General features: G+C 42.2%; 1 protein-coding gene and 1 long non-coding RNA gene across 10 annotated transcripts; one reads left to right on the forward strand and one right to left on the reverse strand.

Annotated features, from left to right (window-relative positions):
• Positions 1-5047: 5047 nt before the first annotated feature.
• Zcchc13 (zinc finger CCHC-type containing 13) lies at positions 5048-6145 on the reverse strand. The gene has a single exon (XM_060374308.1). The coding sequence runs from the start codon at positions 6029-6031 to the stop codon at positions 5519-5521; it is 513 nt and encodes a 170-aa protein (XP_060230291.1). The 5' UTR covers positions 6032-6145; the 3' UTR covers positions 5048-5518.
• A 6605-nt stretch (positions 6146-12750) lies between these two features.
• LOC110544626 (uncharacterized) lies at positions 12751-65628 on the forward strand. 9 transcript variants are annotated; one of them, XR_009588479.1, is made up of 11 exons: positions 12769-12890; positions 18136-18358; positions 25256-25407; positions 25646-25749; positions 27026-27080; positions 27443-27538; positions 29701-29767; positions 36221-36336; positions 36773-36837; positions 47727-47942; positions 54890-65628. It is a non-coding gene; the product is annotated as an uncharacterized LOC110544626 (long non-coding RNA). The 9 variants fall into 9 exon arrangements; XR_009588477.1 differs by having other exon boundaries at positions 36235-36336; XR_009588480.1 differs by lacking the exon at positions 47727-47942 and having other exon boundaries at positions 36235-36336.
• The last annotated feature ends 63330 nt before the right edge of the window (positions 65629-128958 follow it).

A 128958-nucleotide genomic window follows, 5' to 3' on the forward strand; every position in this document is an offset into this window, starting at 1 on the left:
CCTGCTTGTCCTCACACCACCACTTTCTTTACCCAGATCTTTCTGGTGGGCAGGCTTATATTGCCACAGAAGGAAGTCTAGATGGGATAGGAGACCCATGCCTTCCCCACTCACACACACACACATACACACACACACACACACACACACACACACACACACACACACAGCAGCAGCAGCAGCAGCAGCAGTATAAATAAAGGGCCCCTTAGGAGAGTGTCTCATCTGTAACCCCAGAATTCACATCAGATCCAACACCTGTGCATATAGGTAGGTGTGTGTGTGTGTGTGTTTTGTGTCTCCAATGGCTGCTTTCCTGAATCTCCAAAGGAGCATAAATTCAATTTAGAATGGACACAGGAATTTGGGATTAAGGGAGCAACTGCTCAATAAATCTTGGGAAGGAGATGGGCCCTTGTCCACAGGGAGTTGCCTGGGCTCTATAGCAAGGAGTTCATGGATAAAGGATGAGGGAGGGATGCCTGGGCAAGTGCTTTCATTACTTAAGAAACAACTCCCAGACTTCAAAGTGAGCTCTCCAGCCTCCTTAGTGAGCAACCCATCACCTGGAGTGTTAAGGCTCTGCTCCCTGCTGGGGTCCATACCTGCTAAACTGCCTAAGCTCAGCTCACAACCTGCATATCCTGTTTCGTCCTTGCATAGATAATTCACTGCTTTGTTTTGCTGTTTGCTTCTTGTTTGAGCAGGAGTTGGGGGATGGATTAAAGTAGCCCAGGATGACAAACTGTCCTCAAGTCCTACTTATTGCAGGAGTTGATGTGTCTGTCCCCCAGACAGCTAATTAACTTTTATTTTAGATTTCTTGTTTTATTTTTTTTTCATCTTCATTTCTAGAGATTCCACCCCATCTCCATTCCATCCCCAGTTTTGGATGGATCCTAGAAGTGCAGTGGACAAAACAGTTATTTTCTAAATTGTTTTCATTGTATTTGACCCTTCAATTCTACAGTCGTTTAGCACAATGATTTAAAATGTGAAAAGAGAGGGTCTTTAAAACGTAGCATAAAAGGCAGGGTGCTTCCTAGCTTGAGGTCCATGTTTCTCCAGAGGAGTGTGTGCTTATAGCTTCCTAATCTTTACCTTCTTTCCAGATAGACTAAAGATAAGTATTTTATGAGAAATGTTCTACTTTTTGTTTGTTTGTGTATGACAGGGTCACAGGTAACCCGGACTGACCTGCAACTCATTATGTAGCCCAGGTTGGTATTAATTTCCTACTCTTCCTGCTTTTACGTTTAAAGCACGAAGATTACAGTCCTGCACCATCCTGCCCCCTTCCTCCAGTACTGGGATTAAACCCAGGTCCTCAAGAATGCTAAGAGAGCCCTCTATCCACCAGAGAGCGTCATCCTCCATTTTGTAAATGTTGGTGACTTAGTCACAAACACTGTGAAACAATATGAAAGTGAAACAACATGTTTGTCAACCTGCTTTTCTGGTGTCCGGCACAGGAATACTGATTAGTCAAAATAAGGATGTTCTTCCTCTGAGTAGAAAGAATTACCTAAGTGAAAAAAAAAATGAAAAAGGATTCCAATACTGAATATGCCTTACTAAAGGTCAGATCCAACTCTGACACTCCTGAGCACAGGAGAAATGAACTTCCGGATTGGTTTTGAGGGATCCAAAAGCAGACTCCAGGGCTGGGTACATAGATCAGTGACAATGTCCTGTATGAGGGCTAGGCCCTGGAGTCGATTTCCAGTACTTTGTGATAGAGATGAGAGGAGCAGAATACTGTTTTGCTCTCTTCCTAGATACAGTCATACCAAGTGAGGCAACAGGAGTGTGTGTTATTGGTGCAATGTGAAAGTTTTACGTGTTTCAGCAGATTGGACCGAGACTGGAAACAGAACTATGTCACTGTGCCTCAATTTATCTTATTGAGACATCTCAAAGCGACAAATATCAATTCTAGAAGCCAAGAGAGTCACAGAAGTGGACTGGTACTCAGTTGAATTGGAAGGGTCTTTCAGACGAGAATGATCACATGCATGTCAGGGGCCTTCTGGCACCTTGCTGCCCCCTAAATTTTGGCATCTGGCTTGACCGGACTACTTCCCGGATACAATAGTGCATTCCTGGCTGACCTGGGGCTTTCGATAAGATCATCTTCCTGAAATACCTTAAATCCTCCTCTCCCTCAGGGCTTCCTAAGTAACTCTTCTGAGGAACTTTCCAAATTACCATTATTAGCACAACTTGGTGGGCCATCCTGTGATTTCTAGTCACTTAGTAACCCTGTCAAGGCAATTACATTCCTTCCGCTTCTGACTATATAGTTGTATGGAAAACTCAAATAAACGGAGACTTTGATCAGAGATACTGGCTTGGTCTTCATTTCTTGCGCCCTTGTCCCCTTTTTCATTCCCACTCCCCCATTCAGGATCTCCGGTGACAGACCTGCGGGACGGGTCACATGCATGTCTTCATGAGGTTCACAAAAGTAAAAAAAAAAAAAAAATATATGGTTTCCAGTATAAAAATGAGTTGTATTTCTTGAGCACTTGGGTTTACAGAACAAAAGGAAAAATATGAAATCTCACTAATCTTTTAATTATAAACTTGGTCGTAGCCAAGATTTGACATAAAATATTGCCTTTATTGTTTTCTGCCCAGTTCCCATTGCAACTTCCACTTCTTGTCACAATTAACTGTCCATTCTGAGTTTTTGTTGTTATTATTGTTGTTGTTTGTTTTGTAGTTCTTGACATGGAATCCAGTACCTCGCACATACTAAGCAAGAGAACACTCACAGCTCTAAACCCCACATTTCTATGTCTGTGAAAGTATGTTTTTCAGAAACTCCTGATTGTAAATATTATTTGGGTTTCTGAAGTGTATTTTTTGGAAGCACAGGGACATTTTTATTTGCGGGGAGCTTTGTTGTTGTTACAACAAAGCACCTCAGGACAGGCAAGCTGTCAAACCTCAGCAAGTGCCTGGAGAATGGATGAGAGGGGCCTGCTGGCAGTGGGGGAAGAGCGAGTATGCTGCTAAAGCTGTCTCTGTGGACAAACAGCCACAAGGCAGGGGATGGGGGCTCGAACACATGAAGAGACACTCTTAAGAAAAGCTCCCCTTAAAAAGAGAGAAAGTAAAAGAGAAGTTACCCTTCACGTGAGGAGACCCGTGTGTGACTCTGAGTGGCTGTGGTCCATTAGGTTCTGCCTTTGGAAGACTATTTTTGACATTATAGAAACTTCAAACTATACTTAATCTTAATAATTATATTTTCTTCTATATGTAAATATATACAAACCCAAAGTATATTATTAATATCTGTAAGTCCATAATAGGATGTTAAAGGTTCTGGTTAAGGGTCTGAGCTGTAAAGATAATAACTTGCTCCTCTTGCAGAAGGAGTTCTAAACACCCATGTTGAGCTCTTCACAATCACCTGTAACGGCAGTTCCAGGGCTCTGAAGGCACCTGCAGTCACGTGCACCACACCCATAGGCATAATTCAAATTTTACGAAATATTAAAAAAAAAATGGAGCTGGAAAGATGGCTCAGTGCTTAGGAATACTGACTGCTCCTCCTGAGGACCCAGGTTAAATTCAAGGCACCCACACACATGGCAGCTCACAATTATATGTAACTCCAGCCCTAGGGGATCTGATGTCCTCTCTGGCTTCCATGGACACTTCTTGCAAGTGGTGCCCAGACTTACACCCAAGCATGCCTTTAATCCCAGCACTTGGGAGGCTGAGGCAGAGGGATCTCTGTGAGTTCAAGGACAGCCTGGTCTATAAAGCAATTCCAGGACAGCCAGGGCTACATAAAGAAACCCTGTCTCTAAAAACAGAAACAAAAAGAAAACAAAACAAAAGACATACATCCAAGTAAAACAACCATACATATAAAATAAATAATTTAAATTATATGAAATAAAAGATTTTTGATGCTATCTTTCCAAAGCCGTGCATACACATTATATGTATTTTCTGGTTCATAATTGTATATATTGTATGAAAATTAAGGGGCTTGAGAGATGGCTCAGAGGTTAAGAACACTGTTCTTCCAAAGGTCCTGAGTTCAAGTCCCAGTAACCACATGGTCGCTCATTACCATATTTGGTGCTCTCTTCTGGCATGCAGGCAGAACATTGTATACATAATAAATAAATCTGAAAGAAAGAAAGAAAGAAAGGAAAGAAAGAAAGAAAGAAAGAAAGAAAGAAAGAAAGAAAGAAAGAAAGAAAGAAAGAAAGAAAGAAAGAAAGAAAGAAAGAAAGAAAGGAAAGAAAGAAAGGAAAGAAAGAAAGAAAGAAAGAAAGAAAGAAAGAAAGAAAGAAAGAAAGAAAAAGAAAGAAAAAAGAAAGAAAAGAAAGAAAGAAAGAAAAGAAAGGAAAGAAGGAAGGAAGGAAGGAAGAAAGAAAGAAAGAAAGAAAGAAAGAAAGAAAGAAAGAAAGAAAGAAAGAAAGAAAGAAAGAAAGAAAGAAAGAAGCTAAGAGGTGTCTTTTTACAATTTCTAGTTCCTTCTGGACACAATGACACATACCTCTAATCCTAGCACTTAGGAGGCAGAGGCAGGGGATCTCTTGAGTTTGAGGCCAGCCTAGTCTATACAACAAGTTCCAGGACAGCCAGGACTATAGAGAAAGACCTTGTCTCAGAAAAACAAAAGGAAAAAATAATTTTTTTATTTCCTTTAGTAGCTTGTACCATTAGGTAGCAAACTACTTTACCCACTGAGCCACTTCTCTGGCTTAAGATGTCTTTTCAAGTTGTTTAAAAGTTAACAAGATCAGAGCTGGATGTGGTGGCTCCCACCTGTAATCTCACCAGTTGGGAAGCTAAGGTAGAAGGAGAACTATATGTTTGAGGATCAAACCTGGGTTCCAGTGTGAGGTCTTGGCAAAAAATACCAAAAGAAACCAAAAAAACAAATACAAACAAACAAACAAAAACCCTTAAAACAAAATCAACCAACCAAAATGCTGACAAAGATCAAGTCCTTCGAAGCTATCAATATAATAAAATGAAATATAAAACTTATCAAAGTCATAGTTTCAGAAAGCTTTATTTGTTCTAGAGGTCTCTGAGGAAATGTTACTTCCTCAAGATGTTCTTGCCCCCTCAATCCCCAGTAAGTACAGTTTTCCTTCTTATCCTTTCAGTTGGTGTTCTTTTGCTTCAGGGCAGTTTACCTTCGTCTGACACACCCGTACGTATTATTTGTTAGTAAGTTCATGGCGATGTTCCAAACTTGTTCTGATTTTTTTCACTAGCAGTTTCTACTGAAGTGTGTCAAAGAGTCCACCAGTTGTCTTCCGTTCAAAATAACCGTGTCCTACCTGAATTTCCTCACGACAACCAAACCGCAAGCTGATGTATAACTTTGCTGATGGGTTTCCCCCGAAGTCTTTTCTTGTTTTAAGATGGTAATTATGGTGGTTTACTAGTAGCTTCCATCTATCACCCTTTGGGTTAGCAAGGACATTTTAGAAACGGCATAACTAAGTAGTAGAGGAGAGGGGATTAAGGGAGGGTTCTAAGCAGTAGCCTCAATGGGGCATTCCCGGGCTAGATGTCCAGACTCACCACAGCGGTAGCAGCTAACTTCACTTGCCTTGCTACAGTTCCCTGCCATATGGCCGTTCTCGCCACATCTGTAGCACTTGATCTGGATGCAGTCTTTCTGGATGTGGCCAAATTCGCCGCAAGTGTAGCACTTCTGTTCTTCCTGACGGTCGCAGTCGCGAGCCAGATGACCAGGACGGCTGCAGATGTAACAGCACAGCTCCCTCTCTCGTTTAGCCTGGGTACAGTCTTTAGCGATGTGGCCTCTTCTCCCGCAGTTGTAGCAGGTGTCCTGGAGAAGATCGCAGTCCTTGGCGTAATGACCGCTTTCACCACAGCGATAACAGATGTCGGACTGGGTGGCGGAGCTGCACTGGGGAGCTCTGGTACGACTTCTTGGTGTTCGCCCCCGAGTGACTCCCTTAGGACAATCCCGGGCCCAGTGACCAGAGCGTCCACACTTGAAGCAGCTTTTTCCGCTCATGGCTACGGTGAGATCTTTCAGTGAGCAGGCCCACACACCGCTGCCACGGAGCCCCGAGGCTACCCCCCCTAGTTTGGCTTCAGATGGAAATGGCAGCTGCCTTGCCGGCTTCTATGACGTTGACTTTGCATGAGCTTTGCACACGGCCTCAGCGTCCTCTCGTCACCTGCTTTTTGACGTGTGTGTGTGTGTGTGTGTGTGTGTGTGTGTGTGTGTGTGTGTGTATGTGTGTGTGTGTGTGTGTGTGTGTGTGTGTGTATGTGTGTGTGTGTGTGTTAACTTTTATTTTATTTCAGTTTGGTTGGGTTTTAATTTTCCCAGACATCCCAACATCATCTCACCACCTACTCCGGTTTGGTCTTGAACTCAAGATCCTTTCGCCTGGTTCTCGTGAGTGCTGGAACTAGAGATATGTACTACAGTACACAGGCCTAACTTTTTTGTTGGTTTTCAACACTTGAGTCGTGTTAAATTTGACTTTGAACCTCTTTCCGTTCAGGAATTCCAGGAGGCCTGCAAAACATTGTGAGTTCTACATCAAGCTTGAGTACATAACAAGAAAACCTGATTACTTATTGAATCACACAGAAAGCCCTTTCTGTACTTGTTATGTTATTTTAATTAACTAATTTGAGGCGCTGTCTTACCGTGTAACCCTGGATTACCTGGAATTCATTGTGTACCATAGGCTAGCCTCAAATTTGCAAGAATCCTCCTGCCTCTAGCCACTTGAGTGTGGGTTTACAGGTATGTGCCATATCCAGCTTTGATAGCTCAATAAAACATGGTCATAAAAATAAGAGATTCACAAGGGCTGGAAAGTAGCTTCAGAGGTGCTTTACTCACTTTAGCGTGTACACATCTTTTGTTCATCTTTTGTCCAGAGCAACAAACAACACATTAAATATATTTTTTTCTGAAACGCTACCGTGAGATTTGCTCACAGTTTAGCACATTTGATCATCATTGCTGCAAACTTAACTTCCCATTTTTGTGGGAATGTGTGTTTTTCAAGTGGGTCAGCTGGCCTTCAAGCAACTGAGGATGAACTTATGATCCTCCTACCTCTACCCCCAGAGTACAAGGACAACACAAGTGGGCTGCCATGCCTGACTTACAGTTTTAACTTTCAACATCAAAGCAGTATTTAGGTTATTAATGAATAAAATTGAAGCACTCAATATAAAAAACACAATTTCTTGGAAAAGATAAGCTAGAACCCCTGCACAGATGTAGCCCATGGCAGTTCAGTGTCCAAGTGGGTTCCATTGTGATAGGAACAGGGACTGTCTCTGACTGAACCGATTGGCCTGCTCTTTAATTACCTCTCCCTAAGGGGAGAGCAGCCTTACCAGGCCACAGAGGAAGACAATGCAACCACTCCTGATGAGACCTAACAGACTAGGATTAGAGGAAAGGGAGGAGGACCGCCCTTATCAGTGGACTGGAGGAGGGATATTGGAGAAGAGGGAGGGTGGGACTAGAAGGGGGTGAGGGAGGGGGGCTACAGCTGGGATACAAAGTGAATAAACTATAAATAATAAAATAAAATTAAAATTAAAAAAAAGAGTTGGGGATACAGCTCACCTGTCTAGTATTTGCTTATGCCATGGGTTCAGTCCCAACCAAAACAAAACATAAATACATTCAAATATTGGATTTCTTTTCTCATCGGTGTTTTACAAATTGTTTATACCTTGGATATGGACATGATTTACATTTAAACAAATACAGAAGTATTAAGGAATTAGCCATTTTCTGTTGTTGTTGTTGTTGTTGTTTGAATCAGGATCTCAGGTAGCCCCATATGTCCTTCAACTTTATCCTCCCACCCCTGCCTCTTAGTATTGTGGTTCTAGGCACGTGATACCACATTTCCCTTTACTTTTAATGTGTGTGTGTGTGTGTGTGTGTGTGTGTGTGTGTGTGTGATGCTGGAGGTCTAACTAGGGCTCTTACACAGATTAGGAAAGCATTCTACTACTGGACTAGCGCCTCAGCCCTAATGGCCTTTCTTCCTTTCTTTCTTTTAATGGAGTTCTACTAGATTGTGTAGCTAGGGCTAGGTTCAAATGATCTTTCTGCCCCAGGCTCTCCAACAGCTAGACTGCAAGCACGTGGCACTCCGCTCTCTTGACTTTTTATATTTTATGTTTGTACACATGTATGTCTACATGCATGTATGAGTAAGAAATAATGTCTGATGGTTCCTTTTCAAAATAACACATCAAGTCAGTCAGCATAAGCAGAACTAGAAAGGAACAGGAGATACTGGACCCCTAGGAATTGGAGCCTGCCTAAGTTAGGTATTCTCTCAATGTCTAGGAGAGAACCCCCCCCTTCCTAAGTAAAAGTTTAAACAGAAAATTACTAGCCGCTAAGCTTGCCTGATACATTTTAAAACAGCCAGGATGTAAAATAGAGATGAGCCTATTTATATTTTTTTTGTTGAGAAAAAGACAAATGTAAACAGCACAGGAAAAGATGCAATCTAAATGACATGTAAGATTGTACCCTCTCTTTTTTTAATTTATTTATTTTTGTTATGTGTATTGGTGTTTTGCCTGCACATATGTCTGTGTGAGGGAGTCAGATCTTGGAGTTACAGAAAGTTGTGATCTGCCATGTGGGTGCTGGGAATTGAACCCAGGTCCTCTGAAAGAACAGTCATTGCTCTTAACTGCTGAGCCATCTCTCCAGCCCCATGAGTGGATATAATCTAGAACCTCTGCTTGGATGTGACCCGTGATAGCTCAGTAACCAATTGGTTTCCTATAGTCAGAGGAACAAGGACTATTTCTAACAGGAACTCAATGGCAGGCTCTTTGACCTCCCCACCCCACAAGGGAGGAGCAGTCCTGTTAGGCCACAGAGGAGGACTTTGCAGCCAGCCTGAAGATACCTGATAAAACAGGATCAGATGAATGGGAAGGAGGTCCCCCCTATCAGTGGACTTGGAAAGGGGCACGGTGGAGATGAGGGAGGGAGGGTGGGATTGGGGAGGGAATGAGGGAGCGGGATACAGCTGGGATACAGAGTTAACAAAATGTAACTAATAAGAAAAAAAAAGATTGTACCCTCTTAAAGATTTAGACTGAGAAGAAAGAGAGGAATGGGCTTGCTGCATTAGAGTTATAAAAATTGTTCTTTGCACTCTATCAACATTCCAGGTGGACACAGATTTTCTGATAATTAATTAGCATTCATTCTTTTGATTTGGTTATTGTCTCCTATTCAGATAAATTCATTATGGCACTTGGAATCATTAATTTACCAATAATCTACTTGCTATAAAGAAAGAAAGGAAGGAAGGAAGGAAGGAAGGAAGGAAGGAAGCCAAGCCAAAAAGGCACAGAAGAGAATGACTGTAACCGAAGTGTTAGCAGAGGGTTGGGCCTACGACAAGGAAATTTCTGGGTATTCTCTAGATAGCCAACTTAGCCAAATTAATGAACTTTAGGTTCAATGAGTGAGCCTGTCTGAGAAAAATAAGGTATAAAGCTGTTGAGGAAGACATCTAAAGTCAAAGTCTGACCTCTACGCACCACACACACACACCACAGAAACGCACATACACACATACCACATAAACACACACACAATATACATATACCACATATACAGCATGCACCACACATACGCACAGACACACACCACCCACATACACACACACACACACATACATACCACACACTCACCACACATAGACACACTGAGGCACACAAACTTGTGTATGTATGCATGCATATACTTCCCCCACCTGTATGCACATATATACACACAAATTATAATTTAAGTCTATTTGCTGAGGCTGGGTATGTAGCTCAGTGGTAGAACACTTGTTTATCTTATACAGGGCCACAAGTTTGATCCCCTGCACTAGGAAAAAAAAAAAAAAAAAAAGGAGGGGGGTAATCTGTTGAAAGTATTTGCTGAAAAGCTTAAAAAGTTGAAAACAAAATTCAAAATTTTTATGCCTTTTTCATCCAAGATTGTTATAATTTTAATGAATGTGCTGTTGTTTTGTGCGTAGTGGTCACAGTGTATCTGAAGTACAGGTATTACTATAGTATTAATTGGTCGAGAATGTTGATAATCTACAAATGTCAAATGTATAAACATTAACCTTTTTTTTTTTTTTTGAGACAGTCTCATGGTGTAGCCCTGGCTGTCCTGGAACTCACTCTGTAGGCCAGGCTGGTTTCAAACTCAGAGATTCACCTGCCTCTGCCCCCTGAGGGCTGGGATAACAGGCGTGTGCCACCATGCATGCCTTCTTTTTTCTTTTTGAAACAAGGGGTTTTATTCTATAGTTCAGCCTGCCATGAACTTTGCTATGTAGCCTAAGATGGCTTCAAAGAATCGATCTTTTTGGCCTCATTTTTCAAGTGCCTGGATTACAGGGTCTCAGACATGCTTTGCTGCTGAGCTGCAGAGCCATATCCCCAGCTCCCAAACTGTCTTTGGAGCATTTGTCTAGTTTTTCTTTTTCTGGTAAGAGGGTTACATATTCCAGGCTGGCCTTGAACTTTCTATGTAGCTGAAGATGACCTTAAAACTCTGATCATTCTGCCTCTACTTCCTAAATGCTAGCATTATAGATGTGTGCCTCCATACAGGGTTAAATAGTACTGGGGATCTGAAGCCAGAGCTTTGTCCAGGCTAGGCAAATACTACCAGCTGAGTTACATCATCAAGACCTAAAATACAATTACTGATATCCCTTATAATTGAAAATCTCAGAGAAATTAAAGTCTAGGAAAGACATATCTTGAACTTTACAGATGATTTCTAACATGTCTATTTATGTTTGCAATTTGTCAGATGAAAAATATGTTGTTTCTTGTAATGGTAATCTAAAAGAATGCCCTTCAGTATAATCTTCAGAGTGAACTAAGCTAGTTTTACAGAAAAAAAAATTAGTTTGAGCTTTGTAACTACAGTCTGTCTTAATTCTGTATGAGTACAACTTTTGTTCTGTGAAGCTAGCTACCACTTTCATAGTGGTCTCCAGGTAAACTTAGCTTAATGGTCTCTTCTGCTGCTCAGATTTGGCTGAAAAGAGATTTTCCGTCACACTTCTCTCGCCCTCAGAGAAAATTCTCTTTCAGAATGAGGGAGGGAATTGTCAAATTTGGAATGTCTTAATGAAAAGTGGTGACTAGAGCTGAAAACAAGAGTTCTTATGCATGTTATTTATATGTCCACTAGGTGGCGAAATACATCTTAGGACCTTGCCTTCTACTTCTAGTTGGATCACATTTGTCTCAGGTACCAGCAAGCAACTGATTTTCTTTTTCTTTTCTCTCTCTCTGTCTCTGTCTCTCTCTGCCCTTTCTCCCTCCCTCCCTCCCTACCGGGAGCCAATGCCAGCTAGTGGAAAGTTACAGACAGCTGCAACAAAGTCGTAGGTGAGAGATTTATGTTTCCAGAACTTATGAGACATCTGTGTGTCAGGCTAGACATTTTGAGATACCTTAGCTGACATTCTTGTAGTATCTCTTTTAGTAAACATTCTTGCGGTGTTCTGCATCATCATTAATCACGCTGTTATATTTTGTAAACTATATTGCTGATACATTTTCCCTTCCTGCCTTCTCCCTATAAAGTTGTGTGAAATTTTTCAAATAAACGAGAGCGAGATCAGACTATAGACTTGCTCTCATTCTCTGTGTCTCCTTGTCTCCGCTTCATTCTTTTCACCCTCCTTAAGAACTCCTATATAATACTATAGTAATACCTGAACTCCTGCTGGACGGGACACCTCCCTCCCTTCTTTTCTCCTTCTCTTTCTCCCCTCTCTCTATTTCTCTTTATGTCTGCCTCTGTCTCCCTCTTTCTCACTTGTATGCTTCTGGCGTTCTACATGAAAATCTACATTCTAATGTAATGATAATAGACAGGCAACAGTCTGATGACACAGTTTTCTCAAGATTCAGGAGTGATTAAGAAAATGGGGGGAATCTTTAAAGAGACTCTTAAAAACCAGGATTCCCTACAGGAAACACGCTGGGAGTGAAAAGAGCCTATCCCAAGAACTCTGGTTCCAGGTATCAGGAAAAGACTCTCAGTCTCAGAGTGTCTGTAATTTCCCAGTCTATGTAATTTGGGCCCACAATTAAATCTACATACATATATTTCCTTTCCTGGAGGAGCGAGGGCCTTCTCCCTCCCCCCCGCCCCCCCCCCGCCAGGATTTGCCATATAGGTGAAGTTGAACTCACGATCTCCCTGTCTGTCTATTAAATGCTAAAAATACAGACACTCATCCACCATGGTCAGTCTTTTTTATTTTTATTTTTTCTTCAAAACAGTCGGAATATTAGGTACAACAGGAAACACTAAGGGGTTGGCAGAGTTCCAGAGAGGCAGAGAAGGCCAAGAATTGTAGGGTAGGCCAGAAAGGAAATAATCACAGTAGTGAGACCTGATGGTAAATTAGGAAGGATGGGGAATAACGTACTGACGACAGACAGAAAAATGGGCTGAAGAAGGGCTTTATGGTGGACGCCGGTGTGAGCAGAGAGGTAGGAAAGGCTGAGTGAGCTAGGGACCTGGGTACTGGGCAGATGGTGAATGCTGCTGTGGACGGCAGAGGGGCTCTCTGAGGCGGGAGGGGGAGGGGTCAAAGAGCAGCGCTGGGCGTGCTCCGCAGCACACTGCAGCGCTCCAGGGCTTTGGCCCGTCAGTGCAGCAGCTTGCAAGTACAGCCGGTCTCGTACTTGGTGTTGATGGCCGTTCGTTCAGGGCTAAAGGGCTGCTGCCACCCAGGCACGTTTCTCTGTCCCGCCGAGCCTCCACACTCTCAGCACCGCCAGCAGTTAAGAATTTTTTGCAACGACACCTGATCCAGCTGGAGGTAAAGGAATGACAAAAGGCGAAAGTATGACATGGAGGGCTATGGAGGGAACTTGGGTCAGGGAGATCCTTAATTTGTTGGAGGGAAAACTGGAGGCCAAAAGAGCCCCAGCCCCCCCAAAAGGAGGTTGAGCACTTACTTAATATTACGAAAGAGATTTTTAGACTCTCCTCTGAACAGGCTTAAGGCACCTGGGTAGAAGTTTCGCCTTCTTTATTTGTTTTGGGTATATCTTAAGGATTCGACTTTAGGAGTAGGCTTCATCCATTCTTGTTTTCCTGGGGTGTTTGTGGATGTATTTTGAGAGTGAGTTCAGCAGGCTTCGAACTCACGGCCATCCTTTCGCTAAAGCTGGCAATGCAGGCCTAATTACACATCCTGCCCTGACTCAGGGGTCAAAGGTTGAAGGGTTTTTTAACCATATTGAGGGAATCCGTGGATCCTGTAGCTTCTCCCCTAGGTTGCTGGTGGATGCCATATGGGTTTGTGATATCACCCAGCAAGGACGCCTTTTTTCCACCCCTATGCAATTTAAGTAGTTTAGCATTTAATCTTGTTAGAGAGGATGTCGCTAATGTTGCCGTGTAGACACTGGGGCAAAACTTTGGCGAGAAACACGTAAAGATACACCCGGCACGAATATTCACACACACACACACACACACACACACGAGCGCGCACACACAGGGAAGGGGAATGACCGGTGCGCTTTGAGTGGACTTTAAGGTCGCAAATGAAGAAACATATCACCAAGTGGTGGCACTCAAGTACTTGTGAGAAAGCCTGACCTTAGGGGAAGGGCTCTACTAGCAGGAGAGATCGTGGCTCTACTAGCCGGAGAGATCGTGGCCCCTTGGGTGAGGGTGGGGTTGAGAGGCGAAGTGAAAACGCATGCTCACTGCAAGCAAAGGCTTCTGCTCGGGTATCAAAATGCCCAGGCGTCGTTGGGAGCACGCCTGATCGTTTGGATTCAACCCTAGGGATCGGGAAGTGCGCGTGCCTGTTGCCAATGGCTTGGCTGGGAGGGCGGGAGGTGCGCCAGGTTCTGGTAATTACGATTTCGAAACAGCGAGGGCTTCGGTAAGTTTTCCTTCTCCCAAATCGCCACTTGGGGCGAGGGGGACCCGTAGAGACGCAAGTCTACCGTGCTAGTTGTTGAAGGGATAGGTGTGAGTGGAGGCTGGGGCCATCGCACTGAAAATCGTTCCAGAATCCGTCTTCCCTCCCCTGTTAGTTTGGTGATGGGAATCTTTACCTGCAGAGGCCAACAGCCGAGGCTATACACGGGTGCTGTCGCAGCATCTTCCGCCTATGGCCCAACCACGTTCTGGCGGAGCCTAGGCGAAAGACTCCTGAGTGATGCTGGCCGTTCTCAGCTCTCCACGGACTCTCATGCCAACAGACTAGCAGAACGTAGGGAAGTACCCTACCACTGTACTGTCTGCCGAAAACGCTTGGGATTTGGCTGTGTTGCTAAATGCTCATTACATTGATTGAAACCAAGATCTGAGCAAACGGCCCTCTGAAACTCTTACTAACACGCAGGGACACTAAAAAGTAAAGGCAGGGGTGAGAGCAAAGTGACCGGGACTTGCGTGTCTCTGGCTTCTGTAGATCTTTCTGCATGGTTTGATCTGTGGTAAAGCTGGGAGGTTGGAGGTCGCTTGTTTGGTTTTTGGTTCCTGAACTGTTGTGCCTCTGAGGATTGCTAGCGAAAAGAAATCTATAGTTAATTGCTTAAAGCTAGTAATTTAGCATTCAGATAGAGGAAAAGGTACAGCATTTTGAAAGGAGATAACTTTTCTATTAATCCTGCCAATGATTTTTGTTGTTGTTGATGTTGTTCCTGTTTCATTCTCTGGGCTTGCTTGTTTAATAGTTTTATGTACAGGTCTATAGTACTTACAAGCACAAAATACTAGTCTAAGGGTTCTGCATAATTCTTTAGCTTTTTTCGTAATCTCCACAAACCTATGGAGTAGCTAAAGTATTACTTATTTTATTATAGATGAACACTCTGAAGAACACAGATTCGTTTGTCTAAGGTTTTATAGCCCAATTGAATGGCCGAGACTGGTTATTTCTCCAGGTTTTATTGCTTCATATTCCTCTGTTCTTAAACATGCCTTATCCCTTCTATGTAAGGAACACAGTTAAGGGAGTTCTTTCAATTTTTGTCTGAAACTTTCTAGTTTCTACCTTTCTAAGGTTTCTACCTTCACCAAAGCAGTAGTAAGAAAGGAGACTTAACTGTTTTTACCCCAGTGCATAGTAAGTATTTGGTTGCCCAAAAGGGAGACAGAAAGGAAATTGTTGATGTGGAAACTCTTGGGATGGCTCCTCGTTTACAGTTGTCTTCTGTATTTTTTGTTCTGTAGAGGGCATAAAATGGTCAACTGCAGCATGCTGGACACACCCTTGTCTTTGCTTGATTTGTCATCTGGCACAGGCTTTAAGGCAACCAGACTTGCTGCAGACAGATTTGAAAAAAAAAAAAAAAAAAAGATTGATAATTTCTTGTTGATTGAGCTAATAGTAAAGATTGTTTTTTGTTAGTTGTACATGAAAGAAAAATACAAATTAAAATTTTTAGTCAGAATACATCCAGTTACTTGGAATTATGTCAAATCAACATTGAATCACTTGATAATTACTTGCCAAATTCTTCCCCAAAAAGTTGTCCCCATTTTTATTCAGAAATACTGCATGTTTTTAGATAAACTGTAAAAGCCAGCATCTCTTTTCTTTTTAATTGATGAGGTTAAATTCTTTGTTTCTTTATTTGTTTTATTTTTATTCATGTGGTATTTCATATCTTAACATCTGTTGAAATTTTAACACTACTATTTATTGCCCGTTAGTGTTCTAGTACTCAGATTTCTGTAACATGTATAATGAATAACTGCTTCTTGTTATTATTTGACTTCTCATTGTCTTTTGAAATGTTTGGTTCGTATATGAATAGTTCTCCAAACAAATTAAATACTGCAGCTTTCTCTGTGGACAGAGAGAAAAAAAGCTAATATCATCCAGAAACAGTGTTCAGTAGTTTTTCTTTGCATCCATCTATACAGTTGATCTGCTTTATATTATCTGTTTATCGTCATGTGTATATTTACACATCTGTCAATGGTTTCATATGTGTACGTATTTGATACACTTTAAATAAATTATTTAGTGAAAGTCTTTAGTTTTTATTCATTTTTTAAAAATTATTATTACTGGGGTAGGAGGCATATGTGCCACGGGATGAATGTGGAGGTCAAATGTCGATTTGGCTACTTAATTTTCCCCCATTTTTCTCACTTAATATATAAAAGGATGATTCAGGAAAAGTATTTTGAAAAATGCGGGGTTTTTTTAGATAGGATCTTAACATATACCAGGCTGGCATCAAAACTGGTAATGTTGGGGAGGATGATATAAAAGTATCATATATAAAAGTATGATATAAAAGTATGCCTTCCTCCTTCGTAACGAATGTATGCCACCATTCCTAGCTCATGTTTTAAAATAATGAAATCATAGAGATAGATAGTGGGTCCCCAAACCTGGGTCTCGGTGTAAATACCAATGATATGTTGTACATATTTGTTAGAGCAAGCCTAGGACTTTAGCTCAGGAGCTAAAGGTGCTAATAAGTAAGTAGCTAAAGCTGGGCCACTTATTCAAGCACAGATTCATTTGGTGGGATGAGAGAGCCAACTCCTGAACTTCTGATCTCTACGTGCACCCACATGCACAGGCTCACACACACAACAAATTCAAATAAATGCACTAACGATAATAAAAACCCTAGGCCCTCTTATTTTGAAATAGTGTGGAAGGGTCGGAATGAAACTCAACTGGTACTTCCTTAGCATGAACAAAGCCATGGGTTCGGTCATAAGATGTGGTATGGTCAACATGTTTGTAACCCTATCATTCAGGAAGTAAACAGAAGGAAGAGGATTCAAGACTCTCCTCAGTTCCATTCTTAAATTGAGTCCTACCTGGACCACGTCTACCCCTTCCTTAAAAGAAAAATAATGTAGAGACCAAGAATGGTGGGACATGCCTGCAATCCCAGCACTCGGGGAAGTGAGGCAGGATTGCTGTGAGTTGGCTACAGAGCAAAATCTTGTCTCATAAAACAACAACAACCCCCCCAAAAACAAAACAAAACAAAAAAAAACCCCTATATGGGACACAGAAAAATTCCACCTTGTCTTTGTAAAGCGATCTGAATGAACTTAATGAACTTGTTTGTTTTTCAAAATAACAAAAAATTTTACAATATAAAATTTGCTGTTTCAGACTAGTTGTACAAAATCATCAACAGATTTTTGTTGTTTTTAAAGGAAGGCGGTGGGGGTGTTTAATGTTCCGGCTTGAGTTTAGCCAAACTTGCTTATCTGCAATACTAAATACTTAGACATGGCTAGAAGGGAATATTGTAAAGAACTGGTGATGTGTTTTTATTTATTTTTTTTGGGGGGAGGGGGTGCCGAGATAGGGTTTGGCTGTGTAGCCTTGGCTGCCCTGGAATCTTGCCATGCTGGTCTCTGCCTCTGTGATTGCTGGGATTACAGGCGCGCGCCACCCCGCCTGGCTGTAATATGTTTTGAAAACTAACAAATAGAGCACTATAAAGAGGTCATAGCATTAAAAGTACCTTTATCTCAACAACAAAAACCCAAAGCAGAAAGCCCACCATCCATGAAGTTAAGCCTGACAACTACCTTTACTGATAATGTAAACCATGATAATAAAATTAATAAAAGCAGAGAGCCACTACTTTAAAAGTTGTGCAAAAGTTTAGATGATACTACATCTTTTGCTGCTGGGTCCTCTGGGTTAGGAACATTTTTTTTTTTTAAACAGCCTTGCAAAACTGTGGGTGTACATTACCCCCAACCTGCCTACATTAAAATATACCATTTGGTAAATGAAATAGGTCATGAAATACACTTCAGATGTTACTACCTGTTATTTGGATTATTTTAAATTTAAAACCCCTTCCCCAAAGGTGGAATCCCTGAGGGTCAGCAAGTAGTGCTTTGATCTCTGGCATCGTTCCTCCCCCAATCCCCTTTTTAGGGTTTTGCGGCTAGGGCTGCGGAAGACTCGGGCTGACTTCCAACTTGCTGGATAGGCAAGAAGAACATGAGCACGTGCTCTTCCTGCCTCCTTAAAGGCTCTTCTCGGTTGATTCTGGTTTAAAACCGGGAAGTTGCTCTGCCAGCAAACCCCGTTTGCTCTAAAGATTCCTAGGACTCGACCGTCTCGTGGCCCCCAGCTCGCTCCACTCACGCCAGTGGACCGGCCAGGATCCATTTCCGGGTGACCTCACCACTACGTCGCCGCCGCCACGGTCTCTCGGGAAATGTAGTCTCCCTAGCCACTCCTCAACCCCCTCCGGAGGAAGCTGCTTTTCCCGCGTGTAGCGCTTTGAGCGCGAGTGGAAGAAACGGAAGTGATGTCCCGCGGTAAGACAAGGACCTGGGGCTCCCCCCTCACCCCATCCCCGAGCTGAGCCGCTCCTTGCAGCCCGTGCTGCTGTGCCAGATGGTGGCGCGTAGACATTTTCACAGTGTAATCTCTTCCTTAAAGAGCCTCTTAGCTGTCGCTCAGATTTGAAGAAGGGAGTGAAAAAAATGTTAACATTTTTTCATTCTGGTTTTTAATGCACCGGTGAATCAGGTGTTCTCAGACTTTGTGGGAAGGAGGCCAACTAGTCAAGCAGTGGTATAACTTATTTCCGTTCCGTGTTTATGGCTCATTTGTTTTGCATTTAATAGACTTCTGTTCCGGGTGTGTGTGGTGGGGGCGGGGGGGGGCGGGATAGTCTCGTAGTTTAGGATAACCATTGAACGTCTGATCCTCCTGCCTCCACTTCCCCAAATGCTGGGATTGCGGCTGGCGTTACTGCTTCTGGTCTTTATTTCTTAATTGGTGTATTTCTTTATTTTTGAAACGATTGCTCGCGTGGCTGAGGCTGGTCTGGTTGTTCCCTATGTAATGCAGACTGGCCGACGGTTTGTGGGGATCGTCCTGCCCCAGATTCCAAAGTACCAAGATTATAGACCTAGCAAACGAAACTCATTTTTCATGTTTTCATTCCTAACAGAGCAGGTTGTAGATTTTTGGGCTTAAAGGTGCCAGGTGAGCTTAATATAAAGCTCCGGGGATCCCCATTTTTGGAAATATTTTTCTGTTATAACACAGCCATACTCACTTAACATGTTTGTATCCAGCTGCTTTGGTAAAGCCTTTACATTCCCCTACTTCATTTACCAGGGATCCCTTTTATCATCTTAGAAACTCAGTAAGCAGCAAATGATAATCACAGCCCTTGACATTTGAGGCAGGAGGATCACAGTGTGTTTGAAGCTAGCCCGAGATACAGAGCAGGCTCCCCGCCCCCACACACAAAGGGAAATAGAGAGAAGCTTGTTTATTGCTTTTCACAAGTTGGTTATTTTATTTTATTTTATCTTATTTTTTGCTTTATGGCAAGTCTGGATTGAACATTGGCTGTGATCCTGCACTGGCCCCATGTGCTGCTAGTTAAAGAGAGGCCTGTTGACTGGGAATGGGCCTAAGGGCTGGTTTTAAAACCAGGACTGCCTCTTTTGTTACGGAAATGGACCTAATGGCTGGTCAATCCTGGTGAACAAACATTTACACCCTGGTCTCAGAGATACTTCCCTCTAACAGTCCTGGTTATGTAACTGCTCATCTTGGAGGAGTTTTAGGAGCAGGCCTCCTTTAGCTAACTCTGCTTTGCAGGATCGAATGTGTCCTCAGCAAATCTGTTAGTCAATCCCTTCTAACATTAATTTTATCACTTTGAGCCCACACTGGCCTCACACACCTAAAGATCTGCCTGCCCCTGCAGGAATATTCTTAGTTTTAATGGCTCTGTTACGGCACACAAATACAACAAATTCCATTTAATAAACTTCGTACTCATGAACGGATTTTTCCATTATTTACTGCTATCAAAGTTGTAAACGTGTCCATCCTTACACCCTTTTATATATCCTTAAGTACATACTTGGGGATATATACCTAACAATGAATATAATAAACCCAAGAGAAATAAAAAGGTGAAAAAAGGTGACTATGACATGGTTTCTGCCCTTCCATTTAAATTAAGGTGACAAACACAGAGGGTAACCAGAATTCAAGGTAAAAACAAACAGCATTCTTGCTGTTTTGTCCCTCAGTTTTGTTTTTGTTTTTCAACACAGGGTTTCTCTGCATAGGCCCAGCCATTCTTGGTCTGTATACCTGACTGACCCTAAATTTAGAGACCCACATGCCTCTGTCTACCTGGGAGTAAAGGAGCTACCATCCAGACTTCGAAATTCTTTAATAGCGTTTCAAAGGTATGCCAATGTTTCAGTGCTTACTTTTGTTGTAGACTTGTTATCCAGCAGAAAGTAAGTAGAAACCATTTGCCCTGGAGGCAGAGAAGACCTAAAGGCTGGATTCACACCTTTCTTTCCTACTATTTCAACAAACAAGGAGCGGAAGCCATTCTTTCAAAAGTAAAATGGCTGATTATCAAGGTACTCTAATCCTTCCTGGGTTAATTTGCACTTATGGTTTCTGTTAGGTTGTGCATCTCAGTGTGGAAAATACAAGCAAGCATCAAAAGAAGGTATTTTTCTGCACCCTGACAAATCAGATTAAAACAGAAATATTTTCAGCCTGCCGTGGAGAGAGTAGACCCTAAAAGGCCACTGGCCCCTTCCTCCCTCCATTCTAAAGCTTACTGTTGCTCTCCTGGTCTAAAAGGAGATAAACAAGTTTCGTTTAAATTGGTATGAATTATGCTTAGTGTTACTGGATATTAGACATTTGAGTAGGACAAATATAGGTGTAGAAGCCAGGTTTCCCTAAGAGGAGAGAATATGAGGAAGCCTTTCCTAGGAATGAGAAAGGGGAAGTGGAAATGGACCTTGCAGCTAGTGGTTCGTCAACCAAATAGCATGGCATAGCTAAGCCCCAAAACCTTGATGCCTGGTAGCGAGGTTATCAGCAGTAAGGCCGAGATCTCATAGCGGGGATCTCATCTTCGTGAAAGATAGGGGCAGACAGGCAGCTTTAGAATGGAGGGAGAAAGGGGCCAGTGGCCGTATAGGGTCTACTCTCTCCACGGCAGGCTGAAAATATTTGTTTTAATCTGATTTGTCAGGGTGGAGAAAAATACCTTCTTTTGATGCTTGCTTGTATTTTCCACACTGAGATGCACAACCTAACAGAAACCATAAGTGCAAATTAACCCAGGAAGGATTAGAGTAGCTTGATAAGCAGCCATTTTGCTTTTGAAAGAATGGCTTCCGCTCCTTGTTTGTTGAAATAGTAGGAAAGAAAGGTGTGAATCCAGCCTTTATGCCTTCTCTGCCTCCAGGGCAAACGGTTTCTACTTACTTTCTGCTGAATAACAAGTCTACAACAAAAGTAAACACTGAAAAACATTGGCATACCTTTGAAACGCTATTAAAGAATTTCGAAGTCTGGATGGTAGCTCCTTTACTCCCAGGTAGACAGAGGCATGTGGGTCTCTAAATTTAGGGTCAGTCAGGAATACAGACCAAGAATGGCTGGGCCTATGCAGAGAAACCCTGTGTTGAAAAACAAAAACAAAACTGAGGGACAAAACAGCAAGAATGCTGTTTGTTTTTACCTTGAATTCTGGTTACCCTCTGTGTTTGTCACCTTAATTTAAATGGAAGGGCAGAAACCATGTCATAGTCACCTTTTTTCACCTTTTTATTTCTCTTGGGTTTATTATATTCATTGTTAGGTATATATCCCCAAGTATGTACTTAAGGATATATAAAAGGGTGTAAGGATGGACACGTTTACAACTTTGATAGCAGTAAATAATGGAAAAATCCGTTCATGAGTACGAAGTTTATTAAATGGAATTTGTTGTATTTGTGTGCCGTAACAGAGCCATTAAAACTAAGAATATTCCTGCAGGGGCAGGCAGATCTTTAGGTGTGTGAGGCCAGTGTGGGCTCAAAGTGATAAAATTAATGTTAGAAGGGATTGACTAACAGATTTGCTGAGGACACATTCGATCCTGCAAAGCAGAGTTAGCTAAAGGAGGCCTGCTCCTAAAACTCCTCCAAGATGAGCAGTTACATAACCAGGACTGTTAGAGGGAAGTATCTCTGAGACCAGGGTGTAAATGTTTGTTCACCAGGATTGACCAGCCATTAGGTCCATTTCCGTAACAAAAGAGGCAGTCCTGGTTTTAAAACCAGCCCTTAGGCCCATTCCCAGTCAACAGGCCTCTCTCTAACTAGCAGCACATGGGGCCAGTGCAGGATCACAGCCAATGTTCAGTTCAGACATGCCATAAAGCAACACCCTTTCCCACTTGGGGCGAAAAGCAGAATTCTGCCAGATGGGAAGATCCCCCCCAACAACAACTGTTTGAAAAGAACAGTAGTGGTATACTAAAGAATTCTGGCTTTTCGGGCAATAGTGGTGCATGCCTTTAGGCCCAGAACTCAGGAGGCAGAGGCAGACAGATTTCTGAGTTACAGGACAGCTTGAACCAAACCAAAATAATAACAATATTAATAATTCTAGTACTTTCTTTGCTGTGTAAATCTCCCATCTGCTGAAGTGGCCAGACTGAATTTCCAGTAGAGACTCTTAATATTTATATTATTCAAAGTGTAACCTGGTATCCAGGACTTAAAACAGGTTTAAGGATTATAGCATATGTTGAATGCATAAGCCTAAGGTATATATAAATTAGTAAAATCTGTTGCTTGAGGCCGGCTCCTGACTGAGCATTAGCCAGCGCTGGAAAAGCAGTAGTAGAGAGCATTTCCTTTATTAATCTCAAAGTTTGTGGAGTCATTTCTTACTGCAGAAAGAGATTATTTCTATAACAAAATAAATAAAAAGAGGTTAATTGGCGTGGTTGCCCGTGCCTGTAATCCTGGCATCTGGGACGTGAAGGCAGCCTAATCAGGAGTGTGGAGTCATCTTCGCTGCATGGAGTTTCAGGCTAGGCTGGGTTATCCCTAAAACCCTGTCTCAAAACAAAGAAAACGTCTCAGATGAATAAAGGACTATATAATGGTAAATATAGCTGGTGTAATTTTTACAGAATCAGAGCTCCTATTTGTACTTATACATGAAAGTGGGTAGGAAAAAAAATATGTCCCTTGTGTATATTTTTGGAATCCTGGATGGCTTTGGTTTTGTCCTTAATAGAGCTGTGGGTCTTAGTTTACAAGGGGTTGACAAGACATTGTACAGTTACAGCATGGTACTCTAACACTGACCCGTATCTTCAGTATCTACTCCCACTGAGATGAAGTTTTGCTACTTTTGTTAGCGTGATAATAGGTAGCTTAACTCAGGACTCTTGGACTCCAGTGGACTCAGGTTCACAAATCTGTACCCTTGAAGCAGCATTTGTTTTATTTTAATTTTTTCAGTTCTTGTATATGACTTAAAGTTCTTTTCTTCTTCAGTGAGGTGACCTTGACGGAAGTGGAGTAAATAGAAGTGATCGCAGGACTTGGAAGCTGATGAAATTTGTTTGGAAAAAAGCTGGCCTGGAGCATGGCAGAAGGGAGTGATGGAAATATAAGCTTATTGTTTTCAGAGAAAGGCATTCCCAACTAGGCAATTGCAGGCATTTTACCGATTACAGTTTATACTTAACATTTATTTCCCTCTTAGGTCATGTCCACATTCCTTCACCTACGCTTGGCTCTCCGATTAAACATGTTATAGTAATTCAGAGTGAGTGGCAGTGGCTGCTTGTGGCTACACAGATCTTGCTCTTGTAATTAGCAACTTTAGAAGATTCAAACTTTTCAAGGTGTCTGCTATCTCCCCAGCCCCCCAGCTAGGCACCAGACTTTGCCCACCTGTGGTCCTAGCCATTAGTAGATTAGAAAGCTGATGCATAGTCTACAGCCATACCATGCTGAACACACCCAGTCTTGTCCGATCTCTGAATGTATGTGGTGGGTGGTGGATGATTCAGCTTAAGCCCTGGGAATCTGCTTCTTGGCCTTTCTGAGATTTAGGTTGAGGGATTGGTCCTGGAGAAATAGGAAACCTAGCAGTTTTAGCTGGTGCCAGCGTCATCTGAAAACAAGTTAATAGCCTGGGCTTGGGGGTCGTTGCTGAGTTACTAGATTTTGCGGTTACTTTTCAGGCTAAGCAGCTGGAAACTAAACATGCAAGCAATAGGATGCCTCCTTTAAAAAGGATACTTGGGGTTCTTTGGCTTTTTCTGTGACATTCCTTCTCCCAGTTATCCCACCAATGTGTCTTGGAGGTAGGAGACTAGTCCCTTTTAATAACAGCAGCTGCTGTGTCTCACTACAAAACTGGCAAGGTGATTGAATTACAAATGGCAGTGCTTAGTCCAGAACCTAGCTTTGTGAATCACATACTATCTAATGACAATTAGATGAAGGTTTGTTACCTTTCAGGGCCTCTCTTTTGGTTCCTATGAGATGAGGTTGCTAAGGATGGCCTTGAAATTTCAGCTCTTTTGCCTCAGCCTTTTGTATGCTCATGACAGCATACATATACCGTAATATGTTGTATTGGATTGTTTTGGTCAGGAATAGGGATTTATAGACTGCCAGATACAGAAAGCTTGCCAAGGAGTCAAGCTTCTCTCTCATTCATAGATAGGGCTAACGAAGCCTCAAAGGAAAGACTTACATGAAATTAAGTTCTTAGGTGAGCGTTCATATACGTTTGACATTTTGATTATTTACTTGATACTTCTCTACCCAAATGATTTTCTTATTATTTTACAATGCTGGGAGTCAAATTCAGTCTTAAAAGTGTTTGGTAAGCAGTCTGACCCTCGTCTCAGTCTTCTAGCCTATAGGAGGTTTTTGTTTATTGTTTTGTTTTGTTTTGTTTTGTTTTTGAGACAGGATTATTGTGTAGGTCATCCTGCCTTAAACAATCCTCCTACCTCAGTCTCCAGCACGCTGGGATTGCAGACCTGTGCTATCTTGCCCATTCAAAATTAACTTTACACATTAAAAACAAACAAACATGAAAATGCTAGGTCTGGGAATCACGGAAGGAAGACCTCAGATTCAGGTAGTATGCAAAAACAAAGAGTGTTTATTCTACAGAAATTGCCAGCATGCAGGAGCCCCCATTCCATAGAATGGTGACCAGGAACTGAGCATGCAGGCTCAATTTAAAAACAGTTAGGGAATGTCCCAGTGTGATTAGGTAATCTTTACGTTGATTCGTTGGTGCTCATCTAGGGGATTTGGGAGAACTCATGATTGGTTCTGTCCTTGGGGCACTTCATGAAGTGCCCAGGTGACAAAGTATTATTGAATATGTATATTTTCTAGGACAAGCGATGGTGGTGTATGCCTTTAATGCCAGCACTCTGGAGGCAGAGGCAGGAGAGTGAGTTCAAGGCCAGCCTGGTCTACAGAGTGAGTTCCAGGACAGCGAAGGCTACACAGAGAAACCCTGTCTCGAAAAGGCAGAAATGGTTATGGTAAGAGTAAAAAATGCTATTTCTAGTTATAAACATTAAAATACATTTATTCATTTACTTGTGCCAGGGAGCAAATCAAGGTTTGAGACTACCTTTGAGACGGGAAATGAGGCAGGAGAAGGCAGGGGGAGTCTGTGTTTTGGCTACATAGATGCCAAAGGAGGAAAAAGTTGAAAGTAAAGCTGTATTTCAGATACCGACTGTTACTTTTTAATTTGTTTCTTTTCCCTATCTCCAGATGATGCTATCAGAAATTATGCTGCTTGTGAAGAGAGAAATTAAGCTCTTTTGGTCCAGTGAGGTTATTAAAGAATGTAATTTTCAAATCCCAGTAAAACTTTGGTAAGTGACTCAGTGGCTCTACTGAGCAGTTAATGAGAAGGGACAAGGAAGGTGGTCTTACTAAGCATCAAACGGTTCTTCACATTTACCCATTATCTAAAGATTCCAGCTATATTAAAATATTCCAGCTATATTAAAGAATAAAGAACCCTACCTCCTTTTCTTTTACATTTTTATAGACATAGGAGACTGCCCAAGATGATGGTTAGTTATGATAGTAGATAGATTTGGTGAGCTTTTCTTGTTTTCTTTTTCTCAAGACAGGGTTTTTCTGTGTAGTCCTGGCTGTCTTGTACTTGCCATATAGACCAGGCTGGCCTTGAACTCAGAGATAGCCACCTGCCTCTGCCTCCTAAGTGCTGAGATTAAAGGCGTGCGCCACCAGTAGATAGATTTGAATTCAATCTAGAAGTGATTTATTGCCTACTAAAAGATTTTTAAAAATCATTTTAAAGATCAATACTTGTATATGTGAGAGAGAGAGAGATAGGATCTCAATATGTAGATTAAGCTGGTCTAAGACATAGCATTCCTGCCTCAGCTTCCTTATCCTTGGTAAAGTCATAAGCCACCAAACCTGGGCTATAACAGTTTTGAGATCATATTTTCCTGAATGACACTACTTACCATGATATAAAATATTAGTACATATCATCACCTAGGATGCTTGTTGAACATCCAGATTGTTGAGCAATCAGAATTTTATAATTGGTCTGTTCTCCTCCTGCCTGGTGGCTGCCTCGAAGCAGCCCACAAAGTCAGGAGTGGCTAGAGACAAGAAGCATGCCTGGAATGGCCAGCAAGACCCCTACAGGTATCGCACAAACCTGGCTAGTTCAACTTTACTTGCAGAGAACAAAGAATATCTACCCCTAGGGGAGTGGTTAGGAGGCTCCAAGAAGAGGTGAGCATAACTGGCTGAAACTAGGCACTTCAAGGATGCTTGATCTGCATTATACAGCATGCTCCAATCATAAGAGTGGAATGTCAGTGCTTGATTAACAGATGGGTGCAGGGAGGGGAGAGCTAGCAGGAAGCTGTGTCAGAGGTCCTATATCAAGTGTGGTTAGGGGAGTCTGAAATCTAAAAGCACTTCCCAGATGAAGTCAGGCGGAGAGCAGGGACCCTGCCTAGGGCAGGGAGTTCTGCCTTTACCTCCAAGCTTGTAATGGCTATCAGGTACAGGCAGGAACTACAACCTCAACCAACAGGGTACTTGCAACATTGGTCTAGATTGATTTAAGATTTGTCCTGTTTACTGAGGTTTCCTCCTCAGACACACCAGGACACCAGGATGAATCACTGTTGGCTTGGATGCCTTTGGGAGGCAGGTAAGTTGTCACTACTTTTATTTGGTAACAAAAGGAGAGTGTCACATGTGGCATTTCCAGCCTTCAATGGTAGTATGTGCTTGGCTAACTTCATTTAACGTAATTTTTTATATCATAAAGGGAAAACTCCAGTATAACACGTATGATACATTATACATTTAGTATTTACTCCTTTGTCCGGTAAGGGCAGGGCTTTGTTAATGCCTGAAGTAATCTCAGGTCCTTAGTAAGCACGCACTACCTATTGAAGAACAAAGGATGACTGGATTAAGCCAAGCAGTGTCTTCTGTTTTCCTCCTTCTTGCCACTGTTTTTTCTGTTTAACATTTCCTTTCGTTTTTCTTTTCTTTTCTTCTTTTTAGAACCTCCTGAGTGCTGAGATTACAGGTGTCAGCATGTCCATCTCTGCCACCATCAACACCCGCCATTGCCTCTTCATGAAATGATGTCTGACCCAGGTGATTGTGGGAGGATCATAAATGGTGCAATCTTTTTGTTGACCCTCTTTGACTAGATTATAAATGGCTATGGGTGGGGAGGGGTGGGGGCGGGTGCTACTAGGACTCAAACCTAGGTTTTGGACATACTAAACAATTCTATCACTGAACTGTATCTGGCTCTGAGGAAGATATGTTTGAAAAATGGTTTAGAATTTACCAGATCCTATGAGTGAGTGACCTCAAAAAAGATAGTCTCACAGTGATAACGGTAACAGAGTAAGTAAGGTAAATAGAGACATAGAGGCTGACGTTGACCTCGCTTCCTGTCAGGAAGACTCTTAGAGATGCCGTTTCTAAGCATAGGCCATTTGGCACAGCTATACATCATTCTCAAATGGTTTAGGTAGACCAGATGCATCCCATTCTGATCCCCACTGCTGAGGGCCAGAAGAGCCAAAATGGCTCCCAAGGAAGGTAAGCCCCTGTTTCACATTTGTTTTGTGTTGGGGCTATGCCTAATTCTGTGCCCTGCCTCTGAGTTAGACTTCCAGCCCCCCAAGCTTCTGCTTGGTAGAAAGCTTTGTTGAAACGTGGTCGTGGTCACGTAGTATTGTCTGTGGCCTTTATGGCTATGACAGAGTTGAGCAGGTGTGTGGGCTGTGTGCTCTGCAGATCCTCAAATATCACCATTTGGACTTTTCAGGAAGTTTGGTTGTTGCCAGTGGAGATTAAATCCTCTTCCCACTTTCTTTATAGGGTATTGCCTTTACAGCTGATCCTACAAATTGAAGCCAGTTTGCTTCTGAATTTCTTCCCTGGCAAATGGAGATCACAAACATACACTGACACAGCAGGGCACAGTAGTTCCCTCCTGTAGTCTCAGCATAACCGGGTATCGCTTTAGGAAGATCAGGATAACAAGGCCAGCATGAGTAACTTGAGACCCATCTCAAAAAAAACAAACAAAAGCATTTTCAGACTAGATATTTATACGGAAAGAACATTTTTTTTTTTTTTTTGGATTTTCGAGACGGGTTTCTCTGTAGCCCTGGCTGTCATGGACTCACTTTTTAGACCAGGTTGTCCTGGAACTCACAGAGATCCGACTGCCTCTGCCTCCCAAATGCCAGCATTGAGGACGTTCTTAGCCATGCCCGGAAAGAACTCTTGGTTATGCCTCACTGTAGCCAACTAGTTTATTCTATATGGTTCTTCCTTCTTTTCATGGATGCCTTTTAAAATCCAGTTATTCACAAGTCTCCAGAAAGTTATAACTTAGGGTTTTCTTGTTTTACTGTCTTGTTTTTTTGTTTTTGAGACACTGTCACACTACGAAGCCCTGGCTGACTTGGTACTTGCTATGTAGACTGCCTGGTCTCATCTTAAAGATTCATCTGCCTCTTGCCTCCTGAGTGCTGGGATTAAAGCTCTATACTACCGCACACCCAGCTTTACCTGGCTTTTAAAAAACATTTAGAATTTATTATAACATGTACGTACATGCACACGGACTATGTGATAATTGAATGTTTATTCCATGATGCCATTTATTGAGCATGTACTTTTGAGACTTAGACATGTTCCCTTTTGAATTTTTACCAAGAACCGGAAGGGTTGTGCATTACTTAGTTGCCGCCTCCATCCCAAAGACGAGTTTTCCAAGTATACGTAATTTTACCTAGACCACTGCTATAAGGTTTGGATTTTGGTTTTTTGTTTTGTTTTGTTTGTTTGTTTGTTTGCTTGCTTGTTTTTCTCTCTCTTTTTTATCCTCCAATGGTACTGTGGTGTGTTGCCCAGACTGGTCTTAATTTCTTAAGTTCAAATGATTATATTACCTTAGCTTTACTAGTTGTAGGACTACATACACTGTACAATACTGGGTCTTAACAGGATCGGAATAGTTCTGGCTGTCTTAGAACTCTCGTGTAGAACTAACCACAGGCTGTCCTTGAGTTCACAGACCTGCCTACCTCTGCCCCTTGAGTGCTAGAATTAAAAGGTTATGCCACCACGCCCAGGTTAGGATGGAATTTTTAAGTGTCCCGTGATGCAGGGATCCTTTGGAGATGAGTTTTATTGCTAGGGAAGTGGAGGATGTACCCTTGAAGGAGCCGTTGTGGCTATGACCCCTTCTCTCTCTTTTCATCAGCAGCATTCTACTTTCTTCTCTCTGCCAGGATGGTTTTCCTTGCCGCAGGCTGAAAGGAACAGGGCCAGATTGGCCGTGGATTGAAACTTGGAACTGTGAGTCAAAATAAACCTTCCCTCCTTTTAAGTTGTTTGTTTCTTATAGCTTGTGATAGAAACAGTAAGGTTACTAACCACAGTCAGCTTTCCAATCAGTGGTAGAATTAGATCTTTTTTTTAAAAAAAGATTATTATGATTAATTAATTTATTTAATCACTTTACAGCCTGATCACAGCCCCCTCCCTCTTCCCTTCCCAGCCCACCCTCACAACCCCTCCCCCATTCCTTGCTCCCCATTTCCACAGAGAAGAGGATGCTCCCCATAGGTACCTACCTACCCTGGTCACAGCTGGAATAACCTCATTCTCTCCCACTGAGAAGGCAACCCAGTAGTGGGAAAGAGATCCAAAGGCAGGCAACAGAGTCAGAGACAGCCTCCTCCAACTCCATTTGTTAGAGGACCCACATGAAGAACAAACTGCACACCTAGTACATATGTATAGGGACCCAAGTCCAGCTCTTTGGTTGGTGGTTCGGTCTCTGTAAACCTTTACGGGCCCAGGTTAATTTACATTGGAGGTTTTGTCCTTGACCCCTCCCTCAGGTCTTCCCCCTACTCTTCCGCAGGACTCCCCAAGTTCTGCCTGTTGTTCAGCTGTGGGTCTCTGCATCTGTTTCCGTCAGCTGCTGGGTGGAGCCTCTCAGAAGACAGTTACGCTAGGCTTCTGTCTGCAAGCCTAGCAGAGTGTCATTAATAGTGTCAGGGATTGGTTCTCTCCCATGGGGGTTCTAAAACTGGGCCAGTCCTAGGTTATTCAGGCCACACTTTCAGTGCATTAAAAGATTTTTAATAAAGCCTGGTTGTTTTATTAAAAAAATCTCTCCTTTTCTAAAGAGTGGTACGTTTTTTTTTAAATAATTTTATATTAGAATTAGATCTTAAAAGCATAATGAAAACTGCCATTTTCTTTCTAACCCCCTCACCCCATGCTGAAGGTCAGGTGTGTGTCCATGCGCATGCTTTAGCAGTGAGCTACACCCACAGCCCTCTCAGTTTCTTTAAAAACATTTATTATTATTATTATTATTTTCTGTGTATGTGTGTTTTGCCTACAGGAACGTATGCACCACCATACATGTATGGTGGAATCCAGAAGAGGGGGCTGGATGCCCCGTTCTTAGCCACCACGTGGGTGCTGGGAACAAGACCCCAGGAAGAACAGCCAGTACTCTTAACCACTGAGTTATCTTTCCAGCCCCCAACCCCCCTTGCCGCATTTTCGACTAAAGCATTTGAAAGTTTTGGGTTTTGTTTTTTCTTTTCTATTCCTTTTTTTTTTTTTAAGGGGGCGGGTTGCTAAAGACTGGCCCTAGAGCCTTATGCATGCTAGGCAAGTACTCTAGTGGTGATTCTGCCACCCTCCCTCCCCTAATTTGAGACGGTGATCCTACTTAATTGCCCAGGCTGATATGCACAGATAGGAATTGGCCTTTCATGAACATGGACTAGCAAAATAGAATTGAATTGTTTAGAAATACATAACTGCTAATTGGAATCAGGAATCAGAAAGCCAGTTTTGATAGGTCCCTATATAATTGCCTTTATCCTTCCCTGGTGTGTATCATGTTGTCTGGGGCTCAGTAAGCAACAGAGGAATGAACTGGTGATGTTCTTCAAGCTAACACCCTTCTTTGCAATTTTTCTTCTATATTACCTCTCTCAAGGGCAGCTATGTATACACTTTACAACACTTTTCTTCCTATCTTTTCTCTCTCCTTTTAAAGAGATGTATTTATTTATCTTTATGAGCATGAGTGTTTTACCTGCATGTAGGTATGCATACTGTGTATGTGCCTGATCTCTATGAAGGTTATAAGAGGATATCAGATTCTAGTATGGTATCTTTGTAGGGGCTGGAAATTGAACCTGAATGCCCCATAAGAACAGCAAGTGTCTATTAGCTGAGCCAGCTTTCCAGACTTCTGACCTAATCTTTTCAAGACAGATAACAGGTTTATATAGCAATAGGTATTTATGTTCAAGCAGAACAAATTAAGAATATTTCCCCCTTACCCTGTTTTCTGTTTTGTCTTAATAGCTAATAGTATTAAGATGACGGGACTTCTGTGAGGTATAGGAAACTGCTCACTTTTTAGAGTTTTGTTTTTGTTTCTTATGCAGGATCTAACCTTTATTACATAGTTTAGCCTTGAATCGTTGGCTTGAAACAATCCTATTGCCTTAGTCTTCCATTCAATCGGGTCTACAGGTATCTGACTGTGACTAGCTCTGTAGACTTTTAATTCCAGGTGAGAACTAATAACTGGCCAGGCATGAGGGGTGCGTGCTTTTTATCCCAGCACCAGGAAGCAAAGGCAGGTAGAGCAAGTTCCAGGCCAGCTGGAGCTAAAATAGTCATAAGTATTCCAGTATTGCTATTTAGACTCACCCCAGTTACTGTTCTTTCTTCCTCTCTTTTCTGCTGTCTTCATAGAGGTGGAATTCACTACTTTTACGAGCTAGGCAAACACACTTCCACTGAGCTACACTCCCAGCCCAAAATGCTCCCTTAATTGTATTTACATAAAGGAACACATAGTTTCCTAAGATTGGATGCACTGTACAGTCCCTCTAGTGAATATGAGAAGAGCCATTTTTCCACAGTGATACCAGCATAATGTAATAAGTTGGTTTTTTAATTATTATTTTAATTAACTAATTATAAGCTGAATGTGGTGGCTCATATCTGTAATCTCAGCATTTGAAGGCTGAGGTTGGAATAGTGCTGCATATGCTGGTTTGTGTGATCCTGTTCTCCAAAATACAAAATAGAGGAAGGAAGGAAGGAAGGAAGGAAGGAAGGAAGGAAGGAAGGAAGGAAGGAAGGAAGGAAGGAAGGAAGGAAGGAAGGAAGGAAGGGAAAAGAAAAGAAGAAAAGAATTTTTTTTTTATGTAAAAGCAAAACATAATCTCCTTTAATATTTTACTTTGTATTTCCTTGATTGCTAATGAAATAAAACAGGTAAAAGTTTCTTGGCTCTTCTTTTGTTTTTTTTTTTTCCATTTTATTTTTTAAAAGTTATTTCATTTATTATTTGTCTTTGTGAATGAATGAGTACAGGTGCTCATGCGTCTGCAATGTTTAGAGAGAACAGAGAGTAACTGATACTTGATTCTTCTCCTCTCTCATTGAGGCACTCTCTTGTTTCCCCAGCGACACTGTTTATATTCCAAGCGTGCTTGTTTTCATTTTCACTGCTGTGCACTCCAGTATAGTTTTACTGTCTGTACTTACTATCTCACTGTAGGTGTGCTGGGGCTAAAGATTGGTTCCCCAAATCCACCTTTTAACCTAGTTGTCACCTTTCGTTGCTGAGCCATCTCTCCAGCTCTGGGAATGGAGCCCATGGTCACAACCGTAAAGCAATTTGTGTTTCTTACCCTGAGTTGTAATTCAGTTTCTTTGGTGCTTTGTTTTGTGAATTTGACTTTTATTGGGGTTTAGGGGGATGGGAAATATCACCTTGGGAGTTAATTGTTCCTTTTTGATTTGGTTTTAAGATAGGGTGTCATTGCCTAGGGTGTCTTGAATCTTACTATGTTGTCCACACTGGTTACAAACTCAGGGCAATTCTCCTGTCTGACTCTCCTACATGCTGGGATTGAGGTTTGAGTTACTAGGTCTTGGCCCCATACTGCAGTTTATTATATCATGTTTCGGGTATTTTGTCAGGCCTATCCTCCAGCTTCCATGTGAGTGCTGGGGAATCAACTCAAGTCCTCTGCAAGAGCATCCAGTGCTCTTAGCCACCCTCTCCTCCCCACTATAATTAGTATTTTTAATGTCCAGCATATTCACGCCTGGGAGTATACTAAGGGGATCTGAAGATCGTGGTACTACTGAGTTGCAGAATCTTTCCAGTGGTCTGCCTCTACCAGAATATACTGTTCTCCCAGCTCTGTCAGCTCAGCTTGGCTACTGCTGGCTTACGTTCGCATGCGCTTTTTACCAAATTTTCCTACTGGGTATGATAGGAGGTTAGGTTTTATGGGCTGTATGTGTCCTGCTGCCGTAGCATGAAAACAAATACAGGCAATGGACAAATACATGAGCGCATTTATGTTCCGTCAAAACTATTTCAGAAAATGCGAGGGAGCTGTATCTGTGTGAGACTGCAGTTTGCTTGCCAGTACGTGCTTTATTATTTTGTTCTTATGCCTTGTATTTATGTTTTAAATGTTCATACCTCTGATCCTGCACTATAACCTTTCTCTCTATATATATTTTTTGCTATAAACGTCCTTAAAAGATTTATCTATTTTCTGTGTATGAATGTTTTGTCTGAGTGTATGTAGTACATCACATGACGGATGTTAGACATCTAGAACTGGAATTATGGAACCTGGGCCCTGTGTGTGAACAGAAAGTGCTCTTCACTGCTGAGCCATCTCTCCAGCCCTTTCCTTGTAAAGTGTTGGGAGTTTTTCTCTTTTAGTTGTTTGATTTCTTCTCTGAGGCTCTGGCCTGGAACTCACTATCTAGTTCAGTTTCACTCCCAACCTGAAGTGATTCTCACGAGTCAACCAGAATGAGAGGCGCTACTGTGCCCAATGGGGGTGGTTTTATCAATTCAATTTTTTTGCTACTGATGACCTATTTCCCGCATATCAGCTTTTTCATTTCAAAGGACATAGTCATTACCTAACCTAGATGCCCACTGTTTCATTGGTATCATGTGCTAGGCTACGGAAATTATTTGATACTTCAGTGTAATTCCAAGGAGCTGCACTCATTTTGCTTATTGTTACAGTGACAAAACACTGGCAAAACAAACAAACAAAAACAAAACAAAACTTGATGAACAAACATGCCGTCTGGGGAAGCCCCTACAGCCCAGTCTCTGCGGAGAAGTAGCACTTCCCATGGGCCAATCTAGTGCAGAAAATCAAATGGGGACAACTCCTCCATTAAGGGTCCCTCTTCCCAGGTGTGATTAAAAACCACAATTAGAAGCTGTAGAAATGGCTCAGTGGTTAATAGCACTGAATGATCTTCCCAGAGATGTACTGGGTTCAATTCCCAGCAACCTCACAACTGTCTATGGTGGGATGCGATGCCCTCTTCTGGCCTGCAGGTGTACATGTAGACAGAACATTCAGTCATGAATAAATAAAAAAATAGCTATTACACCATTTGAGAGGGTGCTTTTCTCAATCCATATTTCATTGTAGGAACCGGCTTAAGTTTCTGGACCTTATCTCTAGTGTAGTTTCATGGTTGTTTTAGCTCATCTCTGCTTCCCTGTACATGTCAACTTGCTTCTGCTACAGAGGGGTGTCCTCATACTGTGTCCTTTACCTCCTAACACCTTATTAAGGCTTTTTCTTCGCTCCTCACTTGAGCTTTTGTGGTCTGGGCATGGCCTTCTTGCTACCTGCACCTTTCTCTGAATAGATTATGTGCTTTAGTTTTCATTGCTCTCCGCTGTCTTTAGTTGTTTCCTCATGGATCGTGACTTTCTTGAGACCAGAGGTGTAGCAGTTCCTACTTGTCAAGCCTACGACATTTTTTATATTTTCTATATTCTATATATTTGTTATATGTGAATTCCTTTTCTCACTATGTAGATGTCAAAATTGCCACCGCCTAAAACAATCCACCTGTTGTAAATAGAACCAGTATTATTTAATTACTTTAAACCCCAAAAGGCAACACAGCCTTGGAGCAGTATCATATCTGACTGTCTTTGGACCTTGACAGTCTCACAAATAACTCTGCAATCTACTCTTTTAGCACTTTCTTGCTTTCTCCCTGCTACTAACCGACTTCCCCATCCTGTTTACTGTATTATGGATGTATGGCTTCTGCTTATTTATAGCTCTTGAGTCATTCCTTTGCAAACTGGTTCATAACTTGATCTTAACTCTTTCATGATTCTTCCATGGGCTAGTATTTTCTTTCATATATCCAATTACCCCATTAGCTGGCTTGTTTCCTTGTTTTTGTCTTTTTATTTTTGAAATAGTATCTTGTATCACAACTGGCATCAAAGCTGCTATGCTAGCTGAGGCTAACCTCCCATTTCTAATCCTCATGTCTCTGCCTCCTAAATATGAGATTATAAGTATACACTACCATACCTAACTTGTGTATATGTTTATTTATTTAATGGTGCTGGGAATTGAACCTAGGGTCTCACAGATACTAGAGAAGTATTCTAATACTGAGCTATATTCCAAGTACTTGTTTTTCACAATTTTAAATTGTATAGAATTTTGTTGCCTTGTCTCTGTTTGAGAAAAACTTTCTTGGCATGACCAGAATTAGGCTGTTGGTACATGTCCTTGATTTTTATTATTTAATTTTTTATCTGACCAGTGTGAGTTTGAAAGATGCATGGTTAGATAAAATAATATTTTCTTAGACACCCTTGTTTGACGGTTTTTTCAAGTTTCCTTAGAATGATTTTTGGGGCCTGGTGGTATTAGCACATGCCTTTAATTCCAGCACTTTCAAAGCAGAGGCAGGTGGATCTTTATGAATTGGAGGACAGCCTGGTCTACAGAGTGAGTCCAGGACAACCAAGACTGGCTGCAGAGAGAATCCCTGTCTCGAAAAACAAGGTAAAACAAAACAACATCAGTGATATTGTTTATTGAATTCTGTATTGATTTAAATCTGAATGATTGGACCAATATAACACTTGTTGAAGCAACTTCCAAGTCTCTCAAAGACTCACTTTCTTATGACAAGTTGTTGTTTGATGGGTTTGAGTATTCCCCCCCACCCAAGGCTAATTTTATACTCTTTAACCCTAAGCTGGCTTAGGCTCCTGAATGTTGGAGTACTGACGTTATAGGCATGCACCACCATATGTGACAGGTCAGGACAGTGCAGAGCTTACTCCATCTTGTATTCTTGCTGAGGCCATTTTATGTTTAACTGGAATTTGGTCTCTTTGGAGAAGCCCATGGACAATTACCAAACTATTCTTGGAACCCAAGGTCAGGATGTCCTAGCTAACTTATCTTACCTTCAGTTAAACTGCCTGTTTTACAGGAACCCCTCCAGCTTCTCGCTTATCTCAGCTTCCTGCCTGCTATGCAGAAAATCCTCCCCTCCAGGTAACTGATTATCTTAGTGACTGTTAATGCGCTCGCCAGAAGGCCCCTGTTCTCCATTCCCCAATGAAGATGCCAGGACACCAGGACATGTTCTTTGCCTTGAAAAACTTTGTGCTCTTAACACTCAGCTATTTCTAGGTGCCCAAATACTTTGGCATAGTCTCAGCCAGATAGAATAAAGATTTCCAGTTGGCTATGAACTGCCTGAATGGGGTCATCTCTGGGCTACCAATAGGACCTGCGCACCCAGTTTGCTTACTTGGCTCCTCTTCATCCTCTTTCTTTTCCTCCTTCCTTTCCTAGCAAAATTCCAGATTTTTTTTTTATGTTCTTCAGAAATATCAGAAAATGAGTCTAAATTTACACTCAGCTGGACAGTAGCTCAGTTTCCCGGCATCCATGCACACCTGGGTTCAATCCTACCTTGTGGAAGCAGGGTTCCAAAAAGAAATACAAGAAGCCAGGTGGCTGTGTGTATACCTTTAATCCCAGCACTCAGGCAGGCAGCGGTAGGTAGAGCCCCACTGTGCCCGGCTATTGTGCTACACACACACACACACACACACACACACACACACACACACACACACACAGAGAGAGAGAGAGAGAGAGAGTAAAAATTTCATTTCTGTTGCTTCAATTTTTACTTTCACATTGTACAAAAACAATTCTATTGGCTTTTTTACTATGCTGATTTCATAATGAGATAGTTGTCTTAAAGATGGAGGGACCAAGCCGGGCGTGGTGAATCATGCCGTGAATTCCAGGACTCAGGGAGGCAGAGGCAGGCAAATCTTTGTGAGTTTGAGGCCAGCCTGGTCTACAAGGCAAGGCCAGGATATCCAATGCTACACGGAGACCCTGTCTCAAAAAACAGAAAAGTGGGGGTGGGGGGAAGGCAAGGATGACTTTGAACTTCTGATCTTGCTTCTATTTCCCATGTGCTGTGATTACAGTCTTCCACTACTATGTTTTCAGTTACCGCAGTATAGTCAAGTCAATTTATTGAAAATGATGTCCTCCTGAGCCTCCTATCACCTGTCCCTGTTATTCTAGACGTTTTAAAATGGGTTTGGGGTTGGGTTAATAGGGTGGGGGATAATACTATGTCTCAGCAGGTAAGGCCCTTGCTGTGTGACATTCAAGCCTAATGTTTACCAGCCTTTTGACCTTAGAAATCAGGGAAAGGACAAAGGAGATAACTGACTCTACAAAGGTGGTCTCTGACCTTCATATAAGTTTCTTGGCACATGCCTCCCCAACCCCACATAAAATTTTATTTTCTATGTGTGTGTATGTAGATATGCAAGTGCCCTGGAGCTTGTTACTTGTGAGCAGCTAGACTTGAGTACTAGAAACTGAATTCTTTTCTCTAAAAGTACCAAGCACCTTTAAGCACAGAGCCACCCACTCCAAACTTTTTCTGTATTATTATTTTTTACACTGGCCAGGTCCGACCTATAATCCCAGGTCCATCTTTTATTGCCGTGTTCTCATTTTCTCAAGGAAATATATGGACTCATTGGTTTATGTCATTATATTTTCCTCTGACAATGTGGAATTGCATGATTGTATAGGAATTTTATGGATGTTTATTACCTATACATTACAATTCCTTTATGTGGAGTCATTTCTTATATTAATGTTTTGGTTGTATTCTAATCATATTTGAAAGGTGGCTGAGGGTTTTTTCATTTTTATATAAGAGTTTTAAAAATTATTTTTGTTTTTATTAATTACAGTTTATTCACTTTGTATTCCCCCCCCCGCACCTCCCTTCCTCCTCCCCTCTCAATCCCACCCTCCCTCTTCCCCACCCGTGTCCCTCTCCCAGTCCACTGATAGGGAGGTCCTCCTCCCTTTCCCTCTGATCCTAGTCTATCAGGTCTCATCAGTAGTGGCTGCATTGTCTTCCTCTGTGGCCTGCTAAGGCTGCTCCCTGCTTGAGGGGAGGTGATCAAAGAGCAGGCCAATCAGTTCATGTCAGAGGCAGTCCCTGTCCCCATTACTATGGAGGCTACTTGGACTCTGAACCTCCGTGCAGGGGTTCCAGGTTATCTCCATGAGTGGTCCTTGGCTGGAGTATCAGTTTCAGAAAAGAACCCTGTGCCAGACATTTTGGATCTGTTGCTGTCCTTGGGGGCTGAGGGTTTTTGACTGTGTCCTTTACTGTGTAGAAGGTTTTTAAGTTTAACTTTATGCAGTAATAAGCTCTTCTTCTCCTATTATTTTCTGGGCAGTTAGTCTTCTCTAAAATATTTTATTTAAATACTGCTTTTTCCCTTTGTTTCCTTGTACTAGTTTTGTGTGTGTGCGTGTGTGTGTGTGTGTTGCTGTCTATTGTCTTCAGTTTTGCATTAAGATCCTTGATGATTGGTTCCATTACGAATTTTGTTAGGTGTTTTTGTTTTGTTTTTTTGTTTTTCTCCTGCTGTATTAAGGATTGATTCTAGGGCAGATTTTCCACCACTCCAGTGAAATCTGTACCTCCAACCCTCTTTTACTTTTCATTTTGAGACAGTGTCAGTAAGTTACGCTACCCTTCCCACAGGCCCTATGTTTGAGATTCTTCTAAGTAGCTGTGATTAAGGTTGGCTTCTTTTTCTGTCAGCATCTCCCTATGTGTACTAGCCTGGCCTAGAGTTTACTATGTATCTATAATGGCCTAGAACGCTTATACTTTTGGTTCAGCATGTCTATTGCTAGGATTACAAGTTTGTGTGACTACACCTGGCTCTATGTTATTTCTAATTGATAAGCTTTTTGAAAATTCAGTTTTTCTTTTTGGTTCTATTTTTGAGACAGGGTCTAATGTTAATGTAGTAGTATTTCTTAGCCTTAAATTAATAATATAACCAAAGATTACCTTGAACTCTTGGCTTTATACAGTTTTCAAAAATTTCTTCTACATTGCTATTCTAAGAAGTATTTTTTTGTTGTTGTTGTTTTTGTTTCAAGTCATAATTTTCTTATGTATTCCTGGCTAGCCCTTGAACTCACTGTATAGACAATGCTGTCCTGAAATAGCAATTCTGCTTCAGCCTCCTCATTACTGAGTTAACAAGCATGCACTACCATGTCCTGCACCAAAATTGTTTTAATTTATATTTAAGGGTCATTTCTTATCTATATTCCTAAGACATTTCCTGGGTCTAGGAATAGTGTCAGTGCTATAACAGCTCATCAGTCTGATTTCTCATACCATAATAAGACAAGTCTGGCCTACTTGTCCTGCCTCTTAGTAGTATATATGAAACCAATTTTCTAAAAACTTTACTATGCACCATGACTCACAGAATGTTCTTTTTTTTTTTTTTTAAGATTTATTTATTATGTATACAGTGTTCTGCCTGGATGTACATCTGCATGCCAGAAGAGGGCACCGGATCTCATTATAGATGGTTGTGAGCCACTATGTGGTTGCTGGGAATTGAACTCAGGACCTCTAGGAAGAGCAGCGCAGCTGTTGCTCTTAACCTCCTAAGCCATCTTTCCAGCCCACAGAATGTTCTTATAGCATATAAAGATCAATGACAGTGCTAATGTACTTACAGATTAAACATTTAGGGGCATAAATGTCATCATTCTGTTGATATTTGAAAAGTATTTGTTAGGTTTTTAAGTATGTGAATTTGTGACATGCTTAAATCTATTGTGTCTCAATGACTTCTTTATTACAGCCTCCTTACATGGCTATAATAATGCAATACTTTCCTTTTTTGTTTGTCACACTTCACCTTAACATAATATCCTTCATGTTCATGGATCAAACACTTTTCTTTCCTTTTTTCCTCTTTTGGTCTTTTCAGTCAGGTTTTCTCTGTGTATCCTTGCCTGTCCTGGTCTCGCTTTACAGACCAAACTCACAGTGCTGTGATTAAAGCCATGTGCCACCATGCCCGGCTAGAACAAGTGCTCTTAACCACTGGACCAACCACCTCTCTGGCCCCTCAAGTACTTTTTTTTGGGGGGGGGGGTTGGGAATGGGTATTTCTGTGTAACCTTGGCTAAACTGGACTCACTGGGTAGACCAGGTTGCCCTCAAGCTCAGAGATCCGCCTGGGACTAAAGGCATGTGCCACCACACCCTGCTGCAGTAGAGAATTCTTTACATTTTACAGTGAAATTCATGAAGTTGGCTATCAAGTACAAAGACACAGTTCCGTGGATGGCTACACTTTCCAAATATGCCCAACTTTGCACTTCTTCTTGAGTATTATGAAAAAACAAACAAAGCAGGCATGGTGACACACGCCTTTACTTCCATGCTTTGAAGGTAGAGATAGGAGGAATGCCAAAAGTTAAAGGCCAGACTTTCAACATAGTGAGACCCTATTTCAGAAAGACAGACAATAAACTATCAAAAGTAAACGATGTTGTTACTCTAAGTGCAAAATCTTTTTGCTTCATGGCGTAAACTTTTCTACCTTGGTTGAAATTATATCAACATCGATTAACATCGTTTGTTTTGGCTTATTTTGTGTAATTTCTGGAAATTGTTTATATGCCGATTTCTAAAAATTTGCCAATATTTTTTTTTTTTATTTTGTTTGTTTTCTAGAGAAGGTCTCATTATGAAGCTTGGGCTGTCCTGGAATAACTGTGTAGCCCAGACTGGCACCCAATTCATAGAGATACTTGACTGCCTCTGCCTCAGAAGTGCTGTGATTAAAGGTGTGCACCACTATGTGAGCCCAGATATAGGACAGTTTCAAAAAGTATATAAAGAACACATAATTTATCTCTTTTTCTTTTATGTGTATATATTGATACTTTTTTTTTTTTTTTTTTAGGATTACAGGCATGGCCCTTTGTCAGTTTTATTTAGTTACTTTAGGCTAATGGTCTAAGCACTTCATGCATTTTCTGGTTCTCATGCATGTCAGAAGAAGCCATCAGTTGGTTCTGGGACTGGTTGTGAACCATTATGTAGATGCTGGGAAATGAACCCAGGGTATCTGGAAGAATAGCCAGACCTCTTAACAACTAAGCCATCTCTTCAGCCCGTGATAATAGTTTTGAAGTGTGTTTTGCTTTGTTTTTATTTTTTGAGAGGGAATCTGGCAGAATAGGCTATGCTGGCCTTGAAGTCACTATTATAGCCTAGATTGGTCCCAAATTTGCAGTGATCTTCTTGCCTCAGACTCCCTGAGTGATGGGATTATACATAAGTGTTTATCATGCACAGTATTGAAAACACTTTTAGGATCCTATTGGCAGTAAAATTTGCAGACTGTAACCCGAGTACTTTCGATTATCTCTCATTTGGTGAATCATGATTGTCTTACTATATTTTTGTAATTTGTAAATTTTAAAGTGTTTTAGCTGGGTACAGTGGAGCACACCTGTAATCCCAGCACTCTGGGGGACAGAGACATGACCCCCCCCCCAAAAAACCCAACAATATCCGTTGCCTAAATCAAAAAGAAATTTTCTGTTGCTGTTAAAACCTTCCCCTTGTAAGCCTATTAATTTCTTCTATGAGGTAATTTAATGATAGATTGACTGAAATACTGTCAAGCTTTCGATATATAGTTGAATTCTAATGTTGATAGTACAGATAAACCTTCTTAGTATTTTCACATTAATGGCATTGCAATATTTTGGATGCTTTTAGGAGTGCTAATATCAAACCTCTTTTCTTTGTTTTTTTTTTCTTTAAGTTTTTTTTTTATTTATTTTTATTATTAGTTACATTTTATTAACTCTGTATCCCAGTTGTATCCTGCTCCCTCATTCCCTCCCAATCCCATCCTCCCTCCCTCATCTCCCCCCTTTCCAAGTCTACTGATTGGGGAGGACCTCCTCCCCTTTCATCTGACCCTGTTTTATCAAGTATCTTCAGGACTGGATGCAAAGTCCTCTGTGGTGTGGCCTAGCAAGGCTGCTCCTCCCTTGGGGGGTGGGGAGGTCAAAGAGCCTGCCATTGAGTTCCTGTCAGAAATAGTCCCTGTTCCCCTTACTATGGAAACCAATTGGTTGCTGAGCTACCACGGGCTACATTCGAGCAGAGGTTCTAGATTATATCTATACATGGTCCTTGGTGGAATATCAGTCTCAGAAAAGACCCCTGTGCCCAGATATATTTGGTCCTTGTGGAGATCCTATCCTCTCCATGTCTTAACTAATTCCCCCTTCTTTCATATGAGTCCCTGCACTCTGCTGAAGGTTTGGTTATGCGTCTAAGCATCTGCTTTGATACACTGCTAGGCTCCTGTCCTGTTACCTGTTTTCTCCTACATCCAATGCCCATCCCATTTGTCTTTCTAAGTGAGGATTGATTCTCTTACCCCAGCTCTTCTTTCTTGTTTATCTTCTTTAGGTGTATAGATTTCATTATGTTTATCATATTTTATAGGTCTATATAAGTGAGTATATACCATGTGTGTCTTTCTCCTTCTGAGATACCTGACTCAGAATGGTCTTTTCTAGACCCTACCATTTCCTGCAAATTTCATGATTTCCTTGTTTTTGATAGCTGAGTAGTATTCCATTGTGTAAAAATACCACAATTTCTGTAAACATTCCACTGTTTCTACTTGATTGATTTCTGCCCTGAGTTTGATTATTTCCAGCCTTCTGCTCCTCTTGAGTGTATTTGCTTCTTTTTTTTTTCTAGGGCTTTCAGTTGGGCTATTAAGTTGCTTGTATGAGATGTCACAAAGTTCTTCTTGAGGGCACTTGGAGTGCTATGAATTTTCCTCTAAGCACTGTTTTCATTGTTGCCCATAAATTATGGTATGTTGTACCTGAAGTCACTCTGATGCAAAAATATTAGTGATTTTTCTTCTGGTTTGTTTTGTTGTTACCTTTCTTTGTAATCACAGATTTAGGGGTGGTAGCCCGTCACTAGACCTTGGAAAACAGTTTGAGACAAACATGTTTGGTCTGAGGCATGGGGTCTCGGGGTGGGGGGAGGACACCCACCACAACCCCTTCCTTTAGCTTCTCTGAACTCAAACAACACTTGAAAGTTGGGCCTAGCTTATTTCAGCCATTCTATATATGACCTTTATTTATTTCCTGTCCATTATATTTATTTATTTTATGTGTATGTTTATTTGTCACTTTGATACTGTCAGGTCTTGCGCTGTCTGTTCAGTGTTTGATGTAATGAGTCATAAGGTTCAACTTAAATCTCCCTCCTTCCTCACACTCCTCGTGTTGCTAAAATGTTATCTTGAGCGCACTGTTTTCTCTCTCTCCCTTTCTTTCTCTCTGCCTCTCTTTCTCTCCCCAACCCCTCTCTCCTTTGGTTTTTCAGTACAGGTTTCTAACAGCCTTGGCTATCCTGGATTTGTTTTGTAGACCTTTCTCTCATATGTTGCCCCCTCCGAATGCCTACTGCAGTATTATAATTAATTTTTTTACCTTGAAATTATTGTTGTTCACTGTGTCTCCATTTCCTTCCCAACTGTTGTACTCTTCATAGTATATAAGTTACATCTAAACATGGTAGTGATGGAGATAGCAGCATACGCCTTTAATCCTAGGACTTGGGAGGAAAAGGCAGGAGGATCTGTGGGTTTCAGGCCAGCCTGATCTATAGAGCAAGATACAGAACAGCCAGGACTACAAAGAGAAACCTTGTCTTGAAAAAACGAAAACAACACTACCAACAAAAAACCATGGTTTTCAAATTATTCCGTATAGTAGTTGTACTTCAAGAAATTATTAAACAACAACAACAAAACGATGTTATTAGCTTGACTGGTGCTGTTTATATTTCTTTCATGTGCATTTGAATTGTTGTCTAGTATCCTGGAGGTCTTTCTTTTGGAGTTAACTTGCTACTATGGAATTCTCATCTCTTTTGGTTTTCTTTGACCTTGGTAGTTTCTCTTTATTCACGAAGGACAGTTATTCTGGGCATAGCACTTGCAATTGCCTTTTTTTTTTTCTTTGAACAGTTTGAGGATGTTCTTCTCTTTTTCTGGTGTGCATGACTTACCCTGAGGATCTGCTAGTTGTCTTATTGAAAACCCACCAACCATAAGGTGCTTCTTTTTGCCCTTTGTAAATTCTCTTTTCAATGTCTTTGACTGTGACAGCTTCACTATCCTGACCAGATTTGTGTGTCATGTTTTACCTTTTTGGCCGTATATTCAATCATGGATTGAATCCCGTTTTTTAATCAAAGCGAGGGACTGACCACTGTCCACATTTTTTTTGCTTCCTCATTTACTCACCTTTTGTGATTTACACATTTGTTATGTCTCCCTACTATAGTACTCTTCTAAGATAGCTCGTGGTGGTGTAGCATGCTACATTGTATCAGTAGTGTTGTTTCCCATATATGTTTGATTACAGCATACCACCCTTTTCACCAACATTTACTGTGATAATTAATGTTGAGGCTTTTCCCTTTGAACTTATTTGTATTGTGAATGTATAGTGAGGTGCTGCCCTTAATTATAGCTGGAGTGTGCTGTTGTTTCCAGTGCTCAAGTTTTAACCCAAGACCTTGCACATGGTAGGCAAGTGCTGTACTTGCACACCTTAATCTTGAAAGTCCACTTGACTTGTTAACCTCATTGAAGGTCTCACTTTGCAAATGAAACTCTTACTGTGCCCCTACTTGACATGTTCCCATTTAATCATCACCATCACCACCTGTTGAGGCATCCTAGAGAGGTTTCATAGGTAACTAATAGCAGAGCATACTTTGACCTCGCTCCTCATAGGCTTCACTTTTAATTGTAAGAATTTGGTGAAACAAAAAGAGTGGACTCTATAATTGTATCTAATTTACAGGTAGAAAACAAACTCAGGAGTTCTGGGGATTTCAGATAATGGCCTTTTGGAGGCTGTTCCTGTACCTTGGTAGAGCACATTCATTGTGTGTTTTTATGCAGGATCAATCCTTAGCACTGAGAAAAAGATAGGAAGATGATTTAATTCCACCTGTATATTTTATTTTTGGAAAAGCTAACTATAACTTTGATCTAAGGTTAGTCTGATCTACACAGAATGAGATCCAAAACAGCGCTATACAAAAAAAAAAAAAAAAAAAAAAAAAAAAACAGAAGGGGAGAAAGACTAATACTAGGCTAGGTGGTGTCATGTTTGCAAATGTTAATCAGTGGTTCTGAAGGGAGATTTAAAGATTTAAGTGGCAGGTTATGGACAAAATTTATCCTGACATTCTTGGCCTTGAATGCATTTAGAGGATTTGCTGCCCTTCTCTAAAGGTTGAGTCTCAAGACAATGACCAGAAAATAGGTTATATTGCAAGTTTAATTTTGTTCAAAATGAATGAGAATTAACCTTCAGCCATTACAACTATGGGAGCTACTGTTCATCTGAGATGACTATTGATGGGTTGTCAATTTCAAATTTTAAGGATAAGAAGACCTTAAGAGTCTTCCTATTTCTGGGGAGGGGCAGCTGAGGAGATGAGAGACGGAGGGTGGATTGAGAGGGGGTTACCGCTAGGATACAAAGTGAGAAAACTAATTTATAAAATATAAATGAAAAAGAGTCTTCTATATCAAATTGGTGGTTAGACTATAATCTCAATCCGCAGCCTAAATTCATTGATCACACTGTCAAATAGCTTTTAATTTATCAGTAACTTCATTTGCAAGATGTGGGAGGGGCTTTTTAAAAGTCTTTCTCCTCCTCAGACCTCTTTGTAATGTTGAGCTAAGAATGTTTTTTTACAGCTTTAACTCATTTATTAGCTTTTTTTCTCCTGAATTTTTAGTTTTCCTCTGAGCAATCAAGATATTGAATTAGTCGCATGTTAGCATTTATGTAGATAATTATAGAAATTCGGGTATATATATACTCTTGAGGGAGGATATGTACAAAATGCTATATAGATCAGAGGATAAATCATTTTAGTAATTTCAAAGATGGCAGAAGTCCAGATAACTGATATCTATGAATTAAACCTTAAAGGCTGACTAAAAGTTTTGTTATGGGATATATAGAGGAACACTATGATGTATTACCAGAGAATTTTACAGAAATACAACAGGGAAGGATTTTTCTGTCAAAAACATGGACATAGACTTCTGAATTACAGAACACATAAGCAGCTTATGAAATCAGGCTATGAATTTTGCTAAGAGTAGTACCTTAGTTTGAGTCTTGTAGAATTTTGATATTTATTCTCTGCCTGTCTGTCTCTCTCTTTCCCTAGAGGTAATTTCTTTTCAAAAGAATACATTAAATTCTTGGTAATAGCACGCTGCTGATTCTTAGTGAATCATTGAAATACTAGCATTCCTGAATCCCGGGTTATTTTCATCCATTCCACTCTATTTTCTCTATCAGTGTTTCTTCACAATTTTCTTATTGTTTCATATAACATTTGAAGGAATAATCTTATAAACTTTTTTTTCTACTTAAGACCTATAGTATTCATCTTTAGGGTTCATATAATGGATTTATGACCAGGACAATTATACTTAAGTAGATAGCTTTTTTTTTATGAGGGTCTATGTTAAACACTAACTTGGAGGTATTAAAGGGAATATTTGGGAAAGGAAGCCCTAAGCTTTAGAACAAGCCAGGAAAAAATGAATTCCTATGTTTATGAAGGTTGCTGTTAATAATGGTATTGACAACGACAGGGATTAAAAGAAAGTTAACTACTACTATATTTTTTAAATCATCAGTGGTGTTGGGGGCGATGTTGGTACTGTTGTCAATGATACACTAGGGTGATGTCACATTAGATATTTTTCTTCCTCCAGTCCATGTAGGAAACTAGATGATTATTCCACTGAATAAAGTTTTTGTATAAACACAGAAAAGCCTGTTTTGAAAATGATCACAGCTTACCTGAAACCTAATTCTACCTGCTAACTAGCTATGTTATTTAATGACTATTAACATAATACGACAAACCTTGGTTTCATCATACCATGCTTAATTTTCAGGTTTTTCATGAAGATATTCATCAAGAATAGTACGGGCGTTCTCGCTTTCTCAAATTACAGCATTAATTGCTAGTTATTGGGATAGTCAACTCATAAGAGGAAGAAACAACAGCAGGCCTTGGTGAGCAGGAGGACTTCATGTATCCAGCAGCAACATAGAGTGGTGTTCCTTTGAAGAAATCCTACTCGGATGGATGATAATACAACACTTAGCAGGTGTATTATCATTGTCCATGGCTATGGCTCTCATCTATCAGACTCAATCCTTAAGGGCAAGGAGGCACCTTATCCATCTTTGTATTCACAGTGCCTAATCCGGTGCTCATTGTAGGCTTCATTAAATGTTTTGTTGCATGAAAAAATGAACCATCAACAGACATTAATTGGGTGCCTGCTCTGTGATCCCTATGGTTTCAGCTTGTTCCTGCCAGTTGCCTACAACGTCTAAGCTTTCTTCAGGGTGCTTAATTCTGAAGCTTATTCCCGTCTTATCACACTGTTTTGTGTAGTGTAATGAGAGTGAATATATTTGATCTACTGGACCGTTTCCAAATAACTGATTATTTGTCCCTTGATTGTCTTTTAGAAAAAGGGAAAATAGCAGCCCAAGTATCTTAGATGTCATACTTGATAATATATCTCTTATGAAGTACTCCATTTGTATCCCTGTGTTTTGGAATTGCCAGTCTGAAGATGTTGCAAGGCAGATGTTACTATGGTTCCTACCGATTACCCCCTAGGTTGGACCAGAATGTTCACTGAGTAAGCACTTCATCCTCAATCTGGGATGTGCCATTATATTTGCTATTCATTTTGCCCAGGTTTAGTCCTAACCTGCAGCTATAGGTTTTATTTCGGTTATATCTTCCAAAGGATACAGTCCTTCATAGTCATGGCAGGGAATACGGCACAAAAGACAGGGAAAGCATGGCATGAGTGAGAACAGGAAGAGAGGCCATTGTAGAAAACATCAATCTTGCCCCTAGTGACATATCTCTACCAATGTTCTACCTCTGAAAGGTCCCAAAACATTCTCAGATGGTCCCACCAGTGTTCGAATACAAAATAAGCCAATAAGGATATTGCTGTGCAGAAAGGAAAACCTGTCTCCCGGTAGAACAGAGATTGAGATGAGAGGAGCTATCTCTTAACAGGTACAGACAAAGCAAGAAAAAAGAAAATGACCATGGAGTGGTCTTAGAAGGATTTGAGGTCAGGAATAGGCTCTGGCTAAGAACAAGTAGTATCAATAAGATTCGTGGCTTTCATTTTTGTTTCTTTTTGTTTGAAACAAAATCCTGTTCGTTTTGGCTGTGTGGAGTCTCCCCACACAGATTTACTAGTCCCCAAACTTGGAGCAATCCTGCTTCTACCTCCCCATTGATAGAATTCTGTGCAACTAAACTTGACAAACATGAATGTTGAGTGCTGGGGACATAGGTCAGTGATAGACTATTTGCCTAGCAAACATAAAACATGGTCAGTTTCAGGCCTCAGTATGGAGAGACGTGGGTATTTGGTACTTTGAAACTACATGTGCTTATCAATCAGAGCAATTATTGTACTATACTCTATTTTAGGATAAAGTATAAACAAGTGCAAGTTAGTAACACTTAAAAACACGACACATAAAAGCCATTCTAGGATCAGGATGTAGAATTTCCCTTTGATCTTATGAAAGGCAGCGAGAGTTTTTCGAGGTTAAGTCAGAAGAATATTCTTTGAACCAACACTGCAAACATACCTTTCTCCTGTTTGTTTTTTTTGTTTGTTTGTTTGTTTTGTTTTTGTTTTTCCACTGGACACTCATGTCCTTCAACCAGACAGTTCAGAGACAGGTACAGAACACCCTTAAGGACTCCCAACTTATTTGTAGAACACATCATTGTACAATCAGAATCCTGGAGTTTGTGCTACCTGTCACCCCAAATGTAGTTTTAAAATTGCTTTGGATTATTCTATATTATTGGTTTTAAAACTTGCACGTAACTCATAAAACCTATGACTTATAAAACCTCATTCATTTGCCCTAGGTAAATTATAGTATCTGATGACAAAGCCATAAAAGTGGGATTACTAGGACATTACAAAACCATGGGTCTGGGCTAATGGAACTCTTGTTCTTGAGTATAGGTTTTGCGGTTGCTACCATGACTTCAGATGGGTGGTATCACACCCATGGCACCTAAGTTTCCTTGAGATGGTTTATTTAGACAGTGGTGTCTATGCCTTCCATTCTGATCAGTCTTCTGCTACTTCTCCCCATCTCAGTCCTCCTTTTATATTTTCAAACCTTATTGCATGGACTAGAACCACCACTGCTTTAGAACTGTGGTAAAGGACTTCTTTGCCTTGTTATAATGGTAAGGGAAATGTTTTAGACTTAAAGAATTTCTGTGATTTTTTTAAAAATGTGTATACTCTTAGCTGTGGTCGCCTTTCCTTCTCTTTCTATTTGACCAAGAATATCCATATGTATTATTTGTTTTTATTTTACGCTCATTGAAGTTTTGCCTGCATGTTAGTCTGACTGAGGGTGTCAGAACCCCTGGAACTGGAGTTCCAGACAGTTGTGAGCTGACACGTGGGTGATGGGAATTGAACCCAGGACCTCTCAAAAAGCAGCAAGTGTGCTTAACCACTGAGCCCTCTCTCCAGTACCGTGCTGAGAGGTTGTTTTTTTTTTAATATTCCTTTAGTTATTTTATGTGTGATTGCATGAGTTTATGTGCCCCAGATGCGTGTAGATGCCTATGGAGAACAGGGGATGTCATATCTCCAGTAACTGGAGCTAATAATACTGAGGAGATAGAAGCAGGGGGATCAGGAGATTATGACTAGACTCAGCTACATGGTGAGTTTGGGGCCAAGCCTGGGTGACCTAAGATTCTGTCTCAAGTCAAAATCAATGAGCTAATGGGCTAGCAACAAACCAGTATAAATTTCATTTAAAAAAAAAATACCCTAATGATTTAAAAAAAAATACTTCTAAATATAAATTGTGTAACGTTTTATTTTTATAACCAGAGAAAAATATCACAACTACAGGGCTACAATAGCACAATGATGAATGTGTGACAAAGGACATTGAGCGTTAGTTAGAGCTACTGAATGTGGCTTCTGGGAGCTGAAACCCAGTCTTCTGCCAGAAAAGCAATCTTTCTTAATCACTGAACCATTGCAGCTTTTATCATGACAGCATATTGGGAAAGGGCTGGAGAAATGTCTCAGTGGTAAATTGCTTGTAGCATGAGTACAAGCACCTGAGTTTGATCTGCAACAAGTACCTAAACTCTGAGCCCAGTGGCAAGCAACTGTCATTCCAGCAGTTAGGGGAAGGGTGTCAGTGACAAGTGGATTACTGGAGCTCAGTGGCCAGCCAGCCTAGCCAAATATTGAACTCTAACTGCTCTGAGACCTTGTCTCAAATAATAATATTGGAGTGATTGGCCGCAACCTCTAGCGTCCACGCTCATACATGTGCCTACATATGAACACATATGCACATAAAATGGCACCAGGCTTGCCTGAAGAGCTCTTCTTCCAAAGCCTGGTAATTTGTTGTGATAGTGAAAGCCTTTATATTATGGATGTGGTTTCTACAATAGGTAAATGGGCTTCTGCTGATCTTTCTCTGTTAACCAAACTAGGATAACATGTTTTCCAATGAATCATTTCCAGTTGTCTGAATTCAGCAAACATTAACGTCATCATTGCCTGCAGGATTCTGTGGTCATACTTTTATGTGGAGTGTTGTGATGGCTGTTCTTTAACTGCTGGTGTTCATAGATTTTTTTTTTTCTTTTTCTTGCTCTTATGACAGTGGTCATTTTTGCATTCCTGGCCTCCAGCCAAGACAGTTAGTTAGTATGTTAGTATGTTGGCATCCTGCTTCTGGGTTGCCTAGCAACATATGATGTCATAATGTTTTGCCAGCCAGGCGTGGTTCCATTGCTCCCTAAAAGGATCAACCCCCATTTTGTCTCTCTCTTGGCTCTTGCCCTCTCCTCTCTGTCTGTCAGGGAGCCCCCCTTTCTTATCATGTCTCACTCTCTCCTTCTCCTGCTCTCTTCATCTCCATCTGATAAACCTCTCTCATATAAAATCCGTTGTGCACTTTGGTGCTCTGAAATGGAAGGTGCTGTCCTGATATCACATGTTCTAGTCACACCAGGACCCCTCTAATCAAACAGACCCCTTTTGGACCATGGATGCTTGCAACAGGTTTATTCTTCTCCATCTATCCCTAACCATCTATGCCTGAAAACCTTTACTTTCTTTCAGTTGCCTTTAGCTTGCACACCTGTCCTAAATTCTTACCTAACAATTTATATAACTTTCTCCTTGGCTTGCATTTATAAGACTTCCTTAATCATAACTGTTTATTTTATCTCCTTTTACACTAGAAAAATAACAACTCTCATTTTAATTTGGTATGTGTTTTTATAAAATTTCAAAGTTATAAAGGTCTATGCAGATTAAGCTAATTTAGAATGTACCTCTAACTGCCTATGTCTTGATCAATTCCTAAATTAATAAATACTATTTCTCCTGCCGTGAGCTGCCTATGATCAAGATTCACCACTATGCTTTATGGCTAATGGGTTTGATATAATAAATTCAAGTATAATTTTAAAATTGCTTTATACTGTTCCATGATATTGTTGGTTTTAAAACTAATAACTCCAGTTACTACCTACAGGTTTTTACCAATATTCTAAATTAAGATCTATTAATTATAGAGGTATTTTATGTTAAAACATGGTCATTCTGCTATAAATTTACTATCAAAAGGTTGAAATATACTTGGTTTTGTTTTCTAAAAATAGTATTATTATTGATCTATGGTATAGGCTTAGACTTTTATAAGCTATAAACTCTTTATATCCTAAATCATACAAAAAAACTGTTATGCTCCCAATTTAATGGACTATGTTTATGACTTACAAGGCTACAACTTAACAGGGACAAAACCCAAAGCCCTAATATTTAATGCAAATTAATAGTTAGTCATCTCAGGTTATCAAGTCCTCCAACATATCCAAAAATATCTTTATAGTCCTACAGATGCTAACATGGTCTCACTGCTATCTTTAATAAAGAGCTGATTTTAGTAGGTTTATCCTATGTTATATGTCTAATATCCACTTATGAGTGAGTATATATCCTGTGTGTCTTTGCTTCTGGGATACCTCTCTCAGGATGATCTTTTACAGTTCCCACCAGTTAACTGCAAATTTCATGATTTCCTTGTTTTTTATTGCTGAGTAGTATTCCATTGTGTAGATGTATCACAATTTCTATATCCATACCTCAGTTGTGGGGCATCTCAGTTGTTTCTAACTTCTGGGTATTACAAATAACGCTGCTACAAACATGGTTGAGCAAATGTCCTTGTTGTGTACTTGAGCCTCTTTTGGATATATGCCTAGGAGTGGTATGGCTGGATCTTGAGGAAGCGCTATTCCTACTTGTCTGCGAAAGCACCAGTTTGATCTCCAAAGTGGTTGTACAGGTTTACATTCCACCAGCAGTGGAGGAGGGTTCCCCTATTTCCAAATCCTCTCCAGCATGTGTTGTCACTTGAGTTTTTGATCTTAGCCATTCTGATGGGTGTAAGATGAAATCTCAGGGTCATTTTGATTTGCATTTCCCTGATGACTAATGACATTGAACATTTCTTTAAGTGTTTCTCTGGCATTCGATATTCCTTGGGTGAGAATTGGATTACTTGATTTGTTGCTGTTTAACTTCTTGAGTTCTTTATACATACTGGATTTTTTTCCTCTGTCACAAGTAGGGTCGGAGAAGATCCTTTCCAAATCTGTAAGCAGTCGTTTTATTCTGACGACAGTATCTTTTGCTTTACAGAAGCTTTTCAGTTTCATGAGGTCCCATTTATTGAATGTTCGTCTTAGAACCTGTTCTGTTGGTGTTCTGTTCAGAAGGTCGTCTCCTATGTCAATGAGTTCCAGGCTCTTCCCCACTTTTTCTTCCAGGTTTCTTGTGTTTGTTTTTATATTGAGCTCTTTGATCCACATGGACTTTAGTTTTGTGCAGGATGATAAATATGGGTCTATTTGCGTTTATATGCATGTAGACATCCAGTTAGACCAGCATCATTTGTTGAAGATGCTATCCTTTTTTCCAATTGTTTGGTTGTGGCATCTTTGTCAAAAACTGGAAAAGATCATCCTAAGTGAGGTATCCTAGAAGCAGAAAAATACACAGGGTATATACTCACTCAGAAGTGGATATTAGATATATACTACAAGATAAACCAACTAAAATTTGTACACCTAAAGAAACTAATCAAGGAGGACTCTGGCTAAAATGTTCAATCTCCATTCAGAAAGGCAAAGAGGGTGGACATCAGAAGAAAGAGAAAGCAGGGAACAACTCAGGAACCTGCCAAAGAGGGCCTCTGAAAGTCTCTACCCTGCAGGGTATCAAAACAGATGTTGAGACTTATGAAAGAAGGGGAAGATAGTAAGATCTGGAGAGGACAGGAGCTCCACAGGAGAGCAACAGAACCAAAAAATCTGGGCATAGTGATCTTTTCTGAGACTGATACTCCAACCAAGGACCATGCATGAAGATAACTGCCCATGGCAGTTCAGTGTCCAATTGGGTATGCAGCCACTCCTGATGAGACCTAATAGACTAGGATCAGAAGGAAGGAAAGGAAGACTTTCCCTATCGGTGGACTTTGGGATGGGCATGCTTGAGGAAGAGGTAGGAAGGGAGTGACTGGAAAGGGAGGAGGGAAGGAGGTACAGGAGGGATACAAAGTGAATAAAGTATAATTAATAAAAATTAAAAAAAAAAGAAAGAACTAAGGATGGTCCCTGAGTCACCATATAGGGTTTGTTAAAAATAATAAGAGAAGAGCCTTCCTGAAAGGCTCATCTGCAGCAAAACCTATGTTCTATATGTTGGCTACTGCTCTGAGGCTGTTGACATTCCCGAACACAAAACAAGAGGTCTGCAATAACCCATCCCACCGGGTTATAGCCAATGGTCAATTCGGTCAGGTGACTGTTTCAAATGCAGCCAAAGGGGCTGCTGTTCCTGCAGCTGCCTCAACAAGCCATGTCCGCCTACCTGCATTTTTCCAGGAGGAAGATGCAAAGGCCACCTTTTTTTTTTTTTTTTTTTTTCAGCTGTGAGGAGGTCCAGTCGACATCGGTTTTGAAGTACTACAGCTACCAACTAGTCAACCCGTTCTCGGAGTGTTAGTATTGTCTGAGCCACTTGCTGGAGGTCCTGGATGAACTGGGAAGAAAGTTAGTGAAGTGGCTAGTCCTGTTGTCCAGGTCCTGACAACTGCCGTGATTCCTGCAACAGCCAAGAGAGGCAAGATTTGAATTACTCTCTTATCCTGCTGGGCACCTCTTGAGTCCACAACTGGGATTGATTGAGGCTCCTTTACATTTATCACTCCCAGCTCGTGGAAGAGGAGTACCAGCATGCAAACTCCTGACCAAACAGCAAGCAGACAATGGTAGACCTGAGTTCGAGAAAGAATTGAGGTATTATTAGCACTAGGGCATTAGGGTTGAGATGAGGTTTCAAGGATTATAGTTTTATTACAATCTAAGGAACTTAGCATTTCTACAGAGTGTGTCTCAGATGCCTGGAAACATCTTGCCATGCCAAAGAGAGTGATATGAAAAAGGCAAGGGGCTGTGGCAACATCAGAGTCAGGGCAGTTAGTGAATGGTGAAGTAAGGTTACTGGACAGAGTCACTGTAGAAGCTGAATTGGTCCTATGTGGTACACACCACCAGCAATCTTTAAAATGTCCCGGTTGGGGCCCATTAAACTGCTTGTAGGCCGAGGTCAGGTTCTGAAGTAGGAGATGAAATGACAGGATTGTACTATGTAGGAGGGGATATTAGAGAGGTAATGACCTTAGAGGAGTGTTTAATTGTCTTCTCATCCCCATCCCCATCCCCAGTGATTGGGTAATTAGGACATATTTTCTTTGGATATTGGTAGTACTTATTGGTAAATCAGGTTTGTAGTGGCGGTAGAGTTTTCCAACAACACCTGCTTCCCATCTGGGATCCCACGGGTCTTGGATGTATAAGTAGAGAGTCGTTTTGTGCAGGGGATGGAGCTTCCTCTGTGCTGGTGCGTGGATATGGTAAGACAAGTGTGGGCAGCCTCCATACCTGTCTGGCCATTTTTTGCAATGATCCTTTGTTTGATCAAAGAGGAAGCAAACAAAAATTCTATCCATTAAGAGAGGAGCGATAGATGTAGGGGTGGTGGCTATTTCAATCGGCTCCTGGCAGCCTCCCATGGAGCAATTTCCCGACCCTGTTTGGAGAGACTGCTTATTATCAATGAAGGGTTTCTTGAACCTTGAATCTCCATATATGGGGATTTCCTTGAACAGAAATAGGCAAGAGGCAGAGGAGGAAAAATACATATCCAATCCAGTAGGGTTGAACTGGAACTGGAGATCTTGGCATCTTTTGGAGCTTGAGGAAGCAGGGTCCTGTTGGAATTGATATATAGGAGGGAGCATTATCTTGAGGAGAGAGGCTAAAAGGCTTCAGTTGTGATAGATGAATCCAGTGAGGGAAGCCCTCAAGCTTAGCAGCTGTGGAGGTCACAAGAATCACCATGAAAAGACCCTGCCATTTAGAAGAAAGAGTTGGGGAATTTTGGAGGAGAGAGAAGGACCTGCCCCCCAATGTTAATAAAAGATGGACAGGGGTTAGTATATGGTCGTGGTAAATAGTGGTCTGTAAAGACCCATAGTAGAGAACGGAGATGACAGAGTAAGGGAGTAAGTAGGTGGTCAGGGAGAGGCAAGGATTTCGCTGAAAGACCAGGAGTTAGGACGGGTCTCCCACACATGAGCTCAAAAGGTGAAATAGATAGAGGTTTTTTAGGCAGAGCTCGTAGCCTGAAAAGGGCCAGGATGAGGAGTTTTACCCAATCATGGTGAAGCTCATGTAATAGTTTAACAAGAATATTTTTTAAGGATTGGTTAGTTCGTTCTATCTTTCCTGAGGACTGTGGATGGTATGAAATATGAAAAGACCAAGCAATATTAAGGGCTTTAGATAAGGTCTGGGAAAACTGAGAAATGAACTCAAGACCGTTGTCTGACTGGAGGGAGGGAGGAATTTCAAAATGTGGGACAATCTCATGGAGAAAGAGCTCTTTTTTAGTAGTGGGAAAAACCTCCACCCATCCCGAGAAGGTGTCCACCAAGACCAGGAGGTACCTGCCACTGCCGACATGTGAGTAGAATCAAGTTGCCAGTCAGTAGCAGGGAGAGAGCCTCTAATCTGGTGGGTAGGGAAAGGCGGGGTACGATATCCTGAGTTCGGATCTGAGGTCTGGCAATTCTTACAAGTGGCAGTAATGGTTTTTAGGAAATGCAAGTACTCAAGGGTAGGCTTCAGGTGAGCTGTGACAAAGTTAGACAATGCTTGACTGTTAGGATGAAAGAGCTAGTGTAGGTAGTTTTTATTTTGCCGTGAGTGAGATGACTCTAGGCCTTTAAGGGCTGGAGTCTTAGCTGCTTCTTCAGCCCGGTTATTTCCCTTGGAAATTATGGAATCATCTGTCCAGTGGGACCGGGAGTGGACTATTCTGATGGCTGTGGGAAGGTGAGAGGCTTCTAGCATGGCCATAATTTGGCCTGCATTGGTTACAGATCCTCCCTTTGCTGTAAGTAACCCATGCTCTCTCCAGATGGCAGCATGGGAGAGAAGAATATGAAAACCATATTTACAGTCCGTATAGATATTAAGGAATTGTCCGTGGGCAAATTGGAAGGCTCGGGTAAGAGCTATTAGTTCAGCCTGTTGATAAGTGGTGTGGGCAGGGAGGGCTTATGCCTCAATCCATCAGTATTCGACACTATGGCATAAGTCGCTTTTCGAGCTCCCTCGTGTACTGCCATCTGTATACCAGGTATAGACAGACAGTCTGAGGTAATGTGCCCTCCTGTATGTGTGAGGGGTGGGGCAATAGTTCCTCTAAAGTTTCAGTGCAAGAGTGAGATGGGGAATAGTCAGAGTTAAGTGGAGGAAGAAGGCTTGAAATATTAAGAGGTGGGCATAGTTGAAAAGTAAGGGTAGAGTCTTCTATTAGCGCCACCTGGAGAGAAAGGACTCTGGAAGAAGGTAAAGTTTGTAAGCCTTTATATGTTAGAAGGTGAGACAGATTGTGAGAAGAGAAGACAATACTAAGTGACCCAAAAGATAGGTTTTTGTACTCTTGAATAAGGAGCTTCGCAGCCGCTAGGGCAAAAATACAGGGCACCCATCCCTGGATCGTCAGGTCTTATTTTTTTGATAGGTATGCTACAGGTGCAAAGGAGGGTCCCAATTGGTGACCCAGGGCTCCAAGGGCATATCCATTTCTTTCTCTTACATAGAGGGAGAAGGGACATGTTAGGTCTGGAAGATGTAGGGCTGGTGTCTCAAGAAGAGCTTGTTGGAGCCTCTGAAAGGGCTTAGTAATAGGCTTAAGAAGAGGTTCATGCAAAGGACCTAAGTCTGCCTCATATAATGGGCAGACAAGAAGGTAAAAGGAGGGCACCCAGGACCATAAGAAACCAGCCATTCCCAGAAACGATAAAATTAGCAGGAACTGTCAGAGACCATATTAGATCTTTTCTATCTAGATTGATGCCCTAGTGCATTGGGGTTATTGTTAGTCCCAGGTAAGTGACCTCAGATGATGATAATTGGACCTTAGAGGATGATACCCGATAGCCCCTGCTGGATAGGAAATTTAAACGAGCAGAAGTGTTATTTTGGCTAACTTATAGGGATGGACTGTAGATTTAGGGAGAGATAAGGAGAGTAGATCAGAAGCTAGAGCTTGGCCAAAAAGGGGTAGAACAGTCCAAGTTAGCTGAGTAGAAACAAGGGTTTCAGGGTCAGTCCAGGTAAAGGCAAAGATATTTTGTGACTGGGTGTCTAAAGGAATAGAGAGAACTGAGAAATGGGATTGGCGACAACAGGTAATAGGCTCCATTGGGCTTTGTAACTGCAAGTATGGGGGTGTTAAAAGGAGAGGAAGTGGGGCGAAGGAGTTTTTTCTTAGAAGCTCAGTGATAATAGGCATAAGTCCTCTATGACTCTTAAGAGGAATGGTTATGGAGCCTGGGCAATATACCAGGTGCGGTTCTGTAGCTGAATGACTATAGGGGAATGGTTTCTCACAACAGAGGGCTTTTGGGCTTCTCAGACGTGGGAGTCCACTTGAGAGGCTGGTAAAGGAAGCAACCTATCAGAACTGGTAGGTAGGGTAGCTAGGAGGAGAGAGGACACTGACAAGCTTTGTGTCACGCCTTAGAAGGCAAGGGAGCCTGCTTCATGGCTGAGGCTGGCTAGATGCCCTCGGCCAGCATTTGGTATTTTTGCTTGCGGGCTTTTTCATCTCTCCCGTGGTACACCTTAAAGGCCAGCACTAAGACTTCTGCCTGTGGAGTCAGAGGTCCTTTCTCCAAGGATTTAACCTTAGCCCTGATGTTGGGGAACCTTTGCGAGAAAAAAATAGGTCATTAGTAGTTGTCTGCCCTCTGTACTAGATTAGTGTGTTGTAAAAGTGCCTTTGTAAGGCACTCTAGGAATTGAGACGGCTTTTCTTTTCTGTCCTGAATGACCTGGAGCGGAGAGAGAACGGGTAGCAGGGGGGTAATAATTGTTGGTGAGGTGAAAGTGGTTGCAATAGTGAGCTGACTAGGACAGCCTATTGCCAGGGAAGGGGGTGAGGATTTTGAAAAAGCTGAAGGAAAGAGGAGGGGGAAGACGCCAGAGGTTGTAAAGATTCTGGAGAAGTTGAAGAGGAAGAAATTGGAGTAGAAAAGTAGGGAGAAGACACCGGAGGTTGTGAGGATTTTAGAGAAGCTGGAGGTTGAGAACAGCGGGGCGGAGGTTCATCTGCAGGGTCAAAAGTAGAGACCTCTTGAAGTTGAGACTTTATAGCTAGAAGAAGTTGGATAGGAGTACAGGAAGAGCAGAGAGAAGGTTTACAGCAGAGAAGAGATAAAGCTTGAACATATGGTATATCCATGGTATATCCATTTACCAGATTTCTGGCAGTAAATAATAAGATACCGTAAAATATTGTGCTTTAATGTGAACCCTTACTTAAAGAATATGCACGCCAGGACTTATTACAGAGGCGTGTGAGCTTAGAGGCCTTTAATTGAGGCTCGATGTGTAATGTTTGAAAATTCTACAGAAGAAAACTCAGTGGGGACACTGGAGGAATGGTTCTCTTATAAGGTGACCCCAAGCATGCACAGTTGGTTCCAGTTGACCAGCCAGGTGTCTTCTAGGTGGCCTCACACATGCCTCCAGAGTACTGTGATTAAAGGCTTGTAGCACCATGCCTGGCTGCAATAATTTTTCAGTACTATAGTCTTTTAAAATATATTTAAATATATAAGTTAAAAAGAAAACTTTTTCTGTCCGTTCCCCTAAAATAAAGCTTTCATGATAAAATGTATCACGAACAATTCAAGAGGAACTTTGTTGGCATCCATAAGCAGGCATCTCTACAGCCAGCACCAAGGGAACCTGGTAAACCAGACATGAGGCATCTGTGACTCCATGTATGGACCACCTGCGGACCACCTGATCTCACCTGCACATGCTCTGGGTCACCTTATAACAGAACTCCCCCCACCCCCTCACCCCCCCCTCTTTCCCTACCCAGAGAAGGTCTCCGTGAGCCCTTTCCTCTTCTCTTAATAAACCTCCCACGTGGAAACAGTTCCGTGGGGCTTGATTTGTGAACATGCCATGTAACTTCTCTGCAAAATCCTAACAAACCTGACTTTCTTTCCATGTAAATAACAAAGCCTGAGTAAGTATGGTCTTAAAGAGCTAATATATAAAATCAGTGGACAAAAAGATTCTAAGGGAAAGCATGATGCAGTAGCAATAGAGCATCTTCTCATCTCTCGGCCTGGGAGAGATTCAGCACACAACGGTGGTAGTGATAGGAAAAGACATTTTATGTGGTGGTATGGGGCTGTGAATCATCAAATCATCACTTTCTTTCTGGATAGCTGTCTTGTCCTCCTGTGGGGAGCCCTTCCTCCCCAAACTCGCCTTGTGCATGTCTGGCCACATTTCTTGCTCCTGCTTTCCTGTGGTCGCTTTGATGTCTTTGTTTTTAGTACCCAAAGGCTTTCTTCTCTACTCTTGGATGTTTCTTATAGATGATAAATGTGTTCTCATTTACACAGTGTTTCTGCTTTGAGCTGTTTGCTTAAGCTCACCATAATGACTACTACACCCTAGTTTATTATTGCTTATAGCACACAACTTCTTTCCAAGTATTAAGGAAATGAACACATTGATCACGTGGTGGTGAATGGTGGTCCTGTTGTTTGAGACAGTGTCTTCTGTATCCAGGCTGGCCTTGAATTGAAGCTCCCAAGTGTAGCTGAAGATGGCCTGGCACTTTTGAAAGTGCATCTCTCTACATAGCCCCGGCTGTCATGGAACTCTATGTAGACCAGGCTGGCCTCAAATTCACAAAACACTGCCTGCCTCTGCTTCCTGAGTGCCAGGATTACAAGCATATACCAGGCGTGATAATTCTACTGAAAGAACCAGGCCTGAGCCCACCCCCTCCCCAAAAGTCACCAGTCCCAGGAACTGGGCCATAGGTCACTAATTCCAGAATGAAAACAATGGAGTCCCCTACCCAAGGAAGAGCCTGGAGAAAACCCAGTGATATTTAACCATCACCCCTAGCAAAGGCTAATCAGTGAAGACCTGGAATTCACCCAGCTGTTCTTTACAATAGGGTGAGTAAAACAATTACCGTTTGCCTTGGCCCTCCAGGCAAACAATTTTCTCCAGACACCCGATATTTGCTAAATGTCAGTCTTTCATAAAACTGCCTACAAAGCTGCCATTTCCCAACCTTGTAACCCTAAATAAAAACCCTCCTCCCCCTGAGCTCAGGGCTCTACACTCAAGAACCACTGAGTCTGGTGAGGGTATGGGCCTGAGGTCATGCTTGTAAGAAAAGACCCTCCTGAATTTGCATGAGTTAGGCTCTTTGGTGGTCTTTGGGGTCCCTGAGACTTGGGCAAAACACACTTTTCGTCTTTCCAGGACTCTCTACATTGACTTCCAGAGCAACTGTGCCAGTCAATATTCATTCCAACAGTTATTAAAAGCTTCCTTTTCCCTACAGCTTTGCTGGCTTCTTCTGGTTTGTTTGTTTGCTTGTGTTTTCTTTGTTTTGATAATAGTCACAGTCTCAAAGCACATTTTCAAATATTGGCCATTTGTGTATGTGTTCAGTTCACTTACTGGCTGGATAATTTGTCCCATCAAAAGAATTTTTTAAATGCTCTAGATTTTATCCTTTGTAATTTTTAAATTTGTTACTATTTTATTAACATTTTTTACTATTATTATTACTGACATTATTATTATTGTTGTATGTGTGTGCATGCATTGCTGTGGCATGTGTATGGAGTCAGATGACAATACTGTGGACTCAGTCCTCTCCTCAGGACTGTATATGAGTTCAAGGGTGGCAAACACGTTTACCTGCAGAGCCATCTCTCCAGCCCTTACCTATTATTTTCATCACTCCATCGTAGGTCTTTGAATATCCTGTATTTCTCATCTGCTACAAATTGCAGAGTAAGGCCGCGTGTAAAGGAATAGCATCAGGGAGGCCTTTCCTTTAACGTGCTCATTACACAAGTCTACACATGTGATAACATGGAATATTAATGTGGCTTAGGTATTGTGCTGTATTTATGGGAAATGTGATTCCCTGGGGAAATCTGTGTGGAATGTGTAAGCTGGCTATATTGTCTTTTTCTCATACTAATAATTATCTAGCACAACCTGTAAAAATGGAAATCATGAAGGTGAAAGAAAACAGTCTGGGGCTGGAGAGATGGCTCAGGGATTAAGAGCACTGGCTGCTCTTCCGGGGGACCAGGGTTCAATTTCCACCATCCACATGGCAGCTCACAACTGCCTGTAACTCCTGTTCCAGGGGATCCAACGACCCTCACACAGACATTGATATGCGGTCAACACACCATTGTATATAAAGTATGAGTAAATAATTTTCAAATACAATTACTCAACATAAGAGTAACAAGGAAAAAGGAAAACCTAACTGCACAACAACTGGGAGGATTAGTGGGGGCTGGGGATTTAGCTCAGCAGGAGAGTGCTTGCAGGCCAGCAGGATGCTCGGGTGGGGGTTGGGTTGGGAGTGAAGGGGAGACAGCAAAAAACAAGAACATGAGCAAAGGAAACTAAAATGGAACCACTGCATGAGGGTGACTCCTAAATTACTTTTTTTTTTTTGGATAAAACAGAAACAGAATTTGTCATAAATGAAGTACTAACTGAATGGAAAAATTGTTCTAACAACTTATGTTAAAAACAACAAATCTAGTTTTTTATTATTAATTAAAACAAATGCTGAAGTGAATTTGTCAAGCCGAAAGGCAAAAATATAGAAGAAAAAGAGAGAATGTATTGATATAGAGATGTTAAGTACATATTCAAATTAGCAAGGGAATAAAATCATTAAAGTTTTCAAAACAAAACTGTTTAATGTCTACAGTGATTTATGAAGGTGTACATAATAAGAAAAGATTCAAATTGTTATTTTAAGATTCAGTATCAGAAGAGGGGTAATAAAATGTGGCAGGATTCCTATCAAAATTAAGTTTTTAGCATCTTAAAATAGAGTATTACAACTTTGTTTTAAGATGCTTCATGGAACCTGCAAACAAAAACTAAAGCAAGTGATCCAAAATCAAAAAGGGGACAAGCATGATGGTGGGAAGGAAGAAAGAGAGGGAAGGAGGTCATAAATTTTAGCATCAATTCTCAAATTATTCAACAAAAGAGAAGAAATAGCCAGGCAGAATTGGACATAAAGACAGACAAGCAGACAGATAGATAAAATAAAAAAGGATTCCCTTTTGGTCTAACTTTGTGAAAAATTGAATTTACTAAGTAATTTACGGGAGCACGGATGAGGGGTTATTTACAGCAGTGTAGGTGACTCCAAAACTCCTGCATCCCATCCCAGCATAGACGACAACCTAATGAAAGCTGCATGAATGGAGCTCTCCAGTCAGTCAAACTTCCACCTCCTATATATTCTGACACCTGAAGACCAGGGGCAGCTGGCAGCATTCAAGGAGTTTAGGGCAATATGCTGGAGAGCAATGAATACAATCTCAGGAGAGGTTGAATAACTCCCCACACCCCTTCTTCAAAGAAGGAATGTTTCCTGCAGATGATCACACACACAGATGCTCTGATTCAGGAAGGCAGTGTCCATGTCATCCTGGAGCACAGTGGTCCACATCAGGTGTCAAAAAAAAAAATAAAAAAAAAAGACAACCAGCAAGCTAACATCCTTAAGGAACACAACAGCAATCTGCAGTTAAATACTAGTATCCATATGTAACAACACTGCAAGACTATTCAGCCCAGTCAAGAAAGAATGATCTCACAGATACAGGGATGCTCCAACATGTACCAATTGGTTAACATAAGGGCAAAATTTTCCAATTGAGGAAGGATAAGCTCACTTAGCAAACAGGTATAGAACAAATGTGCCTTAGCACAATAAAGGCCACATAAGGCTGACATTAACATTGAATGGGGGGAGCTTTCTAAGATCTGTAACTAGACAAGCATTCTGACGTTCACCGTGGTTATTGTCAGCACAAGTCCTAACTAAAGCGGTAAGGCAAGAATGACTGGCATCCAGTTGGAAGACAGGCTGTGGTGTTACCACTGCTTGCAGAAAACATGGCGTTTTACATGGCAAACTCCAATGACTCCGTCTAGAAACTATAAGAGCTCATAAAGTCAGCCAAGCTGCATGATAAACCATTTGTGGGATCTCTTCGCTGTTGTCTGTGGCTGGAGGCCCTGACCATACTGGCTGCAGCCTGGCATGCAGGCACTGCAGGTGGATCCTGTCCGTCCCTTGCTCAACACTTTCACCATCTTCCTCGTGCTGGCAGCTGGCCGCATCACCTCCAAATGTCCTTGATTTGCTGCAGATGCTTCAAAGAGGGCAGCTGCTACTCAGATGGCTGCCAGAGCCTTATGGACTCTCGAAAACAATGGCTGTCACCCTGCTCCTCTACAGACTCATCAACCTGGGCAGCTGTTTCATCCCCTCTTTCTCTGCCCTCTGTGGAGCCCAAATAATGGATTTTCTAAGAGGTACTGGAGGCCTCTAGCCCTGTTGCTGCTGTGTTCCAGATCATCCCCCTGATAATCTACACTGTGAAGGACACACAGACCTTCAGCTTTCATGCCAATCCTGGTCACTTCTTTTCCTATTTGGTTAAGAGATTATTAATGCTGTTGATGGACAGGGCAACATGACAGGGGCTCTGCTGAGGCAGAGTGAGGGTCCCTTCTTGTCATCTTAAAGGGAAGGTGAGGTTCCACAGCACAGGACTGAGGGCCATGCTTGCTGTCTCCTCTGGCTGGCAGTGGGGAGGAAGGGAGCCTGTTAGCCTGGGGCCTAGAAGCTGAGTCAGCTATGGGGGTGGAGAGAGCAAGAATCTAGAAAATCAAGTTATTGGAAGGATCTTGCGAAAAGGCCTGGCCCTGGATAACATTCCTCACCTTGGTTTCTATCAGATAGGGGGTTAGAATACCATAGGATGGCTCATTTCCAAAGGTTCATCAAACTTTCAGTTCAGCTACAAATGAGCAGAAAACACTGGTCCCTGCTAATGACTTCCAGCCAACCTATTTTTTAGCCTCCCCAAACTCCTGTCACCCCACCTACAAGTATAGAGAATTCAGTTACTCATAGCTATACTCCTCTGTGTGCTGATGAATCTGATCAGCTTCCAAATAAACAACATTTAAAATGGAGAGATAAACCCATGCATGGTGTTTTGTTGGAAAAAAAAAAATGTGAAAATGTGGCATAGGGAAACATAACACCTCCATGAAATGCTAAGATCATGTCCTACAGATTATTTTAAAAAAAAGCAAGAGCGCAAGGGGAGGAAAGCTCATGCTTTAGAGTATAAAATTTCTCAATGCACTCTGCCCACCAGCCATTCAGGACTGACACAAAGTCATAAACTGCTTTGTTTTCACTTTCTGAGTCTCCAACACTCAATCTCCCTGTTGGTTTGTTTCTTTATTTTCAAGACAGGGTTTCTCTGTGTAGCCTTGTCTGTCCCGGAACTAAAGAGTATGCTGGCCTCAAACTCATAGCAATCTGCCTGCCTCTGTCACTCAAGTGCCACATGCCACCACCACTAGGCTCTCCTCATTTTTTTTTTCTTTATTCTTTTGTTTGTTTTTGGTTTTCTTGTTTGTTTATTTTTCAAGACAAGGTTTCTCTGTTACACAGAGCCCTGGCTTTCTTGGACTCTCTTTGTAGACGAGGCTGGCCTGCAACTCACAAATATCCACCTGTCTCTGCCTCCGCTAACTTTGTTCTTCTAAAACCCTCTAGTATTCTCATAAACCAAGTACCATTCCTTCTTATGATAGGTGAAAGGAGGTGGGCACAGTTGTCATCCTAGCGATACTTGGAACAAGAGTAGTATTGTTAAAGCAATAACGCTTAAAGTCGTGAAATATTTTTGGTATAAAGTACTTTTATTCTCAGAAAGGGGGAGGGGAGAAAGAGGGCAGGGAGGGAGAGAAAAAGGGGTGTCTCATGACACGGAGAAAGAGACACAGAGAGAGAGAGGGCATGGGTTGGTGGGCAGGCCCATATATCCTGCAAATCTGCTACACCTGGCCCAGGTGATGACAAAGGACTTCATCAGGCCCCTGAAGGCAGGCTAGCCGAATTGCCTGCCCACCATCCAGCATCTTCAATAATGTGGCCCAGAGACAGCCTCAGGAATTCTGAAGGAAGACTCTGTGAGAGAGGTCCTTCCTCAGTAACCCCCCAAGCCTGCTAATATCTGTCCAAAAACAGTAAGGTTCTCCCCTCAGGAGCTGAGACTCTACCATTATTTAGAATGTGGACACTGAGTCAGTCTAGCTGCTTCCAGCTGACACTGTGGTTGTAAGGGTTTAGGGTTCTCCATCCCTGCTGACTTCCAGGCACTGGAGGACTATCCTGGAACCAGATCGATGGAACTAGATTGCTCCCGGACCATCTGAGTGTGAAAAATCTGTGAATAAGAGGAGATAGAATTTAGACAGCAGTTGAGTGCACAAGGTCCAGGGATGGACAGCTTCACTCCTAAGGTTATAATAGATTTAACCCATTTCCACAAACAGAGATCCAGAGATCCATTTCTGAAGCTGTCCACCAAAGGCTGGTGCTGGTCTGCACTTATGTATGCAACTGAGTCTATGGCTTTAGATGGGCAGCCGTGATCACCTTCATTGGATATGACCTTTCCTGCTGCTGACCCCTAACTATGAGGATGACCTCCAGAGCAATGACAAGCCCAGGCACTTCTTCTCTATGTCTGCCTGCTATGGGAGGGAACCTCTGAGAGAAATCCTGCTTCCAGGTAGATCCGGAGGAGGAAGCTGTTCTCCAAACTACATATGGTTTGGCAGTGTTTGAATGCCCAAAACTAGTCAAGTACGCTGGAGACAAGGCTGGGTGTTTAAGAGCTTGTGTTCTTCTAGATATTCAAACTTCCATCCCAGCACCCATGTCAGCTGGCTTACAACTCCAGGGGAGCCAACAGCTTCCTCTGCCCTCTATGGCCACCCACACACAGGTCCCATGTATACACACACTTACATATAAAAGAATAAATGAATGAGGGTTGGAGGGATGGCTCCACGGTTAAGAGCACTGGCTGTTCTTTTGATTTAATTTGTTGTGCTTTCCCAATACTTCGTTGTTTACTTGTCAGCATGATGCATCAGGCAAGCCTTACTTACTGGCACTAGTTTACCAGCACTGTGTTCACTTCTTTGCTTTGTATCATGGTCTTAAATCTTCATGAGATTTCATGCTCTCCCATCTGTTCAGTTAGTTTTGAAGCTACATTGTGATAGTGTTCAATACTATGAACTTGATAAATATTTAAATGTGCGGGTGATTGTAGTATTAATCAACTATACACACATCTGTCCCCTTTTCAGGTCTACTATTCCCTGATAGACAGCAATATTAAATTATGATATTTTGAAGCACTCCAATAGCTTTTCAGTTCAAGTGAAATGATGAGACATGTATGATTAAACTAAAGAAGTGAATAGAATTAGTGAGGAAAGCATGTCAAATCTGAGGTAGGGTTTTTCTGAGTTCCAGAACAGCCAAGGCTACACTGAGAAACCCTGTATGGGGCACAGGGATGGGAGGGTTAAGCGGTAAGATATCCGAGATAGAGAATGGAGGGAAGGATCATCTGGGGCTCAGCTGGTAGAATGCTTGCAGGCAAGCTAGAGAAACTGAGTTCAAGTCCCAGGGCATACCACACATGCACACACACACACACACACACAGACAGGCACATGCACACATGCATGCATGAGGGCACACAGACACACGTGAAATACCACTCAGAAGGAAATACCAAAGAATGAAAATTTAATTTTTTTGGGTATTGGTTTAAAGGTTAAAGCACAAACATAAACAAAAGCCTGCCAGGTGGAGGAACTATTCTTACTGCATTCTTATCCTGCCCACTAGAGATACAGTTTCTAGGAAACTGACCCTGATGGCCAGGCCAGAACCCTTTATGGTCTTGGCTCCTAATGTAAACCAACCATTTCAAAATTCAATTTCCCTTACCCAATCACGTAAGGCCAAGTCATGTAACTCCCTGGTTGGGTTTTTTCCCTTTAAAACTTTATTCCCCTAGAACACCCCCCCACACCCCCTGCCTTGCTGCTTCAACCCTCTCCTGCTTCCACAGGAAGTTTTACTACACTGGCTCAAGCTTGGATTAAACAAACTCTTATGTGTTTTGTAGCAGAGTGGATTCCTAGTGGTCTTTGGGGATCTCATGACCTGGGACTAACAAGGAAAGGTGCACCTTATCTCTGGAGGTCTCTGAAAAACTTGGAGGAAACTCAACTAGCCTCTAGACAGTGGGACCCACACTTCAGCCTTTTGTTGATGATAAGTGGATCATGGGTGAAAATAATCAATCTTTCTTTAGCTGTTTCCTGCTGACTATAGGGCTGTGATAGGGAGGTCAAAAGGCTGAAATGTTGGTCAAGCCCAGGAAGAGTAGGCTGTTTTGATGCTGTGCAGGGTCTATGAGAACATCTGTGGTTGGGCGTGAAAGTGCAGATCTGGCTTGATACAGTCTGTGAGTTTATACTAGAACTCCTGTGGATAGCTCTTTGGCCATGTCTGGGATGTAGGACAGCAGATTCTGGCAGGATACTGGATTGTATATATAAGCAGAAGACACATTTAAGTAGGTAACAGAGAGAATTTCTTTAGGTGTACATTATTTTTAGTTGTACATTTGAAAGTTTGGGAGGGTGAACAGAGATGGAAGAAGAGACCTGAACATAGGAGCCTCCATTTACCCAAGGGAACCTCCATTTACCAGATTGTTGATAGTAGTTTAAAAGATTTTGCTTTGAATCTATCATCTAAGGAAACTGAGGCCAAGTTTGGTTGCTGAAGCATGTAAGCCTAGAAGCCCTCAAAGCAGGCGCTAGATGTAGAGATGTAAAATTATGTAGGAGGAAGCCCAGAGAGGAGTCTGGAGGTAGGTGGAAGACATGATTTCCATGGGCAAAGAGAGAAAAGTCAGTTCTGCCAGGCTTTGGGGCGTCCCCACATAGTGCAGGAGAACCAGAGGTTTGGAGACACAAGCTGGCAAAGCAGTTTGTCACAAGCAGTGCCAGGGGCCACGAGGGAGACACTGCTCACCTAGTTCTAGGTGATGCAGGAGAGGAAAGGAAAAGCTGAGAGACCATGCTAGTAGAAAGGAAAAGATTATTCACCCAAAGGAAGGTTTCTGTCTGAGGGTTGGCCAGAAGGGAGGGGACCTCTAATCCCCACTAAAATGGAGAGATACCACTCAGTCTCACAGAGAACGGGGAACATGTATGCCAACCGTGTGGGGGAAGAGTCAACAATGTGCCAGTGTTGGATGTATGGATGTAGTTCCAAGCTGGACAAACCTTTCTCATTTCCTGAGACCAGGCTCTGAGGTCACATGGCTTCCTTTGCTCTTCAGGTTTGGATTTTAAGACTTGTTCATTGTTACTTGCATTGCTGTTTTGCCTGCCTGTATTTCTGTGTGAGTGCCAGATCCCCTGGAACAGCACTTACAATCAATCGGCTTTCCAGTGACCCTCCTACCATGCAGTGGTGACAGTCAGCCAATGTGCTTTCACCTGTACTGCATCACTAACAAAGGCTCTATCTCTGTTGTCTCCCCAAAAAATCTTCTTTTTCCCAATGTGTAGAAGAAAGAACTTGCAAAAATGCCAAGTAACTAGCCCAGCCTCTTTCTCTAGAGTATCCAGTTATTTGACATGACCGTCAAAAATGCAGACAAATAGTCTTTTGTCTTTTGAGGCAGTGTTTCTCTGTGTAACCCTGGCAATCCTGGAGCTCTCTATGGAGACCAGGCTGTCCTCAACCTGGAAGATTGCCCTCTGCCTCCCAAGTGCTGGTATTAAAGGCCCAGGCATTTACCACCTTTCCTGATGATGACTCATCTTCCCCGTGTTGAGTAACCACTCATTTGCAGCTGTTTCTTCTTTCTGCTCCAACCAAAGCAGGCCCTGAAGTCAGAACTCTGAGTCTAGCCTTTCTGCTCTTCTTTCCTTTCCTGCCACGACTGTTTAAGCAGAGAGAGGTAGGAAAGAAAAAGCAAGATCAAGAGGGAAATGAACAGGGGAAAAACAAAGAAAAAAGAGACAGCAGTAAATAATCAAAGACTAAGTTATCCAAGCATGGTGGACCAGCAATGGGAAAGGGGGCACAAGAAAATGACAAGTTCAAGGCTGTCTTTGTCTGAATATAGAGTTCAATGTGTCCCAGCTTTCTGACTCTGATTCAAACAGACAATACCTACCTACATACATACATGTATAATTACACACACACACACACACACACACACACACATATGAGTGCAATCATTGCAACCACAAAAGAAGGAAAGACAAAAACAGGTACCAGAAAGTGCCTCCAGGCCAAGCTTTCTGGGTCAGAGAACCTTGTGTGGACCCTTCAGAAACAGAGATCTATCTGCTGTGATAGAACTTTCTCTGAAACCATCTCATGTCAGCTTACCTTCAGACACTGAACTTTTCTGGGGACCTTGCAGGCAAGTTAATAGCATGCCTTCAGGAGGTCTAAAACTATGACCCCAATCTGTTTTCCTCCTGAGTACTCAGCTTGTGTATATTTAAGCCATTTTACAGAAAACAATGCAGGCAATCTCACTATACCTTGCCCTCCCCGTGGAGTCACTTTTGAGGAACCTAACTAAACATACAGCTTTAATCTTAAACTCATTTCTCTCCTGAACCTTCCATGTCTGTGTCTCAGAACTGGGTGCATTTGTGTGTGTTCAACTGCATTTGCTGGAAGCAGCAGGCTTGAAAGCAACGTTGAAGGGGCACATAAAGAAACCACAGACAAGGCCCCTCCATGGTTAGAGGGAATACTTTCTGTTGTTTTGTGTTTGGAGACAGGGTGTCTCTGTGTACCCTTGGCTGTCCTGGACTCAATTTGTAGATCAGGCTGGACTCGAACTCACAGAGATCCTCCTACCTCTGCCTCCAGAGAGTACTCTACCACAGAGTACTGTGGTAACGGGTTTGAGCCACCAAGTCCAGCTGAATAATTTCATTGTAGATAAGGGAGAGAGAGTAGCCAAAGGCAGCTGCGGGAGTCTGTCATGGCTACCTCTAAGAGATGGAAAGAGAAGCAAAAGCAAAGGCAGGAGAGAAGCAGACTCACAATTGCTATAAGAGCAGAGAAGATAGCAAAAGTGATTTAGGAGACTCCTGTCAATTACAAGGGGTTATACTGCAGCAGGAAGAGGGCAGGTTAGCTGGAACTAGTGAGAGGCTTTCAACTGTTGGAGGCTTGTTTGATCTAATACAGCAATAGTTGCTCTTTCTGCAGGTTGGGGGTTGGGGCAGGGGGGAAGGGCTGTAGGAACAGTTAACAGGGTAATGGCATTTCCTGGCTAACAGAAACCCAGTTTACCAGGCTTCTGAGGAATGCTGACTGTTTACAGACTGGGTCAGAGTCCAACCTGAGCTGAGCTCAGACTGCTCTCTTGGGGGTTGGCACCTGACATTATCCACTGTAAAAACAGAAAGCAACACCTCAGTACTAACTGTTTTTGCTTTTGTATGCTATTGTGAGTCTGTATGGGGTTGATAAAGTAACTTCCTCACTTCAAACCTCTGGTTTAAAAAAAAAAGAAGAAGAAAGAAAGAAAGAAAGAAAGAAAGGAGGGAGGGAGGGAGGGAGGGAGGGAGGGAGGAAGGAAAGAAAGAAAGAAAGAAAGAAAGAAAGAAAGAAAGAAAGAAAGAAAGAAAGAAAGAAAGAAAGAAAGAAAGACAGAAAGACAGAAAGACAGAAAGGAATTCTAGACAAGGGTTCATCTTTTCCTACCATGTTTAATGTATTGTTTGATAAATAAAGAACACAGCTCTTTGTGAGACAGATGAGACACAGACAGAAGTGGATGGATTGATCATGCTCACTCTTGATATAATGACCCCCAGGGGCAGGTTCAGCACACAGACATACACAGACATACACATGCATTAATCCTCTGGGGGTGGAGGGGCTGTGCATCATAGCTGGGCTCCTTCTCTCTCTAGTGACTACACAGTGCTAGGCCTCTACTCATCAACTGTTTGGCCATGGATCTAAGGTCCTCTCAGTGTCTGCAGAAGATTCCTAGGGACTGGGGACACCTCTGTCCCAGCTTCAGGCTGAACAAACCTGGCATACATCAGGAGATCAAAGTCCCCATCACCTGCAAGGGAGGACCTTTGCCATGTGCCTGTGCTGTGGGGCACAGAGGACAGGACTCCCCTTAGGTGCCACTTGCTCTCTGTGAGCTCTCTGGGCAGACCCTATAATCCCGGAAGAGCTTCTCTCAGGGTTTAGCTTGTGTGTTTCCTTAGCTCCTCAGAAGCAAGAGCTCTGCTGGTCTAGGCTGCAGTTGGGTTTGGTCTGAGACAGCCCCTCAGCGTGTAGCTCAGGCTGAAGTTGGACTGGAGATCTGCCTTCATCATCCTCCCAGGACCTCCTTTACACATCCCACTGTGCTGAGCCCAGGCTCTGGGTGTGGTGAGCTATGCATTTTAGGAAGTTCTCGGGCGCTGTTTCTACTTTTCATCCACGGGCTATGGAAAGTCCTAGATGTGCACCTCGGTGTATTTGGGGCTTCCAATGCCAGTGCTCCTGGGGCCTGCCTCTCCCAGGTCCCCTCAGGCTTGCCTCTCCTGCCTGCATGCAAGCAGCAGTGATAAAAGCCTCAGTGCACAGGCTGAAGACCTGCCCTTCCCCCATACCAGCCTGACCTTTTCTTTCCCCCCTTGTATAGGAATATGAAAGAAAAAATGCCTCATTATGCCTGCTCCTGGCTCTGCCACCGGGCCAGACTGCCAATCTTCCTCCAGATTTTTTTTTTCAGGTACTGCAAGCATCCCTACCTTTTAAAACGCCCACCTTGCAGTTCCCCAAACCACGTATTGATAGAAGCAAAATTATGCATCACTGCAGGGTTATGAACTCAGGAACCACAGACTAGGCTGTCTGCCTGGTGGAAATGCTCCATTTCAGTACTTGTGCTTGGGGACAGAGGGTGGGCAGTAAGAGACCCAGATGTGGAGGCTGGGCAGTCAGGAGATGAGGGACAGTGGGCCTCCCCAGGGTGCTAGAGGCCAACCTGAGAAATGCCAGACCCTGTTGTCAACAAGGAGACACCACAGCAGAGAAAATGTTGAGTTTTCTTGCACTGTCTGGCTTATTTTGCCAGGATGTTTGGTAAAGGTGTTTTAGAAGTAAAAGGAAGGGCGTCTTGGCACACACGCTTCACCTTTCTCTCTCACACATACACACTCACACACAATCAGAGGCAAAGCTGTGAGGTGGAGGTCCTCCTTCCTTAGTTGGCTGTCCACTGAAGCAGTGCTCTTCCTGTGCTGAGGGGTACACACTGTGCAACAGGCAGCCTTTGTCTCCACAGCCTCACCTGAGCCAGCTGCATGCACACTTGGTGGGGGAGGGAAGGCATAAATCAGCACTAAAACTCAGCTTTTTTTGCTATATTGCACTTATCGTTTGTGCTGACTTTTCCTGGAGAGGTATGAACACACCTCTGTTCATGCCAGACGGCGCACCCACAACAGACCAAAGAAACAAAAATCCACATCTAGCTCTGGGTTACAGTGAGTTTCCTGAGCTGACTTCAGGACTCCAAGTGAGGGGCTGTTGACAGGAACACAGGTGACAGCTCCCTGAAGCTGCCTCTGGACTCCCTGCACAACTTGCAGCAACCTGACAAGAGAGGAGAGCAGCAGTTGTTTTCTGCCTTCATCATTTGGGGGATGGCTCTTCCATGCCTTCAAATTTCTGAGCTGCCTGTGTTTTCTGAACCACTCTCTTCCTTCTAGCACAGATTATTTCAGTTTAGAGGAACACAACATTTGGACTTACTATGCCAAACAAATCCCACTGGAAGACGTCCTTCATCTAATATCATACTTATCCGGGCTTCTGAGGAAGGGTCCATGTCATCAAAACCTTACATGCAACCTTCATGCTTGGGAGATGACTCAGCAAAGCATCTGCCACCCGTTGTGAAAATCTGCGTTCTTTTCCACAGTACTCACAGAAGAGATGCCTGGACAGCTATCTGCAATCCCAGCCCTAGGGTGGGTGTGGAGACAGGAGGAATCCTGGAGCTCATCAGCCAGCCTAGCTGAATCAGTGGACTCCAGGTCCAGAGAGAGACCCTAACTCAGACAGGGCAGCTAGCTGAGGAAGGTGGAGGCAAGTTGGGGAAGACACCCACACAGACATGTACATGCCTTAGTGACTAAGCCCAGCAGGTGCTCTCAGGGGCACACTGTTCGTGCACCTTCAAAATATCCTTCCCTTCATTTTCAGCTTAAACCCTGTGGTGCAAGATGACCATTGCAACAGCCATTTCTGTTCATCCCTTCTCTCAAGGACTCCCTTTTCAACAGTCAGTGCATAGCCTTAAGGGTATAACAGAGATGTTCTTCATCATACATTAGTAGGGAAATGGATGAATGGACTTCAGGTTGAAGAATAGATACACTGGTCTTTCAACCTGGAAGCAGTGAGACAATGACCCCTTTATCACTTAAGCTTTATGTAATAACTTTCTTTAATCCCTAATAATTTTACTTTACCTACTTTAGTGCCTTTTTATTGTTTTTTGTTTCTTTTTTTCCTTTAACTTTCTTTCTCTCTCTCTCTCATTCTCTCTCTCTCTCTCTCTCTCTCTCTCTTCTTACATTTTCTTACTGTGTAGCCCTGAGTGGGGTGGAAATTGCTGTGTAGACCAGGCTAACCTCAAACTCAGAGATCTATGCTTCAGCCTCCCAAATGTTGGGATGAAAGGCATGAGTCACGTGCCTTGCCTGGACTGACATTTTATTGAACTATTTCCAAGTGCCAAAGACTTGTGTCAACTTTCATTATTCATGTGAAAATATTTATGTACCATGTGTCTCTTTTTCTTCTTCTTCTTCTTCTTCTTTTTTTTTTTTTTTTGTTTTTTGTTTTTTGTTTTCTTCAAGACAGGGTTTCTCTGTGTAACCTTGTCTGTCCTGGACTTGACCTGTAGACCATGCTGGACTCAAATTCAGAGAGATCTGCCTGCCTCTGCTTCCCTAAATGCTGGGATTACAGGTGTGCACCACCAAACCAAGCCGGTGTAAACATTTTTCTACATTAGTGTTATAACTGGAAAATTTTAGTTAAGCAAAGAGCTAAAGGCCAGCATTTCAAGCACATGTTTTTGTATATATTGTTCCACTTTTTCTGTATGTTATTACCATTTAAAGGTGAAAGAGATGAAAAAATGGCTATATACTTCAGGAGACTACAAAGACAACTATAATTTGAGCTAACTAAGATGTGATTAATTCTGTGCCTTTTGTCAATTGGAACAGTTTCACATTTGTTATTTAAGTTTTAATGTACATAATGGAAAGACACAAAACCCAAGGAGGACTGGGAGTGAAGCTGGCTGCCCACTGTTTTTTTATTTAGAGCTTTGTTAATGAGTTAATAAGTAAGCTTGGACTCCTATTGTGTTTGCTAGACCCAATGTTTATTCAGTCCTTAAAGTTCAAAGTTCTCTTTGTTTTACCTGGGCACTAGTAACTGCTTTAAACTGCAGTTAGTTTTTAGCTCTTTAGTTGGTTAAGGTCTGAAGTTTTCTTTTCTGGCTGTGTTTCTAAGCAGACCCAGAACCTTCAGAAGTAGCTCCCCCAAAGCAGAATTATGGGCCCCACAACCTCCTTTTTGACTTGTGGATCTCTGTGTATTATGCTATTTTTTTCTCCTCTTCCTTTGGATGTTTGCCTTCCACATTCCTGGGATTCCAAGTAACCCCACTTATGGATGGTGACCTCTCTCTTTGGTTCCAGTCAGCCAACTTCTCAGTCAGCCATCTCCCTCTATAAAGAGTCCTAAGAACTTGCACCCTTGTTTGAAGCTGACCCAGTAGCACAAGGAATATTCACAATAAGTAATTTTCTTCAGGGTGTGATCTGATGAATTATTGCCCCATGTGGTTCTACAAGATGGCCCAAATGAGCGCTCATTGCAAGAATACATGATATCAAATACCTGAGATCCTAGCATTCGGGAGGTTAAGGCAGAAGAATTGCTTTGAGCGTGAAGCCATCCTGTGCTTGAGTGAGTTCCTGTTTTCAAAAGGTGGTGCATGCTGGAAGCAAGTGATGATTACTTATGACTTGCACCACAGGTAAGTCCCCTCATATGGGGGCTGGTCTGTCCTGGGATGTTTTGCTGTTCCTGGAGTCCAAGACGACTAAAGATTTAAGAAAATAAGTTACTTCTGAGCATTTCATTTTGAAGGGAAATGAAATAATTTAGGAAGACACTCCTTTAGTTATCAACATGCCCATGATTAGTCAAACAGGGGTTTGAGACAGAGGAAAAAACAGACCCAAAATGAAGGCAGAGATTCAAGTCTTTAATCTTGTGGTTGGTTACATTGTGAGGCCAAGTAGGGCAACCCTTTTAGCAAAAGCAATTTCTGAGAGCCTGTTCTAACAGGATGTAAATTTCTAACAACAGGTTAACTGAAAATGGTCAAAGAAAACACAGGACAGTTTCAAAGACTGGTAACAAACACTTGTTTCCTCCCATGCTTCAGATACAGCTCCATGGTTTGTTTTCTGGTCCCCTCCTTAAGGGTGGTCTCAGGTAACTCAGGCTGATCTGGAGCTTACTGTGTTGATCAAGATGAGCTGAACTCCTGATCCTCCTTCCTCACCTTCCCCAGTGCTGGGATTGAAGGTATGTATCACTCTGGTCAGCCTTTCCTTGATTTTCCTTAGACTATTAAAAAAGAGTTTTATGAAGAAAAACATTTTCGCCAGGCAATGACGGTGCCAGCCTTTAATCCAGGCACTCAAGAGGCACAGGCAGGCAATGACTTTGAGGCCAGCCTGGTCTACAGAGTGAGCTCCAGGACAGGCAGGTTTACACAGGCAAACCCTATGTCAAAGTACAGAAAAAATGAAAAGAAAAAGAAAGAAAGAAAGAAAGAAAGAAAGAAAGAAAGAAAGAAAGAAAGAAAGAAAGAAAGAAAGAAAGAAAGAAAGAAAGAAAGAAAGAAAATTTTTCTGGGGCTGGTAAAGCTATTATTTAGCATGTAATTGATGTAACTATAAGGTCATGGATTCAACCTTCAGTAACAGACAACCACAAATGGGATGAGAGTCCTGGCTGCAAGATGGCTCCACTGGTAATGGGCTTGCACAAAGACTGACCCCTGAGTTCAATCCTTGGAAACTACATGATGGAAGTAGAGAAGTAATGCCTACATGTTGTCCTCTGATCCTCCATCCATGGCTCCAACACATTCTCTCTCTGTCACTTGCTCTTTCTCTCTCTCTCTCTCTCTCTGTCTCTGTCTGTCTCTCTGCATTGCTCTTTTTCTCTCTCACACACAAACATGCACTAAATAAATGAATATAAAACATTATAAGAAGTTATAGGTCATTTATATAAAGAAGATCAATGATAAAGAAAATCCTTTTAGATGACAAAGGATTTTAAAATGGTAAAATAAAGTTTTCATCCTAAAACTAAAAAGATTGTTCCAAAATGAAATAAAGGAATGTTGATGGAAAATCCCGAAAAGTGTGAGTTTACTGCAAAAGGCCTGAATATGTCACAAGAGGTTGGTAGAAGATGAAGTCAGGCATGGTGGTGCACACAGGGATTGTAGAACTCGGGTTATCTGGGGAGGAGAATTAGGAATTTACTGTCATTCCTGCTACAGAGTGAGTTGAGGCCAGCTCAGAATACCTGGAGCCCTGTGGCAAAAACAAAACAACAACAACAAACACATAGGCATCATTGAAAACACAAATCTTTAAGAAATTAGCTAATGTTAGACTCTTTTGGGTGCTAATTTCATCAGTTTTTCCACAGACATTAGAAAGAAGTTAGAAAAGCAGCCAGTGGGGTTTTCAGATACTTCTAAATCAAATTTTATATTTGGCACTGTGTTCTTTCTAAATTTTATACAAACAATATTTTTAGATTTTTTTTTTATTGTTTCATGTGTATTAGTGTTTTGCCTGCATGTAAGTCTGTGAACCACATGTGTGCCTGGTACCTGAGGAGGTGATGAACCTCCATGTCGGTGTTGGGAACCCAACCTGAGTCCTTTGCAAGAACAGTAAGTGTTCTTACAGACTGAGCCAACTCTCCAGCTGTGCTTTTGGAGTTTTCAACAACAAAGATAAAGTAGAGACCAAACAAGGGGCTGAGGAAAATCATATACATACAGGACACCAGGAATATAAGGGCGTGTGTGTGTGTGTGTGTGTGTGTGTGTGTGTGTATGTGTGTGTATGTGTGACTGTGTATATGTAGTATAGGGTGGTGTAGTGTAACTTAGTGTGGTGGGGAGCAACATGGAAGGGGTTGGATGAAGGGAATGGGGGAGAATATGTAATTATTTTTCAGTTAAAAATTAAATGTTGGGCAAAGAAGTGATTACAGTCATAGGAACACACCAGATTGATTGTCTTGGGCCTGTAGGATCGGGGGTGGGGGTGGGGGGTGGGTAATCCATTTCCACAAGCAAACAAACCTGGTATCTCACAGAAAGTCCAGGCAGAAGAAAGAGGATTCTACAAAGGCAAGTTCTTGTCACAGCTTTGGAAATAGCATAGGAGAAAAACAGCCTACAATGGAATGAAAAAAACCAAGGCTTTGCTGTCTTGGCCAAGAGGGAAACCTTGGAGGCTTTGTTCTCTTCCTTTCTTCATAACCCAGGATCTCTTTCTAATTTGTGTAATAACTAGCACGATTGAGAATGCCCAAAAGCCAAAGGAGTTACTGACAGCCTGGGCCCTGTGAGTTGTCCTATGAATGGCTTAGGGAGTAGGTACGACATTGAAAGTCTTCACCCAAAGTTAGAGTATATTCCCAGGCCTGTGGCTTTCTTCTCCAGCTAAGCTCTGAAACATGGGGATAACCACAGCGGTTACAGCAGCTGTAGCCATGCCGGCCGCTAAAAGAACAGAAACGGCTCTGATAGGAGCGTCAGAAGAAATAAAACACAAGCCGGTCTCCTACAGAAGCAGAAAGGAAAAGAAATCCCAGAGGGTTAAAGAAAAACAAATGAAAGGAGAGGTGGACAAGAAAAGCCGGAGCCTATGAAAAGAAGCTAGAGCAGCCCTGAGGGGATCAGCAAGCAGTCAGTCATCTGCAGAAGCGGCCACTGACCAACCTGGTCACCTTGCTGCAGCAGCCATTTGGGGATGGTGGAGCCATTTGGGAAGAGCTCGGTAGAGCAGCTAGGAGGAGCTGTGACCAGACTGCTTGGCTGTGACACGTGCTCCCTTCCCCCCTCCCCCTCCGTTCTTTCGCAGCGCCAGAGACCCAGGACAGTAATAACTTGTAAAATGGCGGCGCCAGAGGGATATTTGCCAACTTTGGTCATTAGCAAGGCAGCCAGACGAGGACTCCAATAAGGAGAACGGAGAAACTACCCAGTTAGCCACACACACAGGCATTGTTATTCAAGGTTTCATTTATTTTGAATGCTCTATGTGCATGTACACCTGCAGGCCAGAAGAGGGCAGTTAGAGGGTATAGATGGTTGTGAGCCACCATGTGGTTGCTGGGAATTGAACTCAGGACTTCGGGAAGAGCAGACAGAGCTCTTAAGCACTGAGCCATCTCTGCAGCCCCCACAGTAGTTTCTTAAAATAAGAGAAACAAGCTGGCCGTGGCGGTCCGTGGATCTTTCTGCAGAGCTACAGTGGTTCAGGACTCTGACTCAGTGACCTATAGTCTGATTGACTATAGCTAGGCCTGAGTGAAGACCATGGCTTCAAAGAGGCAAGTGTGTGGTCCAACAGGAGAGCATCAGGACTCCAGGGGTGAATCTGACCCTCCCTGAGATGTAACACCATAACTGAACAGGATCTATGGAGATGTGAAAACAAGAACTCAGGCAGGTTAGGCTCCAGGACTCGGCTGTTCATGTGAAAACCCAAAACTGACCATTGTGAGGCTCAGGGGAAAAAACCGTCCTGCTCCACCCTTCTGGCCATACAGAGGACTCTAACTGTGTGCTCATACCAATTTCTGTCTTGTGTTTATGAGACAGTGTCTTGCTGTGTGGGTCAGGCTGGCCTGGAATTCCCAATCTTTCTGCCTCAGGTATGGTCCATAAAACTTACAGCTCTTAATTGATTTTCACAGTTGAACCAGCACTGAAAAAAGACAAATATTTCAGTTTCTTAATTCCAACATTCATTACAGATTTAAGTCTGATACCTATACATGCTGGTCTATTTCAACTGTGTCTTTTGCCTTTATTGTGCTGTTCCAGTTTCCTCTCTATTGTTTTCATATACCGCGCTGACCAAAAGCCACTTAGAAGAAGAAAGGGGTTATTTGGCTTACACTTCCAGATCACAAATCCACCATTGATTTAGGGGAAGGTGGGGCAGGAACTCAACTAGGGACTTGAAGAAGAGACCATGGAGGAATGCTGCTTGCTGGCTCACCCATACTTAGCTAGGTTTCTTGTATAGCTTTGTATCCTCCCGCCTTTTATTTCTTAGGTGTTTTTGAAAGTCAGCCATGATGTAACCAGTAAAAGGAAGTCCAGTCTGTAGGGCTTTCCTGAGGCGGTTTTGAGATATGTGGGGATTTGCCATGTTCTGAGCGGCCCCGATTCTGTCTTTTAGTGTGTCTGTGACCCTGGGTTGCCTGCCCTGCTAATTACCTCACCCCATCCATTTAACTGGAGTTGATGACTAGAGAGCTATGGTAGGCTATTTCCTTCCTACCAAGTGGAAAGTGCAGGCTGGAATCGGGTACTTGGGCATGGCCTTTTTCTATGTCCTTTAGTCTCTGATAAATCCGGTTATTTTGAGTGGAAGCATTGTTTCAGCACAGACGCTCCTGTGTATTTTCAAAGTCTGAATAAATTTGAAGGTGGTCACCTGCTTCCTCTCTGGAAGTTCATGGAGTTTTTCAGATGATTATCATAAAAACCTGCAGGCACTCCTGGAGGTTACAAGCATGAAGAAGCTTTGAGCTCTCCATGCTGTTGCTCATCACTCTCCTAGTACACAGAGGTGTGTTTTATTTTGTTTCGTTGGTGGATTTTTTGTTTGTTTGCTTGTTTGTTTGAGACAGGGTCTCACTGCATAGCCCCGGGTGTCCTGGAACTCACTATGTAGTCTAGGCTGGCCTCAAACTCAGAGAGATCCACCTGTCTCTGCCTCCTGAGTGCTGGGTAAAGGCATGTGCTACTATGCCTGGCTACAATGACAGTTCTCAAGCTCTTAGCATTCTGTACTCTAAACCAGAATTCCTCCTTAAATTTTTGGCACAATTAGTATCAATATTGAGGTAGTCTGCTTCTCTGTTGCCTAGTAATGCATGATGTCATCATGTCTTGTCTGTCAGATACAGGTGCATTTCAGCTGAGCAGGAGCTATAAATGGTCACCTGCCTCTTACCTCTCTCTCTCTCTCTCTCTCTCTCTCTCTCTCTCTCTCTCTCTCTCCCTCTCCCTCTCTCTCCCTCTCTCTCCCTCTCTCTCCCTCTCTCTCCCTCTCTCTTCCTCTTTCTAGCTCTTTCCTTCTCTCCTACTCCCCTTTCTCTGTCAGGGCAGCCCTTTCCCCTCCCCTTATCATGTTTCTCTCTCTCTCTCCCTCTCTCTGTCCATCTCCATCCAACAAACCTCTTTTGTATCTTATCTATTGTGCGCATCATCATTTCAGTTACTGTCCATAAAATCTCTGCTAGCATGTTTGAATTACTTTGTACCTGAGGTCAGTCTGGGGAGCATCACAGTTCATTAACGCCCTTTCTTGTTTTAGTTTTCTGCATGTAGATGATGCTGAATGTCCTTTGCTACACATTCATCATTTTGCTATTGTAGCATTATAATAATGACATTTTTCCTACTGTTACATAACCTAAACGTTACAAGATTTCAGTTTTTACTGGTTCATTTCTAACATATTAGCACATTGATTTTGTTTTGTTTTGAGATAGATTCTTATAGAATTCAGGCTGGCCCCAAACTAAACATGTAGCTGAGTCATTCCTTGAAAGACTCCTGTCTTCATTTCCCAAGTGGCAGGGAAGGGGGATTACAGATGTGCTCCATTGCACACAGCTTTCACATTGATTTTTATTCCTGGCTTTGTATAGTAACAGCATGATGAAACAACCGATTGTGTTATCCTTTTTGTATATTCTTTGGGATTTTTTATTTCTTTTTTTAAACACCCTTCTCCCCAGTATTAGGGACGGAACTCAGGATGGAACACGCTAGACAACATTCTTCCATTGAGCTACATCATCAGCTCTTAAGCTGATGAACAGCTCTTAGGCTGGAGAACCGCGGTAAAGGACTTCTTTCCTTTATTATCATCTTAAGAGAAATGTTTTAGACTTAAGGCATTTCTGTGATTTTTTTAAAAATGTGTATATTCTTAGCTGTGGTCGCCTTTCCTTCTCTTTCTATTTGGCCACGAATATCCATATGTATTATTTGTTTTTATTTTATGCTCATTGAAGTTTTGCCTGCATGTTAGTCTGACTGAGGGTGTCAGAACCCCTGGAACTGGAGTTCCAGACAGTTGTGAGCTGACACGTGGGTGATGGGAATTGAACCCAGGACCTCTCAAAAAGCAGCAAGTGTGCTTAACCACTGAGCCCTCTCTCCAGTACCGTGCTGAGAGGTTGTTTTTTTTTAATATTCCTTTAGTTATTTTATGTGTGATTGCATGAGTTTATGTGCCCCAGATGCGTGTAGATGACTATGGAGCACAGGGGATGTCATGTCTCCTGTAACTGGTGCTAACAATGCTGAGGAGATAGAAGCAGGAGGATCAGGAGATTATGACTAGACTCAGCTACATGGTGAGTTTGGGGCCAAGCCTGGGTGACCTAAGATTCTGTCTCAAGTCAAAATCAGTGAGCTACTGGGCTAGCAACAAACCAGTATAAATTTGATTGTTTAAAAACTTGTAAATTGGAGGCTGGAGAGATGGCTCAGTGGATACAAGCGCTGCTGCTCTTTCAAAGGACCCAGGTTCAATTCTCAGCACCCACATGGCAGTTCACAACTGCCTATAATGCCACTTTCAAGGGATCTGACACCTTCACACTGAAATGCACATAAAATAAAAAATATTTAAAAACATATGAATTAAAAAAAACTCCTATACAGAAATTGTGTAACATTTTATTTTTATAACCAGAGAAAAATATCACTACTATAGTGCTATGTTAGCACAATGATGAATGTGTGACAAAGGACATTTAGCATCAGTTAGAGCTGCTGGATGAGGCTTCTGGGAGCTGAAACCCAGTCTTCTGCCAGAAAAGCAATCTTTCTTAATCACTGAACCACGGGCAGTTTTTATCATGACAGCGTATTGGGAAGGAGCTGGAGAAATGTCTCAGTCATAAAGTGTTTGTGGCATGAGTACAAGCACCTCAGTTTGATCTGCAACAAGTACCTAAACTCTGGACCCAGTGGCAAGCAACTGTCACTCCAGCAGTTAGGGGAAGGGTTTCAGAACACATACACACACAAAATAGCAGTACACATAAATAAATATACAAATCGATAAATATAGTGTTTTCAAGCATGCATCTGTATGCAGGATTTTGTTTTTTCTTTCAACTGTTGATACGGTAAATTTATTTTGCAGTGTTACAGCCCAAGCAAGAAAGTTAGAAAACACTATGCATATAAGGCCAAATTAGAGTCCTTTATTAGTTGGCAATGGAGAGCAGGCTCTTGCGCCAAACAACCAAAGCTCAAAGGCACAGCATTTGTAAAGCAAAAATCTCAGTGACATCTTTGTCAGGTGTGGGTCAGGGGAACCTGCTTTCCCTTTTCTTTTTGTTATGCATTTAGCAGATATGTTAGTTATTCATCTGGGCCATGGTCAGGGTCGTGGAAAGACCTTGAATATGTTAACAAGGTGGACAGGACTTTTTAGGGAGTGAGGAGCTAAAAAAGCGTCTAAGCGAAGTGGAGGTAAAAAGCATGAAGAAGCTTTGAGCTTTGAGTAGTCACTTCAGCAATACTTAGGATTAATCCAGGAGCATGCTAGGCAAGCGCTATACCACTCACCTGTGTTCCCAGCCCAAGTCTTGGAAATTATAAATTAATTAAAATTTTAAGATAAAGTCTCACTTTGTAGTCTAGGCTACTCTGGAAGTCTCAACCCTTCTGCCTTAGCTTCCAAGGTGCTCAGAGCTCAGAGCCTTTGCTTTTGAGGTTCATAGCCAAACCTGCTTCTAGCACCTGTTCTCATCAGCAGTGCCAGACTTCCTGTGTAAACGGTGTTCTCTGAACTCATTTTCTGTTGCTGAGGTTGCTGCTCCTTATACAAATCCCATCCTCCTATTTCCTTGCAGAGTTTGCTGAAACCTGAAATTTTTAGGTAATATGTTGTAGTGTTTCTGAGACGGGGTCTTACTTAACCTGTAGTACAGCCTAGAAATCACCAGTAGCCGAGGCCCGCCTCAAATTTACAATAATCCTCTTGTTTAACCCCCGAATTGCGGAGATGGAGGCTAGATGAACCGTACCCAGCTCATTGTAGTCATTTTGAGTAGCGTGTCTTCCAGTGTTTTTAGGGTTTATAGGTATGCTCTACTTTCTTCATTTAGTGATTTCAGAGGACTTCAACCAGTGTGAGATTTTTTTTTTTTTTTTGTCTCTTTGTTTCACTTATACTAAATCCTCGATGTCACTCTTAGGAGGGAGTGACTTTGAACTTACCCTTAATCTCTGGATTCAGTACATGTGGAGGTCAGGTTGAGTTCAGCTGTCTTCCTCTATTGCTCTCCACTTTGTTTTTTAATTTTTTTTCTTTAAGACAAGGTTTCTCTGTGTATTTTGGTTGTCCTGGATCTAACACGCTAGACCAGGCTGGCCTCAAACTCACAGAGATCTGCTTGACTCTCTCTGTAGAGTTTTGGGAGTAAAAGCCTATACCACCGCTGCCCAGCAGTCTTTAAATTTATTTTATTTCATGTATATAAGTGTTTTGCCGACATGTATGTCTGCATACCAGGTTTTATGCTAGGTGTTAGTCTATTGGCAGTCTGCTACAGGGTTGCCTAGCAACCTATGATGTCACCATTTGTCACTGGTCAGATGTGGTTAAGTTGCTCCTTAAAAGGATCACCCCCCACCACCCCCCACACACACACTTTTTCTCTCTCTTGCCCTCTTGGATCTCTTGGCTCTTGCCCTCTCCTTTCTCTCTTCCCCCTATTATGTCTCACTCTCTCCTTCTCCCCCTCTCTTCATTACCATCTCATAAACCTCTTTAATATAAAATCCGTTGTGCGCTTCATCATTGTCTTATTTGGTCCCAACATTGGTGCTCTGAAAGGGAAGGGGCTCTCCTGTTATCACGTGCTTTAGTCATGCCAGGACTCCTTTAATCAATCAGACCCCATTTGGACCATGGATGCTTGCAACAGATTTCTTCTGCCCTATCTATCCCTAAACATCTCTGCCTGAAAATCTTTACTTTTTCTCAATTGCCCTTAGTCCACACACCTGTCCTGCTGGAGCACATCTGTCCCACTGCCTGTAGCTGCTCAGACTCTTCATCCCTGAGCCCTGGGTCCACAGCATATGCTGTGCCAAAATCGGCTTGGGGAGACTAAAACTGCTTGCAAGCCCCTTCAGACGGACAGAGCCTGCTTCTAGTTAAGCAAGTACTGGGAACCCAGTGCACAGAGAGAGTGCTTTAAATTGCACAAGCTAGCTTTGGCTCTAGAGGTGAGAGTTTTATTTTTATTTTTATTTTTTTTTCCACAGGAAAATAATTCCTTTTATTAGAGCTGACTTTTACATTTAACTCTAAATATTGAGTGTATATTCATGCTGAAATCATGACATATTAGGGTTGCAAAGAGACCTCCAAAATAAAATATTTCACATGCTTTCCCTGGATTATAATATTTCATATTTTGAGTTAAATAACAGAAAAAATTCCAAATTTCTTTTCTCTTTTTTTAAATTTTTTTATTTTTTATTTTTATTTTTATTTTTTATTTTTTTCTCAATGCAGTTTATTCAGGAACCTTGAACAATCATCTGACCCTGGGGAAAGCCAGCCCACAGCTCAAATAGCCTCTGGGTAGCCAACTCCAGCGTGCCATGTGGGCAATACAGATAGGTCCACATACACGGAAGCAAGCCAGATCCTCAGCCTTAGCCAAAGTTTTAAATCTGGCCAGGACAGCCATCCCACCAGCAAGCACTTGATCTCCCCATGCCATCATAGCCAAGCACAGCCCATGGCCAACCGAGCCGCCATGTTGATTTTAAAATGGAGAAGTCTCGTCATGCACTTGTCCCTTCCCCACCTCTGCAAAACTCCAAGCTGTGCACATTCAAACACTGACCTCTAAGGTGCTACTTCCAAGCTTTTAAAAAAATCTTTTCTTCCTAATTTCTGTACGCTCTGCTCTTAAAATGTATATACAGTTTTAAATGCTCCAAATTCTTACCTAAGGATATATATAATTTTCTCATTGGATTTACATTTATAAGACTTCCTTAATCATAACTGTTTATTTTATCTCCTTTTAGACTAGGAAAGTAACTGTTAGTATTTTGGAACCTAACCTGCTTCTGGGTTGCTTAGCAACCTATGATGTCATTATGTGTCCCTGGCCAGGTGGCCACACCTGGAAGGCATGGTTACTTTCCCCCTTAAAGGTTCCAGCCTGCCATGTGGTCCCTCTCTTGGCCTCTCTTACTCTTGGCCTCTTGTCTTCTGTCCCTCTCCCCTTTCTTTGTTGGGGCGCCCCTTTCTCTCCCCTCCCCATCATGTCCTGCTGTCTCTTCTGTCTCTCTCTTCATCTCCATCTAATAAAGCTCTTTCATATAAGATCTGTTGTTTGCCTAATCATCATTATTTAAATTATCTCCATCAGTAACAAGCCTCATTTTAAATTGGTATGGATTTTTATAAAATTTCAAAGTCATAAAGGTCTATTCAAATTAAGTTAATTTAAAATGTATGTTTAACTGCCTATGTCTTTATCAGTTCCTAAATTAATAAATGCTGTTTCTCCTGCCATGAGCTGCCTATGATCAAGATTGACCACTAGGCTTTATAGCTAATGGGTTTGAGATAATAAATTCAAGTATAATTTTGAAATTGCTTTATACTGTTCTACGATGTTGTTGGTTTTAAAACTCATAACTCAGGGGTTACTACCTACAGCTTTTTACCAATTTTAAGATCTATTAATTTTAGAGGTATTTATGATAAAACTTGGTCATTCTGCTGTTTCTTGATTATCAAAAGGTTAAAATATGCTTGGTCTTATTTTCTAAAACTGGTATTATTATTAATCCATAGTATATCCTTAGGCTTTTATGAGCTAAAAACTCTTTATATCTTAAATCATACAAAAAACTGTTATGCTCTCACTTTAATGGACTCTATTTATGACTTTTAAGGCTACAACTTACCAGGGACAAAACCTAAAGTCTTAATATTTAATGGTTAAGGAATGCAAGTTAATAGTTAGTCAACTCATGGATTATCAAGTCCTCTAACATAACCAAAAATATATTTATAGTCCTACAGATTCGAACACGGTCTCACTGCCATCTTTAATAAACAGCTGAGGATGGTCCCTAAGTCACCATAGTAAAAAAAAAAAAATAAGAGAAGAGCTTTCCCGAAAGGCTCATCTACAGCAAAACCTATGCTCCAGACCTTGGCTGCTGCTCTGAGGCTGTTGGCATTCCCACACACAAAACAAGAGGCCTGCAATGCCCCATCCTGCTGGGGAATAGCCAAAAGTCAGTTCTTCCAGGTGACTATTTCAAATGCAGCCAAGGGGGACTCTGGTCGCGCAGCTGCCTCAACAAGCCATGGCTGCCTGCTGGCACACTGTCCTCTGGAAGTCAAAATGCTCCCATGCAGATTTGTCCTCTGTGCCCAGCCATGGAGGCTCAACCAGCTACTTGGCCTGGCAGAAGATGAATGGTTCCTTGATTCAGTGACTTCTACCACCCTCGCCAAACCCAGGGTAACACTGTAGGTCTATTTTGGCCTCAGACTGGGGTCCCACGGACATGTTGCCAACCTCTGTCTTGGGAGACTTCAGATGCCTTCTCAGTTTTCCTCATATGCAGGAGACCAGGCTTAAGCCTGAGTCCTAGAGTTGCTTCTGTCAGGCCTAGACACAATATGCCTTGTTGCCAGACTCAAGCCTGAATGAAACCTTTTACCATCCCTTTATTTAACTAAAGGACAATAAATGTTCATAGCAGTCTCACCTATGTCTCATGGTAAATAACTAGTTACAAAGGCCAAAATGTTGTTTGAGGGTCTAAAAAAAGGTCTTAAGATTGGTAAAGGCAATTTATACATGTTTGAGAGTCTAAATGTGTTTTAAGGTTGGCAAATGCAGGTTATAAAGGTTGCAAGGTCTAACTTAATTTCAGGCATCCTCAATAGGTAAAAATTTTTACTATTTTCCCCTGTTGCTATGCTACTGGTGCATTGACTGTCCAGAGCTTTGACCTTTATAATAGAGCTCTGATTTATTAATCTAACTCTAATACAAAACATTCCACTATACCACCCACTATCATGGTTCCAAGCTCAAGATTTTAAATCTCCATAATATGTACTAATATTAAAGGTTAAGATCAAGTGAGCTTTTGTCCCTTCTACTTCCCAAAAGGCTTCTGCCTTCTCAGAGCTCACCTTAAAGAATGCTTATGCTGTTAACACAAATGTGTATGTCTACTGCCTTTTCTACAATGTATATTTCAGTGCAGATTACAATTGTGACGTCTAAAGTTGTATCTCCTTTGTAAAACTTAAAAGTAATTCTTGTAAGCTGCAGGAAATCCACCTGAATCCACCTCTCCACTCAGTTGGGATCCAGAGAAGTACTGCACTTGTTGCCTCTCTCAGAGGGTGGAATTCTTCCCCTTTCCCTGGTTTTGGGACTTCCCTTTCCTGGCTACCAGATCAGTATGTCCTGCATGAAACACCTGCTGGACTGGTGAGTTTCCCTCATTGGCCAGCCACTGGATTGGTGAGTTCTCCTCAATGATCAGCATAAAACACCTCTCTTGGTAAGGGAAGCTTGACAGTTCAGCTTCTGGCAACTTCCTAACTTTTTGAGATGCCTCCTGCCCCCCATGGTCTTCACTGGCTGCAGTTGACCCTTCTTGCTGACCTCCATTTAGGACTTCCTCTTTCTCTTGGGAGAGATTTTTTTTTCCCTCTACATGCACAGTTTCTCCCCCTTACACTTGCCTATGAAAATCCTAATGCTCAGTAATCTGTGTCTCCTATGGCTAGCTGTGTTCTTGGTCTCCGGCCAAAGCTGACTAGCTGTTGAACCCAGTAGGACCATTTCTACTGGGTCAAACCTTGCTCTTGGGACACCTTGACAGATCTCTGACTCCTACCTTAGAAATGGGAATAGTCCGTTTTTCCATTCCTCCAGATTCTCCTCTGGGGTGTCTTCTGGAGAATTTTGGGTTTCTATACCTATTACCTGCTTTAGGGGACTCTAATTTTACACACTTCTGTAATCAAACTTGGCCTCAATTTCCTTAGATGACAGATCCAAAGCAAAGCTTTTTTAATTACTGCCAATGACTGGGTAAATGGAAGTTCCCTCAGGTAAATGGAGGTTCCCATGTTCAAGTCTCTTTAATCCAAACCTTCCACCTCTGTTTGCTCTCCCAAAAATTTTAAATGTACACCTAACGAATTTTTTCCAGTCATGGATGTCCTCACAGACCCTGGACAGCATCAAAACAGCCTGTTCTTCCTGGACTTGGCCTGCATTTCAGCCTTTTGACCTCCTTACAGCGCCCCCAGTGTCAGCAGAAAGTAGCCAGAAGAGAATCTATGCCGGGTATTCACTTATTACTAACAAAAGGCTGGAATGGTGTGCTTCAGGACCAGGACAAGCAGCTCCAGGTTCTCCCAGCATTCCTCAGCCCCTACCTGCTGCCTTGCATGGCTGGCAACTCTCTACTGACAATCCTCTACCCTAAAATTTCCAGGGCAGGGGCTTCCCTTTCTCCTCTTAAAGATGTAATCTGGCCATTTTGTTGCCTGTATTTTCTCTCTCTCTCTCTCTCTCTCTCTCTCCCCCTCACAAAGCCACCAAAAGCTGCTTCCAACGAACCTAAATTTATAAACTTTAACTTGTTTTACATGAAAAGCAGCCCAAGCTCCTCATTTATTAATTATAGAAAAAGGGAAGAATGTTAATATAAGGGCAGCCTACTTCTGGGTTGCCTAGCAACCTATTATGCCCTCATGTGTTGCCTGCAAAGCATGGTTACATTGTTCCTTAAAAGGATGAACCTGCTCACTGTGTCTCTCCCTTGCTCATTTTGCTCTCCTGGCTCTTGCCCTCTCTTGCCTCTCCCCTCTCTGTGTCCGGGAGCCCCCTCTATTCCCTCTATCATGTCTCACTCTCTCCTTCCCCCCCACCTCCATCTAATAAACCTCTCTCATATAAAATCTGCTGTGTGATTCATCATTGTCTCATTTTGTCCTAACCCAAGATACCCGGGGGAAGCAGTAAGCGAGTTCTGGGAATGAACCTGGGTCTTCTGGAAGATCAGCTGATGCTCTTTACTGCTGCGCTGTCTCTCCAGCCCTGCCTTCTGTATTTTTTTTTTTTTGAAGATTTTATTAACTTTATGTCTGACTGCTCTATCTACATGTATGCCTGCATGCCAGAAGAGGACATGAGATTCCAGTATGGATGGTTGTAAGCCACAATGTGGATGCTGGGAATTGAACTTAAGACTTCTGGAAGAGCAGACAGTGCTCTTGTCCACTAAGCCATCTATCCAGGCCCTTTAACTTCTGTTTTGAGACAGGGCGTGGTGGTTTGAATAAGATATCCCCCATTGTCTCAGGCATTTGAACACTTGGTTCCCTTGTTTGGAAAGAGTAAAGAGGTACACCCTTGTTGAAGGAATCATATCTCCTTTTTGTTTTTTGATCATTTGCTTTAGTTTTTGTTTGCTAGGTTCCATGAAGCATCCTTAAAACAAAGTTGTAATACTCTACTTTAAGATGCTAAAAACTTAATTTTGATAGGACTCATTCTATATTTTATTACCCGTCTTCTGATACTGAATTCTTAAAATAACAATTTGAATCTTTTCTTATTATGTACACCTTCCTATATCACTGTAGACATTAAAGAGTTTTGTTTTGAAATATTCATGTAAAAACTTTAATACATACCTCTATGATTTTGTTCTTTTGCAAATTTGAATGTATACTTAAAGTCTCTCTACCAATACATTCTCGTTTTTATATTCTGTGTCCTCATCTTTCTGCTTGACAAATTCACTTCAGCATTTTATTTGTTTTATTAAATAATAAAAAAAGAGTTGTTTTTAACATAAATTGCTAGAACAATTTTCCATTCAGTACAGTACTTGTTTCAATTATGACAAGTTCACTCTTTGTTTTATTTAAAAAAAAAAAAAGTAATTTAGGAGTCACCCTCATGCAGTGGTTCCATTTTAGTTTCCTTTGCTCATGTTCTTGTTTTTTGCTGTCTCCCCTTCACTCCCAACCCAACCCCCACCCGAGCATCCTGCTGGCCTGCAAGCACTCTCCTGCTGAGCTAAATCCCCAGCCCCCACTAATCCTCCCAGTTGTTGTGCAGTTAGGCTTTCCTTTTTCCTTGTTACTCTTATGTTGAGTAATTTTATTTGAAAATTATTTACTCATATTTTATATACAATGGTGTGTTGACCGCATATCAATGTCTGTGAGAGGGTGTTGGATCCCCTGGAACAGGAGTTACAGGCAGTTGTGAGCTGCCATGTGGATGGTGGAAATTGAACCCTGGTCCCCCGGAAGAGCAGCCAGTGCTCTTAATCCCTGAGCCATCTCTCCAGCCCCAGACTGTTTTCTTTCACCTTCATGATTTCCATTTTTACAGGTTGTGCTAGATAATTATTAGTATGAGAAAAAGACAATATAGCCAGCTTACACATTCCACGCAGATTTCCCCGGGGAATCACATTTCCCATAAATACAGCACAATACCTAAGCCACATTAATATTCCATGTTATCACATGCGTAGACTTGTGTAATGAGCACGTTAAAGGAAAGGCCTCCCTGATGCTATTCCTTTACACGCGGCCTTACTCTGCAATTTGTAGCAGATGAGAAACACAGGATATTCAAAGACCTACGATGGAGTGATGAAAATCATAGGTAAGGGCTGGAGAGATGGCTCTGCAGGTAAAGGTGTTTGCCACCCTTGAGCTCATTTACAGTCGTGAGGAGAGGACTGAGTCCATAGTATTGTCATCTGACTCCATACACATGCCACAGCAATGCATGCACACACATACAACAATAATAAATAGTAATAATAATAGTAAAAAATGTTAATAAAATAGTAACAAATTTAAAAATTACAAAGGATAAAATCTAGAACATTTAAAAAATCTTCTTTTGATGGGACAAATTATCCAGCCAGTAAGTGAGTTGAACACATACGCAAATGGCCAATATTTGAAAATGTGCTTTGAGACTGTGACTATTATCAAAACAAACAAAACACAAGCAAACAAACAAACCAGAAGAAGCCAGCAAAGCTGTAGGGAAAAGGAAGCTTTTATTAACTGTTGGAATGAGTATTGACTGGCACAGCTGCTCTGGAAGTCAATGTAGAGTCCTGGAAAGACGAAAAGTAGTGTTTTGCCCAAGTCTCAGGGACCCCAAAGACCACCAAAGAGCCCAATCTCATGCAAATTCAGGACGGTCTTTTCTTACAAGCATGACCTCAGGCCCATACCCTCACCAGACTCAGTGGTTCTTGAGTGTAGAGCCCTGAGCTCAGGGGGAGGAGGGTTTTTATTTAGGGTTACAGCAAGGTTGGGAAATGGCAGCTTTGTAGGCAGTTTTATGAAAGACTGACATTTAGCAAATATCGGGTGTCTGGAGAAAATTGTTTGCCTGGAGGGCCAAGGCAAACGGTAATTGTTTTACTCACCCTATTGTAAAGAACAGCTGGGTGAATTCCAGGTCTTCACTGATTAGCCTTTGCTAGGAGTGATGGTTAAATATCACTGGGTTTTCTCCAGGCTCTTCCTTGGGTAGGGGACTCCCCTATCTTCTTTCTGGAATTAGTGACCTATGGCCCAGTTCCTGGGACTGGTGACTTTTGGGGTGGGGGTGGGCTCAGGCCTGGTTCTTTCAGTAGAATTATCAAGCCTGATATATGCTTGTAATCCCGGCACTCAGGAAGCAGAGGCAGGCAGCTTTTTGTGAATTTGAAGCCAACCTGGTATGCACAGAGAGTTCCAGGACAGCCAGACAGCCAGGGCTGTGTAGAGAGATGCTGTTTAAAAAAAAAAAAAAAATATATATATATATATATATATAGATATAGATATATATCTATATATATGGTGAAGACAGGACTTTCAAAAGTTCCAGGCCATCTTCAGCTATGCTTGGGAGCTCCAATTCAAGGCCAGCCTGGATACACAAGACACTGTCTCAAACAACAACAGGACCACCACCACCATCATGTGATCAATGTGTCCATTTCCTTAATACTTGGAAACAAGTTGTGTGCTATAAGCAATAATAAGCTGGGCGTAGTAGTCATTATGGTGAGCTTAAGCAAACAGCTCAAAGCAGAAACACTGTGTAAATGAGAACACATTTATCATCTATAAGAAACATCCAAGAGTAGAAAAGAAAGCCCTTGGGTACTAAAAACAAAGACATCAAAGCGACCACAGGAAAGCAGGAGCAAGAAATGTGGCAGGAGCAAGACAAGCACAAGGCGAGTTTGGGGAGGAAGGGCTCCCCACAGGAGGAGAAGACAGCTATCCAGAAAGAAACTGATGATTCACAGCCCCCTACCACCATATAAAAGTGTCTTTTCCTATCTCTACCACCATTGTGTGCTGAATCTCTCCCAGGCCAAGAGATGAGAAGATGCTGTACTGCTACTGCGTCTTGTCTTCCCTTAGTATCCTTTTTGTCCACTGATTTTATATATTAGCTCTTTAAGACCATACTTATTCAGGCTTTGGAATTTACATGGAAAGCAAGTCATGTCTGTCCCTTGGTGAGAGTGGAGTGTTGAAGTCTCCCACTATCAAGGTGTTGGGATCAATGTGTGATTTAAGCTTTAATAATGTTTCATTTACAAATGTAGCCATTCTTGTATTTGGGGCATAAATGTTCAGAATTGTGATGTCCTCTTGGTGGATTTTTCCTTTGATGAGAATGTAGTGCCCCTCTTCATCTTTTTTGATTAATTTTGGTTGAAAGTCTAATTTATTAGATATTAGGTTGGCTACCCCAGCATGTTTTCTGGGTCCATTTGCTTGAACAACATTTTTCCAGCCCTTTACTCTGAGGTAGTGTTTATCTTTTTTGCATTGGTGTGTTTCTTGGATGCAGCCGAATGTTGGATCCTGTTTTCCCAACCATTCTGTTTCTTTTTATTGGATAGTTGAGTTCATTGATGTCGATAGATTCTAGTGACCAAAGAATGTTGATTTCTTTTATTGTGGGTTTGGTGGTGTTACTGTGTTTCTTTGCTTGCGTTTTTTTGATTTTTTTTTGTGTACTTATCTGTATCCTACGTTTTTTTTTTTGGATGTAGTTTTTGTTGAATTGGAATTTTCCTTCTGGTATCTTCTGTAGGGCTCCGTTGCTGTGCAGATACTGTTTAATTTGGTTTTGTCATGGAATATTTTGATTTCTACAATTTTGTTGTTTGAAAGCTTTGTTGGGTATAGTAATCTGGGTTGGCATCTGTGGTCCCTTAATGTCTGCATGATATCTGCCCAGGCCCTTCTGACTTTCATAGTTTCTGATGAGAAGTCCGGTGTGATTCTGATAGGTCTACCTTCATATGTTACTTGACTTTTTTGCCTTGCTGCTTTTAATGTTTTTTCTTTGTTCTGTAGATTTAGCGTTTTGACTATGATGTGACCTGAGGAGTTTCTTTTCTGGTCTACTCTATTTGGTGTTCTGTAGGCCTCCTGTATGTTTATGGCCATCTCTTTCCTTAAGTTGGTAAAATTTTCTTCTATGATTTTCTTGAAAATATTTTCCGGACCTTGGAGCCTGGTATCTTCTTTTTCATCAATTCCTATTATTCCTAGATTTTGTCTTTTCATGGTGTCCTTGATTTTTTGGATGTTTTGTGTTTGGCAATTTTCTGATTTTATTTTTTCTTTGAGAGACTTATCAATTTCTGCGAGTGTGTCTTCAGCACCTGAGATTCTCTCTTCCATCTCTTGTATTCTATTGTTGATGCTTACCTTTGTGATTCCTGATCTTTTCTCTAAGTTCTCCAGCTCCAGGGTTTTCTCTGTTTGTGTTTTCTTTATTGATTCTAATTCTGTTTTCATGTCTTGCACCATTTCCTTCATCTGTTTGAATGTGGAGTCCTGCTTTTTTATAATGGCTTCTATTTTATTTATTTATTTATCTATTTATCTATTTATCTATTTATTTATTTATTTTCCTCTCTCTGTGCTGCTAAATGTGCCTCTACTTGTTTGGCTGTATTTGCCTATATTTCTTTGAGAGCTTTGTTTATTTCCTCTTTATGTGCCTCCATTTGTGTGGTTATTTTTTTGAGAGTTTTGTTTGTTTCCTCTTAATTTGCCTCTGCTTGTGTGGCTATTTCTTTGAGAGAGTTGTTTGTTTCCTCTTTATGTGACTCTATTTGTGTGGCTATCTCTCTGAGAGATTGGTTCATTTCCTCTTTATGAGCCTCTAATAATTAGATAAGCATAGTTTTAAAGTCATTTTCTGTGTTTCTGATTAATTGAAATGTCCATTGATTTTTGGGGTGGCTGGTGAAGTCATGATGTCCTGATTTTTGTTGGTTGTGTTCTTACATTGGCCTCTGGCCATCTGCTTATCTTTATCCCTAACTGATTGTTCCTGGACTCTGTACTTCAGACCGGGTCCATCTTTTGTTAGTTTCTGGGATGTTTTTTAGGAAGATGAGAGAGGTCCACTGGTTTGAAAGTGTGTCTTTGTGCTTCAGCTGTACCAAAGTGAGGAATGTGAAGCTGGCACTATTCAAAGACACTGTTAGCAGGTGCAATGCGCAGGCACAGATTCCCTGAGGACCTCAGTGGCCTACAGGCCACTGGTATGCAGATCTGTCTAGGCTTCAGGAATTGTTTGCCGAAATTCACTAGTAAAACACAGAGCAGGGGCTTCGGTGTTGAGAATGCTGTCCCAAGAATCCCTATGTTTCCTATGATAGGGGTGTGGGTGATAGGGATCTGTTGTTTGGTTGCTTGTGTAGAGGGACCCTGGATCTGGGCCTCTGAAAGCACTCACTGGAAGGCGCACTCACTCTCTAACAGGACCAGTTTGAAAGCACCAGGGTTCCCCTTCTTCTCTATTCTCCCAATCAATCCTGCTGGGGCAAAGGCGGGTATAGGCTAAGAGTCAGCTCAGTGGTGCTGTAGCAGCAGATCTTGGTGTCCCCCAGCACATTGCCCTTTGGCTGTCTCTGTAGGCTGCCTCCGTAGCCTTCACATCTGCCAGAGAAGGATTATGGCGGCCAGTCTTGAGGGGTGTGTGTGTGGGGGACTGAGTAATCTCTGTCCCAGATCCCGAGCCAGGGTTTCTTCACTAGGAGCCACTGGCACTGGGGTCCCGGCACTATGCTCTGTGGTGGAATCTGCAGGCCACCTCAGCTGTGTCTGCCAAAGAGGGAGTAGGGAGGTGGATACGGAGAAGTGGCTGGGGATTAAGCTTCCAGGAAAAAACCACGGAGGAGTCTGTGGGTGACCTTAATCTAAATGGACTCAGTTCACAGTTAGTTCCCTTTCTCCCTGGAAGCCTCGATGTCATTGTTATGTTTAGCAGCCCCTCCTCCACTCACCAAATTCCGAGTTTCAGATCCTTTGCCCCTCAGATATGGTGTACCCTGGTCGCCGCCATCTTGGATCTCTCCTGAGAGAGATATTTTTATACTACCTAATAGCCCAGTATCCATTGCTCAGCGCATGCATATTTTTTGAATTTTTAAATTTTATTTATTGTTATTTTATGTGCATTGGTGTTTTTCTTGCATGAATGTCTGTGTGAAGACTGGAACTGGAGTTACAGACAGGAGTGAGCTGCCATGTGGGTGTTGGCAATTAAAATCTGGTCCTTTGAAAGAGCACACAGTGCTCTTAACCACTGAGCAATCTCTCCAGCTGTCCCAGCCCATGTTTGAAGGAAGGAGCAATTTTGATTGTCAAGTTTAATTATGAATTATGCTTCTTTTTTCTTCTTTTGCAGCTACTGGGGATTGAAGGTAAGATCAGAGTCATGCTGGTGAAGCACTCTGCCACTGAATTACAAACAACAACAGTATTTATTATATTTCCTTTGTGATCCATGGGAGAGGTGATTGAAATAGCAACATTGGGGCTTTAGGGAAGTAGTATAATGATAGAGCATTCATATACTGTGTTCCATGAACCTTTGTACACACACATAAACACACACTCTAAATAAATAAATAAATAGATAACTATTTATTTGTTCATAATTATATATTTATATAATTATTATATGTATTCATATAATATATTATATATTACATATAATAATTATATATAATGTATACAATATACAATATATTATATATAAATATATAATATATTTTTATAGATGAATATATAATAGATAAATATATTATCTATTATATATAGATATATTTATAAATAAATAAATATTTATATGAATATTTATAAATAAATATTTATATATAAACAAATATATATATATAAATTATCAGGAGTTTGGAAGAAGTTGATTCCAACCCTGATGGGTGATCTTGGGAATGGTTCAAGATTTTAGCAGAGGCAGTAACCTAGGATATAGTGAGAATATCAGAAGTATAGTTAGGAACAGAACCTATAGATGCCACTGAATTGTTGGCATCTGAGGAATGACTCAGGGGTGAGAGCACTGGTTACTCTAGAAGAGGACCCAGGTTAGCTTCCCAGCACCCATGAGGGAGCTAAAATTCTAGCTCTAGGTGATCTGACACCTTTTTCCAGCTTCTGCAACCATATGCACACACACACATACACACACACACTGAGAGAGAGAGAGAGAGAGACAGAGAGAGATCAAAAACTTTTTTAAAAAGATGTAACTGAATTTCTGCAGTCTTATGAACAAAACTTAATGCATGAGGAGTTTGCTTTCCTATAAGAAAAAGAAGTTATCTCAAGATGGCTTCTGTAACTTGTGAAGATGCTGTAAACGTTGTATATATCACAAAGAATTTAAGACATTATATTCAGTTGGTTGCTAGCACAGTAGAAGGTCATAAAAGCACTAACTGCCGTTGAAATTCAATCATAACATTCTAGAGAGGAATCAACTGATGCAGAGTCAATGGATACAGCAAACTATAGTGTTTTATCTCTGGAAATCTACTCAGCTACCTCATCGCTGTGGGTCAAAGGATGTGCCAAGACAGATCTCAAAACACACTTCAGGCAAAAGGTATATTCAAGCCAATGGCACAGTATGCATATCCTGAGGTGACACTTTAGGCCACACACAGAGACTGTTCTTTTAAGGTCCAGTCAGGAGGAAGTGGGGGAAGAGTGCAGCAAGAAAGCCCCAGGTTGGTTGACATTACCAAAGTGAATTAAAATGCATTGTAAAATCAGTAGTTTGGGCTGGGGTAGGTGCTTAAAAAGTGCCAAACACATCTTGGGATAAAGGAATATCTGGAAAATTCTGCAAGATAATGAGCCTAGTGAGTATATGATTTATGTGTTGTGCCAATGCTCAGCAGCTTCTACTCCCTGAGTGTCAGGGAAGCTGAGCGTGTCTTGCCAGCAGCTCTCTCTGTTTAGGGCTTTCCTACCTGGAACACCTGTTTCTGAAACAGACACACTCCTCTCTTATGTGACATAAGATTTTCAGGTGCTACTGAGGAAGCAGCCTTGTTCAAACTTACATATGGCAATTAGATAAAGGGAGAGGAAATGGAGTCATTGAGAGCATCCCAATGTTTTGGGTTTGAGATCATTCTCCCAGACTGAAAGGGAGCCAGCTAAGGGAGGCCCCATCACATGTTGAAGTGTGATGCCATGTCGTGTGTGAGGGAGTCAGACTACAACATTTAGGAGTCAGTTCTGTCTGCCATTTTGTTTCTTTCTCTAGCATGCCGGCCTGCATACTAGCTGGCTGATTCTTCCATCTCTGTTTTCCACCTCACTGCAGGAGAACTGGAATTCTACATGTGTACCACCAAATGCAGCTTTTTTGGTTGGCTCCCGGGACCAAACTCAAGCAGTCAGACTAGCACTGCCACTGTGAGTGCTGTTACCCAGTGATCCACCTCTCTGGCTTGGCCCTGAGATCTTGAACTAGGAAGCATGAGCTCTGTGCTTTTCAAAAACCAGACTAGGTGTACTATAGGAGGAGTCCACTGTCTGGAGGTCCTGCATCAAAACAAGATGAAAGCTGAGACAGAATCCTAAAAACCTCCGTTCTCATCTATGCTCACAGTCACACACACACACCATAGAGAATTACATAAACTCAAAGAAAGAAACGAACGAAAAACAGCATCCAGGAAGTCAACCCATGAAAATCTGTTTCCTCTCTCTCTTGTCTTTCTTTCTTCCCTCAAACTATCTTGACGCGGGGCATCATGCATCTCAATCTAGCCTTGAACTCCATAGATAGTTGAGTATGACCTTGAACTTCTGATCCTCATGCCCCTACCTCCTTCTCGATTACAGGCAAGTGTCACAAAGCACAGCTTGAGAATTTATTTTCACAGCGATGCAATCATCATACAATTGGGGAAAGGTGATCTTTAACAAAAGATGGTGAAACAACTGACCAGATTTCAGTTTTTAAATCTCACTCATTATACAAATGTTATTCAAATGAATCCTAGAAGTAAAAGTAAGAAAGAAAATGGATATGGCCTCTATGAGGAAAGATAAGAGAAAAACTTGTGCTTTGTTTAGAAATGGCATTGAAGGAACCGTTCTAATGCTGGCTTGTAAATCTGGACTTCTCTGGTCCATGTGAAGCCTGCAAACCACTTATACACAGAGTCAAACACAGAAGTGATTAGACATTCCAGGAACCAGTTTTCCCATTGTCAAAGGCAAGTTTAAAAAACCAAATATTACCTCTGTCTCAGACTAGAATTAGGGAAAGCTCTCTGTATTTGTGTTTACTTTAATAAATATCACAGATATCTCTATAGTGACATAATTAATCAGATATTAGAATTACTGTGTACTCATATTTCCTAGCTCGCTCTTTAAACAGTCCAGACGCAGCAACGCCTCCTGTAATGGACACTCAGTACTCACATTCTAGCTTCTAAATCCATTTCTTCATCAGAACGAACCCAAGCTCCTCATGAAATGGCTAAAAGTAGCATCTCATGGTACAGGGAGCATTTGGGAGGTGGTGGCAGGAAGATCAGGAGTCCAGGCAATTCTGGACTATGTAAGACCCTATAACAAAGGGAAAAAGAAGTGGAGAGATGGTAAACAATAAGTGGATAAGAGATGGATCAGTGGTAAGAGCACTGGAGGTTCTTGGGGAGGAGCTGGGTTCGTTCTCAGAACCCACATGGCAGATCAAAGCCAACGGTAAGTTCAGTTCCAGGGGATGTGACTCCCTCTTCACTGGGACATCAAGTGAAGTAGCTAGTCATCTGGGACATGTGTTCACAAGTACAAGAACAACAACAACAACTCCACAGAATTTGAGGAGTTTTGCCCACTCTATTTAGTCTTTCCGAACAACGCCGCCAAGTATTCAAACGCCTGAGACTATGAGGGATATCTTATTCAAACCGTCACACCCTGTCTCAAAAACATAAGGTAGGGGGCCTGGGTAGATGGCTTACTGGATAAGTACACTGTCTGCTCTTCCAGACATTTTGAGTTCAATACCCAGCATCCACATTGTGGCTTACAACCATCCATACTGGAATCTCATGTCCTCTTCTGGCATGCAGGCATACATATAGATAGAGCAGTCAGACATAAAGTTAATAAAATCTTCAAAAAAAAAATACAGAAGGCAGGGCTGGAGAGACAGCGCAGCAGTAAAGAGCATCAGCTGATCTTCCAGAAGACCCAGGTTCATTCCCAGAACTCGTTTACTGCTTCTCCTGGGCACCTAGGGTTAGAGACAATGATGAAGCACACAGCAGATTTTATATGAGAGAGGTTTATTCAATGGAGATGAAGAGAGCGGGGAAGGAGAGAGTGAGATATGATAAGGGGAAGAGAGGAGAGAGGGCAAGAGACAGCGAGAACCAAGAAGGCAAAAGAGAGACAAAATGAGCTGTTTGATCCTTTTAAGGAACAATGTAACCATGCCTGGTCAGCCACACATGATGACGTCATAGGTTGCTAGGCAACCCTTCCAGGCTACCTATACTAACAGGAGAAACAGCATTTATTAATTTAGGAATTGATCAAGACATAGGCAGTTAAACATACATTTTAAATTAACTTAATTTGAATAGACCTTTATGACTTTGAAATTTTATAAAAATCCATACCAATTTAAAATGAGGCTTGTTACTGATGGAGATAATTTAAATAATGATGATTAGGCAAACAACAGATCTTATATGAAAGAGCTTTATTAGATGGAGATGAAGAGAGAGACAGAAGAGACAGCAGGACATGATGGGGAGGGGAGAGAAAGGGGCGCCCCAACAGAGAAAGGGGAGAGGGACAGAAGACAAGAGGCCAAGAGTAAGAGAGGCCAAGAGAGGGACCACATGGCAGGCTGGAACCTTTAAGGGGGAAAGTAACCATGCCTTCCAGGTGTGGCCACCTGGCCAGGGACACATAATGACATCATAGGTTGCTAAGCAACCCAGAAGCAGGTTAGGTTCCAAAATACTAACAGTTACTTTCCTAGTCTAAAAGGAGATAAAATAAACAGTTATGATTAAGGAAGTCTTATAAATGTAAATCCAATGAGAAAATTATATAAATCCTTAGGTAAGAATTTGGAGCATTTAAAACTGTATATACATTTTAAGAGCAGAGCGTACAGAAATTAGGAAGAAAAGATTTTTTTAAAAGCTTGGAAGTAGCACCTTAGAGGTCAGTGTTTGAATGTGCACAGCTTGGAGTTTTGCAGAGGTGGGGAAGGGACAAGTGCATGACGAGACTTCTCCATTTTAAAATCAACATGGCGGCTCGGTTGGCCATGGGCTGTGCTTGGCTATGATGGCATGGGGAGATCAAGTGCTTGCTGGTGGGATGGCTGTCCTGGCCAGATTTAAAACTTTGGCTAAGGCTGAGGATCTGGCTTGCTTCCGTGTATGTGGACCTATCTGCATTGCCCACATGGCACGCTGGAGTTGGCTACCCAGAGGCTATTTAAGCTGTGGGCTGGCTTTCCCCAGGGTCAGATGATTGTTCAAGGTTCCTGAATAAACTGCATTGAGAAAAAAATAAAAAATAAAAAATAAAAATAAAAATAAAAAATAAAAAAATTAGAAAAAGAGAAAAGAAATTTGGATTTTTTTCTATTATTTAGCTCAAAATATGAAATATTATAATCCAGGGAAAGCATGTGAAATATTTTATTTTGGAGGTCTCTTTGCAACCATAATATGTCATGATTTCAGCATGAATATACACTCAATATTTAGAGTTAAATGTAAAAGTCAGCTCTAATAAAAGGAATTATTTTCCTGTGGAAAAAAAAAATAAAAATAAAACTCTCTGTGTGGGCGTGGCATGGCTGCCTGTGCTTGGCATGGAAGTCTGCGCAACTGAAAACCCTTCAAGCAAGGCAGGCTCTAGCTGCAGGTGTTTGCAGGAAAATTAAAATCTCACCTCTAGAGCCAAAGCTAGCTTGTGCAATTTAAAGCACTCTCTCTGTGCACTGGGTTCCCAGTACTTGCTTAACTAGAAGCAGGCTCTGTCCGTCTGAAGGGGCTTGCAAGCAGTTTTAGTCTCCCCAAGCCGATTTTGGCACAGCATATGCTGTGGACCCAGGGCTCAGGGATGAAGAGTCTGAGCAGCTACAGGCAGTGGGACAGATGTGCTCCAGCAGGACAGGTGTGTGGACTAAGGGCAATTGAGAAAAAGTAAAGATTTTCAGGCAGAGATGTTTAGGGATAGATAGGGCAGAAGAAATCTGTTGCAAGCATCCATGGTCCAAATGGGGTCTGATTGATTAAAGGAGTCCTGGCATGACTAAAGCACGTGATAACAGGAGAGCCCCTTCCCTTTCAGAGCACCAATGTTGGGACCAAATAAGACAATGATGAAGCGCACAACGGATTTTATATTAAAGAGGTTTATGAGATGGTAATGAAGAGAGGGGGAGAAGGAGAGAGTGAGACATAATAGGGGGAAGAGAGAAAGGAGAGGGCAAGAGCCAAGAGATCCAAGAGGGCAAGAGAGAGAAAAAGTGTGTGTGTGGGGGGTGGTGGGGGGTGATCCTTTTAAGGAGCAACTTAACCACATCTGACCAGTGACAAATGGTGACATCATAGGTTGCTAGGCAACCCTGTAGCAGACTGCCAATAGACTAACACCTAGCATAAAACCTGGTATGCAGACATACATGTCGGCAAAACACTTATATACATGAAATAAAATAAATTTAAAGACTGCTGGGCAGCGGTGGTATAGGCTTTTACTCCCAAAACTCTACAGAGAGAGTCAAGCAGATCTCTGTGAGTTTGAGGCCAGCCTGGTCTAGCGTGTTAGATCCAGGACAACCAAAATACACAGAGAAACCTTGTCTTAAAGAAAAAAAATTAAAAAACAAAGTGGAGAGCAATAGAGGAAGACAGCTGAACTCAACCTGACCTCCACATGTACTGAATCCAGAGATTAAGGGTAAGTTCAAAGTCACTCCCTCCTAAGAGTGACATCGAGGATTTAGTATAAGTGAAACAAAGAGACAAAAAAAAAAAAAAAAATCTCACACTGGTTGAAGTCCTCTGAAATCACTAAATGAAGAAAGTAGAGCATACCTATAAACCCTAAAAACACTGGAAGACACGCTACTCAAAATGACTACAATGAGCTGGGTACGGTTCATCTAGCCTCCATCTCCGCAATTCGGGGGTTAAACAAGAGGATTATTGTAAATTTGAGGCGGGCCTCGGCTACTGGTGATTTCTAGGCTGTACTACAGGTTAAGTAAGACCCCGTCTCAGAAACACTACAACATATTACCTAAAAATTTCAGGTTTCAGCAAACTCTGCAAGGAAATAGGAGGATGGGATTTGTATAAGGAGCAGCAACCTCAGCAACAGAAAATGAGTTCAGAGAACACCGTTTACACAGGAAGTCTGGCACTGCTGATGAGAACAGGTGCTAGAAGCAGGTTTGGCTATGAACCTCAAAAGCAAAGGCTCTGAGCTCTGAGCACCTTGGAAGCTAAGGCAGAAGGGTTGAGACTTCCAGAGTAGCCTAGACTACAAAGTGAGACTTTATCTTAAAATTTTAATTAATTTATAATTTCCAAGACTTGGGCTGGGAACACAGGTGAGTGGTATAGCGCTTGCCTAGCATGCTCCTGGATTAATCCTAAGTATTGCTGAAGTGACTACTCAAAGCTCAAAGCTTCTTCATGCTTTTTACCTCCACTTCGCTTAGACGCTTTTTTAGCTCCTCACTCCCTAAAAAGTCCTGTCCACCTTGTTAACATATTCAAGGTCTTTCCACGACCCTGACCATGGCCCAGATGAATAACTAACATATCTGCTAAATGCATAACAAAAAGAAAAGGGAAAGCAGGTTCCCCTGACCCACACCTGACAAAGATGTCACTGAGATTTTTGCTTTACAAATGCTGTGCCTTTGAGCTTTGGTTGTTTGGCGCAAGAGCCTGCTCTCCATTGCCAACTAATAAAGGACTCTAATTTGGCCTTATATGCATAGTGTTTTCTAACTTTCTTGCTTGGGCTGTAACACTGCAAAATAAATTTACCGTATCAACAGTTGAAAGAAAAAACAAAATCCTGCATACAGATGCATGCTTGAAAACACTATATTTATCGATTTGTATATTTATTTATGTGTACTGCTATTTTGTGTGTGTATGTGTTCTGAAACCCTTCCCCTAACTGCTGGAGTGACAGTTGCTTGCCACTGGGTCCAGAGTTTAGGTACTTGTTGCAGATCAAACTGAGGTGCTTGTACTCATGCCACAAACACTTTATGACTGAGACATTTCTCCAGCTCCTTCCCAATACGCTGTCATGATAAAAACTGCCCGTGGTTCAGTGATTAAGAAAGATTGCTTTTCTGGCAGAAGACTGGGTTTCAGCTCCCAGAAGCCTCATCCAGCAGCTCTAACTGATGCTAAATGTCCTTTGTCACACATTCATCATTGTGCTAACATAGCACTATAGTAGTGATATTTTTCTCTGGTTATAAAAATAAAATGTTACACAATTTCTGTATAGGAGTTTTTTTTAATTCATATGTTTTTAAATATTTTTTATTTTATGTGCATTTCAGTGTGAAGGTGTCAGATCCCTTGAAAGTGGCATTATAGGCAGTTGTGAACTGCCATGTGGGTGCTGAGAATTGAACCTGGGTCCTTTGAAAGAGCAGCAGCGCTTGTATCCACTGAGCCATCTCTCCAGCCTCCAATTTACAAGTTTTTAAACAATCAAATTTATACTGGTTTGTTGCTAGCCCAGTAGCTCACTGATTTTGACTTGAGACAGAATCTTAGGTCACCCAGGCTTGGCCCCAAACTCACCATGTAGCTGAGTCTAGTCATAATCTCCTGATCCTCCTGCTTCTATCTCCTCAGCATTGTTAGCACCAGTTACAGGAGACATGACATCCCCTGTGCTCCATAGTCATCTACACGCATCTGGGGCACATAAACTCATGCAATCACACATAAAATAACTAAAGGAATATTAAAAAAAAACAACCTCTCAGCACGGTACTGGAGAGAGGGCTCAGTGGTTAAGCACACTTGCTGCTTTTTGAGAGGTCCTGGGTTCAATTCCCATCACCCACGTGTCAGCTCACAACTGTCTGGAACTCCAGTTCCAGGGGTTCTGACACCCTCAGTCAGACTAACATGCAGGCAAAACTTCAATGAGCATAAAATAAAAACAAATAATACATGTGGATATTCGTGGCCAAATAGAAAGAGAAGGAAAGGCGACCACAGCTAAGAATATACACATTTTTAAAAAAATCACAGAAATGCCTTAAGTCTAAAACATTTCTCTTAAGATGATAATAAAGGAAAGAAGTCCTTTACCGCGGTTCTCCAGCCTAAGAGCTGTTCATCAGCTTAAGAGCTGATGATGTAGCTCAATGGAAGAATGTTGTCTAGCGTGTTCCATCCTGAGTTCCGTCCCTAATACTGGGGAGAAGGGTGTTTAAAAAAAGAAATAAAAAATCCCAAAGAATATACAAAAAGGATAACACAATCGGTTGTTTCATCATGCTGTTACTATACAAAGCCAGGAATAAAAATCAATGTGAAAGCTGTGTGCAATGGAGCACATCTGTAATCCCCCTTCCCTGCCACTTGGGAAATGAAGACAGGAGTCTTTCAAGGAATGACTCAGCTACATGTTTAGTTTGGGGCCAGCCTGAATTCTATAAGAATCTATCTCAAAACAAAACAAAATCAATGTGCTAATATGTTAGAAATGAACCAGTAAAAACTGAAATCTTGTAACGTTTAGGTTATGTAACAGTAGGAAAAATGTCATTATTATAATGCTACAATAGCAAAATGATGAATGTGTAGCAAAGGACATTCAGCATCATCTACATGCAGAAAACTAAAACAAGAAAGGGCGTTAATGAACTGTGATGCTCCCCAGACTGACCTCAGGTACAAAGTAATTCAAACATGCTAGCAGAGATTTTATGGACAGTAACTGAAATGATGATGCGCACAATAGATAAGATACAAAAGAGGTTTGTTGGATGGAGATGGACAGAGAGAGGGAGAGAGAGAGAGAAACATGATAAGGGGAGGGGAAAGGGCTGCCCTGACAGAGAAAGGGGAGTAGGAGAGAAGGAAAGAGCTAGAAAGAGGAAGAGAGAGGGAGAGAGAGGGAGAGAGAGGGAGAGAGAGGGAGAGAGAGGGAGAGAGAGGGAGAGGAGAGAGAGAGAGAGAGAGAGAGAGAGAGAGAGAGAGAGAGAGAGAGAGGTAAGAGGCAGGTGACCATTTATAGCTCCTGCTCAGCTGAAATGCACCTGTATCTGACAGACAAGACATGATGACATCATGCATTACTAGGCAACAGAGAAGCAGACTACCTCAATATTGATACTAATTGTGCCAAAAATTTAAGGAGGAATTCTGGTTTAGAGTACAGAATGCTAAGAGCTTGAGAACTGTCATTGTAGCCAGGCATAGTAGCACATGCCTTTACCCAGCACTCAGGAGGCAGAGACAGGTGGATCTCTCTGAGTTTGAGGCCAGCCTAGACTACATAGTGAGTTCCAGGACACCCGGGGCTATGCAGTGAGACCCTGTCTCAAACAAACAAGCAAACAAACAAAAAATCCACCAACGAAACAAAATAAAACACACCTCTGTGTACTAGGAGAGTGATGAGCAACAGCATGGAGAGCTCAAAGCTTCTTCATGCTTGTAACCTCCAGGAGTGCCTGCAGGTTTTTATGATAATCATCTGAAAAACTCCATGAACTTCCAGAGAGGAAGCAGGTGACCACCTTCAAATTTATTCAGACTTTGAAAATACACAGGAGCGTCTGTGCTGAAACAATGCTTCCACTCAAAATAACCGGATTTATCAGAGACTAAAGGACATAGAAAAAGGCCATGCCCAAGTACCCGATTCCAGCCTGCACTTTCCACTTGGTAGGAAGGAAATAGCCTACCATAGCTCTCTAGTCATCAACTCCAGTTAAATGGATGGGGTGAGGTAATTAGCAGGGCAGGCAACCCAGGGTCACAGACACACTAAAAGACAGAATCGGGGCCGCTCAGAACATGGCAAATCCCCACATATCTCAAAACCGCCTCAGGAAAGCCCTACAGACTGGACTTCCTTTTACTGGTTACATCATGGCTGACTTTCAAAAACACCTAAGAAATAAAAGGCGGGAGGATACAAAGCTATACAAGAAACCTAGCTAAGTATGGGTGAGCCAGCAAGCAGCATTCCTCCATGGTCTCTTCTTCAAGTCCCTAGTTGAGTTCCTGCCCCACCTTCCCCTAAATCAATGGTGGATTTGTGATCTGGAAGTGTAAGCCAAATAACCCCTTTCTTCTTCTAAGTGGCTTTTGGTCAGCGCGGTATATGAAAACAATAGAGAGGAAACTGGAACAGCACAATAAAGGCAAAAGACACAGTTGAAATAGACCAGCATGTATAGGTATCAGACTTAAATCTGTAATGAATGTTGGAATTAAGAAACTGAAATATTTGTCTTTTTTCAGTGCTGGTTCAACTGTGAAAATCAATTAAGAGCTGTAAGTTTTATGGACCATACCTGAGGCAGAAAGATTGGGAATTCCAGGCCAGCCTGACCCACACAGCAAGACACTGTCTCATAAACACAAGACAGAAATTGGTATGAGCACACAGTTAGAGTCCTCTGTATGGCCAGAAGGGTGGAGCAGGACGGTTTTTTCCCCTGAGCCTCACAATGGTCAGTTTTGGGTTTTCACATGAACAGCCGAGTCCTGGAGCCTAACCTGCCTGAGTTCTTGTTTTCACATCTCCATAGATCCTGTTCAGTTATGGTGTTACATCTCAGGGAGGGTCAGATTCACCCCTGGAGTCCTGATGCTCTCCTGTTGGACCACACACTTGCCTCTTTGAAGCCATGGTCTTCACTCAGGCCTAGCTATAGTCAATCAGACTATAGGTCACTGAGTCAGAGTCCTGAACCACTGTAGCTCTGCAGAAAGATCCACGGACCGCCACGGCCAGCTTGTTTCTCTTATTTTAAGAAACTACTGTGGGGGCTGCAGAGATGGCTCAGTGCTTAAGAGCTCTGTCTGCTCTTCCCGAAGTCCTGAGTTCAATTCCCAGCAACCACATGGTGGCTCACAACCATCTATACCCTCTAACTGCCCTCTTCTGGCCTGCAGGTGTACATGCACATAGAGCATTCAAAATAAATGAAACCTTGAATAACAATGCCTGTGTGTGTGGCTAACTGGGTAGTTTCTCCGTTCTCCTTATTGGAGTCCTCGTCTGGCTGCCTTGCTAATGACCAAAGTTGGCAAATATCCCTCTGGCGCCGCCATTTTACAAGTTATTACTGTCCTGGGTCTCTGGCGCTGCGAAAGAACGGAGGGGGAGGGGGGAAGGGAGCACGTGTCACAGCCAAGCAGTCTGGTCACAGCTCCTCCTAGCTGCTCTACCGAGCTCTTCCCAAATGGCTCCACCATCCCCAAATGGCTGCTGCAGCAAGGTGACCAGGTTGGTCAGTGGCCGCTTCTGCAGATGACTGACTGCTTGCTGATCCCCTCAGGGCTGCTCTAGCTTCTTTTCATAGGCTCCGGCTTTTCTTGTCCACCTCTCCTTTCATTTGTTTTTCTTTAACCCTCTGGGATTTCTTTTCCTTTCTGCTTCTGTAGGAGACCGGCTTGTGTTTTATTTCTTCTGACGCTCCTATCAGAGCCGTTTCTGTTCTTTTAGCGGCCGGCATGGCTACAGCTGCTGTAACCGCTGTGGTTATCCCCATGTTTCAGAGCTTAGCTGGAGAAGAAAGCCACAGGCCTGGGAATATACTCTAACTTTGGGTGAAGACTTTCAATGTCGTACCTACTCCCTAAGCCATTCATAGGACAACTCACAGGGCCCAGGCTGTCAGTAACTCCTTTGGCTTTTGGGCATTCTCAATCGTGCTAGTTATTACACAAATTAGAAAGAGATCCTGGGTTATGAAGAAAGGAAGAGAACAAAGCCTCCAAGGTTTCCCTCTTGGCCAAGACAGCAAAGCCTTGGTTTTTTTCATTCCATTGTAGGCTGTTTTTCTCCTATGCTATTTCCAAAGCTGTGACAAGAACTTGCCTTTGTAGAATCCTCTTTCTTCTGCCTGGACTTTCTGTGAGATACCAGGTTTGTTTGCTTGTGGAAATGGATTACCCACCCCCCACCCCCACCCCCGATCCTACAGGCCCAAGACAATCAATCTGGTGTGTTCCTATGACTGTAATCACTTCTTTGCCCAACATTTAATTTTTAACTGAAAAATAATTACATATTCTCCCCCATTCCCTTCATCCAACCCCTTCCATGTTGCTCCCCACCACACTAAGTTACACTACACCACCCTATACTACATATACACAGTCACACATACACACACATACACACACACACACACACACACACACACACACACGCCCTTATATTCCTGGTGTCCTGTATGTATATGATTTTCCTCAGCCCCTTGTTTGGTCTCTACTTTATCTTTGTTGTTGAAAACTCCAAAAGCACAGCTGGAGAGTTGGCTCAGTCTGTAAGAACACTTACTGTTCTTGCAAAGGACTCAGGTTGGGTTCCCAACACCGACATGGAGGTTCATCACCTCCTCAGGTACCAGGCACACATGTGGTTCACAGACTTACATGCAGGCAAAACACTAATACACATGAAACAATAAAAAAAAAATCTAAAAATATTGTTTGTATAAAATTTAGAAAGAACACAGTGCCAAATATAAAATTTGATTTAGAAGTATCTGAAAACCCCACTGGCTGCTTTTCTAACTTCTTTCTAATGTCTGTGGAAAAACTGATGAAATTAGCACCCAAAAGAGTCTAACATTAGCTAATTTCTTAAAGATTTGTGTTTTCAATGATGCCTATGTGTTTGTTGTTGTTGTTTTGTTTTTGCCACAGGGCTCCAGGTATTCTGAGCTGGCCTCAACTCACTCTGTAGCAGGAATGACAGTAAATTCCTAATTCTCCTCCCCAGATAACCCGAGTTCTACAATCCCTGTGTGCACCACCATGCCTGACTTCATCTTCTACCAACCTCTTGTGACATATTCAGGCCTTTTGCAGTAAACTCACACTTTTCGGGATTTTCCATCAACATTCCTTTATTTCATTTTGGAACAATCTTTTTAGTTTTAGGATGAAAACTTTATTTTACCATTTTAAAATCCTTTGTCATCTAAAAGGATTTTCTTTATCATTGATCTTCTTTATATAAATGACCTATAACTTCTTATAATGTTTTATATTCATTTATTTAGTGCATGTTTGTGTGTGAGAGAGAAAAAGAGCAATGCAGAGAGACAGACAGAGACAGAGAGAGAGAGAGAGAGAGAAAGAGCAAGTGACAGAGAGAGAATGTGTTGGAGCCATGGATGGAGGATCAGAGGACAACATGTAGGCATTACTTCTCTACTTCCATCATGTAGTTTCCAAGGATTGAACTCAGGGGTCAGTCTTTGTGCAAGCCCATTACCAGTGGAGCCATCTTGCAGCCAGGACTCTCATCCCATTTGTGGTTGTCTGTTACTGAAGGTTGAATCCATGACCTTATAGTTACATCAATTACATGCTAAATAATAGCTTTACCAGCCCCAGAAAAATTTTCTTTCTTTCTTTCTTTCTTTCTTTCTTTCTTTCTTTCTTTCTTTCTTTCTTTCTTTCTTTCTTTTTCTTTTCATTTTTTCTGTACTTTGACATAGGGTTTGCCTGTGTAAACCTGCCTGTCCTGGAGCTCACTCTGTAGACCAGGCTGGCCTCAAAGTCATTGCCTGCCTGTGCCTCTTGAGTGCCTGGATTAAAGGCTGGCACCGTCATTGCCTGGCGAAAATGTTTTTCTTCATAAAACTCTTTTTTAATAGTCTAAGGAAAATCAAGGAAAGGCTGACCAGAGTGATACATACCTTCAATCCCAGCACTGGGGAAGGTGAGGAAGGAGGATCAGGAGTTCAGCTCATCTTGATCAACACAGTAAGCTCCAGATCAGCCTGAGTTACCTGAGACCACCCTTAAGGAGGGGACCAGAAAACAAACCATGGAGCTGTATCTGAAGCATGGGAGGAAACAAGTGTTTGTTACCAGTCTTTGAAACTGTCCTGTGTTTTCTTTGACCATTTTCAGTTAACCTGTTGTTAGAAATTTACATCCTGTTAGAACAGGCTCTCAGAAATTGCTTTTGCTAAAAGGGTTGCCCTACTTGGCCTCACAATGTAACCAACCACAAGATTAAAGACTTGAATCTCTGCCTTCATTTTGGGTCTGTTTTTTCCTCTGTCTCAAACCCCTGTTTGACTAATCATGGGCATGTTGATAACTAAAGGAGTGTCTTCCTAAATTATTTCATTTCCCTTCAAAATGAAATGCTCAGAAGTAACTTATTTTCTTAAATCTTTAGTCGTCTTGGACTCCAGGAACAGCAAAACATCCCAGGACAGACCAGCCCCCATATGAGGGGACTTACCTGTGGTGCAAGTCATAAGTAATCATCACTTGCTTCCAGCATGCACCACCTTTTGAAAACAGGAACTCACTCAAGCACAGGATGGCTTCACGCTCAAAGCAATTCTTCTGCCTTAACCTCCCGAATGCTAGGATCTCAGGTATTTGATATCATGTATTCTTGCAATGAGCGCTCATTTGGGCCATCTTGTAGAACCACATGGGGCAATAATTCATCAGATCACACCCTGAAGAAAATTACTTATTGTGAATATTCCTTGTGCTACTGGGTCAGCTTCAAACAAGGGTGCAAGTTCTTAGGACTCTTTATAGAGGGAGATGGCTGACTGAGAAGGTGACTTATGGTCACCATCCATAAGTGGGGTTACTTGGAATCCCAGGAATGTGGAAGGCAAACATCCAAAGGAAGAGGAGAAAAAAAATCATAATACACAGAGATCCACAAGTCAAAAAGGAGGTTGTGGGGCCCATAATTCTGCTTTGGGGGAGCTACTTCTGAAGGTTCTGGGTCTGCTTAGAAACACAGCCAGAAAAGAAAACTTCAGACCTTAACCAACTAAAGAGCTAAAAACTAACTGCAGTTTAAAGCAGTTACTAGTGCCCAGGTAAAACAAAGAGAACTTTGAACTTTAAGGACTGAATAAACATTGGGTCTAGCAAACACAATAGGAGTCCAAGCTTACTTATTAACTCATTAACAAAGCTCTAAATAAAAAAGTGGGCAGCCAGCTTCACTGACAGTCCTCCTTGGGTTTTGTGTCTTTCCATTATGTACATTAAAACTTAAATAACAAATGTGAAACTGTTCCAATTGACAAAAGGCACAGAATTAATCACATCTTAGCTCAAATTATAGTTGTCTTTGTAGTCTCCTGAAGTATATAGCCATTTTTTCATCTCTTCCACTTTTAAATGTTAATAAGATATAGAAAAAGTGGAACAATATATACAAAAACATGTGCTTGAAATGCTGGCCTTTAGCTTTTTGCTTAACTAAAATTTTCCAGTTATAACACTAATATAGAAAAATGTTTACACCGGCTTGGTTTGGTGGTGCACACCTGTAATCCCAGCATTTAGGGAAGCAGAGGCAGGCAGATCTCTCTGAATTTGAGTCCAGCATGGTCTACAGGTCAAGTCCAGGACAGACAAGGTTACACAGAGAAACCCTGTCTTGAAGAAAACAAAAAGAAGAAGAAGAAGAAGAAGAAGAAGAAGAAGAAGAAGAAGAAGAAGAAGAAGAAGAAGAAGAAAAAGAGACACATGGTACATAAATATTTTCACATGAATAATGAAAGTTGACACAAGTCTTTGGCACTTGGAAATAGTTCAATAAAATGTCAGTCCAGGCAAGGCACGTGACTCATGCCTTTCATCCCAACATTTGGGAGGCTGAAGCATAGATCTCTGAGTTTGAGGTTAGCCTGGTCTACACAGCAATTTCCACCCCACTCAGGGCTACACAGTAAGAAAATGTAAGAAGAGAGAGAGAGAATGAGAGAGAGAGAGAAAGAAAGTTAAAGGAAAAAAAGAAACAAAAAACAATAAAAAGGCACTAAAGTAGGTAAAGTAAAATTATTAGGGATTAAAGAAAGTTATTACATAAAGCTTAAGTGATAAAGGGGTCATTGTCTCACTGCTTCCAGGTTGAAAGACCAGTGTATCTATTCTTCAACCTGAAGTCCATTCATCCATTTCCCTACTAATGTATGATGAAGAACATCTCTGTTATACCCTTAAGGCTATGCACTGACTGTTGAAAAGGGAGTCCTTGAGAGAAGGGATGAACAGAAATGGCTGTTGCAATGGTCATCTTGCACCACAGGGTTTAAGCTGAAAATGAAGGGAAGGATATTTTGAAGGTGCACGAACAGTGTGCCCCTGAGAGCACCTGCTGGGCTTAGTCACTAAGGCATGTACATGTCTGTGTGGGTGTCTTCCCCAACTTGCCTCCACCTTCCTCAGCTAGCTGCCCTGTCTGAGTTAGGGTCTCTCTCTGGACCTGGAGTCCACTGATTCAGCTAGGCTGGCTGATGAGCTCCAGGATTCCTCCTGTCTCCACACCCACCCTAGGGCTGGGATTGCAGATAGCTGTCCAGGCATCTCTTCTGTGAGTACTGTGGAAAAGAACGCAGATTTTCACAACGGGTGGCAGATGCTTTGCTGAGTCATCTCCCAAGCATGAAGGTTGCATGTAAGGTTTTGATGACATGGACCCTTCCTCAGAAGCCCGGATAAGTATGATATTAGATGAAGGACGTCTTCCAGTGGGATTTGTTTGGCATAGTAAGTCCAAATGTTGTGTTCCTCTAAACTGAAATAATCTGTGCTAGAAGGAAGAGAGTGGTTCAGAAAACACAGGCAGCTCAGAAATTTGAAGGCATGGAAGAGCCATCCCCCAAATGATGAAGGCAGAAAACAACTGCTGCTCTCCTCTCTTGTCAGGTTGCTGCAAGTTGTGCAGGGAGTCCAGAGGCAGCTTCAGGGAGCTGTCACCTGTGTTCCTGTCAACAGCCCCTCACTTGGAGTCCTGAAGTCAGCTCAGGAAACTCACTGTAACCCAGAGCTAGATGTGGATTTTTGTTTCTTTGGTCTGTTGTGGGTGCGCCGTCTGGCATGAACAGAGGTGTGTTCATACCTCTCCAGGAAAAGTCAGCACAAACGATAAGTGCAATATAGCAAAAAAAGCTGAGTTTTAGTGCTGATTTATGCCTTCCCTCCCCCACCAAGTGTGCATGCAGCTGGCTCAGGTGAGGCTGTGGAGACAAAGGCTGCCTGTTGCACAGTGTGTACCCCTCAGCACAGGAAGAGCACTGCTTCAGTGGACAGCCAACTAAGGAAGGAGGACCTCCACCTCACAGCTTTGCCTCTGATTGTGTGTGAGTGTGTATGTGTGAGAGAGAAAGGTGAAGCGTGTGTGCCAAGACGCCCTTCCTTTTACTTCTAAAACACCTTTACCAAACATCCTGGCAAAATAAGCCAGACAGTGCAAGAAAACTCAACATTTTCTCTGCTGTGGTGTCTCCTTGTTGACAACAGGGTCTGGCATTTCTCAGGTTGGCCTCTAGCACCCTGGGGAGGCCCACTGTCCCTCATCTCCTGACTGCCCAGCCTCCACATCTGGGTCTCTTACTGCCCACCCTCTGTCCCCAAGCACAAGTACTGAAATGGAGCATTTCCACCAGGCAGACAGCCTAGTCTGTGGTTCCTGAGTTCATAACCCTGCAGTGATGCATAATTTTGCTTCTATCAATACGTGGTTTGGGGAACTGCAAGGTGGGCGTTTTAAAAGGTAGGGATGCTTGCAGTACCTGAAAAAAAAAATCTGGAGGAAGATTGGCAGTCTGGCCCGGTGGCAGAGCCAGGAGCAGGCATAATGAGGCATTTTTTCTTTCATATTCCTATACAAGGGGGGAAAGAAAAGGTCAGGCTGGTATGGGGGAAGGGCAGGTCTTCAGCCTGTGCACTGAGGCTTTTATCACTGCTGCTTGCATGCAGGCAGGAGAGGCAAGCCTGAGGGGACCTGGGAGAGGCAGGCCCCAGGAGCACTGGCATTGGAAGCCCCAAATACACCGAGGTGCACATCTAGGACTTTCCATAGCCCGTGGATGAAAAGTAGAAACAGCGCCCGAGAACTTCCTAAAATGCATAGCTCACCACACCCAGAGCCTGGGCTCAGCACAGTGGGATGTGTAAAGGAGGTCCTGGGAGGATGATGAAGGCAGATCTCCAGTCCAACTTCAGCCTGAGCTACACGCTGAGGGGCTGTCTCAGACCAAACCCAACTGCAGCCTAGACCAGCAGAGCTCTTGCTTCTGAGGAGCTAAGGAAACACACAAGCTAAACCCTGAGAGAAGCTCTTCCGGGATTATAGGGTCTGCCCAGAGAGCTCACAGAGAGCAAGTGGCACCTAAGGGGAGTCCTGTCCTCTGTGCCCCACAGCACAGGCACATGGCAAAGGTCCTCCCTTGCAGGTGATGGGGACTTTGATCTCCTGATGTATGCCAGGTTTGTTCAGCCTGAAGCTGGGACAGAGGTGTCCCCAGTCCCTAGGAATCTTCTGCAGACACTGAGAGGACCTTAGATCCATGGCCAAACAGTTGATGAGTAGAGGCCTAGCACTGTGTAGTCACTAGAGAGAGAAGGAGCCCAGCTATGATGCACAGCCCCTCCACCCCCAGAGGATTAATGCATGTGTATGTCTGTGTATGTCTGTGTGCTGAACCTGCCCCTGGGGGTCATTATATCAAGAGTGAGCATGATCAATCCATCCACTTCTGTCTGTGTCTCATCTGTCTCACAAAGAGCTGTGTTCTTTATTTATCAAACAATACATTAAACATGGTAGGAAAAGATGAACCCTTGTCTAGAATTCCTTTCTGTCTTTCTGTCTTTCTGTCTTTCTTTCTTTCTTTCTTTCTTTCTTTCTTTCTTTCTTTCTTTCTTTCTTTCTTTCTTTCCTTCCTCCCTCCCTCCCTCCCTCCCTCCCTCCCTCCCTCCTTTCTTTCTTTCTTTCTTTCTTTCTTTCTTCTTCTTTTTTTTTTAAACCAGAGGTTTGAAGTGAGGAAGTTACTTTATCAACCCCATACAGACTCACAATAGCATACAAAAGCAAAAACAGTTAGTACTGAGGTGTTGCTTTCTGTTTTTACAGTGGATAATGTCAGGTGCCAACCCCCAAGAGAGCAGTCTGAGCTCAGCTCAGGTTGGACTCTGACCCAGTCTGTAAACAGTCAGCATTCCTCAGAAGCCTGGTAAACTGGGTTTCTGTTAGCCAGGAAATGCCATTACCCTGTTAACTGTTCCTACAGCCCTTCCCCCCTGCCCCAACCCCCAACCTGCAGAAAGAGCAACTATTGCTGTATTAGATCAAACAAGCCTCCAACAGTTGAAAGCCTCTCACTAGTTCCAGCTAACCTGCCCTCTTCCTGCTGCAGTATAACCCCTTGTAATTGACAGGAGTCTCCTAAATCACTTTTGCTATCTTCTCTGCTCTTATAGCAATTGTGAGTCTGCTTCTCTCCTGCCTTTGCTTTTGCTTCTCTTTCCATCTCTTAGAGGTAGCCATGACAGACTCCCGCAGCTGCCTTTGGCTACTCTCTCTCCCTTATCTACAATGAAATTATTCAGCTGGACTTGGTGGCTCAAACCCGTTACCACAGTACTCTGTGGTAGAGTACTCTCTGGAGGCAGAGGTAGGAGGATCTCTGTGAGTTCGAGTCCAGCCTGATCTACAAATTGAGTCCAGGACAGCCAAGGGTACACAGAGACACCCTGTCTCCAAACACAAAACAACAGAAAGTATTCCCTCTAACCATGGAGGGGCCTTGTCTGTGGTTTCTTTATGTGCCCCTTCAACGTTGCTTTCAAGCCTGCTGCTTCCAGCAAATGCAGTTGAACACACACAAATGCACCCAGTTCTGAGACACAGACATGGAAGGTTCAGGAGAGAAATGAGTTTAAGATTAAAGCTGTATGTTTAGTTAGGTTCCTCAAAAGTGACTCCACGGGGAGGGCAAGGTATAGTGAGATTGCCTGCATTGTTTTCTGTAAAATGGCTTAAATATACACAAGCTGAGTACTCAGGAGGAAAACAGATTGGGGTCATAGTTTTAGACCTCCTGAAGGCATGCTATTAACTTGCCTGCAAGGTCCCCAGAAAAGTTCAGTGTCTGAAGGTAAGCTGACATGAGATGGTTTCAGAGAAAGTTCTATCACAGCAGATAGATCTCTGTTTCTGAAGGGTCCACACAAGGTTCTCTGACCCAGAAAGCTTGGCCTGGAGGCACTTTCTGGTACCTGTTTTTGTCTTTCCTTCTTTTGTGGTTGCAATGATTGCACTCATATGTGTGTGTGTGTGTGTGTGTGTGTGTGTGTAATTATACATGTATGTATGTAGGTAGGTATTGTCTGTTTGAATCAGAGTCAGAAAGCTGGGACACATTGAACTCTATATTCAGACAAAGACAGCCTTGAACTTGTCATTTTCTTGTGCCCCCTTTCCCATTGCTGGTCCACCATGCTTGGATAACTTAGTCTTTGATTATTTACTGCTGTCTCTTTTTTCTTTGTTTTTCCCCTGTTCATTTCCCTCTTGATCTTGCTTTTTCTTTCCTACCTCTCTCTGCTTAAACAGTCGTGGCAGGAAAGGAAAGAAGAGCAGAAAGGCTAGACTCAGAGTTCTGACTTCAGGGCCTGCTTTGGTTGGAGCAGAAAGAAGAAACAGCTGCAAATGAGTGGTTACTCAACACGGGGAAGATGAGTCATCATCAGGAAAGGTGGTAAATGCCTGGGCCTTTAATACCAGCACTTGGGAGGCAGAGGGCAATCTTCCAGGTTGAGGACAGCCTGGTCTCCATAGAGAGCTCCAGGATTGCCAGGGTTACACAGAGAAACACTGCCTCAAAAGACAAAAGACTATTTGTCTGCATTTTTGACGGTCATGTCAAATAACTGGATACTCTAGAGAAAGAGGCTGGGCTAGTTACTTGGCATTTTTGCAAGTTCTTTCTTCTACACATTGGGAAAAAGAAGATTTTTTGGGGAGACAACAGAGATAGAGCCTTTGTTAGTGATGCAGTACAGGTGAAAGCACATTGGCTGACTGTCACCACTGCATGGTAGGAGGGTCACTGGAAAGCCGATTGATTGTAAGTGCTGTTCCAGGGGATCTGGCACTCACACAGAAATACAGGCAGGCAAAACAGCAATGCAAGTAACAATGAACAAGTCTTAAAATCCAAACCTGAAGAGCAAAGGAAGCCATGTGACCTCAGAGCCTGGTCTCAGGAAATGAGAAAGGTTTGTCCAGCTTGGAACTACATCCATACATCCAACACTGGCACATTGTTGACTCTTCCCCCACACGGTTGGCATACATGTTCCCCGTTCTCTGTGAGACTGAGTGGTATCTCTCCATTTTAGTGGGGATTAGAGGTCCCCTCCCTTCTGGCCAACCCTCAGACAGAAACCTTCCTTTGGGTGAATAATCTTTTCCTTTCTACTAGCATGGTCTCTCAGCTTTTCCTTTCCTCTCCTGCATCACCTAGAACTAGGTGAGCAGTGTCTCCCTCGTGGCCCCTGGCACTGCTTGTGACAAACTGCTTTGCCAGCTTGTGTCTCCAAACCTCTGGTTCTCCTGCACTATGTGGGGACGCCCCAAAGCCTGGCAGAACTGACTTTTCTCTCTTTGCCCATGGAAATCATGTCTTCCACCTACCTCCAGACTCCTCTCTGGGCTTCCTCCTACATAATTTTACATCTCTACATCTAGCGCCTGCTTTGAGGGCTTCTAGGCTTACATGCTTCAGCAACCAAACTTGGCCTCAGTTTCCTTAGATGATAGATTCAAAGCAAAATCTTTTAAACTACTATCAACAATCTGGTAAATGGAGGTTCCCTTGGGTAAATGGAGGCTCCTATGTTCAGGTCTCTTCTTCCATCTCTGTTCACCCTCCCAAACTTTCAAATGTACAACTAAAAATAATGTACACCTAAAGAAATTCTCTCTGTTACCTACTTAAATGTGTCTTCTGCTTATATATACAATCCAGTATCCTGCCAGAATCTGCTGTCCTACATCCCAGACATGGCCAAAGAGCTATCCACAGGAGTTCTAGTATAAACTCACAGACTGTATCAAGCCAGATCTGCACTTTCACGCCCAACCACAGATGTTCTCATAGACCCTGCACAGCATCAAAACAGCCTACTCTTCCTGGGCTTGACCAACATTTCAGCCTTTTGACCTCCCTATCACAGCCCTATAGTCAGCAGGAAACAGCTAAAGAAAGATTGATTATTTTCACCCATGATCCACTTATCATCAACAAAAGGCTGAAGTGTGGGTCCCACTGTCTAGAGGCTAGTTGAGTTTCCTCCAAGTTTTTCAGAGACCTCCAGAGATAAGGTGCACCTTTCCTTGTTAGTCCCAGGTCATGAGATCCCCAAAGACCACTAGGAATCCACTCTGCTACAAAACACATAAGAGTTTGTTTAATCCAAGCTTGAGCCAGTGTAGTAAAACTTCCTGTGGAAGCAGGAGAGGGTTGAAGCAGCAAGGCAGGGGGTGTGGGGGGGTGTTCTAGGGGAATAAAGTTTTAAAGGGAAAAAACCCAACCAGGGAGTTACATGACTTGGCCTTACATGATTGGGTAAGGGAAATTGAATTTTGAAATGGTTGGTTTACATTAGGAGCCAAGACCATAAAGGGTTCTGGCCTGGCCATCAGGGTCAGTTTCCTAGAAACTGTATCTCTAGTGGGCAGGATAAGAATGCAGTAAGAATAGTTCCTCCACCTGGCAGGCTTTTGTTTATGTTTGTGCTTTAACCTTTAAACCAATACCCAAAAAAATTAAATTTTCATTCTTTGGTATTTCCTTCTGAGTGGTATTTCACGTGTGTCTGTGTGCCCTCATGCATGCATGTGTGCATGTGCCTGTCTGTGTGTGTGTGTGTGTGTGTGCATGTGTGGTATGCCCTGGGACTTGAACTCAGTTTCTCTAGCTTGCCTGCAAGCATTCTACCAGCTGAGCCCCAGATGATCCTTCCCTCCATTCTCTATCTCGGATATCTTACCGCTTAACCCTCCCATCCCTGTGCCCCATACAGGGTTTCTCAGTGTAGCCTTGGCTGTTCTGGAACTCAGAAAAACCCTACCTCAGATTTGACATGCTTTCCTCACTAATTCTATTCACTTCTTTAGTTTAATCATACATGTCTCATCATTTCACTTGAACTGAAAAGCTATTGGAGTGCTTCAAAATATCATAATTTAATATTGCTGTCTATCAGGGAATAGTAGACCTGAAAAGGGGACAGATGTGTGTATAGTTGATTAATACTACAATCACCCGCACATTTAAATATTTATCAAGTTCATAGTATTGAACACTATCACAATGTAGCTTCAAAACTAACTGAACAGATGGGAGAGCATGAAATCTCATGAAGATTTAAGACCATGATACAAAGCAAAGAAGTGAACACAGTGCTGGTAAACTAGTGCCAGTAAGTAAGGCTTGCCTGATGCATCATGCTGACAAGTAAACAACGAAGTATTGGGAAAGCACAACAAATTAAATCAAAAGAACAGCCAGTGCTCTTAACCGTGGAGCCATCCCTCCAACCCTCATTCATTTATTCTTTTATATGTAAGTGTGTGTATACATGGGACCTGTGTGTGGGTGGCCATAGAGGGCAGAGGAAGCTGTTGGCTCCCCTGGAGTTGTAAGCCAGCTGACATGGGTGCTGGGATGGAAGTTTGAATATCTAGAAGAACACAAGCTCTTAAACACCCAGCCTTGTCTCCAGCGTACTTGACTAGTTTTGGGCATTCAAACACTGCCAAACCATATGTAGTTTGGAGAACAGCTTCCTCCTCCGGATCTACCTGGAAGCAGGATTTCTCTCAGAGGTTCCCTCCCATAGCAGGCAGACATAGAGAAGAAGTGCCTGGGCTTGTCATTGCTCTGGAGGTCATCCTCATAGTTAGGGGTCAGCAGCAGGAAAGGTCATATCCAATGAAGGTGATCACGGCTGCCCATCTAAAGCCATAGACTCAGTTGCATACATAAGTGCAGACCAGCACCAGCCTTTGGTGGACAGCTTCAGAAATGGATCTCTGGATCTCTGTTTGTGGAAATGGGTTAAATCTATTATAACCTTAGGAGTGAAGCTGTCCATCCCTGGACCTTGTGCACTCAACTGCTGTCTAAATTCTATCTCCTCTTATTCACAGATTTTTCACACTCAGATGGTCCGGGAGCAATCTAGTTCCATCGATCTGGTTCCAGGATAGTCCTCCAGTGCCTGGAAGTCAGCAGGGATGGAGAACCCTAAACCCTTACAACCACAGTGTCAGCTGGAAGCAGCTAGACTGACTCAGTGTCCACATTCTAAATAATGGTAGAGTCTCAGCTCCTGAGGGGAGAACCTTACTGTTTTTGGACAGATATTAGCAGGCTTGGGGGGTTACTGAGGAAGGACCTCTCTCACAGAGTCTTCCTTCAGAATTCCTGAGGCTGTCTCTGGGCCACATTATTGAAGATGCTGGGCAGGCAATTCGGCTAGCCTGCCTTCAGGGGCCTGATGAAGTCCTTTGTCATCACCTGGGCCAGGTGTAGCAGATTTGCAGGATATATGGGCCTGCCCACCAACCCATGCCCTCTCTCTCTCTGTGTCTCTTTCTCCGTGTCATGAGACACCCCTTTTTCTCTCCCTCCCTGCCCTCTTTCTCCCCTCCCCCTTTCTGAGAATAAAAGTACTTTATACCAAAAATATTTCACGACTTTAAGCGTTATTGCTTTAACAATACTACTCTTGTTCCAAGTATCGCTAGGATGACAACTGTGCCCACCTCCTTTCACCTATCATAAGAAGGAATGGTACTTGGTTTATGAGAATACTAGAGGGTTTTAGAAGAACAAAGTTAGCGGAGGCAGAGACAGGTGGATATTTGTGAGTTGCAGGCCAGCCTCGTCTACAAAGAGAGTCCAAGAAAGCCAGGGCTCTGTGTAACAGAGAAACCTTGTCTTGAAAAATAAACAAACAAGAAAACCAAAAACAAACAAAAGAATAAAGAAAAAAAAAATGAGGAGAGCCTAGTGGTGGTGGCATGTGGCACTTGAGTGACAGAGGCAGGCAGATTGCTATGAGTTTGAGGCCAGCATACTCTTTAGTTCCGGGACAGACAAGGCTACACAGAGAAACCCTGTCTTGAAAATAAAGAAACAAACCAACAGGGAGATTGAGTGTTGGAGACTCAGAAAGTGAAAACAAAGCAGTTTATGACTTTGTGTCAGTCCTGAATGGCTGGTGGGCAGAGTGCATTGAGAAATTTTATACTCTAAAGCATGAGCTTTCCTCCCCTTGCGCTCTTGCTTTTTTTTAAAATAATCTGTAGGACATGATCTTAGCATTTCATGGAGGTGTTATGTTTCCCTATGCCACATTTTCACATTTTTTTTTTTTCCAACAAAACACCATGCATGGGTTTATCTCTCCATTTTAAATGTTGTTTATTTGGAAGCTGATCAGATTCATCAGCACACAGAGGAGTATAGCTATGAGTAACTGAATTCTCTATACTTGTAGGTGGGGTGACAGGAGTTTGGGGAGGCTAAAAAATAGGTTGGCTGGAAGTCATTAGCAGGGACCAGTGTTTTCTGCTCATTTGTAGCTGAACTGAAAGTTTGATGAACCTTTGGAAATGAGCCATCCTATGGTATTCTAACCCCCTATCTGATAGAAACCAAGGTGAGGAATGTTATCCAGGGCCAGGCCTTTTCGCAAGATCCTTCCAATAACTTGATTTTCTAGATTCTTGCTCTCTCCACCCCCATAGCTGACTCAGCTTCTAGGCCCCAGGCTAACAGGCTCCCTTCCTCCCCACTGCCAGCCAGAGGAGACAGCAAGCATGGCCCTCAGTCCTGTGCTGTGGAACCTCACCTTCCCTTTAAGATGACAAGAAGGGACCCTCACTCTGCCTCAGCAGAGCCCCTGTCATGTTGCCCTGTCCATCAACAGCATTAATAATCTCTTAACCAAATAGGAAAAGAAGTGACCAGGATTGGCATGAAAGCTGAAGGTCTGTGTGTCCTTCACAGTGTAGATTATCAGGGGGATGATCTGGAACACAGCAGCAACAGGGCTAGAGGCCTCCAGTACCTCTTAGAAAATCCATTATTTGGGCTCCACAGAGGGCAGAGAAAGAGGGGATGAAACAGCTGCCCAGGTTGATGAGTCTGTAGAGGAGCAGGGTGACAGCCATTGTTTTCGAGAGTCCATAAGGCTCTGGCAGCCATCTGAGTAGCAGCTGCCCTCTTTGAAGCATCTGCAGCAAATCAAGGACATTTGGAGGTGATGCGGCCAGCTGCCAGCACGAGGAAGATGGTGAAAGTGTTGAGCAAGGGACGGACAGGATCCACCTGCAGTGCCTGCATGCCAGGCTGCAGCCAGTATGGTCAGGGCCTCCAGCCACAGACAACAGCGAAGAGATCCCACAAATGGTTTATCATGCAGCTTGGCTGACTTTATGAGCTCTTATAGTTTCTAGACGGAGTCATTGGAGTTTGCCATGTAAAACGCCATGTTTTCTGCAAGCAGTGGTAACACCACAGCCTGTCTTCCAACTGGATGCCAGTCATTCTTGCCTTACCGCTTTAGTTAGGACTTGTGCTGACAATAACCACGGTGAACGTCAGAATGCTTGTCTAGTTACAGATCTTAGAAAGCTCCCCCCATTCAATATTAATGTCAGCCTTATGTGGCCTTTATTGTGCTAAGGCACATTTGTTCTATACCTGTTTGCTAAGTGAGCTTATCCTTCCTCAATTGGAAAATTTTGCCCTTATGTTAACCAATTGGTACATGTTGGAGCATCCCTGTATCTGTGAGATCATTCTTTCTTGACTGGGCTGAATAGTCTTGCAGTGTTGTTACATATGGATACTAGTATTTAACTGCAGATTGCTGTTGTGTTCCTTAAGGATGTTAGCTTGCTGGTTGTCTTTTTTTTTTATTTTTTTTTTGACACCTGATGTGGACCACTGTGCTCCAGGATGACATGGACACTGCCTTCCTGAATCAGAGCATCTGTGTGTGTGATCATCTGCAGGAAACATTCCTTCTTTGAAGAAGGGGTGTGGGGAGTTATTCAACCTCTCCTGAGATTGTATTCATTGCTCTCCAGCATATTGCCCTAAACTCCTTGAATGCTGCCAGCTGCCCCTGGTCTTCAGGTGTCAGAATATATAGGAGGTGGAAGTTTGACTGACTGGAGAGCTCCATTCATGCAGCTTTCATTAGGTTGTCGTCTATGCTGGGATGGGATGCAGGAGTTTTGGAGTCACCTACACTGCTGTAAATAACCCCTCATCCGTGCTCCCGTAAATTACTTAGTAAATTCAATTTTTCACAAAGTTAGACCAAAAGGGAATCCTTTTTTATTTTATCTATCTGTCTGCTTGTCTGTCTTTATGTCCAATTCTGCCTGGCTATTTCTTCTCTTTTGTTGAATAATTTGAGAATTGATGCTAAAATTTATGACCTCCTTCCCTCTCTTTCTTCCTTCCCACCATCATGCTTGTCCCCTTTTTGATTTTGGATCACTTGCTTTAGTTTTTGTTTGCAGGTTCCATGAAGCATCTTAAAACAAAGTTGTAATACTCTATTTTAAGATGCTAAAAACTTAATTTTGATAGGAATCCTGCCACATTTTATTACCCCTCTTCTGATACTGAATCTTAAAATAACAATTTGAATCTTTTCTTATTATGTACACCTTCATAAATCACTGTAGACATTAAACAGTTTTGTTTTGAAAACTTTAATACATACCTCTATGATTTTATTCCCTTGCTAATTTGAATATGTACTTAACATCTCTATGCCAATACATTCTCTCTTTTTCTACTATATTTTCGCCTTTCGGCTTGACAAATTCACTTCAGCATTTGTTTTAATTAATAATAAAAAACTAGATTTGTTGTTTTTAACATAAGTTGTTAGAACAATTTTTCCATTCAGTTAGTACTTCATTTATGACAAATTCTGTTTTTGTTTTATCCAAAAAAAAAAAGTAATTTAGGAGTCACCCTCATGCAGTGGTTCCATTTTAGTTTCCTTTGCTCATGTTCTTGTTTTTTGCTGTCTCCCCTTCACTCCCAACCCAACCCCCACCTGAGCATCCTGCTGGCCTGCAAGCACTCTCCTGCTGAGCTAAATCCCCAGCCCCCACTAATCCTCCCAGTTGTTGTGCAGTTAGGTTTTCCTTTTTCCTTGTTACTCTTATGTTGAGACTGTTTCCTTTTTTTTGAAAATTATTTACTCTTATTTTATATACAATGGTGTGTTGACCACATATGTCTGTGAGAGGGTGTTGGATCCCCTGGAACAGGAGTTACAGACAGTTGTGAGCTGCCATGTGGATGGTGGAAATTGAACCCTGGTCCCCCGGAAGAGCAGCCAGTGCTCTTAATCCCTGAGCCATCTCTCCAGCCCCAGACTGTTTTCTTTCACCTTCATGATTTCCATTTTTACAGGTTGTGCTAGATAATTATTAGTATGAGAAAAAGACAATATAGCCAGCTTACACATTCCTCGCAGATTTCCCCCGGGAATCACATTTCCCATAAATACAGCACAATACCTAAGCCACATTAATATTCCATGTTATCACATGCGTAGACTTGTGTAATGAGCACGTTAAAGGAAAGGCCTCCCTGATGCTATTCCTTTACACGCGGCCTTACTCTGCAATTTGTAGCAGATGAGAAAGACAGGATATTCAAAGACCTACGATGGAGTGATGAAAATCATAGGTAAGGGCTGGAGAGATGGCTCTGCAGGTAAAGGTGTTTGCCATCCTTGAGCTCATTTACAGTCTGGAGGAGAGGACTGAGTCCACAGTATTGTCATCTGACTCCATACACATGCCACAGCAATGCATGCACACACATACAACAATAATAAATAGTAATAATAATAGTAAAAAATGTTAATAAAATAGTAACAAATTTAAAAATTACAAAGGATAAAATCTAGAGCATTTAAAAAATCTTCTTTTGATGGGACAAATTATCCAGCCAGTAAGTGAACTGAACACATACACAAATGGCCAATATTTGAAAATGTGCTTTGAGACTGTGACTATTATCAAAACACAAGCAAGCAAACAAACAAACAAACAAAAAACCCAACGGAAGCCAGGGAAGCTGCAGGGAAAAGGAAGCTTTTAATAACTGTTGGAATGAATATTGACTGGCACAGCTGCTCTGGAAGTCAATGTAGAGAGTCCTGGAAAGACGAACAGTAGTGTTTTGCCCAAGTCTCAGGGACCCCAAAGACCACCAAAGAGCCCAATCTCATGCAAATTCAGGAGGGCCTTTTCTTACAAGCATGACCTCAGGCCCATACCCTCACCAGACTCAGTGGTTCTTGAGTGTAGAGCCCTGAGCTCAGGGGGAGGAGGGTTTTTATTTAGGGTTACAACAAGGTTGGGAAATGGCAGCTTTGTAGGCAGTTTTATGAAAGACTGACATTTAGCAAATATCGGGTGTCTGGAGAAAATTGTTTGCCTGGAGGGCCAAGGCAAACGGTAATTGTTTTACTCACCCTATTGTAAAGAACAGCTGGGTGAATTCCAGGTCTTCACTGATTAGCCTTTGCTAGGGGTGATGGTTAAATATCACTGGGTTTTCTCCAGGATGTTCCTTGGGTAGGGGACTCCCCTATCTTCTCTCTGGAATTAGTCACCGATGGCCCAGTTCCTGGGACTGGTGACTTTTGGGGTGGGGGTGGGCTCAGGCCTGGTTCTTTCAGTAGAATTATCAAGCCTGCTATATGTTTGTAATCCTGGCACTCAGGAAGCAGAGGCAGGCAGCTTTTTGTGAATTTGAAGCCAACCTGGTATGCACAGAGAGTTCCAGGACAGCCAGACAGCCAGGGCTGTGTAGAGAGATGCTGTCTAAAAAAAGAAAAAAATAAAAAAAAGCAAGGTGAAGACAGGACTTTCAAAAGTGCCAGTCCATCTTCAGCTATGCTTGGGAGCTCCAATTCAAGGCCAGCCTGGATACACAAGACACTGTCTCAAACAACAACAGGACCACCACCACCATGTGATCAATGTGTCCATTTCCTTAATACTTGGAAACAAGTTGTGTGCTATAAGAAATAATAAAGTGGGGTGTAGTAGTCATTATGGTGAGCTTAAGCAAACAGCTCAAAGCAGAAACACTGTGTAAATGAGAACACATTTATAATCTATAAGAAACATCCAAGAGTAGAGAAGAAAGCCCTTCGGTGCTAAAAACAAAGACATCAAAGCGACCACAGGAAAGCAGGAGCAAGAAATGTGGCCAGACAAGCACAAGGCGAGTTTGGGGAGGAAGCCTACCTACAGGAGGACAAGACAGCTATCCAGAAAGAAAGTGATGATTCACAGCCCCCTACCACCACATAAAAGTGTCTTTTCCTATCACTACCACCGTTGTGTGCTGAATCTCTCCCAGGCCAAGAGATGAGAAGATGCTGTACTGCTACTGCATCTTGTCTTCCCTTAGAATCCTTTTGTCC

The sequence above is a fragment of the Meriones unguiculatus genome, chromosome X (assembly GCF_030254825.1).
Source record: "Meriones unguiculatus strain TT.TT164.6M chromosome X, Bangor_MerUng_6.1, whole genome shotgun sequence".
Classification (NCBI taxonomy): domain Eukaryota; kingdom Metazoa; phylum Chordata; class Mammalia; order Rodentia; family Muridae; genus Meriones; species Meriones unguiculatus.

Excerpts from the sequence above, each read along its gene's own strand:
- Zcchc13 (XM_060374308.1), bottom strand. The coding sequence starts at position 6,031 with ATGAGCGGAAAAAGCTGCTTCAAGTGTGGACGCTCTGGTCACTGGGCC.